General features: G+C 42.7%; 4 protein-coding genes and 2 long non-coding RNA genes across 10 annotated transcripts; 3 read left to right on the forward strand and 3 right to left on the reverse strand.

The window, feature by feature from the left end:
* The first annotated feature begins 2265 nt into the window (after nucleotides 1-2265).
* Nucleotides 2266-7407, forward strand: pgap4 (post-GPI attachment to proteins GalNAc transferase 4). Its single transcript, XM_047577568.1, has 2 exons — nucleotides 2266-2480; nucleotides 3759-7407. Exon 2 carries the CDS (start codon nucleotides 3944-3946, stop codon nucleotides 5132-5134), a length of 1191 nt encoding a protein of 396 aa, XP_047433524.1. The 5' UTR covers nucleotides 2266-2480; nucleotides 3759-3943; the 3' UTR covers nucleotides 5135-7407.
* Nucleotides 7408-9074: 1667 nt separating this feature from the next.
* Nucleotides 9075-24092, forward strand: tpcn3 (two pore segment channel 3). The gene is made up of 19 exons (XM_047577527.1): nucleotides 9075-9405; nucleotides 10794-10876; nucleotides 11046-11160; nucleotides 11499-11627; nucleotides 12248-12364; nucleotides 13241-13359; nucleotides 14832-14933; nucleotides 15772-15898; nucleotides 16324-16531; nucleotides 17307-17451; nucleotides 17637-17822; nucleotides 20580-20644; nucleotides 20831-20918; nucleotides 21468-21537; nucleotides 21973-22192; nucleotides 22265-22355; nucleotides 22490-22603; nucleotides 23248-23366; nucleotides 23445-24092. The coding sequence occupies exons 1-19, from the start codon at nucleotides 9307-9309 to the stop codon at nucleotides 23576-23578; spliced, it is 2331 nt and encodes a 776-aa protein (XP_047433483.1). The 5' UTR covers nucleotides 9075-9306; the 3' UTR covers nucleotides 23579-24092.
* A 167-nt stretch (nucleotides 24093-24259) lies between these two features.
* On the forward strand, nucleotides 24260-60703 carry ttbk1a (tau tubulin kinase 1a). 3 transcript variants are annotated; one of them, XM_047577515.1, is made up of 16 exons: nucleotides 24260-24360; nucleotides 31961-32119; nucleotides 33111-33258; nucleotides 33727-33800; nucleotides 34463-34603; nucleotides 34740-34844; nucleotides 36724-36789; nucleotides 37569-37661; nucleotides 37763-37888; nucleotides 37971-38125; nucleotides 38675-38885; nucleotides 40224-40396; nucleotides 41026-41366; nucleotides 43492-43673; nucleotides 57470-58908; nucleotides 59385-60703. In XM_047577515.1, exons 2-16 carry the CDS (start codon nucleotides 32012-32014, stop codon nucleotides 59788-59790), a joined length of 3768 nt encoding a protein of 1255 aa, XP_047433471.1. In that variant the 5' UTR covers nucleotides 24260-24360; nucleotides 31961-32011; the 3' UTR covers nucleotides 59791-60703. The 3 variants fall into 3 exon arrangements, with proteins under 3 accessions (XP_047433471.1, XP_047433470.1, XP_047433468.1); XM_047577514.1 differs by lacking the exon at nucleotides 24260-24360 and adding an exon at nucleotides 25972-26502; XM_047577512.1 differs by lacking the exon at nucleotides 24260-24360 and adding an exon at nucleotides 29305-29327.
* Nucleotides 60704-70011: 9308 nt separating this feature from the next.
* Nucleotides 70012-70454, reverse strand: LOC125003595. The gene is made up of 2 exons (XR_007112242.1): nucleotides 70395-70454; nucleotides 70012-70105 (listed from the first exon to the last, which is right to left on the reverse strand). It is a non-coding gene; the product is annotated as an uncharacterized LOC125003595 (long non-coding RNA).
* A 2363-nt stretch (nucleotides 70455-72817) lies between these two features.
* Nucleotides 72818-99693, reverse strand: LOC125003943 (NLR family CARD domain-containing protein 3-like; the record flags this gene model as incomplete). The annotated part of the gene is made up of 4 exons (XM_047578210.1): nucleotides 72818-72977; nucleotides 94152-94396; nucleotides 97697-97856; nucleotides 97937-99693. Coding segments are annotated over 4 exons (2322 nt in total), but the record flags the coding sequence as incomplete, so codon positions are not given.
* A 608-nt stretch (nucleotides 99694-100301) lies between these two features.
* On the reverse strand, nucleotides 100302-104133 carry LOC125003582. Of its 3 annotated transcripts, XR_007112230.1 has the most exons (4): nucleotides 104068-104133; nucleotides 102416-102468; nucleotides 101975-102162; nucleotides 100302-100348 (listed from the first exon to the last, which is right to left on the reverse strand). It is a non-coding gene; the product is annotated as an uncharacterized LOC125003582 (long non-coding RNA). The 3 variants fall into 3 exon arrangements; XR_007112229.1 differs by lacking the exon at nucleotides 100302-100348 and having other exon boundaries at nucleotides 101263-102162; XR_007112231.1 differs by lacking the exons at nucleotides 100302-100348; nucleotides 102416-102468 and having other exon boundaries at nucleotides 101263-102162; nucleotides 104068-104122.
* Between the last annotated feature and the right edge of the window lie 40046 nt (nucleotides 104134-144179).

Genomic DNA, 144179 nt, shown 5'->3' on the forward strand with positions numbered 1-144179 from the left:
TAGTGTACAGACGCTTGTTTATAAATGCTAGTGTACAGATGCTAGTTTATAGATGCTACTGTACATATGCTAGTTTATAGATGGTAGTGTACAGATGGTAGTGTACAGACGCTTGTTTATAAATGCTAGTGTACAGATGCTAGTGTACGGATGCTAGTGTATAGATGCTAGTTTATAGGTGCTAGTGTACAGACGCTTGTTTATAAATGCTAGTGTACAGATGCTAGTGTATAGATGCTAGTTTATAGATGCTAGTGTACAGATGCTAGTTTATAGATGCTAGTGTACAGACGCTAGTGTATAGATGCTATAGATAGATAGATACAGATGCTGGTGGTGGCTGATGGTGTATTTGGAGTCAGGTCCAGTGTCCAGATCATAATAATTAGTGTGTCTAGTTGTTCATAGTGTTTGTTGCGTTCCATGCAGCGCCACCTACGTCACACACACAGGACTTCATCTACTTTATCTCCATCACATGTTCCATCTCTGATCTGAACGTCTCAAATATTTGTCTGACGTCCTTCAGACGCTTTATCAGCAATCTGAAAATCGGGACCTGTAACAGCTCAGCATCAGAATGAAGAACGAAGGGACGGGGCAGTGGACAGTGGACAGGTACAGGACAGGACAGTGGACAGGAACAGGACAGGACAGGACAGGACAGGAGAGTGGACAGTGGACAGGAACAGGACAGGACAGTGGACAGGACAGTGGACAGGTACAGGACAGTGGACAGGACAGGACAGGACAGGACAGTGGACAGGACAGTGGACAGTGGACAGGACAGGACAGGACAGTGGACAGGACAGTGGACAGGACAGGACAGGACAGGACAGGAACAGGACAGGACAGTGGACAGGACAGTGGACAGGACAGTGGACAGGACAGGACAGGACAGGAACAGGACAGGACAGTGGACAGGACAGTGGACAGGACAGTGGACAGGTACAGGACAGGACAAGACAGGACAGGAACAGGACAGGTACAGGACAGGACAGTGGACAGGACATTTGACAGGCCAGTGGACAGTGGACAGGTACAGGACAGGACAGAGGACAGTTAATACACCTCCATTATTCCAAACAGACGCAGAAAGTGTTCAGGCTTTTACAGGATTTTAATTTGTCTTGGTTCTATTTTATCACATTAGTTTTTTTATTTATGGCATTAAAGCTTCACACACCTGATTTTAATACATTTATTCCACTGTTCTAGATTATTTTAAACTCTAAGTAATGTTGCATTTGTTTTGCATGAAGCGTTCTATATAAATAAAGTCTGATGTGATCTGACGTGTTACACGACTGAACCCAGAGACCAGATCAGGTCAGGATCTGAGGACAGATACACATTCAGCCCTCGAGGAATTTCCTGTATGAGAACTGACACGGTCAAGAACAAAGGGTGTGTTTCTGACAGATAATAAAGATAAAAGGTGCTTCACGTTCCATATTCTCTACGGTCCAGAGGCGTCGCCAGGCCTGCAGCTCCACAGTTTACCCATCTATACTAAACACCTACTCAAAGGGACATTTACATTTTATTCATATACATTCATAACATTTATGCTACTATGTAAATCAGTCCATCAATCCACAATCAAGTTTATCAAATAAGGAACTTTGAACTGTGTACAAGACAACACACACACACACACACACACACACACACACACACACACACACACACACACACACACACACACACACACATACACACACACACACACCTAATTGCTTCATTTGTTCATTGTTCTGGTTTGATGTTAAAACACAGGAGGAGATATTTCAAAAACTCTTTTCCTTTTTAGCAGACAAACTATCTACACATCACACTTTTCCAGACAAGACGACATAAACTAGGTGTATTCGTCTTTTTTTAGTGTTGATGAATGAATCTGAATATCGAACCCGTATGTCTTCTGTTCCATCTGACAGAGCGTAGGCTACGGTAGGTCAGAGTGTTGACGTCCTGTGGATGGCTGAGCTCTCTCTCCAGAAATTATTCCCATTAACATCTGTCTCAGTGCAAAAAAAGCTAAACCTCCCTCTCTCTCTCTCCCTCACATTTCTCGGGGCAGAGAGGTTCAGGGAGCATGAGACCAGAGTCCAGACCTGAACCCCACAGAGAAGGTTTGGGATGAGCTGGAGACTCAGAGTCTGACATCATCAATACAAGATCTGAATAAAACACTGGAGGAAATAAACCTGGAGACACTGGAGAAGCTTCTTTTTGGATCAAAGCTGGAGGAGCTCCGCCCACAGACTAGAGGGGAGGAGCTCCGCTCAGAGGTGTTTTCAGGTGGAGGTTGTGTTGCAGACTTTTCCCAGGTCCGCTGGCGCCACCTTCTGGTCAGAGCCTCGTCCTATTTTCAGCTCTGCGCCTGTTTAGTCGGTATTACGGTAGGTGTGCAGGTCTATTACCGTAGTCGAGGACGTGTCCGTGGGCCTCACACACCAACAGCTCCATGACCAACGGTGAGTCCTGCTTTTATTTCTCCGTAACACTCCACCATTCTCCGTCATGTCTCAGTGCTTCACCTCCTCTCACCCCCCGACACCACCTCCCCCCATCTCCCTCCTTCTACCGTCTGACCGGGGGCTTTCAGATCCGGTTTACAGCCGAGCTCACCGACCGAATAGTAAACACAGAGAAAACGACACCACCCAGATGTTCCAGTTTGGACACACTGAGTGGTTCTGGTTCCAGGGGGGTCCGCAGAGACCGCAGTGTCTCCGTGTGTCTGGCTGCATGCTGTCGTTAGTTAAAACCGAGCCGGATCCGGATCTGAATCCGATTCTACACACAGATCTGAGCCAGGACAAAAAACTGGATTCCGTTCAAACCGGTCTACCAAGAAACTCGAGTCACCGAGAGTCCTGGTTTATTTAAATGTGGCATAAATAAAGCAGCAGCTCATCTTAAAAAACAAATATTTAATATAAAATGATCCCTCTGTGCTGCCAGTATTCTCCTAAAGCAGTGTAAGACATAACAAACACATACAAGTAATATAATATATAGTAAATAAATACTTTCCTTTCTCTGTGTCAGTGTACGTGCACCACTGATGATTATTAACAGTTAAATATATTCCACAGTGAACTCTTTGCATGTTTCATTTAAAAATCAACACAATAGGAAATAAACACACAAATGTGAAGAGCAGGAACCGGCTTCAGAAGTAATCCTTTCACTTTCTTTGTTCTTCTGGTTGTTGCAGCTGTAATGTTCTTCTGAAGTCCGTCTGATCTTCTTCCTCTCACTGAACTTCACTTAAAGTCCTGGTGCAGATCCCAGTCCAGCAGAATCTGGACCTGATCTGATCTGATCTCAGACATCTTTGTCTTTTAATGAATTTGTGCAGAAGTTATAAAACATGCAGCTTGTGTTGAAACGTGTGTCTTCATTAAAACATCTATAAGACGACATTTAAAGGATAAATAACAAAGGAGATATAATTCATCATCCAGAAGAGAGAGAGTGTCGCTGGTTTTTCCCTCGATTCATTCGATTCTGATTCCAGTTTCAAGAACGGTTTTATTGAAAACCTGAACTCTCTAAACTGCTTTCACTAAAAATTAAAGCTAAAGTCATTGTTTGTTTGTTTGTTTTTAAGCCAGGACTCGTTTTTTATTCTGGCTGGTTCATAACTCGTAGTTTTCACTCAGTTTTTAAGTCCAGAGACCAGAACATTTCTGACTGGAAGGCTGTAATTTATTGACTTAAAAAACTCTTCTTGCCTTTTCCTACAGACGCTGGAGCAGGGCCAGACACTAAGGACCATGCTGGAACTCTCCACTCTCTGTTTACAACACCAACAAGTGCCAAGAGCCGACTCGTTGTCAACAGGTTTGACTGGTTGTCTTCCAAACCAAACTGGGACATATAGACGTTGACTGACCCTCCGCAGCCAGTTCTTCTCTCAGCTGCTTCACCGATGCCTCGATATAAAGTGTTCTTCAGTCAGTCTCTGCGATGGTCCAGCCCCGTCACTCAGGCCCTCGCCCTGTCCGTCATCACCTTCTGCGTCGTCCTTCCTCTGTGCTGCCATCGGCTGCTCTACTCCTATTACTACATCAAGTCCATGTACCTGGACTCCATGAGCGAGAAGGTCCTGAAGGAAAGCCGAGCGCGAGGCCAGGACGCTCTGGACTTCTGGCGGAGCTCCACCCGGACGGCGTCCTTCAAATTCAGAGACATTGACCAGAATCCAGAGCTGCTGGTGACTGTGGTGACGTCGAGGCGGAACGAGGGGCGGGACTTCCACTACCTGTTGCAGGTGATGCTCCAGCTGAGCAGCATCATGGGAGAATGTGGGGAGCGCCGGTGTGCAGAGGTGCTGCTCTGCGACGTGGAAAGAGCCCCCCAGGAAAACCAGGATGCCAAGTTGCTGGAGTCCCATTTTCGGGTAATCAGGCGTTCCCCTCAGGATGAGCAGAGGAACTGGGAGGGCATCAACACCTTTGAGAAAGAGAAGAGGGACTATGTCTTTTGTCTCCGTAAGGGATGGGAGCTGGTGAAGCCCAGGAACATGGTGGTCCTGGAGGATGACGCTTTGCCCAGGAGGGATTTTTTCAGGGTGGTGAAGGAGCTGCTGTCCCGTCGCTTTGCCCTCCACACTCTTTACATCAAGCTGTATCACCCTGAACGGCTGCAGCGCTACTGGAACCCCGAGCCCTACCGCATCCTGGAGTGGGTAGGGCTGGGTTTGGTGGGAGCCACGGTCCTCCTTCTGACCGCCCCTTACTGGAGACCCTGCTCCTTCTCCTTCACGCTGTCCACTAGCCACCTCCTCTTCTTTACCATCTACTTCATGGCTGCAGCTGAGCTCTTTGGCCGCCACTACTTGCTGGAGGTGCGGAGGCTCTCCCCTCAGCTCTATGCAGTCTCCCCGGCCACCGAGTGCTGCACGCCAGCCATGCTTTACCCTGGCAACGCCTCCCTCAGGGTCGCTGAGTATCTGGATGGGTCCTTCTGCGTCAAGGGCAACGCCAAAGACATGGTTCTGTATCAGATGGCCAGGACAGTTCCTGGAGAGAGATCTCACAGCGTGGAACCCAACCTCATCACACACATAGGGGCCTACTCCTCGGTCAGGGCCAACCCATCCAGACCCAAACTCCTCTGACAGAACCAGAACCAGGGGAGTCTTAATCAGGATCCTCCTCACTTGGCTCAACTTTTCTTTTCTGTTTTCAGACGCCTGAACGTGTCACTTCTTCATGTGCAGGTTCCATCTTGTTTCTAGTTTCAGACGTGGTTTTCAGTCCTTTATCTCACACTGCTTCAGTTATGGGTTTTAAGAACGACTTCAAAAGACGCTGGGATCATTTTAAAGGAAGTGGATTTTCAGAATCGATACGATCTTGATTTGAGAGATCCAGTATCGATTCCTAAAATCCTCTTCCTGTTGGAAATCTTGCTGTTCTGCTGATTTGGCAAAAACACACAAGATGCAAGACATGACAGAAGCTCCAGGACTGAAAGATGACTGGATTTAAAAAGTCTGGCGGCAGAGGAGAGTTAGATAAAAAGATTGAGGAGATGCTACAAACCTCTGGAGCCAGTGGCAACAACATGAGGTTTAGTTTAGTTAAATCATTTTGAGCCAGAATCGATGCTCGGCCTTAGGAGGTGGTGGGGCCACATTTAGAGGCAAATGTGTTTACAGTTGAAGACTGTAGTGAAAGGTTGGCCACCATGGAAACAGAACCAGGATGAGGGTGTGTCTACTGGTTCAGGAACAAAGGGAACCAGAATACTTTTAACACGATGGTTTTATGAAGACGTCAGAAATCGGAACCAGACCAGGCCAGACCCAGTATCATCATGCTGGACCTCTTCTTCTTTTATAGCTGGAGTGACTTTGAGTTTTGCTGCTCACCTGAAGGGATTTACTCCCTCAGACCAGATGCTGGCCTTCCAGATGAATTACAGGCTGTACGGACTCTCTGCTGCCAACCTGTTAATGTTCATATCCATAAGAACCAATGTCACTGTACTGGAAAGACTTTTTATCCACCTTGTAGTTGGGAAACAAGCTGGATCAAAGACGCCCGGACTTGTTGTTTGAAGACAGACATACACTTGAATTAGGTTTCCTTGTTTCTACTGAGGTGATGAAGGCAAATGTTTCCTGTCAACATCCTAGCTTCTCACTGACCACCCTGATTCACTGAATGTGCCTTTTAATCCATCACACAATCTTCTTGATTGGCCTCAGAACTCGAGTCTTTGTACGTATCGGATATAATCATGAAATGAAAATAAACTGTAGAAATTACAGGAAGTCGTTGCCAAAGTAAAACCAACGGGCCTATGAAATGTATCAGTCTCTGAAAACACCAGGACGTTAGTCTGTCTGTGGAGGTTCTCAGTCCTCCAGGTCCTGGTTTATATCCAAACAGAGTTTAAAGAGTCATCTGGACGTGTGGAGTTTAGAGAAGACGTTCAGGTCTAAGAGACTGGAGGAAGTTTGAACTCTGAGGGTAAAACCATCAGAGTCTGACTGGTTTTGGTTCAGTTAATGACTAATGTCTATTAACGTCTAGATACTGACCTGTGGTTAAAGGTGGTGTGTGTGTGTGTGTTTCAATCTTCAGCTCTAATAATGATTTACAGACTGTAAAGGCAACTCTCTCTCTCTATATATAGCCTTTTTAGTTGTATATATATCTATTTTGAGCATTAAACACACACCAATATGTTCACAAACAACAAATAGAGTTACAGAAAACAGTTAGTGGGAAATATCGTGTCTTTATCAGTTTACAAAACACTGTAAACTTTATTCCTCCTCTTTGGCAGCTCTAGAACAAATGCTGTAATTTATTATTTCTTTAAATAGCACTTTATTAAAAGAAAAATATAATATGTACACATGCAACATGACTAAGTAAAACTTTATAAAAGAAATATCAAATATAAGAATCCAAATGTTTGATGAAAAACATCAATGAATCATTAAACTGCCTTAAAAGATTTTACATTTTCATTTAAAAGAAGTGTAGAAAAGTTCAAACTGATATTTGTGAAATGAATAATATTGTTGATTAGTTTGGTTGAGGTTTGATTTGGGTTTTATTTCTACCACGTGTGTTTTATTGAAAGCATAAATGTTACTTAAAGGTGTGAGTGTATTGTTGGATCTGGGTTTTCTGCTTTGGTTTTGTTTTATTTTTTAAATCTAAAATGATCCTTGTATCCAAACAGAGCATCTAAAATATCAGCAATGATGTGATGGTGAATTATCAGAAAGTAAAAGCAATGCATGAAACCGGTAACGCTCCAACATCTTTCTTCCATTTTGAGCTGATTGAGAATCTGAACACGTCTTGTTTTCACTTTTTTTTCACAGTTTTCTACGTTTGAAATACAATAAATCGCATTTTAAAGTTTGAAGTTTCTTGGTCGTTTTTATTTCAGCAGATATAAAAATGTTTGTCATTCACTTTATTCATTTTAACAAATGATTAAAACATTTTACAGAGATTATGTTTTCCTGTATCTTGTGTCCCGCTTAAAATTGGTTTAAAAAATGATTAAGTTACTCGTGACTTTCTTATGGAAAGATAAGAAACCAAGAACTGGTTATAAAAGACTGGTGAGATCTAGGAGAGGTGGAGGATCGGGAGTAGTTTATTCGTTCTATTTGTCATATTATGGGCCTATACATGCTGGAGTGAACCAGGCGGCTGGGAATGGACAGAAGACAAGATTCTTTCCGAATGAAGTAAAGACGTGTCGTTAAAAGCTTGATGGTCCATCCCAGATAAAGGATAACCCTTTAATTCAGGTAGCTGAGCCGGTGTCTTTGTCCTGTCTGGAACAAGCCCTAATTTAAAGCTGGGGGAAGAACTCTAACAAAAAACACACGAATAGAAGAATTGGGGCAGGTTGTGAAGGATGGAGATACGGTGCCCTCTAAGGATTAGGAACGAAACAAACAAAAAAGGAATCCACTGGGCTCGACGATGACTTTGACCACAGGTTCAGGACGACTGCTTCAGGTGGCGGAGTAGTTTCTGTCCCACGTCTCACCACACAATCTGTCACCCACTAAACAACAGTGGGACAGGGTTTTAGGTTTGTCTATGACCACCACACAGTGGGAGACGTATGTTAAAGAACACACAGCCATGTCCAAACGTGCACAGAGCATATATTACACCTGCAGATTAAAGAAAACGAATAATAATAATGGATGTGGGGAGCCAGACACTGATGTGGCGCTGCACGTCGTCATCATTTATCATTTATAACTCACACTTTCTCTAGAAATAATGTGTTTGGATTTCATTTAATTCATTTTGTTTTAACAGAAAAAAAGAGACGTTCGATCAACTACACTCTCCATCAGTTCATGTGTTTTTATACATAGAGGATCAGCTTTAACTTGTTCAGTGAAAATAAATGAACATCCAGGTTAAAATGAATCCTGGTAGAACAGACTCAGATAAACATCCTTTTTTATTTTAAACATTTCTCCTGCAAATAATCACAAGTCAAATTATTTCCACACCGGTTTTAAATGTCTCTTCTTTCCGTTTCCTGCTCCAATGAGTCACATGACGCTTCCTGCTGCGTTCATCGGCCACAAATAATGTAGGAAATATAGAGATCAGCACTGACTGTTCGCACTACGACACACAAGACACAAGTTAAATCAAATAGTAGTAGCCGACTAAATACTACTACTAATAAATACTGTCTGTGACAAAGAAAAACACTTAGACACAGAGACTTTCACTCATGGAACATTTTTAAATGGATGTTGTTGTTTGTAGATATTGTGGATATATATAATTTATTATATATAGTTTCTGCTCATTACGCACCAAATGCATCATATTTAGATTTTGTTTTTATTTAATACACACGTGTTGACTGTTGTATTCTTTCCTTCATTTTGCTTCTTTGGTGTTTATCTGTCATTCTTACTAATTTATGTGACTATATATATATATATATATATGTATATATATATAATTATGGGCTTAGTTTGTTGATACCACGTCACTGTCGCCGCGTGTCGGCCGGTCCGTGAACGCAGCCCAGGTCTGTTTTATTGGAACAGGACGCGCTGAGGCAGATGAGTTTAGTAGAAGTCAAACCAGAGCAGATGCGCTCCCTTCTGTTCCTCTTCACGGCGACCGGACGACTTAGCATGTGATGTGGATCCTGGACATGAACTCTCAGATCTGCCGGGAATAAGAAAAACTACAGACAGCGCTCAGACAACAGTTTGCAGAGTTTCTCTCTCTGCGGTGGAACTCGTCTCAGGAGAAGTTTTGGAGAGAGATGTCGGAGCCGGAGAAGACTGAGAACATTCCTGAGGAGTCAGCAGGAAAAGGACAAGCAGTCCCGAACGGAGCCAAACCTGGACCGAAGACCAAAGAGGTCTGGAGACTGCACTAACAGACACACACACACACAAACACACACACACACACACACACACACACACACACACACACACACACACACACACACACACACACACACACACACACACACACACACACGCACACACACACACACACACACACACTGAAGCATCAGCTGAGTCTGTGTTATAGTAGTTAGAGTGTGTTAAATTGTGTGTGTGTGTGTGTGTAGCAGTAAAGTGATGGACTCTTGTCCCTGAAGCGTCATAAACGTTAAAGAGTCAGTGAAGAGCATCTGACAATTAACTCCTGACTTTAAAACACAGAAAAATGTTTTTCATAGTCTCTGCAATTATTTACCAGTTTCATTTATTTTGATTATCACCACACTGAACGTACAGGAAGTCCTTATATTCTTGTTTTATCTATTTCTTGTCTATATTCTGGTCTAATTCTGTGGTTTATGTCTATATTCTGGTCTGATTCTGTCGTTTATGTCTATATTCTGGTCTAATTCTGTGGTTTATGTCTATATTCTGGGCTATTTCCGTGTTACTGTGATGAGGACATTTCTTGTACGTGAGATAAATAAACGTTGTCTTGCGTCTTAGTTTCACACCAGTGAATGTTAACGTGTAGTTTGGTCCTTTTCATTAGTAGGCTGTTATTTATATAAATAAAGGCATGAAGGGAGACTGGGGCACCAGTTCTCAGCTGGTTCTTCCTCTTGAACCTATCGAACCTTCTGTCCTTCTTCTACCTACTCATTCATTTATACTCATTCACAGCAAAGTGTCAGAAACCTAAATGATGTGTTTATGTGGGATAAATCATGTTTTCTATATATATATATATATATATTTATAATATTTTAATTAGGAGCTCAGGCACCAGGAACCAGTGTCATTTACATAGAGCAGCACATCACATCATCCCACAATGAGCAACGTAAACCTGCTGATACAATAAAATACTGTGCATCTCCAAGTCATACAGTCTGTAACCTCCCAGGATATTTCCTTAATTTTGCGTCCTACAGGAATTTATTGCACAATTCAAACAAAATTAATGAATAAATAACTGATTAATAATTGAATATGTGTTTAAGCTTCTCAGTGTAAATAAAAATAATGCTACGGTGTCAAAATAATTCTGCCAGAAGGGAGTTGGTCGTGAGGAAGACTAGAACATATGGGGGTGATTTATATTTGTTCTTGCTCCAAGGAGCCACCTTATCATATACAGATGATTTACAGCCTGTTAATGTAGAGGACGTCAGGGAGGGACAGCGAGGATCTGGTGGATGGATGAATGGATGGATGAACATTGTCTCTTCATGTCTCTTCATGTCTCTTCATGTCCCTTGGTGTCCTGACCTCCTCGGGTTGCTGGTGTCTCCAGGATCTGGACCTGGCTGTGATCTATGTGTCAGATGCTCAGTACAACAGGAACATCTACTTTGACACGTCTCCTGAGGCCGTCAGGTCAGAGCTTCACGTCTTCACTCGTTAATGTTCTGTAATATTCTCATGTTGTTGATGCTGTCACATGAACTGTTGAAGACATTAATTAATATACTGGAGAATGTGGGGCCAGGTGGTCCAGGGGTCCAGGTGGGAGTGATGTCCTGTAACTGTCAGACTCTGCTTCCAGACTCTATCTGCTCTACAACCACTGGCTGGCTAAAGTCCTCCTTTACTTCTTCATCCTGCTGGATCTGTCTCTGGCCGTCTTCGAGGAGCCGGCTTTCCTCTCTCTGCCCACATGGGTGAGATGGTTTCTCAGCTTTATAGTGGTTCTTATGCTCCTTTCCGCCAGAATTCACCAGGACGTCAGTGAGCAGCTCTAGTCCTGTAGTAGGACCAGGGGAGTGGATTATAGTCATCCAGGTGCTCAGTAATCAGAGGCTGAAATGTAACAGATGTAACATAGAGTCAAATAGCTCGGTGCTCTATAGTCTCCATTAAAAATGTTTAGGTTCATTTGTACATAAGTGTCTGAGTGTCATGTTTGTTAAGTGGAATCTACCAGTGACAGTGTTTGTGCTAGCTTTAAGGTCAGGGCGTTGAAGGTGGAGGCTGATGTTGTTGTGGTTGTTGTTCTCAGGCCACCATGCTGATGGAGCTGCTCTGTCTGCTCGTCTTCACCCTTCGACTCGTTCACTATGCCAAAGTCATTCCTCGAGACAAGTTCTGGAAGGACCCCAAAAACATCTGCATCATCGTCACCGTGGTGGTATGACGCCTCACCTGACTGCATGATGGGAGTGGGCAGGGCTTATGTGCAGCATGGGTGTATGCAATAAACATAGGTGGGCAGGGCTTATGTGCAGCATGGGTGTATGTACTAAACGTGAGTGGGCGGGGCTTATGTGTTCTGTCCTGGTGTCTGATGTGTTCCTCTGTGAACGCTGAAGTGGCTGCTGGGGGCTGAGCTGAGTTCCTGCAGAAGCAGAATGTGCTGAGAAGTCTTTCTGCCTGTTGTTGTGAAACAACCTTTAGACCCAGATGTTGCCTCGTCAGCACTTTTAGAGCAGAGAGGCTTCCTGGCCACTCTGTCACTCTGAGTCAGACGAACACATTCACATGTTTATTTGCCTCTTTACTGCATCTAGAGTTTTATTTGGAAGTAGAGTGAGAGTGGAGCCCTGGTCCTGGTTTAACTAATCCAGGCTCATATCACCCAGTTTATTCTCATTTAGTTGATGTGGTTCTATCACCGTCTGGTAGACTGATTCATCCCGGATCATTTACAGCAGGATCTTATTCTGAATCAGCATCAGGTTCAGTTCAGTTCCGTTCAATGGTGGTACTGTTCCACGTTCTCTAACAGGACGAACTTTCTGATGTGTTTAGCTCACTCTGGTGGACATGATCATCTATGGAGCTCTGAAGGCTGCAGATTGTTACAGTGTCCGCTGGTCCAGAGTCCTCCGTCCTCTACTTCTGATAAACGTCACAGAGGGACGCCAGGTAACGCCTCTCCTTCCCCTTCTCCCCTCTCCCCCTCTCTCCCTCATCTTCCTCTCATTCCTCATTTTCTTCATCTTCCTCTCCTTCCTCATCTTCTTCGTCTTACTCTCCTTCCTCATTTTCTTCATCTTCCTCTCCTTCCTCATCTTCTTCATCTTCCTCTCCTTCCTCATTTTCTTCATCTTCCTCTCCTTCCTCATCTTCTTCATCTTACTCTCCTTCCTCATCTTCTTCGTCTTACTCTCCTTCCTCATCTTCCTCTCCTTCCTCATCTTCTTCATCTTCCTCTCCTTCCTCATCTTCTTCGTCTTACTCTCCTTCCTCATTTTCTTCGTCTTACTCTCCTTCCTCGTCTTCATCTTTGAGAGTTTTTTTTTCCAGAAGAGATAAATATTCTAGAAGATTTTTTGGGCACTTTTTAGCCTTTATTTGAAAGTGTAGTGGAGATGGACGGGAAACAGGAGAGTGGGGTGGGAGGCATGCAGGAAGGGACGCCCAGTGTGGGATTCGAGCCGGGGCCGCCTGCAGTGAGGACTGTAGCCTTAACACATGGGGAGGGTGCTCTCCTTTAAATACTCTAAATCTGAACCTGTGTCGGCCTGCGAAGGACCTCAGAGGCTTCAGTCAGTGATTGGATGATTTTCATTCCTCAGTCTTAGCTCTGTATTTACTGACTGTTTCCATCATGAACACGCTGTTCTTCAGCTTTGATGTTTAACTGGCAAACCTCCCTCCTGCTCATCATGTGAATTTTTAACTTGATGAGCTGAGGAAGGCCTCGTTAGTTTGCGTGTGTGTGGATGATGAGGATGTGGTGATAGCGCCCCCCCTGGGACGACCTCCATAAACTTTCACTGTGTGTTTGTTTGTGTTCAGCTCCGCCGAGCGTTCAGGAGCATCCGGAATGCTCTTCCTCAGATCTTCTATGTCTTCCTGCTCTTCATGTTCAGCATCCTCATCTTCTCCCTCATGGCCCTCAAGCTACTGGGAAAACGGTGAGACCCTAATTCTCCTGGACACACATTCATTTAGTCTGAAGTAGAGCTGACAAACCATTAAACCTCAGATTAATCTCAGGGCTCCTGTGGATTAATCTGATTAATCCGATTAAATCTCCTTCATGTTTAATCTCTATTGATGTGTTTCATTGTTAATGAGCAAACAGACTCCAGGAAGAAGAGAATATATCTGCACTGAACGAGTTGATTCAACATAATTCAACAACTCTTGTGTATTTTTTTTGTCCAACATGTGTCCACATTAGTGTGTCCGTGTTGCTACGGAGACAAACTAACTTGTTGACATTGTCCAACCAGAGGAGAGCTGATGCTTCTTATTCCAATGTTGCTGCAGCTGAGAACAGTTTCTCCCAGTGAACAGTGGTTGCAGGAGTGGACACATATTAGCAGCAGCATTGGCAGCTTGTCTTTGTCTTGGTTTGTCTTGGTTTGTCTCCAGCTGTTAGCCGCGTTAGCCCAAGTGCTAGCAGAATCCCCGACTAACGTATGCTTGGCTTGGTTAATGTGCTATTTGAAGCTGGAAAGAAAACTCCTTCCTGCAGAGTGTGATGATACTTTATGTGTCTCCACTGGTCCCTCTTGGTTTCTTTGTCCTCAAATGTCCCATGGAGAGGACCAACGTACTGTTTAGCGTCTTCCATCTTTATGGGTTGGTTCTGCTGCCTGTCACTACCGGATCAGCTGGTGCTAACGCTAACGCTACTTGGACAAACTGTGGACAGCCCTAGTCTGAAATGAACATAAACTCACTGTTTCCTCATGTGAAGACTGAGTGCTGTGTTTCATTTTGTTGCCTGTGCCTTCACCCATACGTTAGACTAGTCCGGACTGAAAATCTACTCAGGGTTTCTGGGGGTAGTATTTATATTTACACTAATAATCCTCCTAAAAGACACGGAAGCAGAGAGAACACAGCAGGACAGAGCTGTTCACAATGTTCACAATCCTGACAAATCTTTAGGTTTACCACAAGCTTATGTCTTGTTGTTAGGAATCCCCTACTCACACATAAATGATTACAGATTTTAATGTGTTTGATGTGAATGTGATGTCCACAAGTTCTCAGAAGGTTGAACTACATTACTGTGAAACTGTAAAATGACTTTGCTCCTGAATCGTTTCTTCATGTGGTAACGATGCACCAGAAATGGTTCTTTTTACCAGTGGTTTCAAAATCATTCAAAATGATAAACTCAAAATTACTGATATGTCCTACATTTCTGCATGAAACGCATGAAAACATCAGAGTCACATGAATGAAACATATTATTGAATATTATGTTGATTATGATTCTGAATCACGTGCTCATATCTGTGAGCTGTGAAAGCTCCTGGATGTTTGGATGAAAATACTCTGTAAACATCTGCTCCTCTCAGACTCTCTTCTCTCTTTTGATTCAACTTAAATTGACTTTGTAAGATAATTATTTCATTGCATTTCTTTGCAGAGGTCTGAAAACCATCAGTGGATGTTCCTACTTCACCCAATACCTGGACATTGTCTTCGATCTGTATGTCCTCGTCACCACCGCCAACAGCCCTGACATCATGTAAGAAATCTAGGAAGTAAAGACAGAGCCCGGTCAGAGGATAAAATCTAAACACTTAAAGGACTGTAGAAAGCTCAGATGAGGGTCAGGATCTTAGACTCCTCCTGGTTTGGGCCTCCTTTGGTTTTTAAATCACTGGTGGACTGGATCCGGACCCTGGGTCTGGAGGGGAAACAGGAGGTGAGCAGTTCACAGATGTAAGTCGGAGAAAAGATAGTTTAAGTGAAGTGGAGCTGGTTTAGGGAATAAAATAAAGAGGAGGAGTGTAGCTGTGAGGGAACTTTAATCATCCTCCCATTAATACCTGAAACTAAGTGAAGTGCCCTTTAACTGTGACTGCAGCTCTTCCACTCTCGTCCTCTCGTTGTGGATCTTCTCCTGCGGTGGTTTAAAGGTGTTGACTGGAGGCTTTATTGCATGGAAACAGGTGACTGTGAACCATTAGATCACTGCTGTAGGCCCAGGCTCATCTGAACTCGTCTCTCTGGATTTATTGTCTCTCATCCTCACAGTCAATTCGGTTTTATTTTGCAGATAAAAATGAAATCTATATTATTTCACAATTCAAATTGGTGTAGGACAACGGTCACCGACTTCCTGATGCAGAAGAGGAAGTTTGTGTTAAAACTATCTGAAATCTCTCTTCTCTTTTCTGTCTTGACTAAATCTATGAGTTGTTCTGGTCAAAGTTTAATGTATGAGCTTCAACCTGTTTTCATTTGTGAGCTTTAATTACATCATTATTCATGTAGCCCTGAAACCACAGTTAGTGATCGGGGAGCAGAGACATCTACTCATGTGGTTTATTGGTGTGTCTTTGTTGTCTTTGTTATCTTAGGATGCCAGCGTACAACGCCAGCTCCCTCTTTGCCATCTTCTTCATCTTGTACATCCTAATCAACACCTACATCTTCATGTCCGTCTTCTTGGCTGTTGTTTACAACAACTACAAAAAATACCTGAAGGTACAGAACCCTCACAGTCCAGCCTGACAAAGTTTAATGTCAGGAGGCTGCATGAATTCACCAGCGTGTCACAGATCGCACAAAAAACATGAACACATTACCCCAATCTTAGCAGAAATTCACTGGCTCCAAGTTTGTTTCTGGATTCATTTTAAAAATTCTTTTATTTGTCTTTAAATGTGTAAACTGTGCATTGACCTGCCTTTATACCTCCGGCCGAACCATGTCTTAAATCCTCTCTTAGAACACATTTATCTCTTTGGCTTTTAAGAGACATTGGTTCTTATCATTAAATTGTTCGATTGTTTCATCATTTTAATCTAGATTCTATTTCTTCTGTGTTTTTAAGCTCCAGGATATAACTGCCCTGCATCCTCCAGATCGTCTGACGTTCTTTTATTAAACCTTGTCCTCTGCTCCAACAGGAGGAGATACGGCAGCTGGTGAGGGCCAAAAGGCACAAGATGGTGCGAGCGTTTGCTGTTTTGCAAGAGAAGAAAGATGAGGGCGGTGAGATGGTGGTGACCCAGGCCACGTGGAACCAGCTGGTCCGACTGGTCCAACCCGACATCAGCAACGCTCACAGGGAGCTGCTGTGGAGCGTCTGTGATGACAAGAACCAGGGCTCCATCGGTGGGTGGCCCCCAGACAGGTCATAGGTCACAGGTTTTATTTATATACGGTCTATGGAGGAGACGTGTTTAGTCCATATTTATATACGGTCTATGGAGGAGACGTGTTTAGTCCATATTTATATACGGTCTATGGAGGAGATGTGTTTAGTCCATATTTATATACGGTCTATGGGGGAGACAGGTTTAGTCCATATTTATATACGGTCTATGGGGGAGACAGGTTTAGTCCAGTCCTGTTTGTGTGGTAACTACAGACCGTAGCCGTCATCATTATTGTCAGTGCATGTGTCAGTGCATATTCAACACTGAGTCACTATCTTCAGACTCATCTTTCACTCAGAGGAAGTCAAACTGCTTCATCACTGAGTTCCACCAAGAGCTGAGAAAAGCTGAGAAACCCGATGGTAGGAACCGGACCAGTCCAGATCAAAGAGAGATTGCCGTTGGTTCCTCTTTACGGAGTATTAGGGGGATGTGGTTTATGCTCATTAACTTGAGAACTGTCATAATCTCGATCTTCCATCCGTCCGTCTGCTCTTCTCTTTATTTTCTCTCAACATATCTCTCCCTTTTATAAATATTAATGAACCTGGTTCTTGTACTTACATGGAACCAGGTCTAGCATTAAACTAGAAGTGAGGTCTGTTGCCATTCTGAGGTTCCATCTGAGAACACAACACAGTACGAGTTTTGAAGCTGCATTGAAGTTGAACATAAGCCGGAATCATATTGTGATATTTCTTTTGAATGTGTTCTCGGGTGGTTGACTACAGGTAGGGCTGCGTTCGTCCAGCTGGCCGACCTCCTGAACATCGAGGTCATTACGCTCAAGTCCAGACCACACCCCCTTCAAGGTCTCTGCCCCAGCTGGTACCAGTCTGCTCCCAGCCGCCTCGTCTGCCGCCTGGTGCAGCACCGGTGAGATAAACAGCCTCAACGGTTACAGAGCGTTACAGAGATAACAATAACAGTAATAATGACAATAATAATAATAATGATGATAGTAATGATAATGCAATACTATTACTACTACTAATAATAATAATAATAGGTAATAATGAGTGAGAAGAAGCAGCTCTCAGACTCTCGTGTCGTTGTACCAGGGCCTTCGTGATCCTCTACGACCTGATCATCCTGGTCAACGCTGTGTTCATCGGCCTGGACGAGGAGAACGCTATGATCGCGTACTCAGAGTGGGTGTTCCTCTCTCTCTATCTGCTGGAGATCCTGCTGAAGCTCTACGTGTTCGAGCCCAGGACCTTCTTCTCCAGACACAGTTTCTGGAACTGGTGAGGATGTTCTTTACATACTACTAGAGGTCCAGGGCGTCCTGAGGGTCCTGGGGATTCTGGGGATACTAGGGGTCCTGGGGATCCTGAGGGTCCTGAGGATCCTGGGGGTCTAGGGGGTCCTGAGGGTCCTGGTGATCCTGGGGGTCCTAGGGGTCCTGGGGATCCTGGGGATCCTGGGGGTACTGGGGATCCAGGTCACAGGTTGTCCTTTGAATCCTGGGGGTACTGGGGATCCTGGGGGTCCTGGGGGTCCTGGAGGTACTAGGTGTCCTAGGGGTACTGGGGGTCCTGGGGGTCCGGGCGGTACTAGGGGTCCTTGGGGTACTAGGGGCACTAGGGGTCCTTGGGATTCTGGGGGTCCTGGGGGTACTAGGGGTCCTGGGGATCCTGGGGGTCCTGGGGGTACTAGGGGTCCTGGGGATCCTGGGGGTGCTGGGGGTACTAGTGGTCCTAGGGGTCATGGGGTACTAGGGGTACTAGGGGTCCTGAGGGTACTAGGAGTCCTGGGGTACCAGGGGTCCTGGGGGTACAAGGGGCCCCGGGGGTCCTGGGGGCACTATGGGGTCCTGGGGTACTAGGGGTCCTGGGGGTACTAGGAGTCCACTGCTGGTTGGTTTTATTGTCACAACATACAGAATTATTTCAGGATCTAATATGAACCTGCAGACCTACTGACATGAGGGTCAGCAGCTGTGACAGGATCTGGTGTGTAGACCACAGCACGCAGAACCCCTGAGGTTCTTATTTTATTTACTGGCCTTGATTTAAACCAAGGAACAAGGAGATCAGAGCAGATGGTTCCACATCTAGTCATCAAAAACCGTTCAGTCTCTAAAAGTGAGACACTCGGGAGATGGATGATACCACCCTGGACTACAACAACCAAGAGAACCAGGGAAACCAAGAGAACCAAAGGAACCACTGAAACCAAGTGAACCAAAGGAACCACGGCAACCAAGAGAACCAAAGGAACCACGGCAACCAAGAGAAGTACAACAACTAAGAGAACCATGACAACTACAACAGAGAGAACCATAGATCAGATCAGATTAGATTAGATTAGATTAGATTAGATTAGATCAAATCAGATTAAATCCGAGCAGATTAGATCAGATTAGAATAAATCAGTCGATTAGATTAGATTAGATTAAATCAGATGAGAGTAGATTAGATTAAATCAGTCGATTAGATTAGATTAGATTAAATCAAATGAGATTAGCTCAGATCAGATCAGATTAGATTAGATTAAATCAAATGAGATTAGATTAAATCAGACTAGATCAGATCAGATCAAATTCGATCAGATTAGATCAGATCAGATTAAATCAGTCGATTAGATTAGATTAAATCAGATGAGAGTAGATTAGATTAAATCAGTCGATTAGATTAGATTAGATTAAATCAAATGAGATTAGCTCGCTCAGATCAGATCAGATCAGATCAGATTAGATTAGATTAGATTAGATTAGATTAGATTAGATTAGATAAGATTACCCTTTATTGTTCCCCATGTGAGCGCCACAGTCATGTAGCTCCTGCACAGCCTGGAAGTTTGTGACCGTGTTCTGGATCTTGTTTCATATCATTGTGAATAATGTGGTTGAGAACAGATTCTGTGAAACCAACAGTGGAAAACATTTACACACATTAACAAATATGAAACATGTGTCACACAGTTTGTCTACACCCCAGATTATCAGTAACAGGTATGTGAGCCGTGTTCCAGTTCCTTCACGTTATCATCTGCTTCTTACGCCTGAAAGCGCTGCTGGACGTCACTGTTTATATTCTTATGGTTTATTTCTCTGTTATTGTGGAATAAAGCTGCTCCTGATGAGAATGAATGAGGGAGATCAGTTTGCTGTAGTTTTACATGAACTGGAAACTCTCAGGGCCTCGCTTTGGCTTCAGGACGTCACCCTGCTCTGTGGTCACCTTATTATTTACACCTGTCCCATTCAATGCAGTCCAGTACAGCAGCTTTCAATGTTCAAATCTGATATGCAGACTTAACACTGAAGGCATCTTTTGTTGTGGATTGGATTAAGGTAGGATAAAGGTATGCCTAATAAAGTGGCCACTGAGTTTAGCAAACCTTTACGCTGCGACTGCTGACGTACTTTTCATTCGCATATTAGCTTTTTGTCCAGAGCTATTTGACATCATGAATGGATTATTAGAACTGGATACTGGTTTCACTCAGATGAAGAACACTTGACCACCATGTACTGTAAAACGGGAAAGGTAACACTATACCCTTAAATCTAAACCTAACCCTAAAACTAATACTAGCCCCTAAATCTAAACCTAACCCTAAAACTAATACTAGCCCCTAAATCTAAACCTAACCCTAAAACTAACACCAGCCCCTTAACCCAAACCTAACACTAAAACTAACACCAGCCCCTAAACTCAAACCTAACCCTAAAACTAACACCAGCCCCTAAATCTAAACCTAACCCTAAAACTAACACCAGCCCCTAAACCCAAACCTGGCCCTAAACTTAACACTACGTACAAACCTGAAGATACCCCTAAACCTAACACTACCTCCAAACCTAGCCCTAAACCTAAACCTAACCCTGACCCACCAGGATACATGATCTTTAATGTGTCCTTGGACAAAGTGGCAGCATCCAGTTCTGTTAATTCTCTGTCTATCATTCAGATATCAGACTGACTCTTGATGGGTTGAAACGGTTTTGCATTCAGTGTCATCGTGGTGTTTTTTTAAAGCTGGTTTTCTGTCTCCAGGTTTGACACCATCATCGTCGTCTCTGCTCTCGTTGCCACAATAATCAACTCGGCCATGGAGTCATGTAAGGACCTTTTCACTGGGAGACTAGTTGGTGTCAGCTGGCTGGTCTGAAGACCACTGGATAATGATAACAGTTACTGTTACTTGCTGCTGCTGCAGTGTGTCCGGGTGGATAGGGGTTAGGGTCATACATTTGCCTCATTGGACAGTAAAAAAATAGACCTACCTGTCTCCCATCCTGTTCTAGCGGGAGGGTATACCAGCCGCCAGATACTGGACATCGTCTTCATCCTCCGAGTCCTCAGACTGGTCCGGGTGGTGGACAGCTTCAAAAGGTTTGAACTCATCTGATTATCAGACGTGGCGGTAGAGTTAAACCCCTGCTCATGGGATCTGAGGTCACCATAGCAATAGTGTGATTCCTCACAAGAACTCACTCCAGTATTAACACAGTTGTTTATGAATGAAGATTCATGGAAAACGCTTCATCCACGGAGCTTCTTCAGTCCTCTACAGTTTGGGTTTAACGAGGAGCATGAGCTTCATAAAGGGTTCTGTCCGATAACAGAGGAAAGATCAAAACAGCCTCCTCCTCCAACAACTGAACGTATCTGGTCGGTTCTAGGAAGTCAAGACTCCAGCAGCACCTGTACTATGTAATATATATAACGTATATACAGTATGATATACTATACTGTATAATACAAGAGTTGTCCCTTGTACCAGTCTTGACCTTCCTACACCCACAGATGTTCCTCTTTAAACTCTCCTGTCCTTTAGAAGTGAGGACGTGGATGAAACGTTTTCAGGGGACTCTCCAGTCCACTGAGTCGACTGAGACCCTGGACAGGCTCAGTGAATACTTGTCTCCTGTCTGTTGTCAGGTTTCGTACGATCATCAACACCCTGATCAGGATTGGACCAGCCATTCTCACCTTTGGCCAGCTCATCATTGTGAGTTTCTGCTACTGTTAGCATCCAGGATGGTTCAGCGTGTCTGTAGCGTGGTGGTCCACATCCAGACCAGAGGCCACACAGCAAACCTGTTAAAGGTTAATGCTAGCATGCTAACATGCTATATAATGTTTACCATCTCAGTGGAGGCTGTTAGCATGCTAACATTTATTAGCACAAAGCAGCAGCTACTGGGAACGTTTTTGGTTTTAGTTAGACCGGAGTTAGTTAGCCTCCTTCTGGAGGAGGTTTTAGTTAGACTGGAGTTAGTTAGCCTCCTCCTGGAGGAGGTTTTAGTTAGACTGGAGTTAGTTAGCCTCCTCCTGCTAGAGGTATTAGTTAGACCGGAGTTAGTTAGCCTCCTCTTGGAAGAGGTATTAGTTAGACTGGAGTTAGTTAGCCTCCTCCTGGTGGCATCATTCTTCTCCTCTTCAGGTGGTGTACTATATCTTTGCCATGGTGGGGATGGAGCTCTTCAAGAACAAAATAAAGTTTTTCGAGGAGGGTTCCAGTGACCCCTCCAAGGCCTACTGTGGGAACCCTCAGCTGAAAGGAACCGATTTCGCTCAACTCAACTACTGCAAGAACAACTTCAACAACGTGGTGTCATCCTTCATCCTCCTGGTGGAGCTGACGGTGGTCAACCAGTGGCACGATATCCTTTAGCTCAGACTCACCATGTCTTTGATTAGTCTGGTTCTGGTCTGGTTCCTTAACGTCCCCCCACTGCTCACTGCTGGCTTTGTCCGCGTCACCCACGTCTCAGCCAGGATCTTTTTTGTCCTGTTCCACATCACAGTCGTCATCATCATCATCAAGTAAGATTCATTGTACCACCACATCTTCATTTGTGTCATCATCGGTCCCCTGGTCAAGGCCGTGGCCCTGGTCCTGGTCCTGGTCCTGGTCCTGGTCCTGGTCCTGGTGACGCATCCCTTCCTGTGTCTTTCAGTATTTTTGTGGCCTTCATCCTGGAGGCGTTCTTTGTGGAGTACTCTGTGGAAAAAACTGACCTGCAGACGTCACTGGAGAAGAAGATCGAGGAGCTGGAGCTGGTAGTTAACAGGTAGTACTGGGTATTTATTGTTAAACTATTGTTAAATTATTGTTTAATTATTGTTAAGTTATTGATATTTAATAATTATTTAATTATTATTCTGTTTTCTTTGATCAGTTTCTCTGTTCCACATGCAGTTGTTGTATTTATCTTAAATGACCTGTGGGATCAGAGGAAGCCAGTTGGTGCAGAATTTACAGGGTTCAATAAGAAGCTTCTCCAATGCCTCCAGATTTATTTCATCCAGTGTTTTTACTTCAGATCTTGTATTGATGATTGTCTGGTCTCATGCTCCCTGAACCACTGTCCTTCCAGTCTTTAGTAAAGTTCTTAAACCAGTTTCAGTAGTTTCTAGATGTTTCCTCTGCTTGATGCAGCCGATGATTTGACCCTTCTCCACCACCACGGGATGTGTCTTTACACATGGTTGGTGAAGAATTGAGAAGCTCCTCATTGCATCAGTTGGTCTTAAATAACTTGTTGAACTAATGATGCACCAGGAGGCTCTGGACTATTTAACCTCAGTTACATCCAGGTGGAGGAGACTCTGTATTTGAGCAGCTGGTGTGTTTTGTGGGGTGAATGTGAGAGTGAGTGTGGATGCTGCTCTGCTCATGTCCATGTCCATGTCCATGTTTGTCCGTCTCTACCAGAGAGAAGCTGGAGGACAACCTGGTGAACGCCATGGAAACCATAGACAATGACCTGGGAGCAGGACAGTCTGGACCTGCACCAAACCTCCCGTCTGTGATGTTTAAAATCGCTTCGAAACGTAAGATGACTGAGACTCTCTGGGCTGAATGAGTTAATATCAGGCTGAAGTCTAACCGTGGTGCTGCTGTGTGCTCAGGGTATCGGACCGTGGACGCGTTGTTGCAGCGGATGTTCGAGGCCGATCTGGACCCCGAGGATTTCGCTGAGAATGACGATCCTGAAGCTCAGAGCGGCGGCAACTTTGCCAACCCCTCGTTTAGCTCTGCATAGAGATATATGTCCACACAGTCAGGATACATACAGATATCTATGTGTATATATATATATATGTATACAGATCTATAAAGGGAAGCAGGCTCTATCATTTATATGTAGTTTTACACTCATGTTTATCAGTGGAACACTTGGATCCAGTGTTATTATATTTTTATATTTTTGTTCTGAGGTTTTGTGAAACACACAAAAAACTGAATCTGTATTTTCACATAAAGAATCTTTTGACTGATGTTTGTTCAGTTTTTATCATAATGAAAAATATTCAAAAATATTTTAGTCAGAAAGTAACAAAACGTGGAATTTACACTTTAAATGTTTCAGTTGATCTGGTTCCTGACGGGAGGAGGAGGAGGAGGCTGAAATGTGACTATTTTATTGCTTTTAAATCCTCAGGTAGTTAAAGGGTGGAGCTCCAGATCGTCTCGTATAGTCGACGTTTCAGTTTTTTTTTTTTTTTTAGTGTTTTACTATTTGAATGTTTTAGTATTTTAATAAATGTGAGGATGGACTCAGGAAGCAGCTGGTTTTTAACTGACATCAGAAGCTGGAGAGGATGTTGAATCTGTAGCTTCACACTCCGTGTCGGCAGGAGGCGCTGCTGCTGCAGCTCCGCCACGGAGACGCAGAAGAAGTGCGTGTGTTTCAGTGTGTGCATCAGTGCGTTAGTGTGTACGTGTGTGTGTGTTGGTGTGTGCTGATGCTGATGCTGATGCTGTAGAGATGGAGCAGAGGGAGTGGATGCTCCTCTTCTCTCCGACGCGGAAAACAAGATTCAGGTAAGAAACCGTTTCATGAGCAGAAAAGGAGACGAAGAAGAGTCCAGCTGTGCATGCGCGCGCGTGTATCGGTGGGTTTTAACGCGTATTGGTGTGTATTAATGTGTATTTGTGTGTATTTATGTGCAAGGCCACGGGCAGGTTGTCGGATCAGTCTCCTCACAGAACACGAACCCATTCATCCATTCATCCATTCATCTATTCATTCATTCACTCTTTTATTTATATATTTATTCATGTATCTGCTGCTGTTAAAGATTTTTATTAATAAGAGGCCGCACTATCAGACCAGGAGGGATGAGGCGTTCAGGTGGGACAGCACCACCTGCTGGAAGCACTATTTATTTATTTATTTATTTACTCATTTATTTATATATTTATATATATATATTTATATATGTATGTATACACGGCTCACAGCGTCCGGTCGCTCCTGTCAAAATAAAGGCACGCCAGCCTGTATTAATATAGTGAACACACATCCACTGATCCAGGACTTTGCACAGTGAGTTTATATGATGAATGTATTCAGTTTGATTTTTATCGCTCAATGGAGACAGATTCTCCGTTATAATTACCCAGTGATGGATGAGGCACCGTTCACAGTGTCGAGAGACAGACTTAGGTGTAGATACATATTTAAATGTAATATTTCCATCCTTGCTGCAGACTGAATTGTTCTGTCAGTGGTAAAGTTAGGTGGAGATTAAACACACAGTAGTGATGTGATTCTTTTACTGGTGCTCCTCCTCATATCCCAGCACCTTCCACCACGCTATTGATTATTTCTGCTGAAGGACGTCAGAGCTTCTGATTCACCTTCTAACACAGTTCACTACGGGAGTCAGATCTATTATATGTGAAGGCCTCTAATGAACCACTGGGTTAGTGGCTCAAGACACTGAACCCCAGTGGGTCCCAGTGTGTAGCTCTGGGGTGTGAATGTGTGTGAATGTGTGAATGTGTCTGTGACTGTAAAGTAGCAGCAGGTAGGAAACTTAAACCCTTCTGGTTGGGGTTCCTGGAACCATGCTGACATGAGGAACATTAGCATGTTAGCCCCATCAGCTGCCTGGCTCCTGTTCACTTAAATAAAAACCTCTGACAGTCTCCATTTATTTAACCACGTGGAACTATTTGAGCTATCATGCACTTTGACCACTAAGAGTTTAGAACCAATCACTTTACACCCTCCACCTAAAAGGAAATGACCAGACATGATCACACGACGTAAAAGACCAAAAACAGATCCACAGGCTCAGATGTGGATCAGGAGGAAATCAGAAATAAAATGCTAAATATAATAAGAATAAATAATGTTCATTATGAAGACGCCTGTCACATTCAGACGCTAAAACACCGTGTGGATGAGTCGATCTCTGCCTCTGGAAGGAAACAAAGCTCAGGACTCATTCATTTTATTATCTGGTTATTAAACATGTTTATGATCTGGACCGGTTCCACGTGGACCGCGTGCTGGGTTAACTGGACCGGTTCCACGTGGACCAGGATCTGGTGCAGGTCCTCTGCAGCCCTGCAGGGATGGAGCCGTGCGGGGACTCTTACTTTGAAGGGCTGCTCGGATGTTGTGCTCGTGCCTGTGAGTCCTAGGGGGGTGGGGGTGGGGGGGGACTCTGGTGGAGGAGGTAACGCTGCAGTGCGGACAAACGGGCTGGAGCCGGAGAACCTGACACCACAGACCCACCCGGCTCTGGATCTGCTTCTGTCCGGGGTTTAGCTCCTGGCTCGGGAACCAGCAGGAGGTACTGGGAGGGAGGACCCCCCATCCCCTCGCCCCCCCACCTCCTCCCCCTCCTCCTCAGGACCAGGACCGGGACGGCAGCAGCGTTTAATGAGCGCCTCTGGACTCTGAGGAGAATCTAAAACCCTCTTCGGTTTCTACCGGACTCGGTGCGTCCTGATCCTTGCAGGGAGACCGCTCCACACGGGACGACCGGTCTGAGGACGCGCCCGGTCTGGTCTGACATCGGGGCGGAAGGGGGGCCGATAAAGGAGAAATAAATAGTGGACCCTCGGCTCTGTGGAGGGACGCTGGTTTTTCTGGACCTGGACGTTTTGTGCCGAAATAAAATCCCAGATGAAGATTCCCAAAAGGCGGAAAAGGAGCGGACGGTGCGCCAGGTAGGCCAGACCCGGTCCACGTCACAGAGGGTGTGTGTGTGTGTGTGTGTGTGCGTGTGTGTGTGTGTGGTGCAGAGTGGGGCCTCGTGTTCGTCCACATCGTGGAACTGCAGTGATGTTTAATTCCTAACCCGGGTCAGTCCGGGCCAGATTTATGGATCAGCATGATGTGACGGTGCGCATGCGCACCTGGGACCCATGACTTTGCACTGCAGAGAGGAAGGACTCGATATGTGATGCAGACCGGGGTGGGGAAGGAAGGTGGGGGGGCGGACTCATTCATTCATTAGTTCATCCTGCCAGAGGACAGTCTGATATTATTATTATTATTTTTTTTATTATTATTATAATAATTATTTTATATCAGACACCGGGACAGAGTCTCTTACGATGAGAAAAATATTCTGTGTCGTTTCAGATCAAATGTTGGTCTCTGGATCCATTAATGAATGGACTGTGTGTGAGAACAGAACAGGACATTAGTTAAGATGAAGAAGAGGTCAGCTGACACCACGGAAACATGAGTTTGATGAGTAAAGGGATGAGGTTTAGTTTCACCCAGTTCTTCCAAAAAAAGAAGAAAAAATGACTTCAGTCTCTCTAATAATGTAAATCTGTCTCTGGGTGTCACAGTATTTAAACAATATACAAATATATATAGTATAACACTATATAATATATATATATATATGGATGAAATGGATAAAATATGGATATGTGGTAAAATAGATGCACAGACGTCTTCTATTCCCTCCTTGGTTCTCATCATTTCTGCTCTCACTGTTTGTTATTTTCCTCTATCAGGACCATTTCTCATTATTAGGATTCATTGAAACATCTTGACTAACTCACGTTGATGCTGCTGCTCAGAATCCTGAGGAGTTCATAAAAAGTTCTACAGCGTTACGGTGAATGAGACTAAAATACTATGACCTGTTATTTTCCTTTAAGAGTCACCAAAACACCTCAGAGTCATCGTCATGGTACAGAGCTGAGTCTCCATCTGAGCAGACTCAGTGGAGCTGCCAGTAATTCATCCATCCGGTCAACTGGGACAGTTAGAGTATATATATAATACACTGATATACAGTTATACACTGACTGGCCAAATACAGAGTCTCCTCCAGCTGGATGTAACTGAGGTTAAATAGTCCAGCGCCTCCTGGTGGATCATTAGTTCAACTAGTTATTTAAGACCAACTGATGCAATGAGGAGCTTCTCATCTCCTCCACATCCTGTGGTGGTGGAGGAGATGTTAGTCTGGTGGAGAAGGGTCAAATCATTGGCTGCATCAAGCAGAGGAAACATCTAGAAACCACTAAAACTGGCTTAAGAACTTTATTACAGACTGGAAGGATAGTGGTTCAGGGAGCATGAACCAGACCAGAGTCCAGACCTGAACCTCATAGAGAAAGTTTGGGATGAGCTGGAGACTCAGACTCTGACATCATCAGTACAAGATCTGAACTAAAAACCCTGGATGGAAGAAATCTGGAGACACTGGAGAAGCTTCTTATTGGATCAAAGCTGGAGGAGCTCCGCCCACAGACTAGAGGGGAGGAGCTCTGCAGACTAGAGGGGAGGAGCTCCGCAGACTAGAGGGGAAGAGCTCCACAGACTAAAGGGGAGGAGCTCCGCAGACTAGAGGGGAGGAGCTCCAACCACAGACTAGAGAGGAGCAGCTTCACCTACTGACTAGAGGGGAGGAGCTCCGCCCTCAGACTAGAGGGGAGGAGCTCCACCTACAGACTAGAAGGGAGGAGCTCCATCCACAGACTAGAGGAGAGGAGCTCCACAGACTAGAGGGGAGGAGCTCCATCCACAGACTAGAAGGGAGGAGCCCCACAGACTAGAGGGGAGGAGCTCCATCCACACACTAGAGGGGAGGAGCTCCGCAGACTAGAGGGGAGGAGCTCCGCCCACAGACTAGAGGGGAAGAGCTCCATCCACAGACTAGAGGGGAGGAGCCCCACAGACTAGAGGGGAGTAGCTCCGCCCTCAGACTAGAGGGGAGGAGCTCCATCCACAGACTAGAGGGGAGGAGCTCCGCCCACAGACTAGAGGGGAGGAGCTCCACCTACAGACTAGAGGGGAGGAGCTCCATCCACACACTAGAGGGGAGGAGCTCCGCCCACAGACTAGAGGGCAGGAGCTCCATCCGCAGACTAGAGGGGAGGAGCTCAGCCCACAGACTAGAGGGGAGGAGCTCCATCCACAGACTAGAGGGGAGGAGCTCCACAGACTAGAGGGGAAGAGCTCCACAGACTAGAGGGGAGGAGCTCCATCCACACACTAGAGGGGAGGTGGTGACTGTGTTTTGAGCAGGCAGTGTGTGTTATATATTTTATACTAAACGTGGTGAAACTAAGACAGCTGGACTCGTAGAGTCATTTATCCCAGATGTCAGACGTGTCTGGAATGAAAGCATCTGCTGGAGGTGAGTAACATTTTATGTGTTCAGGGTTTGGGTGAATGAGGCATCACAACATCATTAGTTGCGTCTAGAGGATCTGAATGACAGCCTGCCCCCCCTCCATGATCCTCGTCACTGGAACACCAGGACATGATCATTGGGATCCAACCGCAGACCCCTCAGACCCTCAGACCCTCAGACCCCCAGAGAGGGAGGGTGGGGGTCTGAGGAGGCCAGAGTGCAGTTGGACCCTGGTGCTGTGGACCGCTGGGTCATGGTCTGTGTCCTGGTCCAGCTCTGGTTAACTGTGCCCTCTGCTTTGGCTTGTAGGCTAACAAGGGAACAGCAAGGGTTTTATCCCGCTCAGCATTTGTTGTAAACCGTCAGGTTTTCCGGGAGCTCAGAACTATGGTGAGCTCTGACTGACTTCATCAGGTCAAAACTGGAATGATGCAAACCCAGCTTCTGGCAGAGCCCCCCCGCCCTCCTCCTCCCCCAGTTACAGATGAGTAGACTTGTAGGTGAAAGAGAAAGTTTGTTTTCTAGAGAAAGTGTCTGTGAGGATCAGCTGCTGAGATGCGTCACCTCACCAGGTCACACCGCTGCTGGGCCACAGACTTTCTCTGAGTTCTAGACTTTAGACCACTCCTCTATCTATCTATCTATCTATCTATCTATCTATCTATCTATCTATCTATCTGGTTCCACCTATACACCTGTAGTGTTACTTCTACTTCTACTTCTAGTTCTATCTGTGATATTACCTGGACTTCCACCTGTAGTCCTACCTGTAGTTCTACCTGTAGAGTTACTTATAGTTCTACCTGTAGTTCTACCTGTAGTGTTACTTGTAGTTGTACCTGTCGTGTTACTTGTAGTTCTACCTGTAGTGTTACTTGTAGTTGTACCTGTAGTGTAACCTGAAGTGTTACCTGTAGTGTTACTTGTAGTTCTACCTGTAGTGTAACCTGTAGTTCTACCTGTAGTTCTACCTGTAGTGTTACTTGTAGTTGTACCTGTAGTCCTACCTGTAGTGTAACCTGTAGTTCTACCTGTAGTGTTACTTATAGTTGTACCTGTAGTCCTACCTGTAGTTCTACCTGTAGTGTTACCTGTAGCGTTACCTGTAGTGTTACATGTAGGGTTACCTGTAGTGTTACTTGTAGGTCTACCTGTAGTGTTGCCTGTAGTGTTACTTGTAGTTCTACCTGTAGGTCTACCTGTAGTGTTACCTGTAGTGTTACTTGTAGTTCTACCTGTAGGTCTACCTGTAGTGTTACCTGTAGTGTTACTTGTAGTGTTACCTGTAGTGTTACCTGTAGTTCTATCTGTAGGTCTACCTGTAGTGTTACCTGTAGTTCTACCTGTAGGTCTACTTGTAGTGTTACCTGTAGTGACTCCAGGGGAACTGTGTGGTCCTGCCGTCTGCAGTGATTGGCGGCTCAGCAGCGTGTTGAGGCTACAGCAGGCTTCACTGCAGTTCCAGTGCTACAGTCGCACACATCTGTATCACATCTGTATCGCTGAAGCTGCAGAGAAGCCCCTCCCCTCCTTCCTAGTCTGTCCAGTCCTCTATCAGAGGTGGTCTGACTGGCAACAAGCGGACACTCTCCATTACTATCTGCAGTCCGCCTGAGCTCTGCATGCACTGACGGCCCATGGCATTGCATGCAGAACAGCATGGTTTGAGACTGACATGCATCACTTTGAACTTAAGATTTTCCCCACCAATCCACTGACAGCTGACGAGCCCCCTCCCCCCCTAGATATGTTAAACCCGGAGTTAAGTTCAGATGGACAGGAGATCACTAAAGTGGCGGCTGGGTAGAGGTGAGTGTAGCTTTGAGAGAGATGCAGGCCTCTGGTGGAAGTGTTTCATCCACATCCATGGCTGTGTAGTTCAGAGTGTCCAGCTCCTACAGCATTTTATCACTGCACCAGTATAAGAATCCACCCAGTCTCAAACAGTACCCACATCATGTGCTGGAGCATTCAAGCTTGTGGAGTAACCTAAAAACAGAAGAACGCTTTGAACAATGTCTGCACAGAGTAAAGTTTATTGCTGCAAGCTCGGGTCAGATTCTATCAGACTAAATGTTTCTCAGGCTGTTCTCAAATATCAGAACTGGTTCTAATATTATTTCAGGAAGGAGACTTGCAGTGAAATTCTCTTTCTAGCCATTTATAGCCATCTAGCCATTCTCATTTGAATGACATTATTTGAAGGCATAGTTCAACATTTGTGGAAATATTCTTATTTTTCCTGCAGAAAGTTGATGGTAAGCAAAGCTTGTTACCACACATCATCTATACAGTAAATGTGAAGCTATAGGCAGCAACCTTAACTCAGGCTAAAAAACAGACATATTTTTTATGACTTCACCATGTGACACCGTGTTAACTGGTGATCTTAAGTAGTGCATGTGATGGACAGAGCAGAGCTCTAACCCCTGTCCTCTGTTTCTAGTCTTTATGCTGAGCTAAGCATGTGGATGGTATCGATGTGAACATCCAACTCTCAAGAAGAACACTCCTCAAAACGTTAGAAAGGTTTCCAGGACTCCCGTCAGTCCTCGGTGGGATCCCGTTGGTGGGATCCCGTTGGTGGGATCCCGTTGGTGGGATGTGCTCATAGTTTGGCTGATTAAAATCCACCTGTTCTGAACCCGATGATTCGCTTGAGATGATGGCGTCAACGCATCAAACCTGCAGCTGTGGTCAGGTTGAGCTCCTCCGGCTGATGCCTCTGCAAATATGATATTTGCTCCAGTTACTGCAAATACCATCAACCCCCCACCCTCAACCCCCCCACCTCATCCCCCAAATGCAACCCACCACACCGGCCTGTAGCCTGATCCAGCTGAAGAATGGCTTCTAATGGCAGCCAGCCATGTAATGCCTGTTGTGTGACTGTCCCGGCACAGAGCTGTGGTTGGACCGGGACTCTCACAAAGATGCACAAGCACAACGATGATATTCAGGAATATTGACGGCTCAGTCTTGCTTTTCCTTCCTTTCCCCCTCCACCCCCAACCCCCTCACAGATAAATGGCAGTTTTAAGCAGGGAGCTGCTCGTGTTCTGTCTAGCTGGCATATGCAGTGCATAGTCCCTAGCCTCCTGGACAACGCCAACATGAATGGGACGTCCGAGCAGGCCGACATCCTGCCACCAAACTGCATGGTCAAAGACCGATGGAAAGTGGTGAGTCGTCGAACATGTTCCAGGCAGAAGGAGCTGAAAACCATTTAGCTTTTTTCTGTTCTAACTTTAGGCAGTAAGATGTGCTGTGACCTTAAAGAACAGTTTCCAGTGCAGTTGAGAATAGTTATCAATAATAATATTAATATAATATTAAGTCTATTCCTTTATTCTTTTAGTCAAGTTACTGTTGTTTGGGTTCGTCTGAACATGTCTGAGATGTAAATGATGATGAAGTTGAGTTTTTTAAAGTAAAGTGGTCGACTGCATCATCACCTGAAACATGAACTGATCTCATTTAGCTCAGTTAGCTCAGTTAGCTCATTCAGCTACCAGTCAGTTCATGTTTCACTGCTGTAGCCGTCTAGCTTTGGTCTCTGATATAAGAAGTTATGTAACACAGCTCTGTCTCAGCCAATCAGATTGTAGCGTGGAGCCTGTAGGCTGTTTGCACTTCACTGATCAATTTAATGTCTCCACTGAACCACGAGGTCCGACACGCAATAGAGTGAGGACGAAAAATGTAAAAAGTCTTCTGTCCGTCCTGCTCCCACAGGACAGGATGAACGACAAGAGAAATGAAGGATGAATATTCAAGAACAAGGAAATAAGGCAAGAAGTGTAGAGAGATGGTGGATGGTTCTATTCTATGATGAAGAAAGAACATGGGAATAAACAAGGCGCCCCCACCACCTTAGAAAAGTAAATTAGACTCTTCGTCCTGACTCTTGCTGATGTATCAACCCTCCATCATTCCTGGGACAGCAGCAGCTTTTTGAACCAATCAGAGCTCTGTTTGAGTAAATGCTGCATTTTTAACTGTGTTCCAGCTTTGATTCCTCCACCACAGTAAAACCACAGAGATTCCACCGTATCATAGAGGCTTCAGAGTCTCGTCTCTCAGGAGAGACCGAGGCCGTGAATGAGTTTCAGATGCAGTTTGTCGTAGACTGGCGGGTGTGATGACAGGTGGGTGTTGTTGTTCTCCTCCCAGCTGAAGAAGATCGGTGGGGGGGGGTTTGGGGAGATCTACGAGGCCTTGGACCTGCTGACCCGGGAGAACGTGGCTCTGAAGGTGGAGTCAGCACAGCAACCCAAGCAGGTGCTCAAGATGGAGGTGGCGGTGCTGAAGAAATTACAGGGTAAGAGTTGCCAGGCTTCAACCTCCGTCACCAGGCTTCAATCTCCATCACCACACCTCCATCACCAGGCTTTAGTCTGATTCTCATGTAACTCCCTTAGAATGAAAATATATTTCCACCGTTTATGTTTTTCCCCAGAATTCCATTTGCTGTTTAAAACTGAACTAAACTAAATAAATAAATGGAAGCTCCCCAGGCTAACAGTAAGCTACGCTAGCTGCTGTGAGTCTGCAGAGTGTAGCAGGACTCATGGTTAGGATGGAGGAACTACAACTCTAACACGTCATAAATTTATGCTAAATATAAACATGATTGTGTAACAGTGTTATGTCACAGCTGGAAGAGTGTGCGTGTCCATCGAGGCTCAGCAGCTTCCACTTTACACCCAAAGTGACTCAGAATGAATGTAGATGTATTCTCCTGTGAGAGTTAAGTGACCTATGCTCTTTTATTTGTTTCGTTTTTCAGGTAAAAACCACGTCTGTAAGTTTATTGGCTGTGGGAGAAATGACAAATTCAACTACGTGGTCATGCAGCTTCAGGTGAGTCAGATCGTGGGCGACTGCAGACGGGACGGTTTTACTGTGTTGACTCGTTCACAAACATGAAATATGTGCTCCACCCGGCCAAAACAGCCCCCCCCCTCCATGTCTCCAGAGTCTTTGTGCTGCTCCATGGCAGATTGGAGCCTTTTTTCCCGGTTGTCCTCCCAGATCAGTGGTTTTCTGTTCAGTCCCAGTCCCTTGAGTTCCCGTCACATTGTCCATGGTGTGAAATGCTCTTCCTTCCACTATTAAACACAGCCCTGAGTTCTACTGCTGCTTTTCTTCCAAACGTTTCTCCATCAATCAGGATTTATTTCTTCCTGGTCGACCATGGTTCTCCATTATCTTTCCAGTCTGGAATAAAGGTCTTAAGACAGTTTTAGTAGTTTCTAGATGTTTCCTCTGCTTGATATAGCCACTGATTTGACCCTTCTCCTCCAGACTAACATCTCCTCCATTTCTGGGTTTAATGGATGTCAATGAATTATCTGTGAACATGACGAGGCCATATTGGTCTGACCTCTGTTGTCCAGAATAGACTGTGAAGTTTATTAGAACAGAACATTGATTACATGTCCCACATGTGACATGTGTATCTCAGTTGTTGTTGTTGTTGTTGTTGTTGTTGTAATCATTCCTGTCGTTGTGTGTGGTCCCAGGGCCGTAACCTGGCCGACCTGAGGAGGAGTCAGCCCAGAGGAACCTTCACCTTGAGCACCACGCTGAGGCTGGGGAAGCAGATCCTGGAGTCCATCGAAGCCATCCACTCTGTGGGCTTCCTGCACCGGGACATCAAGCCGGTACCAAGGCACCTCTCTATGAATAGGGGGGGGGTCTGGATTCAAACACACTGATTCTAAATGTTGATTATGATTTTATTATAATAACTGTTAAGCCCCCCCCCCCCCCCCCCCCATCCTGTGTTTTTCTCTCCAGTCCAACTTTGCGATGGGTCGCCTCCCCTCCACCTACAGGAAGTGCTACATGCTGGACTTTGGTCTGGCCCGACAGTACACCAACACCACGGGGGAGGTCCGACCGGTAAGACCCCCCCAAACACTCTACAGGAACCAGAGGGACAGGAACCAGGGACAGGAACCAGAGAGACATGAACCAGAGAGACAGGAACCAGGGACAGGAATCAGAGAGACAGGAACCAGGGACATGGACTAGAGACAGGAACCAGAGAGACAGGAACCAGGGACAGGAACCAGAGAGACATGAACCAGAGAGACAGGAACCAGGGACAGGAACCAGAGAGACATGAACCAGAGAGACAGGAACCAGAGAGACATGAACCAGAGAGACATGAACCAGAGAGACAGGAACCAGGGACAGGAATCAGAGAGACAGGAACCATGGACAGGAACCAGAGAGACAGGAACCAGAGACATGGACTAGAGACAGGAACTAGAGAGACAGGAACTAGAGAGACAGGAACTAGAGAGACAGGAACTAGAAGAACCAGAGACAGGAACTCGTGGGTGTGTCTGGTGCATTGCAGCTCTTAATCTTTATCTGAACATCTTGTCTCTTGACGTCTGGATCAGATTCTCTGTGACCAACAACAGATCAGATATTTAGTCCTAGAAGTTCCTGGTGAGGAGTTCTAGATCCATCCTCATCTGATCAGGTTCCTGTTTCTGAGACTCCTTCATCTCTCATTCATGATATATGTCTCAGTATATTTTTAGATCAGTGAACATGTGACAAAGAGACTCCATTTAATCAGCCCTCCTCCTCTTTCTCTTCCTCCTCCTCTTTCTCCTCCTCCTCCTCCTCCTCTTTCTCCTCCTCCTCCTCCTCCTCTTTCTCTTCCTCCTCCTCCTCCTCTTGTTCAGAAGTCATTAATATTTGATGCTAACATGCATCTCAGGCCCTTTCCTTCTTCCTCTCTCTTAGATGCTGAGTCAGCTTCAATGGTCAGAAAGGACCCACCCCCCCCCAACACCCCCCCCCCCCCAATAAATAACAGTGTTTCAGTTAGTTACTGTCATCACCACTCAGAGATTTAGACATTTCTACTTCAAAATGACTCAAAACTACAGAGAAAAGAAGGAGTAGTCCTGAGAGTAGCCATAGAAAGTCCAATGAAAGGTCCTTCCACCACATTTCTACTGGATGAAGGTCAGGACTTTGACTTGTTCCTAAACATTCATCTGGTTCTTCTGGAGAACCACTGGTGTTCTTGGGCTCCTTGTCTTCCTCCATGACCCAGTTTCTCTTCACATTCAGCTCATGGACTCATGTCCTGACATTTTCTTTCAGAGTTCACTGGTAGAATTCACAGTTCATTGGTCCATCAATGATGAGCAGATGCAGCAGAACAGGCCCAAACCAGGACATTAGCGCCCCCATGTTTCATGGAGGGATGAGGTTCTGATGCTGGAATGCAGCGTTGGTTCATCTCCAAACATTTAAACCAAACTATTCTACTCTGTAATGTTAAAGTATGTGGCCTAATCACAAAATGAAGAAATAATGAACAATGAAAATAAATGTTTGTCTCTATGGACCGTTGGTAAATGTCTGGAGTGTGAACTTTGTTACCTGAGTTTGCATCGTGTTCAGTTTGTATTATTTGTTCCGTCATCACTTCTGTGTCTCTGGTTTGTTTCCTATAATTTTTGCCTTTTTTTACGTTTCAGTGTTGTTTATTTTTTTTCTTACAGTTCCTTTGGACTTATGATTTTGACGTGCATGCCTCCCGTTTCTCCATCATCTCCATGGTTACCCAGGGATGTGAGTGGTTCCTATGGTGACAAACTAATGTCCTCATCACAAACAAGAAATGAATAATAAAAATGTTAACGCTTGGACTCTTGACAGTTGTCTCTAGTCTCTAGGTTTTTATTTGTTGTCTGCTACGAGCGTGAGTCCAAGACGTCTGCTGACTAACTGTCCTTTATTCTCCATTCAGCCGAGGACTGTGGCCGGTTTCAGAGGGACGGTCCGCTACGCTTCAGTCAACGCTCATAAAAACAAGGTCAGTGCTGTTGGTAGCTTCACCTCTGCATCCACAGGTTTAGATGAACCATAGATAGAAACCTGGAAGGATTTAAAAGTGTTCATGTTTAAAGTCTCAGTCTGAATTTTCTTGTCCACTCTGCCACATGTGCAGCACATGCAGAAACTACAAATACAGACATCAGTAAACCAGTGTATAAATATAGAAACTACGTGAGTCCAGAGTTGCATTGGGTGACTGATGGTGACCCTGAGGTTGACAGGTTGAAAATTAGGATCTAACATTTACAGAAAGTGACATGGGTCATGCAGGGGGATGATGCTGTGCACCACGCTGAGGCTGTGATCTCCCTGCGATGTGTGAGGAGGTGAGGAGGTGGGACAAAGTAATGAAAACTTACAATGATCCAGTGAACCAAAGCCTCCAAAAGACACAAGTGGAGCCAGACGAAGACAGGAAGCCAGACTTAAATACACCTGATGAGAAACTAGAGCAGGAAACAGGACAAAGGAGAAAGGAACCAAAAGACCCGATCATCCTGACACTGGTTCTTACTGCTCACATCCAGTGTTTCCATCCATCATTTAGTTTGTCTGGACATTAAGCGTCTCCACCGGCTCCTGGTCTGGACGTTAGAACCAGGAGGCCTCCTCCAGCCTCCAGCCGGGCTCCACCCGCCCTGAATCTGAAGAGACTGTTCTCTGCTACTGAACCAGTCTGAATGAATGAATGAACGCTCACATCCTACACTGAGACAGATGTTGTTGTGACGTTGTGTGTCTGTCCTCCTCCTGCAGGAGATGGGTCGCCATGACGACCTGTGGTCCTTGTTTTACATGCTGGTGGAGTTTGCTGTAGGACAGCTGCCGTGGAGGAAGATTAAAGATAAGGTATTTCATAGACCTCCGTCCCTCCGCTGCGACATGTAGATCAGACACCACCTTCATCTTCATCACCATCACACACACCTTCCTCTCTATGTCTTTTCCAGGAACAAGTGGGTCAGATCAAGGAGCGCTACGACCACCGCATGCTGCTCAAACACATGCCTTCAGAGTTCAGTGTCTTCCTGGAGCATGTCCTGGCCCTGGACTACTACACCAAACCAGATTACCAGGTAGGTAGGAGTCCTGAGGGGGAGCCTCTGGTTCTGAGCTGAAACCTGGACCTCCGTTAACGTCCACGTCTCCTTTGTCCAGCTGCTGATGTCAGTCTTTGAGAACAGCATGAAGGAGCGAATCATCACGGAGAACGAGCCCTTCGACTGGGAGAAGGGAGGAAGTGATGTCACGTTGTCAACCAGTGCCTCCACCCAACCACAGCACAACACCCGTCCCACCGCCGCCATGGTGGGGTAAGAGAGCCACGCCGCAAACTAAACTTTCAATAGTCCTCTGAAGTCATTTCATTTCTCTTGTTGCTCTTTACCGCTGCTGGGCTGAGTTTGTATGTTATGTGTGGATGTGAGTGTTTTTTATTATTTGTGTGGAGTGTTGTTGTGACCGTGAGGAGCAGCATCTCTTATTATTCTATTCTATTCTACTCTGTTCTATTCTGGTCTACAACCAAAACCACCAGAATAGAACAGAGTAGAATAGAATAGATGATGGTGATGATGATGGTGATGATGATGATGAAGATGATGATAATGACGATGATAATGATGATGATGATGATGATGATGATGATGATGACGATGGTGGTGATGATGTTGGTTATGATGATGATGATGGTGGTGATGATGATGATGGTGATGATGATGATGATGATGATGATGATGATAGTGATGATGATGATGATGATGGTGATGATGATGATGATGATGATGATGATGGTGATGGTGGTGATGATGATGATGATGATGATGATGATGATGATGATGATGATGATGTTGTGTCCACAGAGCCATCGTGACTCCAGTTCCTGGAGACCTGCAGAGGGAGAACACAGATGACGTTCTGCAGGATGAACATCTCAGCGATCAGGAGAATGCCCCCCCAGCCCCCCCCAGCCGACCCCCGGGGGACACGGGTGTCCAGCAGGCCGCCGAGCCGGGCGAGGCCTGGGAGGACACAGACTTCAACCGCAACCGACTCAGGATCAGTCTGAACAAGGTCTGCACAGATAAGACGGGACAATACCCAGACACTTTAATAACAACCAGGGGAGGTTAAACGTGTTAGCCGCTAGCTAGCATGTTAGCATGTGAGACAGGGCCAGAGATATGTGGACTGTGGAGGTTCTCAGTGGTCCAGGTCCAGGTCATGCTACATTTAAAAGTCTTCAGTTCTATGAGTGAGAAACAAAACTAGTCATCCACAAACACATGAACCCAACACAGGAGAACCAGCTCTTCAGTCCAGATACTGCTGAGGGACAGGGACAGTCCTTTAAAGACATCATCCACATTTCACCCAGAGAGACTGTTTGATAGAGGACTAAAAACCTCTAGACTGAGACGTAATCTGACATAAGTCTGAACATATGATGATATCTGATGATAACTAACGATATCTGATTATATTTGATGATAACTGATGATATCTGATAATAACTAATGATATCTGATAATAACTGATTATATCTGATGATAACTAAATATAACTGATTATATCTGATGATAACTAATTATATCTGATTATATTTGATGATAACCAATTATATCTCATTATATTTGATGATATCTGATAATAACTGATGATATTTAATGATAACTGATAACTGATGATATCTGATAATATCTGATTATATTTGATGATATCTGATGATAACTGATGATATCTGATGATAACTGATAATATTTGATGATAACTGATGATATCTGATGATAACTGATGGTATCTGATTATATTTGATGATATCTGATGATATCTGATGATAACTGATGATATTTGATGATAACTGATGATATCTGATGATAACTGATGGTATCTGATTATATTTGATGATATCTGATGATAACTGATAATAACTGATGATAACTGATGATATCTGATTATATTTGATGACAACTGATGATAACTGATGATATCTGATAATAACTAATAATATCTGATAATAACTGATTATATCTGATGATAACTGATAATAACTAATTATATCTGATTATATTTGATGATAACTGGTGGTATCTGATAATATCTGTTGATATCTGATGATAACTGATGATAACTGATGATAACTGATGATGGGATGATAGTGGTGGGGCAGGGTCCAACAGTCAGTATCTGGTCATTAACAGACACTAGTGATGGGTTCCTCTTTAAACTCCAACTCTCCTGTAGAACTGAAGCGTGTTGAGGAGACTCTCCAGTCCAGTTGTCTCATTTCTTGCCTCCTGCACTGACTCAGTGTTCTTACGTTTTTTTTTTATGACTGGCGCTCTGTGTCTCACACTCAGATCCGTCTGTTAGAGTCTGCTCTATGACACACTTTGAGTTTCCATTCTTCAGGGGGCTCAAGAAGAGGAGGCGAGTCGGGGGGCGTGTCCAGTGTCTCCGGTCCGAGGCGTGGTCCCAGAGTCGCCCACGGGCCAGGGTCGGTCCTTGAGATACCGGCGGGTCAACAGCCCCGAGTCTGACCGGCTGTCTGCTGCTGAGGGACGCGTGGACGGCTATGGACAGAGGTCAGACACTCAGAGACACGTCCTGTCATCCTGAATACGACAACAGTCCAGAGCAAAAGATATGAAAAGATATGAGAAATGAACAAAAAGATCTCAAGTACAACAACAACAACAACAACAACACAACAACTGGTCCAATGATACAGAGGAAACAGCAGCATCGTTCTCATGCTAAAGTAACTTATTTGCTTTACCAATTACTGGATTTTAAAAACAACTAAGTCAGATTACAAGTGACTTTATTAGTTACATCCACCACATTTGTTCCTGGAAGACCATGGTTCTCCACTGTCCTAATATATAATAAAGTTCTTAAGCCAGTTTTAGTGGTTTCTAGATGTTTCCTCTACTTGATGCAGCCAATGATTTGACCCTTCTCCACCAGACTAACATCTCCTCCACCACCACGGGATGTGGAGGAGATGAGAAGCTGCTCATTGCATCAGTTGGTCTTAAATAACTTGTTGAACTAATGATCCACCAGGAGGCGCTGGACTATTTAACCTCAGTTACATCCAGCTGGAGGAGACTCTGACACAAACAACTGTGAGGGTGAAAATCATTTGACTCATCAACCTGTCTCTTCCTGTCTCTGTCTGTCTCTGTCTGTCTCTTCCTGTCTCTTCCAGGTCCAGGATGGACATGCTCGGCTCTCCGTCCCGTCACGTCTACTCGTCCCAGCCGGCTCAGATGCTGTCAGTCGACCCCGGTTGCCGTGGAGACCGCCAGGCCAGCGGCCGCCAGGAGGTGTCGGTGGCGTCAGTCGACCAGGAGGCGCACAGCAACGCCTTCATCCGCTCCGTCCCGCTGGCCGAGGAGGAGGACTTCGACAGCAAAGAGTGGGTGATCATCGACAAAGAGGCGGAGCTAAAGGACTTCCATCCGACCACGTCAGGAACCACCGACGAGGAGCCCGAGGAACTGAGGCCCCTGGAGGAGCAGGAGGAGAGGAGGAGGCTCCGGTCTGGAGGTAGGAGCAGTAAAGAGCAATAGAGAACAGTAGAGAGCAGTAGAGAACAGTAGAGAACAGTAGAGAGCAGTAGAGAGCAATAGAGAGCAGTAGAGAGCAGTAGAGAACAGTAGAGAACAGTAGAGAGCAGTAGAGAACAGTAGAGAACAGTAGAGAGCAGTAGAGAGCAATAGAGAACAGTAGAGAGCAGTAGAGAACAGTAGAGAGCAGTAGAGAACAGTAGAGAGCAGTAGAGAGCAATAGAGAGCAGTAGAGAGCAGTAGAGAACAGTAGAGAACAGTAGAGAGCAGTAGAGAACAGTAGAGAACAGTAGAGAGCAGTAGAGAGCAATAGAGAACAGTAGAGAGCAGTAGAGAACAGTAGAGAGCAGTAGAGAACAGTAGAGAGCAGTAGAGAGCAATAGAGAACAGTAGAGAGCAGTAGAGAACAGTAGAGAACAGTAGAGAGCAGTAGAGAACAGTAGAGAACAGTAGAGAGCAGTAGAGAACAGTAGAGAGCAATAGAGAACAGTAGAGAGCAGTAGAGAGCAATAGAGAACAGTAGAGAGCAGTAGAGAACAGTAGAGAACAGTAGAGAGCAGTAGAGAGCGATAGAGAACAGTAGAGAGCAGTAGAGAACAGTAGAGAGCAGTAGAGAACAGTAGAGAACAGTAGAGAGCAGTAGAGAACAGTAGAGAACAGTAGAGAGCAGTAGAGAGCAATAGAGAACAGTAGAGAGCAGTAGAGAACAGTAGAGAGCAATAGAGAACAGTAGAGAACAATAGAGAACAGTAGAGAGCAATAGAGAACAGTAGAGAACAGTAGAGAGCAGTAGAGAACAGTAGAGAACGAACAGTAGAGAGCAGTAGAGAACAGTAGAGAGCAGTAGAGAACGTGAGGCATAGAGAACAGTAGAGAAAGTAGGAGAGCAGTAGAGAACAGTAGAGAGCAGTGAGACAGTAGAGAGCAGTAGAGAACAGTAGAGAGCAGTAGAGAACAGTAGAGAACAGTAGAGAACAGTAGAGAACAGTAGAGAGCAGTAGAGAACAGTAGAGAGCAGTAGAGAACAGTAGAGAACAGTAGAGAGCAGTAGAGAACAGTAGAGAACAGTAGAGAACACTGGATGCTGATCTCAGTTCTAGTACCAATACTCTAACCTGTATCAACCACACAGCTCCTCAGTTCATAAAGTTCCTACTTTAGAGCTGTGGAACCATTAAACCTTTAATCAGATTAATCTCAGGATGATGTGGATTAATCAGATTAATCAGATTAAATCTTCATGTTTAATCTCTATTGATTCGTTTCACTGTTGATGAGCAAACAGACTCTAGGAAGAAGAGAATATCTGCACTGAACGTGTCGATTAAACTCAACACGTTCAACTCATCAACTTTTTGTGTCTTTCTTTGTCCAACATGTGTCCACATTAATGTGTCCCTGTTGCTATGGAGACAAACTAACTTGTGGACATTGTCCAACCAGAGGAGAGCTGACGCTTCTTATTGAGAACAGTGTCTCCCAGTGAACAGTGGCTGCAGGAGTGGACACATATTAGCAGCAGCATTGGCAGCTTGTCTTTGTCTTGGTTTGTCTTGGTTTGTCTCCAGCTGTTAGCCGCGTTAGCCCAAGTGCTAGCAGAATCCCCGGCTAACGTATGCTTGGCTTGGTTCATGTGCTGTTTGAAGCTGGAAAGAAAACTCCTTCCTGCAGAGTGTGATGATACTTTATGTGTCTCCACTGGTCCCTCTTGGTTTCTTTGTGCTAATGCTAACGCTACTTGGACAAACTGAGACACGTTCACAGTCGTTCTGCTATTTCGTATCAGTTCCATTCATCTCTGTGCTTCTGGTGCTTTTATTGTATAGACTGTATTTATTGTGTATGAATCAGAAAACTTTATTAATCCTTCAGGGAAATAGTTTTGTTGCTGTTTCTACCATAAAGTCAAATTTGTGTCAAATGCAAATAGAATAAAGTAATACAAGAAAAATACACAAAAATATAAAGATATTTTATAAATCAGATAGAGATATTTATAAATACGATATAGGATGAGAGCTGCTAAACTGCACTAACAATGACGTAACAATAAAATAAAGCCTTCTTGTTCTTCTTCTTCTTGTTCTTCTTCTTGTGTCCTGCAGCGGGGGAGCTGGTGGTTCGTCCAAAGACTCACACCCGGGACAGCAGCCGGGCAATGCTAACGTTAACGGAGGAGGAGGCGTCGAGGAGGAGCGGTGGGAGCCCCGTCCAGTCGCCCTGCCACTCGCTGCCGTCGGGACGCCCCCGCCGACGAGAATCTGAGCCCACTGGACCTCAAAGACCGGTAAGAGACCCAGCCAGCCACTTAGGGGAGAGCTCGTCTCTCCGACCACATGTTGGTGGACGGATGAGTCAAGTGGACGGACTCAGATTCAGTTTGGTATCGAGTTGGAGCCGTTCCTCCTCATCTATCTGCCCACCAACATGAAACCTAAAGGACAAGTCCAGCATGACCCGAGGTTGTCTGTCCTCTGTAGTCTGGATCCGGTCTAGACTAAAGGGACCAATGAAAGAGACGCCTTCCTCCAGCTGATAACAGCGTCTCAGGAGATCAGTAATGTGATTAAACCATACAGATCTAGTTTAATAAGGGGATGGAACAAGGCTCCATCATCTAAACGAGCTCCCAGTAGTTTGAGTGTGTTGATCCAGAGGAAGCAGGTGAACTAAAGGCTTCAGGTCCTGAGAACTGAAACATGTGGCTCATGCTGGAGCTGACCTTTAAACACATCACAGTGACTGGAGGCAGACGGACTCCTGCAGGAGTTTGTCTGCAGCTTCACGGCAGCAGCTCATCTCACAGCTGAACCCCTGCCTCATGCAGTCATTACACTCATTCATTCACTCATTCATCGTCCTCAGGCTCCAGGAGGACTGCAGGGAAATAAAAATACTTAGAGCTCATATATCAGATAAATAAAATGCTTTAAGACCGTTTGTCATCATCAGATCATTGATATCCTACAACCTAAAAGTAAAGACCACTATTTGTTTTAGTGCAAAGAAGAACAAGGAAATTAGGAGAAAGTTTACATTTAATAAATTATCCTTTAACATAAACAATGAGCTTCCATATAATAATAATCTGGGCTCAGGTCTGTCTGCTGTCTAGTCCTGGGTCTGTCTAGTCCTGGTCTCAGTGTTGTGTTCTGTTAATTCTCTGACTAAACCAGTGGATAAATTACAGACAGACATGATGTCATTTTTGTCACTTTGTCACTGATACTGAGGCCAGATCAGACCCTCTGTTGGGCCTCTTTAGGCCCGCAGGCCTTTGACAACTGTGTCATAAAGTGAAGCTAGCTAGTAGAGCTCCCCCTGGTGGCTGGAGGCTGCAGTATTGGTCATAAGCTCCACCCCGAGCAGACGTGGACAGAGTCTTGATCCCTGGATGATTAGTGATGATCTATAATGTGTGAACACTCCAGTGGCGACTTTGGTTTCGAAATTCTGGTGCGGCCATGAAGGAAAATCTTATAATGCAGAAATACCACAATCAACCCCCTCACAACACAAACACAGTAGCCAGAGAAAAGCCACACAACATGCAAACTCCACCCAGAAAGACCTGAGTCAGACTCAGGCCCGGTCCTTCAAGCTGGGAGGCATCAGCTCCATTAAACTGATAAACAACCACTACTGTGCCAATCTGACAACATATATCATCATATCAATAGCACCACCAAATGGCAGTGTTCAACATCTCACTATATCTAATACTCAACATTTAAACAATAACGTGACAACAGTAAATACACAATGCACGACTCAGTACACAACAATCAATACACAAAGTCACCAAACACAACATACCACAGCCAAACATTTCAGCACCACAGACAGGTGGACAGCTCCACACATGTATCACCAGTTACATAAATCCCACTATAATTCAGACAAAACTACATGATCAGTTCTATTTATATTAAAATCAATTAGACTCACCAGCTCCTTTTTATGAGCTCCCTGTTAACAAGTTTTCTCCTTAAACGTCTCCTGGTTGAATGTCCTAGTTTTGTCTTTTCCCTCTTGAGAAATGATTAAATCCTCCTAAAACTTTTATCTCCAACTTCTGGTCCAGTGGTGAAGTCCTGAATCTGACACTAGTCAGGTAGACAACTCTATTCAAATGAAAACTGGCAACACAGTTGAATTTATTATATATAAAGTGTATAATACTGCCGTTCACAGCAGCGCCCTCTGGTGGAGCCGTGCCCTTAATGCAAAGACACCACTGGAACACACAGAACCTCTGTGGTTCTGCATGTCAGCTGTCTGGGTCTAACTGAGTTGATATGTGGTTATATACACTATATTATATATTATGTATTATATATTAAGAGCTTCAGCCGATGCTTCATTTATTCCACGACTGCCTGTGCCACATATCAACCTATTTTAAACCTGTTTTATTTCTGGTCCAGCTGTGAGAACGATGCTGTTATTTCCTATGTATCATTGGAGCAGTTGTTGTTGTGTTGTTGTTGTTGTTTTATTTGATATATTTTTGTTCATTTCTCATATCTTTTCATATCTTTTGCTTTGAACTGTTGTCGTATTCTGGATGAATGGATGGTGAAGAGCAGCTGTAGGTCAGTTATGATGCTGCTGCTGGTGTTTTCATTCTCTCATGCTCCAATGCTGTTTTCACATGTTCTCTGATGCTTTAGAGTCACAGTGACAAGCTGTGGTCACATGGTTTACACACATGGTTTACACTCCATCCACACACACACACACACACACACACACACACACACATGCACACTGGTCATGGTTTCTGTTCTGGGAGCTTGTCCACGTCCACGTCCATGTGGAGGTGGAGGTGTTTGTGGGTCTTTGCGTGGCCTCTGAGGGTGTACTGTTTACTGTATTCATGGCCGTGTTCTCTGAGCTGACATCAGCTTCCTGTCTGCTGATGAACGGGTGTAAAGGATGAAGACGTGAAGCTGGATGTGAATGAATGTGTCTGAGCTGCAGCCGTTTGGTTTCGAAACAAAACTGTCAAAATTCATTCAGCCTCAAACACACGGGTTCTTTTTGTGACTCTTATGAACTTGGAGAAGCAGCCCAGCTCTCATCAGTAGATTAACAGTGACTCTGTGGTAGAGAGGCGGAGATACTCTGCTCTGTGGGACGGTTTACGGAGGTTTTATTCCAGAACCAAATGTTCATAGAGTTTAGAGTCTGATGTTGGACCAGGTTAGATGTCAGGTGGTCTCATCTAAGTACCTGACATCTGTGGCTGTTTTCTGGCTGCTCAGGTTTTCAGAAAAAAGCTTGGGTTTGATTGAAGATCTAAAACATGGTGTTGTAGCTAATAAACAGAAATAAGAGGAAAGGAAGGTTTATCATGTGGGAATGTAAACGGTTACGAGTACTGAGGTGATGAACTAAGCCATGCAAACCAGCTTTAAGGATATAAAACCATGACTACATCTGATGTCACAAAGGAAATACATGAACATCATCAGGGTTTATAATCATAGCCTCTGGTTTGTAGAAATTCAAGATTTCTTCACTGTCAATACGTTCACGGTGTACAGATTAAAAATATAAAGAACCAGATGAAACCAGAGAAACACAGATGCTCTGGGAGGTTTCTGTTCTCCCTTTAATGTCGACATGTTTAACATGGACTCACTGAAGACTCAGTCCCTTCCTGATGAGACTGATTCGTTAGTAGAGACCATCAACTAACCGTTCTCCTCCTCCTGGGCCCTTTAACAAATCTCTTCAGTTAATTAACCTCTGAGGGAGAATTCAAATTCTGACATAATCCAACCAAATGAACAGTGATCATTTAGTAGAGACGGATTCGTCGTTAAACAAGAAAACACAACTTCAGTTAAACACATGAATAAAGAAATCAAACTCCATTAACCATCAACGGTTTATTTCCTCTTCTCTCACTTCATTTTATTTTAGTTTGTATTTGAGAACGTAACATGAAACTAAAACATGATGAAGGGAAAGTCCTGATACTGTCTGATCATCCTCCCGATACAGAACGAGTCTTTGAACAGATCTGTTCAGCTGATATGTGATGAACCTGGTCTGAGCAAACCAACCAGAGACGGAGGAAACATCCTCGTCCTCGTCCTCCAGGAGGAAGATGTTTCAGAAATAAATCCTTCAGAGTCCACATGAATCTTCTGACCCTGAACAAACCCTCCTCCTCAGTCTGTAGCTTTGAACCAGAAACAACCTAAAACAAGAAAACAAAAACCAGAGATGAGTCAATGAAACGGCCGCTCCACCAGAGTCTGACTCCTCCCTTCATTTCTTTCCATCTTCACTCTCTTATTTTATCCTCGTCTCTGTCCAACACCCCTGAACCAGAGCTAGACCTTGACCCTCAACACCTTGACCCCAGAGACCCAGACCCAGACCCTGACCCAGAGCCAGACCTCAGAGACCCTGACCCAGACCCTGACCCAGACCCTCAAGACCCTGACCCAGAGCCAGACCTCAGAGACCCTGACCCTGACCCAGACCCTCAAGACCCTGACCCCGAGACCCAGACCCAGACCCTGACCCTGACCCTCAAGACCCTGGCCCCCAGACCCAGACCCAGACCTCAGAGACCCTGACCCCCCAGACCCAGACCCAGACCCTGACCCCAGGGGCCCTGACCCTCAAGACCCAGACCACAGAGACCCAGACCCAGACCCCAGACCCCCAGACCCTGACCCTTAAGACCCTGACCCTCAAGACCCAGACCCCAGAGATCCAGACTCAGACACACAGACCCAGACCCAGACCCTAACCCTCGAGACCCTGACCCTCGAGACCCTGACCCCAGAGACCCTGACCCCCAGACCCCGACCCTCGAGACCCTGACCCCCAGACCCCGACCCCGGACCCTGACCCCCAGACCCTGACCCTCGACACCCTGACCACTGAACCTGTCTGCGTTCCATTTGGACTCTGAAGTCAGGATTTTCAACTGGAACGTCCCAGAAGTCAGGTTTTCCAAGATGGCCGCCCCGTGTGTAAACAGTGATAGAAGCCCCTGTAATATTCCCTTCATCTTTTGATTAGTTGTTGTTGCATTAAGTTATTTTTCCTCATACATACGTTGATGCCATCCTAGCGTAATTCAAACTACAAGCTACAAGCACATGTCACGCTAACAACGGCTAAAGACAATGAGCTGGTGAAACCAGAGCAGAGACAAACACTACGGAGGTGAACTGGATTAATAGTGGCTGTGGGATGTGGGATGATGAACTTTCCTTCAGCAGGACCTCCTCATGGATGTGGTGGCTGCTTGTTTTTGTTTCTTTGAGCTGAGCTCTGTGTTTCCTCATGCACGTGTTGACTGCTAGGACGTGGTGTTGGTCCATTGCTGCTGCTCGTAGTCGTACTCTAGCTCCCTCTGCTTCCACTGTCTTTTACTTTCACGCCGCCCTAGACTCAGAGCCAGCTCCTCTGCCGCCAGCCGTCCAGGACTGCCATTCTCTTTTTACTCCTCTCCAGCCCCCCCACCACCCACCCACCCCTCCACATAACTACTGATGCCTTTGCCCCCAACCTATCGCTTTAAAAGTACACAGTATGTCGAGTTTGACTCACCTGAGGAGACAGAGAAAAGAGCGAGGGTGCCATTGGGACAAGACAAGAAGAAATAAAGTGATGTTTCGGGGTAAGCACAGTTTAGGAATAGTCCTTTACCTTTGTTCTCTCATTCCTCCTCTTTCTTTTCCTTCTGTTCAGACGTATCTCCCCCTGTACCCACCCTCCGTCGTGTGTCTGTGTTTTGTGTGCTTGATGACTCCATCTCTCTTTTGTGTTCCCTCTTTTCTTTTTGCATCTCCACTGGTCATTTATGTTCCTCCAGAAGTCAGACTAGGACCAGGCTGTCCAGGCCCAGACTGTCCTAGACTAGTCTCACATCCAGTCTGTGCTCGTGCTGCTGACTTTGTGTCCTCTTAGAGCTAAAGGGATGCACACCATGCTAACTTCCTGTAGCTTCCTTGTAGCATGTGGTAGCTGTAGCTTTAGAGAGCCTCTCCTCTGAGCTGTGACCTTCCAGCTGAAGGCTCTAGATCTCATGTCCTGTCTAACGTCTGTAGAGGGAGGAGGGCACGAGGCCAGGGAGTCTAATCTGTGTTGATGTAGCTGTAGGACCAGCTTTTATTCTTACAAGCCGTCTGTTTCCACGTGTTAACTCCGCCCCCCTCTCTGATTGGTCTGTTTGCAGGAAGAGGACCGGCATCACGGCCGCCCCAACCAGCTGAGGAGGCTGGCCTCGTACGTCTTCTCCTCCTCCACCCTGGAGACCGAGCAGTATCCTCACGGAGGAGGCAGCTTCATCCAGAGGAGCCGCTCGGCCGAGAGTAGCCCCGCCCACGCCCACACCCACGCCTCCGCCTCCGCCCGCCGCCGCCATGCCGGCCCCATGCCCACGCCCGGCAGCCCTCGCAGTAGACACTCAGTCCTCAACGCATCCAGGACGCAGCTGCAGCAGATGTTCGCCAAGCTCATGAACAAGAACAGCAGCTGAGACCACACACAGACACACAACATGTACACAACATTAGACACACAGTGTATACACTCCACTCACAGAGATGCACAATATGTACATAAAATACACACACAACATAAACACACAATACATACACGATACACAGTGCAGGACACATAATATATACAACATACTATACACACACCACTCACAGCCCAGCACAGTACACACATGTATATACACACAATACACACACACACACCTACTATATAGACTCACACATGCAGCGTTGGCCACAACAGTCAGAGGTCACATGAGCTGAGTGTTGTTATTATTATTATTGTTGTTATTATTTATTTATTTGTTTGTTTTTTGTGACACCGAAAAACTCTACGTTGACCTCATGTGACTGTAGGAGCCAACTCTGCATATGTGAAGCAGACATGGAGCAAACATCCCACACAACAACCACAACTACACAACAAAAACAACAACAACACAAAGCCATATCTCTGACCCACAGGAGAAACACTGAGCTGCAGACACAGAGATTCACACACAGTCACAGTCACAGTCACAGTAGCTCTAAGGCCTGGATCCAAGCAGAGAGGAAGAGGAGGAGGAAGAGGAAGAGGAGCAAGAGGAGGAGGAGGAAGAGGAGGAGGAAGAGGAGGAAGAGGAAGAAGAGGAAGAAGAAGAAGGAGCTGGATACAGGGAATAAGTTCCATGCAATAAAGTGAGAAGCTGATGTTGGACACAAAGGTGTAGACTGCTGGAAGAAAGAGTCTGGACCTCAGGCTTCCTCCTGCTGCTGCTGTGAGGAAGAGGAGCTTGACATGGGGGGGGCGGTATGGGTGCGGAGGGGGGGAGGTTAACAGACTGTTAAGCTTTATGCTGTTTGTGTTTTTATTTGTTTCTTCTGCTTCTCCTGCTTCCATGAAGGAGTGGTCGTTGAGGAATGCAGGTCGTCCCCGCGATCACGTTTTTGCACCAAAACCTTTGGATCACCACGTCCTCCGAGCAATACCCCCCCCCCCAATCACCCAGCCCCTCTCAACCCCCCAACACTACATCTGCACAGAGCCACTGGTTCGTTTCATGTTTAATGTCTGAAGAGAACATGCTGGTATTTCATCATGACAATAAATACAATAAAAAATTACATACATTTATATTAAAAGACATAAAAATTACAATAAATAGAATCAAACCAACAAATGAACAAAATCCAACAGACGCCTCTGAACGTTGGTTCAGTTCAGTCCTGATTTATTTCCATCAGAATTTAACGTCAAATGTTCATGAAGCTGGTCCCAGTGAAACATCTCACAGTGTTCGTGGCTCAGTGATGATGTTGAGTCTTCAGACTGGGAGACCGGGTCTCAGGAACCACTTCACAAACACAATTCATTTCAGGCTCAATACGTTTGGTTTGAATCTGCATCGATGAAATAACAGGAGGAAGCTGAGGCCCCAGGGTTCTGGTCCAGGGTTCTGTTCCTGGGTTCTGGTCCTGGGTTCTGGTCAAGGGTTCTGTTCCTGGGTTCTGGTCCCAGGTTCTGGTCCCGGGTTCTGTTCCCGGGTTCTGTTCCTGGGTTCTGGTTCCTGGGTTCTGTTCCTGGGTTCTGGTCCCGGGTTCTGGTCCTGGGTTCTCGTCCCAGGTTCTGGTCCTGGGTCTTTCCGTTAGTTGACTTGTGTGCAGCCTGATCTGGGTCCGAGTCCAGAAAGCTGAGCATGTAGAGGACATTGGTCGCAGTCCGTCCGTGGCTCTGACGAGTGAAACATCTCGTGTGGTTTGACTTGACGTTTGAATGTGAAGCTTTCCCTCCAGCGCCATCATCAGGTCAAACATGGAACTGGTCCAGGACCAATGATGACGTTCTCTCATAATTACAGAATCCACGGTGAGACGCATCTGTCCAAGTTAAATCCAGGTCTTCCAGAAGACGCAGTGATCCTGGTTCAGACCATTTATTTGACTGTGAGGTCTCAGGTGGTTTCGGCTGTTGTCCTGGTCCTGGTCCTGGTCTGGTGTGCTGGGTCTGGTGGACTTGTCTCTGTGTGACTGAGTGTCTCAGTCCATCTGTGGTCTGTGGTGAAGACGTCTTGTGTTTGGATCACTGTCTTATTTCCATCGTGCTTCCTTTTCTAATCCCTGTCCTCTGACTGATGGACGTCACTGCTGCACTTTATCACTGGGGGGTGGGTAGAGGGGGGACCGGGGCTGGGTGGGGGGGTAGGGGTGCAGAACACCACGGATGCAATAAGTTACAGCAAAAAAAAATACAATGAAAGACAGAGAGAGATCTCCTTAGAATGGACGAATGGACTGTCTGTTGGTTCCATGTTTTGTCATTTATTTAAGCAACATATAAAGAAGTACAGGTCCAACATACAGGTGTCGTTCCTGTTCTTGGTGTAGACCTTTAGACCAAACACGTTAGAACATCCAGACTAATCTAACACACCAACATTCACTCAGGAAGTCCACAACTTTTACCCAGAATGGAGCCACTAACGTCCACTCACATAAACAGTTCCCAGTTCAAGGGGAGAGGGAGGTGGGGTGGTAGTGGGGTGGTGGTTTCCACTAACGTATGTTAAGGTTAAGTTGTGCAGTAGCTTGTTAACTCTTTCAGTGTGAGATCATGAGAATAAAAACAACTCAACTCCAGTCAGCTGCTTACATCTAAGATTCACATATTCACATTTGTTTTGTCATGAGTCAAACGTCGTCCCTCAAAAACCCACAGACCCTAAAGCTGAAATGGTTTATTGCCACCAAAAACAACAAAACTAAAACAAATGTTGAACAGTTGAGTTAAAATTGGAGTTTTCTTCCAACAGCTGGACATTTTTACCTGTTTGATAAACCCCGCCCCTCAGGCCCCTGGGCTCGTTATGACCCCTCGTTATGTTTCGATGGGTAACTGGAGCCTAGTGGTAGTGACGGACGGTTTGAAGCCACAGTCAACATAATTAGAGGTTGGGGTGGATGGATGGCTCATTTAAACTCATTTAAACTTAGGACTGTTGTAGTGGATTTATTGCTCTTTCACAAAGTGAAGTTTTCTACTTGATCAATCAATCAGTCAAACTTTATTTAAAATAAAATACAGTACTTGAGCAAGTACTCACATTTTTCCCTGAAGATTGTGGTGGATGTTTTTGTCGAAACGTAATTAAAGAGGGGCAAGGGACTAGGGGCCTGAGGTGAGAGACGAGGGACTAGGGACTAGGGACTAGGGACTAAAGACTAGGGGCCTGAGGTGAGAGACGAGGAACTATGAGCTAGTGGCTAGCGACAAGGGACTATGGGCTAGGGGCTAAGGTCTAGGAACTAGAGGCTAGGGTCTATGGACTATGGGCTATGGGCTAGGGGCTAAGGTCTAGGGACTAGGGACTATGGGCTAGGATTAGGGACTAGGGCTAGGGGCCAGTGGCTAGGGTCTAGGGACTAGTGACTAGGGACTATGGGCTAGGGACTATGGGCTAGGGGCTAAGGACTATGGACTATGGGCTAGGGCCTATGGACTATGGGCTAGGGGCTAAGGTCTAGGGACTAGGGACTATGGGCTAGGGTCTAGAGACGAGGGACTAGGGACTAGGGGCCTGGGGCAAGAGACGAGGGACTATGAGCTAGTGGCTAGCGACAAGGGACTATGGGCTAAGGTCTAGGGACTAGGGACTAGGGGCTAGGGGCTAAGGTTTAGGGACTAGGGGCCTGGGGTGAGAGACGAGGGACTATCAGCTAGTGGCTAGCAACAAGAGACTATGGGCTAGGGGCTAAGGTCTAGGGACTAGGGGCTAGGGCCTATGGACTATGGCCTAGGGGCTAAGGTCTAGGGACTAGGGACTATGGGCTAGGATTAGGGACTAGTGGCTAGGGGCTGGGGGCCAGTGGCTAGGGTCTAGGGACTAGGGATTAGGGACTAGGGACTATGGGCTAGGGACTAGGGACTAATGGCTAGGGACGAGGGACTATGAGCTAGGGGATAGCGACAAGGGACTATGGGCTAGGGGCTAAGGACTAGGGACTAGGGGCTAGGGCCTATGGACGATGGGCTAGGGAATATTGGCCAGGGACGAGGGACTAGGGACTATGGGCTAGGGACGAGGGACTAGGGACTAGGGACTAGGGACTATGGGCTAGTGACTAGGGACTTTGGGCTAGGGACGAGGGACTCGGGACTATGGGCTAGGGACTAGGGACTATGGGCTAGTGGCTAGTGGCTAGGGACTAGGGACTTTGGGCTAGGGACGAGGGACTAGGGACTATGGTCTAGGGACTAGGGACTATGGGCTAGTGGCTAGGGACTAGGGACTATGGTTTCAGGGTTGGGTTGATTTTATTATGTCCCACTGATGCTTGTTTCAGTTCCGTAGTGAATTTATCTGCACATACACTGGAATAAGGGTTTAGTTCTGAGTTTGTGAGTCGTTTTTCAGACAATGATTCAGATTTTTCACTTTCTCATCATTGGATCGTCGGTGGAAAAAAACAAAAACATTTGTGAAGTAGAAGTTGGCGGACCACCTTATTGACTGAATGTTGAGTAGTGGAAGTCCGATGGCACTGATGCAGGGAAGAGTAGGGACGGCCATGTTGTTCAACGAAAGCCAAACTGTTGCTTTGTCAGTGTTTTAAAGGGCTACATGAACAAAATATGCACGGCTTGCTGTTTGATTAAACTCGTGTTGGAGGCCTTTTCTCTCGGCTGAGGCTCGTTACAGCTCCAGTCTAACGAGGAAATGACCCGAGGTTGGTTTTCATGCTGCTTCATGCTGAGTTCAGGACACCCTGCTTTTTTTATATTTAACACAGCGTTACATTATGACCACTTAGAGAATGTAAGAAGAGGACAAGCTGCTAAGTCTGTACTTTATTTATTTTGCACGCTGGTGTAATTATTTCACCACGGTACAAGGTCCATGTTGATGTCTGCTCCTGTGTCTCCATGACGGCCGAGCCACATTCACTCAGAAACAGAAAGCAGCTTCCAGTGAGTGTAGAGATCTAAGGGGAGATCCACTGCGTCGCGTTGAACCAAAAGACTGTTTAACCGACTGTCGCCACTCTTGCATGAGATCTGCTGTTTGAATGACACGCACCTCTGACTGTAAAATAACACAGCATCGTACTGTAATCACCAAGAGGTCTGTGGTTTCTGTAAATACTTCACACCACTACCAGAGGAGATACTCACGGATCAGCGCTGTCCAGCCTTTAGCTGACTTTACCGTGATAAGAGGTGGAGGAGGAAGAAGCCTTTTTTACCGTTATCTGTGACTCCTGTTTTTCTACAGCGTTGATGTGAACGTTCTCTGAGCCGACGTCTTATTTCACTGTTCAGACGTGATCCTCATCAGTCCTGATGGCATTTGATTTGATTCAGAAGCTTTGTTGCAGAAGTGCATATCCACCCTGTTACTCAGAGAGATGCCTCTAAACACTCAGCAGACGAAAGGACACAAGGCTGTCTCACAAAGGGCCGTAAAAACTGCATTTTTTACTGCATTAGTTACATCATTTATGAACTGTGGTTGGTATCAATTATGGCCGACAATAATTAAGAAGTCAATAGACCAGAATTGGAGTATGGATGTAACTGCTTGTAATACGTTTAATGGTACGATTTAAATTCACGTTATTCTGTCAGTCACCTTTACTCCAGACAAACACGAGTCCTCTCAGGCTTTTAAGCTGCAGTTATAATTCACACATTGGCAGGAGGCTGAAATACAAAAACCTGATCTAGATGCTGAGAAGCCTTTTGGATTTAAAAACACCTCAAAGTCAAACTGCTGCTGGTCATGTCAAATATACAGTTTATTTTTATTATTTCCATCACTGTAAGCAAGAAAATACTAAAACCACCTGTTGCTGTTGAAGTTCCAGATGCATAGACGTGCAGTATTTAGTATTTGTGGTGTTATTGGAGGTGAAGGCTACGTTTCCACGTCCCTGAGAAAAGCGTGAGAACGTTTTTATTAGCTGCAAAAGATTCATCATCACCTCATGAGATTATAGCAAATCTGAATCACCAACATTTGTACCTCATGCATCACACAGTAGGACTCTAGAAATGTAGAAATATGTATAAAAAAAGTGTAATGTACTCCAGGAAAACGCTCTGTGGCATATCTGATATCTGGTGGATCTTTAACGGAACCACAGGGTGATATTGTACAGGTAGAGAAAACTAAACCGAGTTGAGTCTTTTGTGTCCGTATGTCACCATGTCACCACGCTGTGATCAGATCTCTCACCTTAAATAGTCCACGCACACGTGTCCAGAAATACTTCAGTCAGAGATGAGTTGATTTAAATCTTCCATATGTGAAGTTTAACTTGGTTTAGGACAAAGACTGGACGCAGGGGAACCCTCTAGCTCTGCTCCCACCCTGGTCTGCAGTCCACACCGTTATATATATATTTATTATATTAGTGGGGGGAGGGGTTGAACTGAAGGTTTAAACCTACGACCGTACGATGAGCTCAAGTGGCTGTTGGTCGTCAAAAGGCTCAGATGCTAACTGCTGCTAATGTCTCGTTTTTACATTTCTCTTTCTACACCTGTAAATAAATGTCCTACAACATGTAAATCAGCTTATCTGTAAATCTGTAAATTTGGTCTTCAAACAACACAAAGGGATTTGTTTTTCTCTTTGGATGCAGGGAGGTCTAGCAGCTGCTTCCAGTCTTTGTGCTAACTCTGACTCAGACACCACTAAAAGAAAAGAAAAGAAAAGAAAAGAAAAGAAAAGAAAAGAAAAGAAAAGAAAAGAAAAGAAAAGAAAAGAAAAGAAAGAATCTCTTCCTTCAAGATTTTTGCAATAAAGTTTCTGTAGTGAAGGTGAAGAGGAGCTCACAGTGTTTGTTCAGTGTGATGATCCGTGAGTGTCTTTCACATGTACCTGAACACCTGGAAGCGTTTTTTTCTATCACTATATGATTGTACAGTACTGCTTGTATGATTTACAGGTGAAGCATGTATTTTAAACTTTTTGTAAATGATAACCGTGTACATATATACAGAACTGTAGAAAGTCATTAGGTTTGCAGTTATTATCTTATAGCATGGAACTTAGCGGGGTTTAGTATGTATGTACAGGCTGTATGTCAAATCTTTATGAAGGGAAACACTTGAAAATCACCTGATATCAGACTGCGTGCTAAGGATAAACTCTGCAATGCATTTTTTGTGCCTTTTATATCAATGTATGTAATCTAGACAATCTTGAAAGCTTGTGTACAACCAAAATGACATTAAAATGGTTTTGGGGGCAAGATGTGTCTCTGCAGTCTGTTCTAGTGTGAATGGGACCAAAGACATCTGGTGAGTCTTGGTGTAAAGTCTGTAGAAGAGTCATCTGAACTGCTTTTCAGCTGCTCACAGTTACTTGACTCCACCTCCTAGACTGATGCTAGCAGTTCAAAGCTCGACTTATTTTTAGTTTGCCAAGTTATTGTTTCCCATCACTTCTATGGTTTGACTGCTTGTAGCTTGTAGTGTTCATGCACAGTTCAAGCCTCAGTAAACTCCTTTGCTTCACAATTGTTTTGATGCAGTCGTAATTGGAGCTGTTGTTTGGTTGTCTTCCAGGTTTTGTCGCCCACGGAGCAGAGCGCCCCCTCTCCTCCCTCGCCAGACTACCGGACCAAGGCCCAGAGTGATGAGAAGGAGCATTTCCACATCCTCCCTCAGCTTCAGGCCAAGAGGGCCGCCTTCCTCACCGTCATGCTCACCGGTACCTTGCCTCAGCGCCGGAGCTTTGCCACGCCAGACCAAGAGGTCCCAGAACCCCCGGGACCAAAGGACGACGACGTCACAAAGAGTGAGTCCAACAGCGAGGCCAGTCAGAAGAGCACCGAGCGTAGCCAGGACGCGGCGCCTTCAACGCTCATGGCCGAGGACCAGAGGGGCCAGAGGGACCACGCTTCAGCTGCAGACGCAGACCCTGATCTGGAGGACGCGTCCAAAACCCTCGTCCTCTTCTCTCCCGGAGACACTCGCAAATCTCCCTCCGGGGGCGACCACGGTATAGAGGGCGAGCTGGCCACGCCCTTCGCTCTCATTTCTCGTAACGACCGCCTCCTGGTCGGGGATGCCGCCCAGCCCGAGTCCTCAGAGACCGGTCGTTTGTCCCCGGCACTCAGGTCAGACCTGAGGCCTTCCACCCCCATCGCACCCGCATCACCCCCCTTCACCAAAGTGGAGCGCACATTCATCCATATCGCAGAGACATCTCACCTCAATGTCATGTCTTCCAACGGTCACTCTGCCAGAGACAGTGACCGGGAAGTGTTTGCCATCATGAAGGAACCAGCTGCAGAGGTCGTCCCCCATGAGCAGGAGGCAGCTCTAGACCAGTCCAGAGAGGAGCCCATACCAGACCCAGCACCGGCCGACAAACACCCCATAGCTGAGAAAGTTCCATCACCCGTCCTGGTCCAGTCTTTGGAGATTGTCCCAGAGGCCACATCACCAGGGCAGAGGCATTCAGACCTGGACCCTAATAAACCACCGACATCCAGTGCAGGATCCTCCTTTCTCCAAACAGCTGGGCCAGAACCACCAGCCGCTGTCAAGCCCCGGATCAGAAGCCGAATCCCTATACTGATCTCAGAAGAGGACTCAGGCTCAGAGCAGTCGTCCTCCCTCTCAGCTCGGGCTCGACTTCAGCAGCGTTCCAGACAACTGGACCTGGCCCGCCTGTTGGTCCAGAGGCAGCAGGGTCGCTGGATGAGGAGAAGGATGGTGTCCGGGACGTCCTCCTCGTTGTCTTCAGGGGACGACGAGCGGCGGAGGCCTTCCGAAACCCTGTCCACCACCGGTTCAGAGGAGGACACGCATACCTCAGACGAGTCCAGGAGGAGCCCCCGGCTCAAACCGACCGAAGAGCTCGGCTCCAAGGAGTCCCGAAGCAAGATCCCCAGGCCCGTCACCCCGGTTAAGAGACCTTCAGGGGGACTGGCTGCTCCGTCTCCGCTGTCCTTGCCAGACACTAGCGCAACCAAAGGAGCATCGTCCTTCATTAATGGGTATGGTTTAGTTTCTCTAGAATGTGGGAGTTCTGTTTAAAAGTCATCTGGACTTGTAGAGTTTAGAGGAGACGTTTCATCTGAGCATCTTCTTCATTTCTAAGAGACTGAAGGAAGATTAAAGAGGTTTAAATAGAAAGTCTGAGGGTAAAACCACCAGGAACTGACTGGACTAGATTCTGTTAGTGACTACAGTCATTAACAGAATCTAGGGGGGGTGTTTGTCCCTTTCCTCTGTACCTATGAATGGTCTAGGCCCATTGTCAGTCCTAGGCTCCAGTCTCCAGGTGTGAATGGTTCCTGGTGGTTTTACCCTCAGAGTCTAAACTTCCTCCAGTCTCTTAGAACTGAAGGAGCTGCTCAGATGAAATGTCTTCTCTAAACTCTACAAGTCCAGAGGACTTTTTTATTCTCTCTTCTAGTTCTCACGGTGTTCAACATGAATTCTGTTTAATTCAAGATCCCTCTCTCCTCAGGACTCAGAAAAGTGGGGCTCTCGGTGCCCAACGGAAATCCAAGCCTGTCTCAGCCAGGCCCTCCTCTTCATGTCCCCGTCCCCCCACCGTCCCCGTCCCATCTGGTAGCCCTCGGATGCCCCTTCGTGTCCTGTTTGGAGCCCGGCGCAGCCTCAGCTCCACACACTGCAGAACTGACAGCCCCTCCCCTCAGAGAGCATGCCCGTCCAGGCAGCCCCTCTCGGTTCGAGCCCCAACCGTCCCCATGCTACCCCCCAGGACTACAGCGACCATGCGGCGCAGCGCCTCACAGGAAGCCACCGCTCAGTCCTCCTCCACCTCCACCACCACCAGGACCAGGCCCAAACCAGCTGGTGCAGCTAAGGCCAAACCCAACGCCAGGGAGAAGGTGGTGCCGGCTAGATAATACAAAGAGACTCCACTCTGAGACGCCTCAAAGGATTCACCTGATTTCATCTTAGACTGGGACTCCTCTCATTCATTTCATCTTACTTTCTCAAAGGACACATAACTGAAGCGTTCCCATGGGCTTCCAGTGATCTGTCTGCCACGGTGCTAAGGGTTTGTCTGCTGCTCCTTGGTCCATCCCTGGTTTAACTGGTTTCTGGAGCTCAGAATCACAGAGTCCCACATCAGATACTGTCACATAACACAGGACTCCAGCTCTCCACAACTATACTACTCTTCTATCAACAACAGCTGCTTGGTTCACATTGCATGGTAAAGTATATCACTAATGCGTTGAATCTATAGAGGGGAAAACCACATGGACTGAACTCCTAACCTTTAAATGATTTGATGAAGTTCTCCTCTTCCTATTGGTTGGAACAAAAGATTAAAGTGAACTGGTTTGAAGGCCCAAGCTATGTTACCGTGATAGGAGGTCCCTAACTATACCCTGTACTCATTATGGCCTTGGATAAAGACAAGAGTCGGATGTGAACATAAAATAATGGCTCGGCTGCTCGCCTGTTCCTCATGGTGTGACGATGGGCATGCTTTAATCATTCTATTTTCTGGGTGTTTTATTTTGTTTATGCTCTGAATTGTATATAATAGAATCATTTCCCATAAATACATCTTTATTTTTTATCTTGCCAAGCAAAGTGTAAAATGAAGTCTTTAACGTTCTGTTCCAATGTGTTGGCTACTGAGCCTGTTTTTTACGCATGAGAAAAACAGGGTTAACCATGAGAGAACGTTGTACCTGCTTGGATTCTGCTGACAGTGCAAACGTGTGCTGGTTTGTAGGAGCCCATGTTCTGTTTGTGCAGGGTCTCTGGCACTGAGCTGTGAAGTAAAGCCTTGGTCATGTGGAACCGTGTCTTCTCTGTTTTTACTCACAGGCTCCAGTAAAAAGACTGGAGCTAATCGGGTCTGACAGAGGCCCTGGAAGTTTAGATGCACGGTGGGTTTTCAATCAACTCTCAACCAAGATCATTAGCAGATACTTAAATCAGCTCTAGTGTATTTCATGCATAGTGGTCACTACAGTGGACAGCTGTTCAAAAGATGTTCTTTTGTATATGTGTATATGAGTGCATCATATCAACCAACACAGTGGACGCGTGTGTGTCACTTCATACACTTAACGTTGACTGGTCTGTCGGTGGAAGTTCAATTTTTTAAATTTTTTTTTTACTCAAAATCAAGATGGCTGACAGAAAGTCAGAAATGCCAAGTATGTCAGGAATTTTTTGTAATCATTCATTCATTTCAATCCTCTATATTTTCAGGAAAAGTCATTTTTCTCTCACCTTAAAAAACACACATATAGATATGAAATATAATAAAACATTAAAAATAAATAGATGTACATGGACAGTAGAGGAAATAGCGCAGGTCAGATTATTAGTTTAGTGGAACAGATACAGAATGGAGCTCAGTGACGGTAGAGAAGGAACCAGACTAGTCCTGTATGAATGAATTAAAGAATGTTTAGTTAACAAATAATGAGCAACACTGAAGGAGCTAAATGTAACACATTCCTGAAGATAAATATTAAAACTAAGTAGTGAAATGTTTTATATTCAGTAATAAGAAATACATCTGAGGACAATTTACAAATTTTAAACAACATTTTTAAGAGGTTTTGGTGTCGCTGCATTTCCTCTAATTGTCCACCAGGTGGAGACAGAACAGCGACAGAAGGAAAAAGCTGCAGCAGAGAAGAAGATCCAAGATGGCGGCCTAGCATCAGTCCTTCTAATGATTTTATTTTTATTTTTAGAAACAGGAAATGAAAATAGACCCATTTCAAGTTTTGTTTAAACATTTTCTACCTCGATAAAGAAAAATGTTTAGTCTGGGTCTGTTTTCACATGCACCTGAACTTTATTCCTGTCTTTAACCAACCAGAGTCTTAGTTGAACCTTGTATCTGTGTGTTGTTTCCTTGCTGGGCATGAATAGGAGCATTTTATGTCCACTGTTGATCCCGTTGCAGCACAGATCTGAATAGAAGTGAAACTCATCAGCCAGTCTGACCCTGCACCACTGGAACACAGAGAACATCAGGGATGAACATCACACTCAAACAGACAAAGAGTGACACAATTTTATTCAGACTTTATTAACATCATCTGTTTATCATTTCATTGATAATACACAGCATCTTCATCATTTCTGTGTCTTTCAGCTTAAGTTTGTTGTGTTTCCAGTAAAACTATTGTGGACCCTCTCATTCATTCTAACCCTAACCACTCCCCCCTCCCCCTTATTTAACTCGTGTCCATCCTCTCATGCCTGGGCCCGACTCTATCTCTGGACCTGACCCTCGTAGAGCCTGTATGACGCCACCGTTGGACAGATGGACCCTGAATTAGTGGAGTTGGAAGTAACCTGCAGGTTTTTGTTAAATTCAGGAGCTGTTTCATTGCACAAAGTCTCTTTATGAGGGACTATTGCGCCCCCTAGATGTAGTTGTGGAATTTTGAAATGGCCACCAGGGGAAAGCCTGCTGCTGGAAACCCCATGTGCATTTTTAATCCTTTATTCTTTTATTATGTCCCCTTTAATGAGGTTTTTCCTTTTAAATATCTGCAGCACACTCCACTTCCTGGTCTGTTGCATTCTGGGTACTGCAAACATCTCCTTCTTGTTGGTTCTTTTTCGTGGCTTTTTGCATTTAAGATTTCAGTGTCTCACATCGTTGTACTCGTGTCACTGTTTCCATTTGTCACTTCCATTTTTATACTTTTTATTCATAGTTTTCTCATTTTTAAATTTGAACAGGTTGAACCGTGACTGTGTGACCTGTTCCCTGCAGTGACCACTTCTCAGACAAGCATTAATTTAAGTTTCTATATAAATGTTTACAGTAAATGTTTGTTTTATCACCACTTCCTGGAGCTGTGCGGTGTATGGAGCACAGGGGTGGTTGGGCCATGAAGTGTTAGAGTGGAACTGAACTTCGCTCTGATTGGCTGGACTGGGGCTACCTAGCGGTGCTAATGAACAGTCTTAGCTGGTCAGGTGGTGATTGGATTTTTTTTTTTTTTCTCCTCATGTGCACGACACATGGCTCTGTGTTATTTAGGCCTTAAGGTCACTCAAACTGCCAAGAACAGGTGTTTTAACACTACAAAAGATCATAGAAAATGGATTAGTTGCTGTGTGGATCAAATCTGGCTCAGTTTACTCTTTTTTTAGATGAAAACGACTGATGGATTCACTGTTCATTCATTCAGGAATAATGCTGTCATTCTCAGTCCAGCATGGTTAAATGTAGATAACACTACAATGGACCTCATGCATAGAAACAACGTTTACAAACCCTCAGACCTCCACATCCCTCTCAGTGGATTTAGACGTTACAGGACCTGACACCACTGTCTCTGGTTCTGATCCACTGCAGACCAGGAGCATAGAGATGCTCTGACCCAGTCATCAAAGTCAAATTATTCCACTGGAACATTTCTCCAGAACCTGAGAACCAGTGGTCATAATGTTATGGCCGATTGAGATGATGAACCTGTACACTAATGGAGTGTAAATCTCTTTAAACGAGGCCTCTAGGAAACCACCTCAATGATGCTAACAAAGGAAAGCTATGCTATGCTGGAAGAAGCTGAAGTTTCCTTCATGTTTCAGCCTCTGAAGGAAACATGTGACTCTGATCCTTTCCGGTTTGTTTATCACATCCTAGAAAACACTTGAGATAATTAACAGTCGGTGAGATAAAAACATGGCCGTCTCTAGATGAACCACAAACTGGTTACACTAATGTCCATTAACAGCTTTTTAATTAACAGTTGTAATCATCAGCTAACTCACACTGCTAACTCTCCAGGAGCTAATCCAGGTTCAGTATCATCCTATAACTTCTACTGGTCATCACCTGGATGCTTCTTTTTGACACAGGACGTCCTCCCACAGTTTTACAGTGTATGATAGAAACTGTGTTGGTCACTGCCCCCCAGTGGTCACTGTCAGGAACTGCAGTCCACATCCCATAATACTGATGATCATTGACTGCTGTATTTTAACTCTAATGTTCATCAGGCTGATAATGAACACACATTACACTGATAGACTGATTGATCACTGCCCTCTGGTGGCCACACACAGAAATTGTAGCTAAATAACACTGTAAAAAAAGGTTTAAAAATATGGGGCACATTTAAGCTAAAAAGAATGTTAAAGGTTTAATATGGCATCATTTTAAAACTTTTATGTGTTAAAACTGTAACAACACAGTAACATTTTAAAACATCTTAAACTATTTTAAACCTTTAATACTGCCTAAAAATCTTAACACTACCTTGAAACTTTAAAACATCTTTCTCCATCTGTAATGGATGGTGTTGTCTTGTTGCCTGGTAACAATCATAAAGTCTCAGTGAAGAATTTGTGAGATTCTGTACTAAAACGTCATATGTTGAACACGCTGTAAAAACATCTGACAAATATGATACGAAGAAATAAACCATAAAAACATGGAAGATGTACTGTAGAAAATATAACCATGAAATACACTGTAAAAAATATAACCATGAAATACACTGTAAAATAAATTACAATCAGATACACTGTAAAAATAACTAACGTGATCTGATGAAGATGAAGATCTGATGGAGTCTCTGGTCTGACTGTGAGCTGTTTCTTTGCTGTCGTCTCTAAACTCACCAGTTCCTACAATTCACCAGCAGCTATAGAATCAGGAAACACTCAACTCCTCATCTGACAAATCCAACCAATAATCAAAGACACATGAAGCAGATGCTGCTCTGATCCAATAAACGTGTGGATGAAGGAGGAGGAACGTAACGAGGAGGAGACAATATCTGGTTTGTGTCTGAATCATTGATGAGGGACTGGACTTGATTTGTTGGAGCTCTGTGAAGAGTTGAAGGCTGCAGACTGCAGCTCTGTTGATGGTCTTAAATGGAGACCATGTGTATGAAGCTCTCCTCTCCACCTCCCAGTAACATGGTCCAGTCAGAGTCTGCTTCAACCTCTGGATCATCAGGACACAGCTCATCCTCCTATTTATCATGACCTCCACCTGTAGAGAGGAGGAGAAAGAAGAGAGGAGGTGAAGGAGTGTTTCCCTTCATCATCACATCCAGTAGAAAGAGCAGCAGGGACTTGAGTCCTGTTCAGAGCAGCAGTGGAGCAGCTGTGGACCTCAGCCAGCTTCCTTTCAGCTTCATGTTAACGTGTTGGAGTGAACACACACAAACCTGCAGAGACTTTTAGCATCAAGTCTGTTTCCTCTGCAGATTTCACTAAGAAACTGCTGAGAGTCCTGAACGCTTCATTACTGCACCAACACTTTAGTGATGGATTTACTGCTGCTCCATGGAAACAAAGATCAGCTGACTAAGAAACTCATGGTTACTAAATGTAATGCTGCTTCTATGATGTGTAGGCTTCAGTCAGACTGATCTCAGAGCTGTGATCAGTTGTTGATCAGATGTGATGAATGACCACCACTGTCTCTATACATCTTGGAAGGCTGTCAGCTGGAATCCAGCTTTATTTCCTGGACACATCAACACAACAACAACAGTCGTCTTCACATCAACTCAAACACATGATCACAACAAGCTTCTGGCTCATCTGATTGGCTGACTGTTGTCTCTCTCTCTGTCTTTCTGTCCAATCCTGAAGCCTGTCTCCATTCTCCTCTCACAGCTTCACTGAGAAGCTGCAGGTTTACAGGAAACACTGGATCTTTGATACTAACTGTGTTCAGGACGATACTGATGAAAGCAGCATGGACTGACTGGAACCCTCTACTCACCTCAGAGTCTCCAGTCTATAGTCTGGACTCTTCTTAAGATCAAGAAGCTGCTTCACTCCTGAATACTTCAGGTTGTTGTAACTCAGGTCCAGATGTTTCAGATGGGAGGGGTTGGACTTCAGAGCTGAGACCAGAGAATCACAGATGATCTTTGACAAACTGCACTTAATCAACCTGAATAAAGAATAGAAGATGAAATGATTGATGATCAGTCAGATGTGTTGAGGTCTGAAATGTGTCCTGATCAATGAGCTGTTCTCTAAAATGAGTAGAGTGACTTTGTCCTTGTGTTATTGTGGATCTTCATCATGTCAGCCTTCTACAGACATCATCCAAACGTCAGCACAACATTCAGACAACTATTAATGTCAACACAGATCAATAAGATGCTCCTGACCTCATTACAGGATCAATATTAATGATCAGACATTATCAGTCAAATCACTTTGAAATAAACACAAAGCAAAGAAATATTTTGACTTGATCAAGAAAACTTTGTCAGTTGAAACAAATGTGAGTTGAGAGGATCTTCTGGATCCAGATGTGACTCTTCAGCTCTAATCACAAACATTCATTGACTTCAACAACTAACAGTGGACGTTTTGTACACGTTCTGCTACAAAGACTTGGAGACAAGGAAATAGAAAATAACTAAAGGACATTTACAGATTGATGGATGACATGAATTAGATTCAGTTGGTGATTAAACATATCAGATCTACAACAGTAACAGACAGTGAACTCACTCCAGAGTCTCCAGTCTACAGTCTGGACTCTCCAGAAAACCACACAGCTGCTTCACTCCTGAATCCTTCAGCTTGTTTTTACTCAGGTTCAGATGTTTCAGATGGGAGGGGTTGGACTTCAGAGCTGGTCTCAGAGAAACACAGCTGATCTCTGACAAACTGCAGCTCCTCAACCTGAATAAAGAATAAAAGATGTGAGTTTTAGCCAATTGTCCCCGCTAAGCTCAAACACAGCTCAGAATCAGGATCATTTCATTCAGGACAACAACTTGATGTATAGATATAATGAAACTGTGGCATCAGCTTCCAACTTTATTGTAGCCCAGGTATCATTGTAGAATCAAGAAGATGAAATGATGTTTTTATCCCCACATTCTTTTTACTCCAGAGGGGTTACATCTGGGTGAATGACACTGATCGTCATACACGTGATTATCTATACAGCAAAGTGATTGGGTTTTCTGGCTTTGTTAAATCTATACTAATTGAGCCACTGATGTGTAATTTACGCATTTATTTAATCTGCAGTCCTTTACCACGTCTTATGGCGTCTCTTTGATGCAGCCACGGTGTTTGACTTTTCGAGATTTCGAGTGAGATTAACTTTCTCTACTTCATATTTGAGGAGAATCAGTCTTTGGTCCTTGTAGGAGACATGTGCTTCCCTTTTTCTGGTGGATCAACCTCATGATTGTAATTGGTCTGCTGCTTTGAAACCCACCCTTTTATGTGCGCGTTCACCGATTCACAACAAGACAAACCTGGATTGAGTTAGCGAGTTGATAACCAGTGTCGTGATACCGCTTATCCAGATTGTCATTGTTCTGGATAGGTTCATCTGGATAAGTTGGAGTAAAACCGGATTAGTTGAGCTTGCTTCCTGATACAGGCCTCAGGTCTCCCCTGTAAAAGAGATCTCTGATCTCAATGGGACAAACCTGGTTAAATAACTCTTGTTCACGGTCATTGACACTTTATAAACTAGACTATTTCAACAAATTGCCACTTCATAAATATTAAAGGAGTTTGAGTTTTATTTTAAAATTGTCCAAAGTTCAGAGTCACCACAACTTTACCATCATATTCACCTCATCACACAAAGAAAACATGGAGTCTGACCTCAGAGTCTCCAGTCTACAGTCTGGACTCTCCAGAAAACCACACAGCTGCTTAACTCCTGAATCCTCCAGGTTGTTGTTACTCAGCTCCAGATGTTTCAGATGGGAGGGGTTGGACTTCAGAGCTGTTCCCAGAGAATCACAGCTGATCTCTGACAAACTGCAGCTCCTCAACCTGAATAAAGAATAAAAGATGTGAGTTTACAAAGTTCCTGTTGAAATCATCCAGAGTTTCATTATGTGTTCAGAGCTGATGGTTCAGAATGAACAAGTTTAAAACCTGGAAACTCCAAACAGGTGAATCCAACAGGAAGCAGCTTCAAACAGTCAAATAGAAGAAGAGAAGAAGAACTCTCATTAATATTAATGACAACATGGTGCTGCTTCAATGAAGACGTGGCTCCATCTCTACAAGCACAACTAAAAACCCTCAGACATTTATTTCACTTTCTACTCAAAGTTCAGACAAATGTTGACTAATGATGGTCCAGATTCTAAGAGAAGTTCAGGTGATGATAGAGACATTTAAATGAGGACTAAACATGAAGCTTCATTTCATCATTGATCTTTACATTTAACTACATTTAATTAGTTGTCAAACCTGACTGGACCATTTTCATTACTGTCCATGGATATAGTTTAACAAGCTGCTGCCATGTTGACTGTTACTGTTGATAATATATCACACTGATGATAGACTGAAGTGAATTTTATATATTACATTTATTCTATTTGTTTCTAGTGTCTATTTTATATCCATGTTTAAGGTGAGAGAGAAACAGCTTTTTGAGGTTGAGGACAAATGTGTCCAGAGCAGTACACCTTTGCAGGTTCCACCCCCATCCACTGGTACAGGTATGTGGACCACACCTGGGTTAAAATCAACACAGAGGAGGTGGAATCCTTCACAAAACACATCAATGCAGTGGCCAGCAACATCAAGTTCACCAGGGAGGACATAAGCGGGGACTGTCTGGCCTTTTTGGACCGAAGCCCCAACATAGAAGTATATAGAAAACCCACACACACAGACCAGCATTTGTTATTTGATTCACACCTCCCTCTGGAACACAAACTAGGAGTCATCAGAACCCTCCAGCACTGAACACAGACTGTACCCACTACACAGGAGGGCAAGGACAAGGAGGGACAACACATCAAACAAACCCTCAAAACATGTGGATATCCCAACTGGGCCTTTGTCAAAGGCTTAAAAAGATATCCCAGGAAGGACAGGGAAGAGGAGCACAGCAGAAGGAACAACATCACCATCCCCTATATAGCTGGTGTATCAGAGAAACTGAGGAGAATTTTTGGTAAACACCGCATCCTGGTTTATTTCAAACCTGGAAACACACTAAGACAGAAACTGGTCCACCCCAAAGACAAAACACCTAGACAGAAACAGAGTAATGTAGTGTACGCGGTTCAGTGTAGCGAGGAATGTACAGACCTGTACATTGGGGAAACCAAACAACCCATACACAAGCGCATGGCCCAACACAGGAGAGCCAGCTCATCAGGAAACAACTCAGCAGTCCACCTCCACCTGAAGGACAAAGGACACTCCTTTGAGGATAACAACGTCAAAGTCCTGGCCAGAGAGGACAGATGGTTTGAGATAGGAGTTAAGGAAGCCATCTATGTCAAAGTGGAGAAACCTTCTCTAAACAGAGGAGGTGGACTGAGATTTAACTTACCATCTATTTATAATTCAGTTTTGACTTCTGTCCCCAAGAAGTTTCAACAACATTTACACCTTGAGCCTCCAGGCTCCCATTGACAATAGCCTCTTTAGAGCTCTATTCATAGGATAAGTTAGCCTAGGCACACAGTTCCCCCCATTCAAGGACAGGTAAGTACCAGCCATTATGGAAATTAGTGACCCCAGTTTTTGGTCAAGCAAGTTTCGGGTGGGTGGTACCCACAGAGTTTATTCCTATTTAAACCTCAATTTCCCACTAGTTTATCGAAACTGAAGAAGCTACTCGGATGAGTGACGAAACATCTTCAAGAAATTCTACAAGTCCAGCTGACCTTATTCAATGCTTTTTTTTGAATAAAAACCTTTGAAATCTAAAACTCTTGAATCCTGACATGAATCAAATATAGTAGTAGTAGAGTCACAGTTTTCAGAGGACAAGGTGACGTCTTCAATCCAAAGAGATTCAGTTTAAAATGAGAGAAACCGGAGAAAAGAAGAAAGTCATTAGAAAGTGGAAGCAGCAGCTGTTTGCTACTGCTCCCTGATCAATGACTCCAACAACCAATCAGCTGATTGACCAGCTCCATCTTTCATCAGCAGCAAAATGAAATATTGAATATTTCAGCTTCTAGACCATCACATGGTTCATCCAAGTGTTGGAGCAAACAGAGACTGAATATTAGTTACTGCCTCATAAATAAAAGAAAACTGATTGAATCAGAGCTGACTGACCTCAGAGTCTCCAGTCTACAGTCTGGACTCTTCAGAAAACCACACAGTGTCTTCACTCCTGAATCCTTCAGGTCGTTGTAACTCATGTCCAGATGTTTCAGATGGGAGGGGTTGGACTTCAGAGCTGAGGCCAGAGAATCACAGCTGATTTTTGACAAATTGCAGCTCCATAAACTGAATAAAGAATAAAAGATGAGTTTAATACTGTGTTGCTGCCACACTTGACCAGGTCTCCCCTGTAAGGGATGTCTGATCTCAATGAGACAAACCTGGTGAAATAACCCTTGTTCGCTATTATTGACACTTTAGAGACTAAACTATTTCAATAAATGGCCACTTCATAAATTTCAAAGAAAGGCCAGAAACTGTTGTGAGTTTTATTTTAAAATTGTTCAAAGTTTAAAGTCACCACAACTTAACCATCATATTCATCTCAGCACACAAAGAAAACATGGAGTCTGACCTCAGAGTCTCCAGTCTACAGTCTGGACTCTTCAGAAAACCATGCAGCTGCTTCACTCCTGAATCCTTCAGGTCATTGTTACTCATGTCCAGATGTTTCAGATGGAAGGGGTTGGACTTCAGAGCTGTTCCCAGAGAATAACAGCTGATCTCTGACAAACTGCAGCTCATCAAGCTGAATAAAGAATAAAATATGTAGATTAAATCACTGATAATCAGATGTTTTCAGGTTGTAAAGTGCAGCAGTAGAGTCATGATGCTGAGTTCAGGACTTTTCTGTTATTCAGTTTCCTGGGGACCCATCTCTCTTTCACTATAATAAAATTAAAAACCATCATCAGTTAGTACAGAACATGCCAGGCCAGTCCTCCTTGAATATCTGGATTCTCCTTCTGGAAACCCTCTAGGAGGAGATGCCAGTGTTGAGCCTCACCTCCTGTTGATACCTCTTGTTGGGTGGACAGAGCTGAACTGCTGATGAAGAGACTCTTAATCCGTTCTGTCCAATCAATATCTGAGTGTTTACTGTAGAAATCAGTCTTATGCAGAATAAGCACTAGGTTCCTGCCACTGCTGTTGTTATCTGTTATTTGGTAGTAGGTAATTGAGTCGCTTCATTCACTGAGCACTGTGAACACAACACTATACTACATATTTAAATAATTTTCCCTCATATCTCTATTTTCACCTGGAGCTACTGGAGTACTGGTCTGACCCTGGAAGTTTAGTTCAACATGTCATCCCTGGCTGCTGCATTCAGGCTGATTTCAGAGTTCTCAGCCTCTGACCTGCACTGTCCCTGCTCTCACTTCTTAATGAGCAAATCTTGGATATCTCCCTTTCTCCTTCTCATTGTCACTCAACAATAAACATGCCAATAAACACAATGAACAGCAACACATTACTTGTGCTGCTTTGAAAAATATTGTTACGACAATTCTCAGGAACTTATGGAAATACAATGTTCTTACCTCACCCTCACGGACTCAGTGAGTTTGTGAGGGCTGTTCCATTGTCACATCATCAAGTCAGTGAATGAGCCATTAATGCCCCCTTACCTTACAGTAAGGGAATTACCCACAGTTCATAGCATTGTCAAATCAAATATGGCTTACAACACATTTCTTGAATTTTTTATTTTTTGTTGTTGTCAAGCTAACCACATGAAAGGAAGTAAGTGCTGCTCAGTTTCCATTAATAGGACCTGGGACTTGGGTCTTTAGGGGCGGACTGGAATTGAGCCTTGGTTTTGTCCACTCCTACCTAGATGAACAATTCACCAACCTGCTCATGATTCCTCTTATACTCACAAACTGTCTCATTGATCATCAGCTATGTATTATATTGCTAGACCCTACATATTTCCTTCAGCTTGTTGTTTGTATATATGACAGAAGTTTGTTTATCTTGTTTCTCCTGCTCTTCTTCTCTCTCTCTCTCTTCTCTGTTTCTACCCGGCTGGTCTTCAGCAGATGGTTCCTCCATTTGAGCTGGTTCTGGTCCAGGTTTCTTCCTATTAAAGGGAGTTTTTTCCCTCAGGCTGCTCTGGAGGTTGCAGGCTGGTTTTTGTAAAGCACCTTGAAACAATTTTTGTTATTGGCGCTATATAAATAAAATTGAATTGAATGGAATTGGATTATAAGATCCAACAGACCCAATAATATCCCACACACTTAATACTTGTCTTGATCTAATGAACCTATACTAATTAGAGAGGGAATGATGAACTTGTTTGATTATGACCATAGATTTAACCAGCAAACCTTCTGATGTTGGAATCTATAGAAATGTTAAAGGACAAGTTGACATGTTCAATTTTGTCTTCCAACAACAGTCACATGTCATATGGACTGATTCCAGAGCAGTTGATTCCTGCTGTCCACACTGACTGTGAAGTGGTCTCTTCCTAGCACAACTCCACTGTTGAGCTGACACTAATATGAAGCTTCAGCACTCTGACTGACACTAATCAAAGTTCCTCTTTGAGTTCCTGTCCCTCCACTGCAGCTCAGCAGGAAACACTGTGGAAACACAAACTGATACTGACTGGATGTGCTGAAGAACAAGATGAGTTGAAGATCAACACAACACAACAACACTGTGGATGTTGTCCTCCATCTGGTCTGATTGGAGTCAGACTATAAGGGGATTTGTCCACAGACAGTATGGACAGAAAGAATGATCAGTGACACCAGGAACTGTCAACACATGTGAAGACTGGACTTGATGTGGTTTGTGATCAGACCCACCACCGATGACTGAGGAGATACCTGCTGATGTTCAGGAACATGATGCTCCTTCATTTCAACTCTTTGAGCTCCTTTTCTATCTGACAGTCCTGACAAGAGAGTTAATCTAAACTGGATCTCCATTCTTCAGAAGCCTGAGAAGAAAAGAAATGAAAACTGACCTCAGAGTCTCCAGTTTACAGTTTGGAGTCCTCAGTCCAGCAGACAGATGCTTCACTCCTGAATCCTCCAGGTTGTTGTCACTCAGGTCCAGATGTTTCAGATTAGAGGACTGGGAGCTGAGAACTGAAGACAGAGCTTCACAGCTTCTCTCTGAGAGGTTACAGTCACTCAGTCTGAAGAGACAATGACAGAAAACACTTTAACTTTGTGACCAGCTGACAGGTTGATGTGTATTTATTGATGATGAACTTACAGAGCTTTGTTGGAGGCTTTGACCACTGGCAGCAGCCTCAGAAGAGCCTCCTCTGAAGCAGAGTATTTCTTCAGGTTAAACTCATCCAGATCTTCTCCTGATGACAGTAAGATGAAGACCAGAGCTGACCACTGAGCAGGAGACAGTTTATCTGTGGAGAGACGTCCTGATCTCAGGGACTGTTGGATCTCCTCCACTAAAGAACCATCATTCAGTTCATTCAGACAGTGGAACAGATTGATGCTTCTCTCTGCAGACACGTTCTCACTGATCTTCTCTTTGATGTACTGGACTGTTCCTTGATTGGTCTGTGATCTACTTCCTGTCTGTGTCAGCAGGCCTCGTAGGAGGGTCTGATTGGTCTGCAGTGAAAGACCCAGGAGGAAGCGGAGGAACAAGTCCAGGTGTCCATTTGGACTCTGTAAGGCCTTGTCCACAGCACTCTGATGGAGACATGGTAAAGTTTTAGACTTCCGAGATGTAGTTGTTTGTTCTTCCATCAGGTTGACTCCAGAGTTGATGAAGGTCAGATGGACATGAAGAGCAGCCAGAAACTCCTGAACGCTCAGATGGACGAAGCAGAACACCTTGTCCTGGTACAGGCCTCTCTCCTCTTTAAAGATCTGTGTGAACACTCCTGAGTACACTGAGGCTGCTCTGATATTGATGCCACACTCTGTCAGGTCTGATTCATAGAAGATCAGGTTTCCTTTCTGCAGCTGATCAAAAGCCAATTTTCCCAGAGACTCAATCATCTTCCTGCTCTCTGGACTCCAGTGTGGATCTGTCTCAGCTCCTTCATCATACTTGACCTTCTTGACTTTGGCCTGAACCACCAGGAAGTGGATGTACATCTCAGTCAGGGTCTTGGGCAGCTCTCCTCCCTCTCTGGTTTCCAACACATCCTCCAGAACTGTAGCAGTGATCCAGCAGAAGACTGGGATGTGACACATGATGTGGAGGCTTCGTGATGTCTTGATGTGGGAGATGATCCTGCTGGCCTTCTTTTTTCTGAACCTCTTCCTGAAGTACTCCTCCTTCTGGGGGTCAGTGAAGCCTCTGACCTCTGTCACCATGTCAACACACTCAGGAGGGATCTGATTGGCTGCTGCAGGTCGTGTGGTTATCCAGAGGTGAGCAGAGGGAAGCAGTTTCCCCCTGATGAGGTTTGTCAGCAGCACATCCACTGAGGTGGACTCTGTAACATCAGTCAGGATCTCAGTGTTGTGGAAGTCCAGAGGAAGTCGACATTCATCCAGACCGTCAAAGATGAACACAACCTGGAAGTCTTCAAAGCTGCAGATTCCTGCTTCTTTGGTTTCAGTGAAGAAGTGATGAACAAGTTCCACCAAGCTGAACTTTCTCTCTTTCACCACATTCAGCTCTCTGAAAGTCAATGGAAATATGAAGAGGATGTCCTGGTTGGCTTTTTCTTCAGCCCAGTCCAGAGTGAACTTCTGTGTTAAGACTGTTTTCCCAATGCCAGCCACTCCCTTTGTCATCACTCTTCTGATTGGTCCATGTCTTCCAGGTGAGGCTTTAAAGAGGTCTTCTTGTCTGATGCTTGTTTCTGGTCTGTGTGGTTTCCTGGATGCTGTTTCAATCTGTCTGACCTCATGTTCATCATTGACCTCTGCAGTCCCTCCCTCTGTGATGTAGAGCTCTGTGTAGATCTCATTCAGAAGGGTTGAGTTTCCTGCTTTAGCAATCCCCTCAAACACACACTGGAACTTCTCCTTCAGACCAGATTTAACTTTACGTCCACAAACTGCAGCTTCATGTCCTGAATGAACAGACAACAAATAAGATGAATGAATAAACTCTCCAATAAATATCCCAACATGTCATTACTCTAAAGAATGAGTGTGTGAATATATCTTGGTTCATCTCTTGAGACATTAGTAAATGTCTAATTTCTCCAGCAGCTTCAATGTTTAGAGTAATCCTCTTACTGCTCTGCAGACAGTCAGCCAGCTCCTCCTGCTTCATTCTCCTCAGGAAATTCACTGTCATCTTCACTAATAAATCTCTGCTGCTCCTCCTCTGCTCTTCATCCTCACCCTCCAACACCTCCTCATCCTCCCTCTGACTCTCTGAGCATTCTGGGTAATCTGGACTCACAACCTTCTGGATTTTCTTCAGCTCGTTTCTTATAAAAGTGATGATGTTGTCCTCCAGCAGCTGGAACAGGAGACGATATGAATGACACAAGCAGACTGAAACCATGGAGACAAACATCAGATCCATGTTGGACACACTGACAATCCACTGGTCTACAAAGAGCAGCATGGACATGATGGAAAGTAGTTGTTGTACATGTACAGACCAGAAAGATGGAGTCCAGCTGTGTCTGATGCTGCTGGGTAGACTGACCACTGAGAACCTCTGAGCTCTGCTGGTGGACTCTGTGGACCAATCATCAACAATTAGCTCTCATCATGTCTGTCCACACAGAGACAACACATTCACACAGCCACAGACACAGTTTGTCTTGCTTTTGGTTTACTGGATTATCCTGCCACACTCTGCAGCTCTTTTTGTTTCCTTCTCTACGTCCTTAATAAACTAAGAGTTTATATTTTCAGTCTCTTCTTGGTCGCATGTTGCTACAAAATCCACGGCTCATAAAGAAGTCAATAATGTCGCCCCAGTTTAACAATATTTGTAGTGTTTTAGAACAGGAACATGAACAAAGTGTTTTTTGATGGCAGGTCTAAGACAGACTCAGTTGTGTCAATGACACCAACCGATTGGAAAAAAGATTATTTTTGATATTATTAATTTAAGCACCATTTGAATCAGAACTTGATAAACTTTCAACTACTTGTCAAGACTCAATCAACTGGTCCTTTTATATACAGTCTATGGTTGACAGTCATTCAATTTCATTCAGTATTGAAATGAACCAAAAAATAAATAAATGAAAAGGCCTGTTTGTCATCACATAAACTTGTTGGAAAAAAAGTTTTGTGGAAAAAATACTTTATTATTTTTATTAATTCTACTTCAACAACATTCAAGAGAAAAGTTGGTTTTCACCATACTGACTGCTTTTGGCTTTTCCATTGAACAATATGTTCTGTCTGTTTATTTCATATTATTTATTTAAGCATCATTTAAGAAAATCATAACTTGATAAACTTTCAACCTCTTGTCAAGACTCAACCAGCTACTGCTCAAAAAAATAACAGGCAGTGTCCTCATAGCTACTGCAGCCATGGATATGGCAGGAAGAAAACGCCATGGAAACTCTACCTGGACAAACAGCCCTGGCACAAAGAAATATATATCCACATTTCTACGTGTTAGATCCCCACAGGTAACAGTTAAGACAGCCTCTCCGTTGTATAGGGTTACGGCTTCACGTCAGCAGAGTATTACTCCAACTGAACTCAGTGATAGCACTACTCAAGCTGTAGGCGGGGTAACTCGCCTGGCTTCTAACCACCCTTAATTCTGACATCTGCCCCGCTTCCTCACGTCCCCCGGAACCACCAGTCAGGGAGGCTTCCCGCAGCTGGGTCCGAAGTTGAGTCCCATCAGTTGTGGTGGCTTACCCCTAATGGATCTGTGCACTTGGTACGTGCCAGGTTATAATTTAAAGGCTAGGCAGGAAGCCCTAGGGACATAAGAATAGTTTTAAGTGGAATCGACTAGTGTGACCAATAAGAGCTAGGTGTCGGAGCCACCATTCAGGTTGCCTATAGTTTTACTGTCTTGATTGCCAGCAAAAAGGAAGAAATAATCGTTAGCAAAGACTTCTGACCTTTAGAGCCAAATTTTATTTGTAGGTTCAGCTTAAGCAATTTGCAACAGCTCAATTAATCACTCCAATCCAAAATCAGACATCTGTTAACATAAGATATGAATATCAAATAATCTATTAAAACTTCAATCATGTAATACCCAATTGGAAATATCCCTATTAGATTCTGTACTAAAAATTGCTTAATCAAAAAGAATTACTCATTAGCCAGGCGGATGAAGTAGGGGTAATGTAAAATGTCCAAAAATCCCTTTTAAGGAAGAACAGGCGTCGAGTGATACACACGGTCAATGCGACCGCACCCACACCCAGTCCATTTACTGCCGCTGAACGAGTTGGTAAAATAGGGAAGTCCCGATGAATGATGATTCTGTCCTTAGGTAAATCCCTAAAATCCTTCACAGATGTATTCCAATTGGTCTCCTCAACCCCGTACAAAGTCCAAGGAGTAGAAATCCAAAGTGTGGAAGATAAACCAATCTCTGACTGCTAGGCAGGGGGAATCCAGACCAAACTTTAAAAGCCAAAATAGCACTGGGTGGGAGTTGGCTCAGTCCGAATGCAGCACAGTTCGAGTCCGAGGTGAAATTCCCGTAAGATACTTCTGTATTTCATCTTTTATACTCTTAAATCGAGACACATCCTATATTCCACACATCACCATGACTAACCATAACCCCAATACTGTTATCCAATATGGGCATTACATTCATGACTTATTAATTAATACTTGGACATTAGTTAGTTTTCTGCACTTTTTCACCAACTGTGTGTACGGACATGTCCTGACCTGACCTCAGGCCATAAGGTTTCAGCTCCCCCTTTTGCCCCCACTGCCTGACATCTGTATTCTGTTTTTCTTATTCTACTCCTGATTTCACAAATATTGGTTACGCTGCTACAACTATTATTCATCTTACATTCTGTGTATAATAATTACTCACTGAAAATCAACATGTTTAATCAGAATCATTCTTCAATCATAGTATTATACTCTTTTATTCTGTTAATTCAAGTTCCGATCATACACTTGGTACCATGCTTTTAAGCTGTTGGTAAGCTGAGATCTTGACTATGACTGTGGCATTTTCTCCAGATTTTAATTCCTTAGTGAATTCTCTGAGCTACTATCGATTGTCATGCCACGATATGACAGAGTTTTGATTTTAGGTGACTTTAACATTCACGTCTCCTGTCCTACAAATACACTAGCGACTGATTTCATGTATTTGGTTCACTCTTTTAATTTAGTGCAATCTATTACCTCCCCAAGACATGTTAAAAATCACACCCTGGATTTACTATTGTCTTTTGGCCTCACACTTAGCAACTTTGTCCTCCATGACATCTGTGTGTCTGACCACAAGGTTATTGATAAACTTTTTGATATTGAGCTTCCCTTACCTACACCAAAACGGCCTGTCCCGATTTGCTCCCGCATAGTGAATTCTAGCACATCTAGCCTGTTCTCAAGTGCCTATGTTGCTGATCCCACAGCCTCTGTTATTGAATCCCTCTCTACTTGTTTAACTACTGAATATTAGACCTCTTCCACACATCATGTCTGTCAATCTTAGATTCCATTGCCCCTCTCAAGACCAAAGCTAGGAGGAAAAAAATGGCTAAATGAATCCAGACTCACTATTCACAGGGAGTGCTGGAGAGCAGAGCGTAAATGGACAAAAGACAAATTGCATATATCGTATGAAATACAGTATATAAAGAACTTCTGATTACATACCAATCCGCTGTTAGAGACACAAAAACAAAATACCTTTTAAATACATCATCAAGAGCAATCATAACTCCAGAATTCTGTTCAACACCATAAACTCTGTTATTTACCCCCTGCTGACTCCTCTATAAACTCCTCCTAAATCACTTGTGACCAGTTTAAAGACTACTTTCTGAACAAAATTGATAACATCAGGGCAAATATTTCACACACTACTAAAATCTCATTGTTGGCCCCGGAGAAACCTCCAGTCTTTAACAACCTTGTCCCTATTTCATTACCCAAGCTCAGACGCATAATCACAAGCATAAAGGCAACTAGCTGCAAACTCAGTGTAATCCCAACAAAATTATTGAAGCAATCATGTGAAGCAATCGGTCTTAGCTTAATGACGATCTTTAACAGCTCTTTAGCCCAGGTGTAGTCCCGTTTTGTTTCAAACATGCCAGAGTCCAGCCACTCCTGGACTATTTAAGACCAATTTTTAAGATTTCCTTTTCATCCAAAGTGTTAGGAAAATAGTTTTTAATCAGATTCTGTCCTTCCTAAATCTGAACAATATGTTTGAAAAATTCCAGTCAGGGTTCCGTGAACACCACAGCACAGAGACGGCTCTTTTAAGGGTAACAGATGACCACCTCTGTGCTGCAGATGCCGGCAAAAGCTCCATTCTAATTCTTTTAAACCTCAGCGCAGCCTTCGACACTGTCGACCACAAAATTCTCCTCCATCGCCTGTTACACTGGGTTGGCATCTCTGGTCCTGCCCTTGATTGGTTCTGCTCCTACATCTCAAACAGACAATTCACTGTTTCCATCGGTAGCTCCTCCTCCACACCTGCAAATATTACATGTGGGGTTCCTCAGGGCTCAGTTTTAGGACCACTTCTCTTCAGTCTGTATATGCTCTAGCTCGGGAAAATTATCCAAAGACACAACATCTCCTTCCATTGCTACGCCGATGACACACAGATCTACCTCCCACTCAATTCTCAAAGTCAGAATGACATCATCTGAATAGAAAATGTTTTGAAGACATCAAAGACTGGTTGGCTCAGAACTTCCTACAGATAAATCAGGACAAGACAGAAGTCTTAGTCTTTGGCCTTCTTTTCTGTTACAGCCCCTCGGCTCTGGAACAGTTTGCCAGAGACTATTAGGAGTTCTGACTCTGTTGAGGCTTTTAAGAGGCACCTCAACACTCATCTTTATTCCCTGGCTTTCAATGGCATTTGATTTGTTTTATTTCCACATCTGGTCACCTTCAATGTTAATAGCGTTTCATTTGTTGACACAGTAATGTTGATCAGTAATTGCATGTTTATATGACATGTTGAATGTTAAGCACTTTGGTGCAAATGCTCTTTGCTTTTTTAAGGTGCTATATAAATGAAATGAAATAAACTAAACTTCTTCACTCCACCCACACACATGTTCTACCTGTCAGTTACCATTCAAACCAGTGTCCTATGATCCAAAGCCTGCTTCTCAAATCAACCTCCACAGGTTAAAGTGGAAACTGTAGAAAGGAGCTAGTCTCCTCTGACTCATGGATGAAGCTGGACACTGGTTTACCTCTCAGGAGCAGAGGGTTGATGTCCTTTAAAATCAATGGCTCGATCTTTGGACCAATCACTGTTGAGGGACACACAGCTGGGGTCTGGACTGATCCTGTTAGAGAAGAAGAATCAGTTCAAGTCTGGTCAGACTGGACAGCTTCCAGATGTAACACATTTACATGAGATTAATGATACTGAAGAGAAATAAACTGGTTATTAAAACTTCTCTGGATCAATAACTGTTTAAACATGAATCAGAAACATGGAGGAAACATTTTACCTCTCAGGAGCAGACGGTCGATGTCGTTTAAAATCAATGGTACGATCTTTGGACCGATCGCTCCTGAGGGAAACACAGCTGGGATCAGATGAATGACTGAAACCAGTCAACCCGTCCTGCAGATGTCTGACTCCCTTCTCTTTGTCCTTCCTCCAGTCCATGCTGCTGAATCCACATCAACTTTCTACCTTCATGTGCAGAGGAAACACAAATCATTCATCTGAACATTAACTGGAATCATTTGTGCTGTAAAAACATCAGCTGATCCTCCACTGATTGGCTCTGATTCTGTCACTTAAAGCTGCTGTGATCCAAACTCTGTAGTGAACATCTTCTCCAAACATGACAGACAGAAACAGTTCGTGAACCCTAACCCTAAGACAAACCAGACTGAGCGTTTATTCAAAGAGCTGAAGAAGAAGAAAAGTCTCCACTCCACACCTGGACACTAGAGACTCACTCAGGTGAGATACTTCCTGGAACCAGTCAGGGCTGCACCTGTGATGGAGGAGGACAGGGAGGAGGGAGGAGGCAGATTTTCACAATAAGAGCACATTTTACAGGATCCAGTTGATTTGAGCTTGTATAATTATTAATATATCATTATTATGAACTTGTTGCTGGTTAAAGATCAGAGTGAACCTGGACTCTGATCTGAACATCTGCTGCTCAATTATTCTGCTCTGATTCAGTTGGAATAAAATAAGAAGAATGACCTTTGATTCACATTTAAAGAGCAGAAACGTTAATTTATGAATCATTTCTAACTGGAAACGTTTCTAATCTGATCATTGAGCTGAAAAGGGTTAAAGTTTCTACTTTCTCTTCTTTAATGAACCTTAATGTCGTCATGTAATGAAGGGATTAAAGTGACTGCACAATGTTCTAGAGTCAAATGTGAAATGTGGAGCAGTCTTCAGATCCTGGAGATGTTGAAACTGGATCAGTGACGTGTGGTGAGACTCAGATTTACAATTATGAACCCAGTGGAACAGCTTCAATTCATTCATTCAACTGGCTGCTTCCACACTAACTGGTTACGTTTCACATCTCTAATGAGCTTCTTTCCACACAAATAGTTCCAAGGTTCATATCTGACCAAAGGAACAATGTCACATCTATTGTGGTTAAGAGACAGAATAAGAGACAGAGAGAGTTTATTCATACTCATTCAACATGAGAGAACCCAGAGAGAAAAACCAACAACTCAAATGGAATCAAATCTATATTATATCCAATAATATTCTGATGATTTGATCCATTTTAATTCAGACTGTTCAACTAAATATCTTCCATCATTCACTACTAGATTGAAGGTTTAACTGTTAGAATGGTTTAAGCTGAGATTTATTACAATCTTCTGTTTTTATCTTTGGAGCAGATAAAAGATCCCAATAAACGGACCAAGGCCGTACAGGTGACTTAGAGAAACATGGCTCAGTTCCACGTGAAGCTCAGCTCACTGCTGCTTGGATTTACTCAGGAAATATGTAAAGTCAGATTCTGATATAAAAATGATTGAAATGACTGGAATCACACAGAAATCACATTTATATCACAGACCAATGGACAAGCAGTAGAATTTATTTCATCATCATTACTTTACATGATGACAGGTCAGACACTGCCTCAGCTGGATCACCTGACCCCATGTCCCTGAACTGTAGAAAGAAGCTGATCTGACAGTACTGGAGTAAAAGTACTTAGTTATTTCTAGAGACAGTTTCAAAAAAACAAGGCCTCAAACAGACAGGTGATCACAGGTGATCTCTAGAAAATGGCGGATCAGTTTCACACTAGGCCTCATCCAGACTCTAACCTTTCAGCTCTGACTCAGTTTAACGTCAAGTTCAGCAGATTTCTGCTGCTTCTGTTGGAGCTGAGCTGCTGACAGCTGATGTTCACCAAGAAAACATTCAAAACTGCTTCATTACCTTCAGACGGAGGTTGACACGGAGAGAAAAACACCTGCGACACGATCCTGGTGAAAGTGAAACTAAACTGAAACCAGGAAACTACATGTCAGGGCAGGTGTGCCCTCCCTCCTTTTTTTTTCAACTGTATATTATTCAGGCCATGAGAGAATGTGTGCAATTTTTCTTTCATTTTATTTTATTATTATTATTTTTACTCAAAATCCAGATGGCCGACAGAGAACCAGAACTGCCAAGTACGTCTGGAATTTTGTGTAAATACTTCCATAGCAGGGCACCACTGAATGTTAAATAAATATGCTGGCATCAAGTAACATCTAAGAATTAATATAACTGTTAAAGTCTCTGGATATTTATTTATTACTAGGAGAAATTGTCACACCGTGGTGAGGGTGTCTTGTCTTGGGGTTGTTTTGTCCTGTCATTTCCTGTTTTATTTTGAAAAGTAACTTTCCCCTCGTTTCAGGTCACTTGCCCTTCCTCATGTGTCTCTGTCTGATTGCCCTAAGTGTTTCCACCTGTCCCCTATTTCCCTCCATGTGTTTAAGTAGTCTGTGTTCCCCTTGTCTTGTGCCAGAGTGTTATCGTCTTCAACCTGTTCTCGTGCCTTTGTCTTCAACCAAAGAAGTTTCAAGTAAGCCTGTGAATCCTCTCGAAGAGAGAGTTTTTGTTTGTTTAGTCTTTTCTTAGTTAGATCCTCAGTCATTATTTATATAGTTATTTTTTGATTTGTTACTTTGATTTGAGTTTTCCTCCTTCTGGAGAGTTTTTTGTTTTCACTGGTCAGATTAGCGTCTAGGTTTTTCGTGGCCTTTTGTTTTTCCCTCTGTGAGGGATCTCTGAGGAATCCAAATAAAGCCATTTTGTCATCTCTGCATTCTGAGTCCTGAGTCCTGCTTTGAGTCTCGGCCTGACAGAAATATGTAATCATGTGAGTGGATAATTTTTAACTTGAAAAAAGTTCAATTGCCTCATTCATTTCAATCCTTGATGTTTTCAGGAAAGTTATTTCTCTCACCTTTAAAAAATCACACGAATAGATATAAAATATAATAAAACATTAAAAATAAAAGATGCATATGGACAGTAGTGGAAATGGTGCAGGTCAGATTATTAGTTTAATGGAACAGATCGACCAACATACTTACAACTTTTTGGTCTCTTGAATGTGAATACCTGTACAACTCACAACAGTGCAACTCTTTTAAAACACGTACCTTAAGCCATGCAATGAGTTAACTTTTTTTTTTCTAAATGGTGTCATTTTATTTTAATGTCATTTTTTTTTAAATTGTAGCCTACATGGTCTTTAACCATGTAGGCTTCATAAAAACTTCCACAAATTCATTTTCCAGCCCTAAAAAGTAGCTTAGCGTAGGCCCACTAGTTAAACAGTTAATAGCCCAACAATGAAATCAGAATGCTGCCGCTGACTCATTTTTCATGTTGGTGAGTGGTGGCTCTGCATTTTCAAATATGGATTCTCTTGGTGCACAGTTACATTGACATAACATAGGATCAAAGTGTGACTTCTTTTCATTTCTCTATTTCTTCCCCTCACATTCTCAGGCCCACCCTTTTCGTTTTCCACCAGTGTTATCCATAAGGCATCATCCTACGGAGGAGTATTAGGGCCACTCATGAGAAAAGAAATGAGATCAGATTTTATTTTTTCATTATGCACTTTAACCAAAAAATGAGAAATTTGTCAACATACAAACCAGCATCTGTATTCATGGGCAACGATCTTTGGCAGGCAAGATGGATAACTGTGTGCGCTTGTTGGGAGGGAGTGTGCCGTGAGCATTGTTTGTTCAGTCCTGGTGTGCACTCATAACATCTCAGGGTACTGGCTGATGAAACAAAAAATGGTGGCATAAAGAAGAGTTAAGTCTAAGTCCCTTGTCTTCAAAGCACAAGCATCAAATCTGCACTAAATACAGGAAGCAAATTGAAAGTGTAGTACTTATTTTTTTAAACCTCGAAAAGAACAAAAAAAAACTTGCCTTTGGGGAGAAGCACAATCCTAAGGATTAGTGTGGGGAGAACCATTGGTTTTGGCAGGTTAATGCTCTTCAAAGAACTGGGGTTATTCCTTAAGTTCTCTTTCATAGCATTGGTTTTGTGTTTCCCTGTGGGAAAACACTAACTCCATCACAGATGAGCCTGATGAGGGTGGTGTCATCAAACTTCAGGAGCCCGACAGACTCGTGACTCGCGACCATAATGTGTCATGTGTCATACTTCTGTCCAAAGCTGGAAACAAACATCATTTCACAAAACATAGACCTGTCTCCATGCAACCACAGCTCTCAGAAATACTGGAAAAACTCTTCAACAACAGATTGGACACATTCTTAGAAAAATATTAAATACTTGCAGAGAATCAGTATGAGCTTAGGTCAAACAGACCAACATCATTAGCAATAATGGAGGCAATGGAAGACATCAGAAATGCTAAATTGCAGGCAATATTCTGTTGGGATATTTATTGATTTAAAAGAGGCTTTTGATACAATCAACCATGAAGTACCAATCAAGAAACTGGAAAGATACGGTATTAGGGGAATAGTGCTGGATTTGTTCAGTTATTTAAGCGGGAGGCAGCAGTTTGGGAAATTGGGTGGCTGTGTTTCATCATGTTTGGACATTGCTTGTAGTCTGAATACGGAGCCACCAGTCAGACAATTTCAGTAGCATAAGTGTTTCCAGGTCACATACAGATTATATTCAGCACATACAAGATTCAAAATATTAAAGAATAGGAAATAGTGTTAACGAGGTGACCCGTGAGCGGCTGGATGACGTCCAAGAAAAGTTTAGGGAACGGTCAGGTTTCCTGGTTCTCTTTCTTTTTATTAATCAGTACCCAGCAATAACAGCAACAGCAAAGGGTGAAATGTCTCTTGTGGTCCGACCTGCAACACAGACAGATGTTAACTGGTGCCACCGGATTAATTACTGGACTCTTCCACTTTACAGGTAAATTTACATATTTATCACATGGCTAACTCACCATCGACAAATCTTCAATGTCTCCTGCACACATAATATTTACATGACTCCATTTTGCTCCTGTCATTATCCCTAAAACACCTCTAAGATATAAATACAATGAATAGAAGAAAAAAATTCAACAAGTCCAGCTGACCTTATTCAAAATCTGAAACTCTCTCGCAGCCCATCCAACAACCCTGATCAACACACAAGACGAATTATTTCTTCTTTTTATTTCATGAACAGAGCAATATGTTATAATCCGGCTCAAACGTTGGTCAGATAAATGAAGAATAAAACATAATTTAAATCACATGCTTTTGTTTTATTAGTTGTGATTACTTTTTTAAATTAAAATATTTAACCATAAATATTTGATGGTTACTTAAAACCTAATTACAAAATAGAAAATGACCTGTCGCGGCCCACACTTTGGGAATCACTAGTATCTAAGACTGGTGGGGGTGAGGGTGTGATGCTGGGTCAAACTCAGATGAAGCAGCAGAGCTTTAAAGTTTATTGTTGCATTGCATATTTAATTTTGTTAACATGAAATATTATGTATTGTGGAAAATCTGTGGAAAATGTGTTTCTCAGTTAAAGACTAAAGTCCATTAATGCCTGTTTGTCCCTGTCCTTTGTCCCTATGAATATTCCAGACCCGTTGTCAGTCCTAGGCTCCAGTCTCCAGGTGTGAATGGTTCCTAGTGGTTTTTACCATCAGAGTTTAAACTTCCTCCAGTCTCTTAGAACTGAAGAAGAGACTCAGATGAAATGTCTTCTCTAAACTCTAAAGTCCAGAGGACTTTTTTATTCTCTCTCTTTAATTAAAGGTCTCTCTCTTCTCAGGACTCAGAAAACAGGGTTAACCATGAGAGAACGTTGTACCTGCTTGGATTCTGCTGACAGTGCAAACGTGTGCTGGTTTGTATGAGCCCATGTTCTGTTTGTGCAGGGTCTCTGGCACTGAGCTGTGAAGTAAAGCCTTGGTCATGTGGAACCGTGTCTTCTCTGTTTTTACTCACAGGCTCCAGTAAAAAGACTGGAGCTAATCGGTCTGACAGAGGCCCTGGAAGTTTAGATGCACGGTGGGTTTTCAATCAACTCTCAACCAAAAGCATTAGCAGATGCTTAAATCAGCTCTAGTGTATTTCATGCATAGTGGTCACTACAGTGGACAGCTGTTCAAAAGATGTTCTTTTGTATATGTGTATATGAGTGCATCATATCAACCAACACAGTGGACGCGTGTGCGTCACTTCATATACTTAACATTGATCGGTCTGTCAGTGGAAGTTCAATTTTTTATTTTTTTTACTCAAAATCAAGATGGCCGACAGAAAGTCAGAAATGCCAAGTATGTCAGGAATTTTGTGTAATCATTCATTCATTTCAATCCTCTATATTTTCAGGAAAAGTCATTTTGCTCTCACCGTAAAAAATCATGTATAGATATGAAATATAATAAAATATTAAAAATAAAAAGATGTACATGGACAGTAGAGGAAATAGCGCAGGTCAGATTATTAGTTTAGTGGAACAGATACAGAATGGAGCTCAGTGACGGTAGAGAAGGAACCAGACTAGTCCTGTATGAATGAATTAAAGAATGTTTAGTTAACAAATAATGAGCAACACTGAAGGAGCTAAATGTAACACATTCCTGAAGATAAATATTAAAACTAAATAGTGAAATGTTTTATATTCAGTAACAAGAAATACATCTGAGGACAATTTACTAATTTTAAACATTTTTAAGGTGTTGGTGTCGCTGCATTTCCTCTAATCGTCCACCAGGTGGAGACAGAACAGCGACAGAAGGAAAAAGCTGCAGCAGAGAAGAAGATCCAAGATGGCGGCTCACCATCAGTCCCATGACAAAATAAATAAATAAATTGTAACGATTCCATTTTTAGAAACAGGAAATGAAAATAGACCCATTTCAAGTTTGGCTTAAATATTTTCTACCTCGATAAAGAAAAATGTGTAGTCTGGGTCTGTTTTCACATGCACTTGAACTTTATTCCTGTCTTTAACCAACCAGAGTCTTAGTTGAACCTTGTATCTGTGTGTTGTTTCCTTGCTGGGCCTGAATAGGAGCATTTTATGTCCACTGTTGATCCCGTTGCAGCACAGATCTGAATAGAAGTGAAACTCATCAGCCAGTCTGAACCTGCACCACTGGAACACAGAGAACATCAGGGATGAACATCACACTCAAACAGACAAAGAGTGACACAATTTTATTCAGACTTTATTAACATCATCTGTTTATCATTTCATTGATAATACACAGCATCTTCATCATTTCTGTGTCTTTCAGCTTAAGTTTGTTATGTTTCCAGTAAAACTATTGTGGACCCTCTCATTCATTCTAACCCTAACCACTCCCCCCTCCCCCTTATTTAACTCGTGTCCATCCTCTCATGCCTGGGCCGGACTCTATCTCTGGACCTGACCCTCGTAGAGCCTGTATGACGCCACCGTTGGACAGATGGACCCTGAATTAGTGCAGTTGGAAGTAAACCTGCAGGTTTTTGTTAAATTCAGGAGCTGTTTTATTGCACAAAGTCTCTTTATGAGGGACTATTGCGCCCCTTAGAGGTGGTTGTGGAATTTTGAAATGGCCACCAGGGGAAAGCCTGCTACTGGAAACCCCATGTGCATTTTCAATCCTTTATTCTTTTATTATGTCCCCTTTAATGAGGTTTTTCCTTTTAAATATCTGCAGCGCACTCCACTTCCTGGTCTGTTGCATTCTGGGTACTGCAAACATCTCCTTTCTGTTGGTTCTTTTTCGCGGCTTTTTGCATTTAAAATTTCAGTGTCTTACATTGTTGTACTCGTCTCACTGTTTCCATTTATCACTTCCATTTTTATACTTTTTCATCATAGTTTTCTCATTTTGAAAAGTCAACAGGTTGAACCGTGACTGTGTGACCTGTTCCCTGCAGTGACCACTTCTCAGACAAGCATTAATTTAAGTTTTTATGTAAATGTTTAAAGTAATAGTGTTTGTTTTATCACCACTTCCTGGAGCTGTGCGGTGTATGGAGCACAGGAGTGGTCGGGCCATGAAGTGTCAGAGGAGGAGAACTGAACTTCGCTCTGATTGGCTGGACTGGGGCTACCTAGCGGTGCTAACGAACAGTCTTAGCTGGTCAGGTGGTGAGTTGATTTTTTTTCTCTTCTTCTCGTCATGCACATGACTCATGGCTCTGAGTCATTTAGGCCTTAAGGTCACTCAAACCTCCTCTCCTTTATAACAGTTAGCCTAGTGGGGGCTAATTTCATGAAGTATTGGGTATTGGTAGCACCTGGTTATACTCTAATTCTTTAATGGCTCTCTGCAGGCTTAACACCTTTGAAGACCACTCAAACCTGCTTAGCAGTTAGCCTAGCAGATGCTAATTTTAGACTGGATTATTAAAAGCACCTTAAATAGCAATAATGATAATAAAACCTTTAATAATAAAGCTTAAATACTAAAACCTTTATTATTATTATTATTGTTATTATTATTATTATTATTATTATTATTATTACTTTAGTGTCTGGATGTAACTAGAGCTGTGATTGGTCCTCTGGTTCTCACACTTGGAACAACCTATAAACTATTATAAAATAGAAACATCTGGTCCTTCTCCTTGAATTTAAAGGTCTTATGAGCTCAGTGGTGAGTGAATCAGTTGTCACTTGTCGATGCTTCTAGGTTTTATCTGGTAATATCTGGTAGTTTTACTCATTCATGTCCCATGTTTAGGTTTTTATGTCTTGTCCATTCATTGAAACATTGTAATTTTGTGCGACTTTCTTGGCCAGGTCTCCCTTATAAAAGAGATAATTGATCTCAACGGGACTAACCTGGTTAAATATGGGTTAAATACAATACAAAATGATGAGATTGTGCTGACAAGACCAGACCTGGTCATCATATCATATAATGTCATATAATGAAACAGACCTGAGTTTGTAGATGGTTCTAGTAGAAAGAATCCAGATGTTACAGACGTTACAGACCATACAGTGGTAACTCCAGCAGAACCACGACCTAAACATGACTCAGCTCAAGCAGCAGAACTAGTAGCACTCACTAAAACTAACAGGAAAAGACAAAACTACCAACATTCATACTGACGGTCAATAACAATGGAAGAACTGAGGTATGACAACATCAGCTGGAAAACCTGTTAACCACAAAGGCTTAATGTGAGACTCACTGGCTGCAATGACACTACCTAAACTTAGAAATCTGTAAATGTGCAGCACTCACTAAAGGAACTGATCCTGTCTGGACAGGAAATCACAAAGCAGATGTAGAAGCTGTACCTGCTAGACTGCATGTATCGACTCCTTACTGCAAGTAAAACCTTTAACCCTTATACTGTGTTAGTGTCAAAGTTAATCTGTTTGCAAGTTAAAATGTGTTTTTATAGAGACAAGGCTTCGTGATCTCCTCAAGAACAGATGTTTTAACACTACAAAAGATCATAGAAAATGGGTTAGTTGCTGTGTGGATCAAATCTGGCTCAATTTGCTCTTTTTTAGATGAAAATGACTGATGGATTCACTATTCATTCATTCAGGAATAATGTTGTCATTCTCAGTCCAGCATGGTTCCACACTACAATGGACCTCATGCATGAATGAGACAACGTTTACAAACCCTCAGACCTCCACATCCCTCTCAGTGGATTTAGAAGTTACAGTACCTGACACCACTGTCTCTGGTTCTGATCCACTGCAGACCAGGAGCATAGAGATGCTCTGACCCAGTCATCAAAGTCAAATTATTCCACTGGAACATTTCTCCAGAACCTGAGAACCAGTGGTCATAATGTTATGGCTGATTAGGCTGATGAACGTGTACACTAATAGAGTGTAAATCTCTTTAAACGATGCCTCTAGGAAACCACCTCAATGATGCTAACAAAGGGAAGCTATGCTATGCTGGAAGAAGCTGAAGTTTCCTTCATGTTTCATCCTCTGAAGGAAACATGTGACTCTGATCCTGTCCAGTTTGTTTATCACATCCTAGAAAACACTTGAGATAATTAACAGTCAGCGAGATAAAAACATGGCCGTCTCTAGATGAACCAGAAACTGGTTACACTGATGTCCATTAACATCTTTTTAATTAACAGTTGTAATCATCAGCTAACTCACACTGCTAACTCTCCAGGAGCTAATCCATGTTCAGCATCATCCTATAACTTCTACTGGTCATCACCTGGATGCTTCTTTTTGACACAGAACGTCCTCCCACAGTTTTACAGTGTATGATAGAAACTGTGTTGGTCACTGCCCCCCAGTGGTCACTGTCAGGAACTGCAGTCCACATCCCATAATACTGATGATCATTGACTGCTGTATTTTAGCTCTAATGTTCATCATGCTGATAATGAACACACATTACACTGATAGACTGATTGATCACTACCCTCTGGTGGCCACACACAGAAATTGTAGCTAAATAACACTGTAAAAAAATGACGGTTTAAAAATATGGGGCACATTTAAGCTAAAAAGAATGTTAAAGGTTTAATATGGCATCATTTTAAAACTTTTATGTTAAAATTGTAACAACACAATAACATTTTAAAACACCTTAAACTATTTTAAACCTTTGATACTGCCTAAAGATCTTAACACTACTTTGAAACTTTAAAACATCTTTCTCCATCTGTAATGGATGGTGTTGTCTTGTTGCCTGGTAACAATCATAAAGTCTCAGTGAAGAATTTGTGAGATTCTGTACTAAAACGTCATATATGTTGAACACGCAGTAAAAACATCTGACAAATATGATACGAAGAAATAAACCATAAAAAAATGGAAGATGTACTGTAAAAAATATAACTATGAAATACACTGTAAAAAATATAACCATGAAATACACTGTAAAATAAACTACAATCAGATACACTGTAAAAATAACTATCATGTGATCTGATGAAGATGAAGATCTGATGGAGTCTCTGGTTTGACTGTGAGCTGTTTCTTTGCTGTCGTCTCTAAACTCACCAGTTCCTACAGTTCACCAGCAGCTATAGAATCAGGAAACACTCAGCTCCTCATCTGACAAATCCAACCAATAATCAAAGACACATGAAGCAGATGCTGCTCTGATCCAATAAACGTGTGGATGAAGGAGGAGGAACGTAACCAGGAGGAGACAATATTTGGTTTGTGTCTGAATCATTGATGAGGGACTGGACTTGATTTGTTGGAGCTCTGTGAAGAGTTGAAGTGCAGCTCTGTTGGTGGTCTTAAATGGAGACCTTGTGGATGAAGCTCTCCTCTCCACCTCCCAGTAACATGGTCCAGTCAGAGTCTGCTTCAACCTCTGGATCATCAGGACACAGCTCATCCTCCTGTTTCTCACCATGACCTCCACCTGTAGAGAGGAGGAGAAAGAAGAGAGGAGGTGAAGGAGTGTTTCCAGAGACTCCCTTCATCATCACATCTAGTAGAAAGAGCAGCAGGGACTTGAGTCCTGTTCAGAGCAGCAGTGGAGCAGCTGTGGAGCTCAGCCAGCTTCCTTTCAGCTTCATGTTAACGTGTTGGGGTGAACACACACAGACCTGCAGAGACTTTAAGCATCAAGTCTGTTTCCTCTGCAGATTTCACTAAGAAACTGCTGAGAGTCCTGAACGCTTCATTACTGCACCAACACTTTAGTGATGGATTTACTGCTGCTCCATGGAAACAAAGATCAGCTGACTAAGAAACTCATGGTTACTAAATGTAATGCTGCTTCTGTGATGTGCAAGTTTCAGTCAGACTGATCTCAGAGCTGTCATCAGTTGTTGATCAGATCTGATGAATGACCACCACTGTCTCTATACATCTTGGAAGGCTGTCAGCTGGAATCCAGCTTTATTTCCTGGACACATCAACACAACAACAACAGTCGTCTTCACATCAACTCAAACAAATGATCACAACAAGCTTCTGGCTCATCTGATTGGCTGACTGTTGTCTCTCTCTCTGTCTTTCTGTCCAATCCTGAAGCCTGTCTCTATTCTCCTCTCACAGCTTCACTGAGAAGCTGCAGGTTTACAGGAAACACTGGATCTTTGATACTGTGTTTAAGACGATACTGATGAAAGCAGCATGTACTGACTGGAACCCTCTACTCACTCCAGAGTCTCCAGTTTATAGTCTGGACTCTTCACAAGATCAAGAAGCTGCTTCACATCTGAATCCTTCAGGTTGTTGAAGCTCAGCTCCAGATATTTCAAATGGGAGGGGTTGGACTTCAGAGCTGAGACCAGAGAATCACAGCTGATCTCTGACAAACTGCACCTCATCAACCTGAATAAAGAATAAAAGATGTGAGTTTACAAAGTTCCTGTTGAAATCATCCAGAGTTTCATCATGTGTTCAGAGCTGAAGGTTCAGAATGAACAAGTTTAAAACCTGGAAACTCCAAACAGGTGAATCCAACAGGAAGCAGCTTCAAACAGTCAAATAGAAGAAGAGAAGAAGAACTCTCATTAATATTAATGACAACATGCTGCTGCTTCAATGAAGACGTGGCTCCATCTCTACAAGCACAACTAAAAACCCTCAGACATTTATTTCACTTTCTACTCAAAGTTCAGAGAAACTCAGATGAAAACGGGACATTTCACATTTTTAAAATCTGATGATTGAAGCCTCTGTTTGGATAAAGTAGATCCTTTTTTCACATATAATCAACATGTAAATCCATGTTTCATCAACCCTGTTACTAACATATCAAGTTCAGTTTGAAAAGCTTTTAAATCCATATTCAGAACTAATCTGATCAACTATTAAATATTAAATGACACTTGTTACGTTAAGTGTGTTTGTAAAACTAAAATCTTAATGATTTGTCTTTTCCATGAATGAATAAGCTCATTTACAATCAACTCTTTCACAGCAACTTCAGTTTGAAGAAAAACTTGAAGTAAAATAATTAAAAGCACATTTTCTTTGAGTGGATTACTGGCTGCTTTGACTTTATATCTAGAATGTGTTGATTTTACATTTGTCTCATCATTTTTAAATGACAGTAGAAAACTATGTATGTAACAGGCCGACACCAGTTAATGAACTGGTTCTACTGCTTGTTTCAGTTCTATTATGAGAGCAATAGAGTTCTAATAGGACATTAATAATCCTTTCATTCACAATGACTCAGATATTTAGGATATTTATTGAGGTTTAGTCATAAAGCCAATGAAACATGATGAAGCCATAGATGTAAATGTGAAGGGATTTAACTGATGACATGATGAATTCAGTTAGAATCTGTTTATCATGTTTGGCCTCAACAGCAGAAACTAAATCCTGATATTTTTCTGCTGGAACCCTTGAGTTCAGATAGTGGTGCCCTAACAACAGCAGTGAACTGCTGCATTCAGCAACAACACAACAATGAAGCTTCTCATCCAACATCATCCGATCACTAAACTGGTTCAACTCACTATTTGACAAAGTGGGCTCAACATTTTAGAGACTAAACTATTTCAATCATTGTCAGCTTCATCAATGAGGTCATAGAATGGTCAGTTGGTTTTAACGTGAAACAACATGAGCTGAAACTGAAGCTGGAAATCAAGAGTGTCAGAGTTTCAGAGTCAATCAATCCAGTGGAGGATTTTTCTTCTTCTATGAAGCTTTGAAATGTGGAGCTCAACATGGCTCTGCCACAGTCAATGGACTAAAGCACAGAAGAAAAAAGCAGACTTTACCATGAAGATCCTCAGTGTGGATCAGTAGAATATCAGCCTGATGTCACCACAACTTTACCATCATATTCATCTCAGCACACAAAGAAAACATGGAGTCTGACCTCAGAGTCTCCAGTCTACAGTCTGGACTCTCCAGAAAACCACACAGCTGCTTCACTCCTGAATCCTTCAGCTTGTTGTGACTCAGGTCCAGATGTTTCAGATGGGAGGGGTTGGACTTCAGAGCTGGTCCCAAAGAATCACAGCTGATCTCTAACAAACTGCAGTAAATCAACCTGAATAAAGAATAAAAGATGTAGACTAAAGCGACAATCTTCTCATGTTTAAAATCAGTCAGAAAAAAGCTTCATATATCCCTGAGGGAATGTAATTCGGATGGCAAAGAGCGGTACATGGGGCAAAAGCAGCACATTGTATGCAATGGTAGGCCTGCTGCCTGTAACAAGAGTATTGCACCAGTAAAACTTAAATAAAACTTTACTGTTATTGTAAGAATTAAATCCATTCAAACTATTTATTCAAAGCCTCCAACTAGAATAAGAATCGATGGCATTCATGTTCTCTGCCTCCTGATCCTCTTGTTCTTCTTTTCTCTCTATCTTTTCTGTTTCTACCCAGCTGGTCTTCAGCAGATGGTTCCTCCATAGGAGCTGGTTCTGCTCAAGGTTTCTTCCTGTTAAAGGGAGTTTTTCCCTCAGGCTGATCTGGAGGTTTCAGGTTGGTTTTTGTGAAGCGTCTTGAGACAATTTGTATTGTTATTGGCGCTATATAAATAAATCGAATTGAACTGAATTGAATTGAATTTCAGTCCTAATCATTTCTTTATCTTGTAGTAGTTAGACCCTGTTCTTCTCATCCTGCTCTGTAGATACTTTCTGTCTGTTTTACCTCTGCCTGGTTTTAGACCTGAAAGAAGAACTTTGTGTTGAACATCTTTTAAAGGAATAATCACCAGCTGTGTTCTTCTGGGTTCAGTAGTGAACCTCCACCCTGACCCCGAGGCCCCTATAAGCCTACACCTTCAGGCTAGCCTACACCTTCAGAGAGTGCCAGTGCTCTGGAAAACATCCTGCCTTGTCCCAGTGCCCAAAAAAGGACGAGCTGCTGCACTGGAGGACTACAGGCCGGTAGCACTGACCTCTCACATCATGAAGGTCAAGGAGAGACTGGTTCTGGCTCACCTCAGACTGCTGGTGTGCCCATCACAAGACCCCCTGCAGTTTGCATATCAGCCCCATGTTGGGGTTGATGATGCAAGCATCTACTGCAAAAAATTCTACAGATGAATGAGAAACACATTGAGATGGAGCAGGCTCATCGCACTGGAGATCCTAAGGCAGGAAACCGACACAGACCAATTGTTGTCAAGTTTCTCAGATGGAAAGACAAGGAGGCTATCATGGCAAGAGGAAAAAAACTGAAAAACACTAACATCTACCTCAATGAGGACTACTCCGAAGCAGTATGGCTGAAACGAAAAGAACTCATCCCAAAGATGAAAGCTGAAAGAGCCAAGGGGAACATTGCTTACATCCGCCATGACAGACTCATTGTCCACCCTCCCTCCCAAAGAAATGCTGAAGATGAAATGTTAACAAATCTCAGATGTCCACACTGACATATGCAGATTCACGCAAACAGGAGGTATGTGAATCCTTTTAGCACAACATTCTGTTACTGTCAGCATTGCCAAAAAAGGGCTCAGAATAGCCCATGTAAACATATGTAGTTTAAGAAATAAAGTGCAGGATGTCGACAACCTGTTAACATCAGGAAAAGTTCATATCCTGGTCATTTCTGAAACTCATTTAGATAATTCATTTGATGACACTACAGTAGAAATACAGGGATATACAGTAGTATATATAGGAAAGATGGAGACAATGAAGGAGGGGGCGTTGCAATCTACATTCAGAACCACATCCCTGTTAAAGTCAGAGAAGATTTAATGTCATGTGATGTTGAAATGCTCTGGCTACAGGTTCACTTGCTGCATTTAAACCCCATTTTGGTAGGATGCTGTTACAGGCCACCAAGCTCTAACAGTCAGTATCTGGATAATCTGTGCGAAATGTTTGAAGGAGCATGTGATGAAAATAGAGAAATATATATTCTGGGAGACCTGAACATAAATTTTTTGGCAACAAAATGTCCTCTGAAACACAAAATCCTTAATGTAACCAGAGCCTGTTATCTTACTCAAGTTATTGATCAACCCACAAGGGAGCACACTAACAAGTCAGGAACTCAGGTCTCTACATGCATTGATCATATTTATACTAATTCTGTTGAACTCTGCTCCAAGGCTGTAACTGTTCCCATCAGCTTCAGTGATCACAATTTGGTAGCCGTATCAAGCAGAGCCAAAGTTCCAAAAGCAGGGCCAAAAATTGTTTTTAAACGATCATATCTAAGTCTTTCTGTCCAGACTCATATGTAGCTGACGTCAGAAACATTAATTGGTCCAAAGTCAATAAACAAATAGATTTAAATATGGCACTTAATGGTTTCAATGAACTATTGGTTCCAGTGATGGACAAGCATGAACCTATCAGGAAGCTGACTGTCAGAGCTGTTAGGGCCTCTTGGGTGGATGATGAATTGAAAGCACTCATGAATCAAAGAGATAATGCAAAAGATGTGGCAATTAGGTCTGGCTGTGTGGCTGATTGGCAAAATTATCGGAAACAAAGGAATTATGTCACTAAACTTAATAAAAAGAAGAAAAAAGCGTATTATAGATCTAGGATAGATGACATAAAACATGATGGAAAGAAGCTCTGGAGCACTTTATATAACATCATGGGAAAGAAGAACAATCCCACTCCGTCATTCATTGAAGCTGAAGGGTCTTAAACCGATAGACATAGCCAATTATTTTAATAATCACTTTATAGGAAAAGTCTGTAATCTAGTTAAGTAAATGCCAACAGCTTGCAGGAAACCATCATATTCATGTATACAAGATATAATAATGAAAGATAAGAACTGCACCTTTAAATTTTATAAGGTGACAATAGAGGAAGTGCAGAAACTACTTTCATCCATATAGACCAAGAAGCTGCCTGGAATTGATAACTTGGATGGAAAGCTGTGAAAGCGGAGCAAAGTGGTCTCTTCTTAACACAACTCCACTGTTGAGCTGACACTAATATGAAGCTTCAGCAGTCTGACTGACACTAATCAAACTTCCTCTTTGAGTTCCTTTCCCTCCACTGCAGCTCAGCAGGAAACACTGTGGAAACACAAACTGATACTGACTGGATGTGCTGAAGAACAAGATGAGTTGAAGATCAACACAACACAACAACACTGTGGATGTTGTCCTCCATCTGGTCTGATTGGAGTCAGACTATAAGGGGATTTGTCCACAGACAGTATGGACAGAAAGAATGATTAGTGACACCAAGAACTCTGTTAATGTCAACACATGTGAAGACTGGACTTGATGTGGTTTGTGATCAGATCCACCACCGATGACTGAGGAGATACCTGCTGATGTTCAGGTACATGATGCTCCTTCATTTCAACTCTTTAAGCTCCTTTTCTATCTGACAGTCCTGACAAGAGAACTCATCTAAACTGGATCTCCATTCTTCAGAAGCCTGACAAGAAAAGACATGAAAACTGACCTCAGAGTCTCCAGTTTACAGTTTGGACTCTCCAGTCCAGCAGACAGATGCTTCACTCCTGAATCCTCCAGGTTGTTTTCACTCAGGTCCAGAAGTTTCAGATTAGAGGACTGTGAGCTGAGAACTGAAGACAGAGCTTCACAGCTTCTTTCTGAGAGGTTACAGTAACTCAGTCTGAAGAGACAATGACAGAAAACCCTTTAACTTTGCGACCAGCTGACAGGTTGATGTGTATTTATTGAGGATGAACTTACAGAGCTTTGTTGGAGGCTTTGACTACTGGCAGCAGCCTCAGAAGAGCCTCCTCTGAAGCAGAGTATTTCTTCAGGTCAAACTCATCCAGATCTTCTCCTGATGACAGTAAGATGAAGCCCAGAGCTGACCACTGAGCAGGAGACAGTTTATCTGTGGAGAGATGTCCTGATCTCAGGGACTGTTGGATCTCCTCCACTAGAGAACCATCATTCAGTTCATTCAGACAGTGGAACAGATTGATGCTTCTCTCTGCAGACACATTCTCACTGATCTTCTCCTTGATGTACTGGACTGTTTCCTGATTGGTCTGTGGGCTACTTCCTGTCTGTGTCAGCAGGCCTCGTAGGAGAGTCTGATTGGTCTGCAGTGAAAGACCCAGGAGGAAGCGGAGGAACAAGTCCAGGTGTCCATTTGGACTCTGTAAGGCCTTGTCCACAGCACTCTGATGGAGACGTGTTAGTTTTTTAAATAGTTTAGACCACAGAGATGTAGTTTGTTGTTCTTCCATCAGGTTGACTCCAGAGTTGATGAAGGTCAGATGGACATGAAGAGCAGCCAGAAACTCCTGAACACTCAGATGGACAAAGCAGAACACCTTGTCCTGGTACAGGCCTCTCTCCTCTTTAAAGACCTGTGTGAACACTCCTGAGTACACTGAGGCTGCCCTGATGTCGATGCCACACTCTGTCAGGTCTGATTCATAGAAGATCAGGTTTCCTTTCTGCAGCTGATCAAAAGCCAGTTTTCCCAGAGACTCAATCATCTTCCTGGTCTCTGGACTCCACAGTGGATCTGTCTCAGCTCCACCATCATACTTGACCTTCTTGACTTTGGCCTGAACCACCAGGAAGTGGATGTACATCTCAGTCAGGGTCTTGGGCAGCTCTCCTCCCTCTCTGGTTTCCAACACATCCTCCAGAACTGTAGCAGTGATCCAGCAGAAGACTGGGATGTGACACATGATGTGGAGGCTTCGTGATGTCTTGATGTGGGAGATGATCCTGCTGGCCTGCTCCTCATCTCTGAACCTCTTCCTGAAGTACTCCTCCTTCTGGGGGTCAGTGAACCCTCTGACCTCTGTCACCATGTCAACACACTCAGGAGGGATCTGATTGGCTGCTGCAGGTCGTGTGGTTATCCAGAGTCGAGCAGAGGGAAGCAGTTTCCCCCTGATGAGGTTTGTCAGTAGCACATCCACTGAGGTGGACTCTGTAACATCAGTCAGGATCTCAGTCTTGTGGAAGTCCAGAGGAAGTCGACACTCATCCAGACCGTCAAAGATGAACACAACCTGGAAGTCTTCAAAGCTGCAGATTCCTGCTTCTTTTGTTTCAGTGAAGAAGTGATGAACAAGTTCCACCAAGCTGAACTTTGTCTCTTTCACCACATTCAGCTCCCTGAAAGTCAATGGAAATATGAAGAGGATGTCCTGGTTGGCTTTGTCTTCAGCCCAGTCCAGAGTGAACTTCTGTGTTAAGACTGTTTTCCCAATGCCAGCCACTCCCTTTGTCATCACTCTTCTGATTGGTCCATGTCTTCCAGGTGAGGCTTTAAAGAGGTCTTCTTGTCTGATGCTTGTTTCTGGTCTATGTGGTTTCCTGGATGCTGTTTCAATCTGTCTGACCTCATGTTCATCATTGACCTCTGCAGTCCCTCCCTCTGTGATGTAGAGCTCTGTGTAGATCTCATTCAGAAGGGTTGAGTTTCCAGCTTTAGCAATCCCCTCAAACACACACTGGAACTTCTCCTTCAGTCTAGATTTAACTTTATGTCGACAAACTGGAGCAAAATGTCCTGAATGAACAAACAACAAATAAGATGAATGAATAAACTCTCCAGTGAATATTCCAACATCTCATTGCTCTAAAGAATAAGTGTGTGAATAAATCTTGGTTCATCTCTTGAGACATTAGTAAATGTCTCATTTCTCCAGCAGCTTCAATGTTTAGAGAAATCCTCTTACTGCTCTGCAGACAGTCAGCCAGCTCCTCCTGCTTCATTCTCCTCAGGAAGTTCACTGTCATCTTCAGGAATAAATCTCTGCTGCTCCTCCTCTGCTCTTCATCCTCACCCTCCAACACCTCCTCATCCTCCCTCTGACTCTCTGAGCATTCTGGGTAATCTGGACTCACAACCTTCTGGATCTTCTTCAGCTCGTTTCTTATAAAAGTGATGATGTTGTCCTCCAGCACCTGGAACAGAAGACGATATGAATGACATAAGCTGAAACCATGGAGACAAACATCGGATCCATGTTGGACACACTGACATCCACTGGTCTACAAAGAGCAGCATGGACATGATGGAAAGTAGTTGTTGTACATGTACAGACCAGAAAGATGGAGTCCAGCTGTGTCTGATGCTCCTGGGTAGACTGACCACTGAGAACCTCTGAGCTCTGCTGGTGGACTCTGTGGACCAATCATCAACAATTAGCTCTCATCATGTCTGTCCACACAGAGACAAACACATTCACACAGTCACAGACACAGTTTGTCTTGCTTTTGGTTTACTGGATAATCCTGCCACACTCTGCAGCTCTTTGTCTTTCCTTCTCTAAGTCCTTAATAAACTAAGAGTTAGTTTTTCATCAAGTCCTTTGGTTTCTTTTGTGTGTGTCTGGTTTGAGTTCTATCTTCTGGCTACATGTTGTGACACAAAGTTTCTCTCAGTAGCACTATAGCCGTAAGTAATGAAAAAAATGTTAAATAGTTCACACCTATCATCACTTCAAATGACTCTGATCAACTCCAAATAAATCTCAGCTGATCTTGAAATATTTTCAGACTCACATGTTGCTACAAAATCCACGGCTCATAAAGAAGTCAATAATGTCGCCCCAGTTTAACAATATTTGTAGTGTTTTAAGAACAGGAACATGAACAAAGTGTTTTTTGATGGCAGATCTAAGACAGACTCAGTTGGGTCAATGACACCAAATCTTCCTGGTCCTGAACAAGCTCTGGGGAATGGAGCTGAGGGGACTAAGAATGAGAGGAACAACTTTAACCAAAGTTACAGTGTTTTCATCAATGTTTTACATTCTCAGAAGTATGAGGTCAGTTCTTCTTCCATAATATCTGTGGCTACAAAAAGGACAAAGATTACAAGTCCATTTCATTCAGTATTAAAACAAAACAAAAAAAATGAACAAGCCTGTTTGTTATCACATAAACCTATTTAAAAAGACTAATGGGGAAAAAGACTACTAACTCTTCTGCAACTACATGGAAGAGGAAAGTTGGTTTTCACCATACTGATTGCTTTGGCTTTTTTCACTGAACAATATTTTCTGTCTATTTCTTTTTTTTTTTTTTTTTCATATTATTTATTTAAGAACCATTTAAATCATAACCTGATAAACTTTCAACTACTTGTCAAGACTCAACTGGTTCTTTTTTAATTACAATATATAGTTGACATAAACTTTTAATTTGAAAATTCAGTTTAGGATTTATTTTGTAAGGACATTTTCAATAACAATAGAAATATTAGAAACAGTAATTGATGTTGTAATAACGTCAGTAACCTGTTGTCAAAGTGACATAGAATAACATGTTAAATAACTAACAGACAGTGTCCTCATAGCTACTGCAGCCATGGATATGGCTTCTTCACTCCACCCACACACGTTCTACCTGTCAGTTACCATTCAAACCAGTGTCCTATGATCCAAAGCCTGCTTCTCAAATCAACCTCCACAGGTTAAAGTGGAAACTGTAGAAAGGAGCTAGTCTCCTCTGACTCATGGATGAAGCTGGACACTGGTTTACCTCTCAGGAGCAGAGGGTTGATGTCCTTTAAAATCAATGTCATGAGTTTTGGACCCATCACTGTTGAGGGACACACAGCTGGGGTCTGGACTGATCCTCTTAGAGAAGAAGAATCAGTTCCAGTCTGGTTAGACTGGACAGCTTCCAGATGTAACACATTTACATGAGATTAATGAAACTGAAGAGAAATAAACTGGTTAATAAAACTTCTCTGGATCAATAACAGTTTAAACATGAATCAGAAACGTGGAGGAAACATTTTACCTCTCAAGAGCAGAGGGTTGATGTCCTTTAAAATTAATGAAGCGATCATTTGACTGATCACTCCTGAGGGAAACACAGCTGGGATCAGATGAATGACTGAAACCAGTCAACCCGTCCTGCAGATGTCTGACTCCCTCCTCTTTGTCCTCCCTCTGGTCCATGCCGCTGAATCCACATCAACTTTCTACCTTCATGTGCAGAGGAAACACAAATCATTCATCTGAACATTAACTGGAATCATTTGTGCTGTAAAAACATCAGCTGATCCTCCACTGATTGGCTCTGATTCTGTCAGTTAAAGCTGCTGTGATCCAAACTCTGTAGTGAACATCTTCTCCAAACGTGACAGACAGAAACAGTTAGTGAACCCTAACCCTAAGACAAACCAGACTCAGTGTTTATTCAAAGAGCTGAAGAAGAAGAAGAGTCTCCACTCCACACCTGGACACTAGAGACTCAGGTGAGATACTTCCTGGAACCAGTCAGGTCTGCACCTGTGATGGAGGAGGACAAGAAGGAGGGAGGAGGCAGATTTTCACAATAAGAGCACATTTTACAGGATCCAGTAGATTTGAGCTTGTATCATTATTAATACATCATTATGATGAACTTGTTGCTGGTTAAAGATCAGAGTGAACCTGGACTCTGATCTGAACATCTGCTTCTCAATTATTCTGCTCTGATTCAGTTGGAATAAATTAAGAAGAATGACCTTTGATTCAGTTCAAACTAACATTAAACAGATGTCACTAAAAATGACTTCTCTCTTTTTAATAAACAGGAACTGGAACCAATTAAAGAGGGAATTGGAAAATGTTGTTTTTGTCTCCAGAAGAATTTCCTTAAAAATGTCTTTAAAGATCAGAAACATTCATTTATGCATCATTTCTAACTGGAAACGTTTCTAATCTGATCCCTGAGCTGAGAAGGATTAAAGTTTCTACTTTCTCTTCTTTAATGAACCTTAATGTCATCATCTAATGAAGGGATTAAAGTGACTGCACAATGTTCTAGAGTCAAATGTGAAATGTGGAGCAGTCTTCAGATCCTGGAGATGTTGAAACTGGATCAGTGACATGTGGTGAGACTCAGATTTACAATTATGAACCCAGTGGAACAGCTTCAATTCATTCATTCAACTGGCTGCTTCTACACTAACTGGTTACGTTTCACATCTCTAATGAGCTTCTTTCCACACATATAGGTCTAAGGTTCATATCTGGACAAAGGAACAATGTCACATCTATAGCGGTTAAGAGACAGAATAAGAGACAGAGAGTTCATTCATACTCATTCAACATGAGAGAACCCAGAGAGAAAAACCAACAACTCAAATGGAATCAAATCTATATTATATCCAGTAATATTCTGATGATTTGATCCATTTAAATTCAGACTGTTCAACTAAATATCTTCCATCATTCACCACTTCATGTTTAGACTGAAGGTTTAACTGTTAGAATGGTTTAAGCTGAGATTTATTACAATGTTCTGTTTTTATCTTTCATGCAGAGAAAACATCCCAATAAACGGACCGAGGCCGTACAGGTGACTTAGAGAGACATTGGCTCAGTTCCAGGTGAAGCTCAGCTCACTGCTGCTTGGATTTATTCAGGAAATACGTAAAGTCAGATTCTGATATAAAAATGATTGAAATGACTGGAATCAAACAGAAATCACATTTATATCACAGACCAATGGACGAACAGTAGAATTTATTCATCATCATTATTTTACATGACAGGTCAGACACTGCCTCACCTGGATCACCTGACCCCATGTCCCTGAACTGTAGAAAGAAGCCGATCTGACAGTACTGGAGTAAAAGTACTTAGTTACTTCTAGAGACAGTTTCAAAAGAAAAGAAAATCAGCTGAAATCATTTCTATGAACCAAGGCCTCAAACAAACAGGTGATCACAGGTGATCTCTAGAAAATGGCGGATCAGTTTCATACTAGGCCTCATCCAGACTCTAACCTTTCAGCTCTGACTCAGTTTAACGTCAAGTTCAGCAGATTTCTGCTGCTTCTGTTGGAGCTGAGCTGCTGACAGCTGATGTTCACCAAGAAAACATTCAAAACTGCTTCATTACCTTCAGACGGAGGTTGACACGGAGAGAAAAACACCAGAGACACGATCCTGGTGAATATTTAACTAAACTGAAACCAGGAAACTACCTGTCAGGGCAGGTGTGCCCTCTCTCCTTTTTTTTTCAACTGTAAATTATTCAGGCCATGAGAGAATGTGTGCAATTTTTCTTTAATTTTTTTTTTATTATTATTATTTTTTACTCAAAATCAAGATGGCCGACAGAGAACCAGAACTGCCAAGTACGTCTGGAATTTTGTGTAAATACTTCCATAGCAGGGCACCACTGAATGTTAAATAAATATGCTGGCAGCAAGTAACATCTACGAATTAATAGAACTGTTAAAGTCTCTGGATATTTATTTATTACTAGGAGAAATATGTAATTAATCATGTGAGTGGATAATTTTTAACTTGAATAAAAATTCAATTGCCTCATTCATTTCAATCCTCGATATTTTCAGGAAAGTTATTTCTCTCACCTTTAAAAAATCACATGTATAAATATAAAATATAACAAAACATAATAAAAGATGCACATGGACAGTGGTGGAAATGGTGCAGGTCAGATTATTAGTTTAGTGGAACAGATCGACCAACGCACACCTTTTTGTTCTCTTGAATGTGAATACCTGTACAACTCACAACTGTCCAACTCTTTAAAACCACGTACCTTAAGCCATGCAATGAGTTCACTTTTTTATTTTTCTAAATGGTGTCATTTTATTTTAATAAGTGTCATTTTTTTTTAATTGTAGACTACATTGTCTTTAACCATGTAGGCTTCATAAAAACTTCCACAAATTCATTTTCCAGCCCTAAAAAGTAGCTTAGCGTAGGCCCACTAGTTAAACAGTTAATAGCCCAACAATGAAATCAGAATGCTGCCGCTGACTCATTTTTCATGTTGGTGAGTGGTGGCTCTGCATTTTCAAATATGGATTCTCTTGGTGCACAGTTACATTGACATAACATAGGATCAATTTTTTAAAAGTGTGACTTCCTTTCATTTCTCTACATTCTCTACAACTGCCTAAGACATTTTTTCAGCCTACTACTCAGCCCACAAAAAATAATAGTCTAATAATGAATTTGACTTTCTGTTATTGTGGTTTTAAAACTTTCAAGATTATTTAGTTCAGGATGAAAGACATAAAAGTACTAACTTAGGCTTATTTTGAAACTTTGCGACATTTAGAAGTTTCACTCTTTGGCGTATTTCTTCCCCTCACATTCTCAGGCCCACCCTTTTTGTTTTCCACCAGTGTTATCCATAAGTCGTCTTCCTACGGAGGAGTATTAGGGCCAATCATGAGAAAATAAATGAGATTAGATTTTTTTTTTCATTATGCACTTCAACAAAAATATGAGAAATTTGTCAACATACAAACCAGCATCTGTATTCATGGGCAACGATCTCTGGCAGGCAAGATGGATAACTGTGTGCGCTTGTTGGGAGGGAGTGTGCCGTGAGCATTGTTTGTTCAGTCCTGGTGTGCACTCATAACATCTCAGGGTACTGGCTGATGAAACAAAAAATGGTGGCATAAAGAAGAGTTAAGTCTAATTCCCTTGTCTTCAAAGCACAAGCATCAAATCTGCACTAAATACAGGAAGCAAATTGAAAGTGTAGTACTTATTTTTTTAAACCTCAAAAAGAACAAAAAAAAACTTGCCTTTGGGGAGAAGCACAATCCTAAGGATTAGTGTGGGGAGAACCATTGGTTTTGGCAGGTTAATGCTCTTCAAAGAACTGGGGTTATTCCTTAAGTTCTCTTTCATAGCATTGGTTTTGTGTTTCCCTGTGGGAAAACACTAACTCCATCACAGATGAGCCTGATGAGGGTGGTGTCATCTGCAAACTTCAGGAGCCTGACAGACAATCAAGAAATTGGAAAGATACGGTATGAGGGGAATAGTGCTGGATTTGTTCAGTTATTTAAGCGGGAGGCAGCAGTTTGGGAAATTGGGTGGCTGTGTTTCATCATGTTTGGACATTACTTGTAGACTGAAAACGATTCAAAATATTAAAGAATAGGAAATAGTGTTAACGAGGTGACCCGTGAGCGACTGGATGACATCCAAGAAAAGTTTAGGGAACGGTCAGGTTTCCTGGTTCTCTTTCTTTTTATTAATCAGTACCCAGCAATAACAGCAACAGCAAAGGGTGAAATGTCTCTTGTGGTCCGACCTGCAACACAGACAGATGTTAACTGGTGCCACCGGATTAATTACTGGACTCTTCCACTTTACAGGTAAATTTACATATTTATCACATGGCTAACTCACCATAGACGAATCTTCAATGTCTCCTGCACATATGATATTTACATGACTCCATTTTGCTGCTGTCGTTATCCCTGAAACACCTCTAAGATATAAATACAATGAATAGAAGAAAAAAATGAAACAAGTCCAGCTGACCTTATTCAAAATCTAAAACTCTCATCCCATCCAACAACCCTGATCAACACACAAGACGAATTATTTCTTCTTTTTATTTCATGAACAGAGCAATACGTTATGTTCCGGCTCAAACGTTGGTCAGATAAATGAAGAATAAAACGTAATTTAAATCACATGGTTTTGTTTTACTAGATGTGATTACTTTTTTAAATTAAAATATTTAACCATAAATATTTAATGGTAACTTAAAACTTAATTACAAAATAGAAAATGACCTGTCGCGGCCCACACTTTGGGAATCACTAGTATCTATAACTGGTGGGGGTGAGGGTCTGATGTTGGGTCAAACTCAGACAAAGCAGCAGAGCTTTAAGGTTTATTGTTGCATTGCATATTTAATTTTGTTAACATGAAATATTATGTATTGTGGAAAATCTGTGGAAAATGTGTTTCTCAGTTAAAGACTAAAGTCCATTAATGCCTGTTTGTCCCTGTCCTTTGTCCCTATGAATATTCCAGACCCGTTGTCAGTCCAAGGCTCCAGTCTCCAGGTGTGAATGGTTCCTAGTGGTTTTTACCATCAGAGTTTAAACTTCCTCCAGTCTCTTAGAACTGAAGAAGAGACTCAGATGAAACGTCTTCTCTAAACTCTAAAGTCCAGAGGACTTTTTTATTCTCTCTCTTTAATTAAAGGTCTCTCTCTTTTCAGGACTCAGAAAACAGGGTTAACCATGAGAGAACGTTGTACCTGCTTGGATTCTGCTGACAGTGCAAACATGTGCTGGTTTGTAGGAGCCCATGTTCTGTTTGTGCAGGGTCTCTGGCACTGAGCTGTGAAGTAAAGCCTTGGTCATGTGGAACCGTGTCTTCTCTGTTTTTACTCACAGGCTCCAGTAAAAAGACTGGAGCTAATCGGGTCTGACAGAGGCCCTGGAAGTTTAGATGCACGGTGGGTTTTCAATCAACTCTCAACCAAAAGCATTAGCAGATGCTTAAATCAGCTCTAGTGTATTTCATGCATAGTGGTCACTACAGTGGACAGCTGTTCAAAAGATGTTCTTTTGTATATGTGTATATGAGTGCATATCAACCAACACAGTGGACGCGTGTGCGTCACTTCATATACTTAACGTTGATCGGTCTGTCGGTGGAAGTTCAATTTTTTATTTTTTTTACTCAAAATCAAGATGGCCGACAGAAAGTCAGAAATGCCAAGTACCTCAGCAATTTTGTGTGAATACTTCCATCGCAGGGCACCACTGAAAGATAAATAAATATGCTGGCATCAAGTAACATCTAAGAATTAATAGAACTGTTAAAGTTTCTGGATATTTATTTATAATAGGAGAAATATGTAATTAATCATGTGAGTGGACAATTTGTAACTTCAGGAAAAATGGGTTCCTGAAAAAAGTTCAGTTGCATCATTTATTTCAATCCTCTATATTTTCAGGAAAAGTCATTTCTCTCACCTTAAAAAAAAACACACACATATAGATATAAAATATAATAAAACATAAAAAACAAAAAGATGTACATGGACAGTAGTGGAAATAGTGCAGGTCAGATTATTAGTTTAGTGGAACAGATACAGAATGGAGCTCAGTGACAGTAGAGAAGGAACCAGACTAGTCCTGTATGAATGAATTAAAGAATGTTTAGTTAACAAATAATGAGCAACACTGAAGGAGCTTAATGTAACACATTCCTGGAAAAAATTTAAAAAACTAAATAGTGAAATGTTTTGTTTTCGTAATCAAAAATCATCTGGGGACAATTTATAATTTTAAAAAAACTTTTTTAAGGTGTTGGTGTCTTTTGCAGTTCCTCTAATGTCCACCAGGTGGAGAAGAACAGGGGGACGATGGGAAAGCTGCGCAGGAAGAAGACCCAAATTTTGGCGGTAGGTCAATCCCATGACAACAACAAAAATAAATAAATAAATAAATCTAACGATTTTATTTTTATTTTTAGAAACAGGAAATGAAAATAGACCCATTTCAAGTTTTGTTTAAACATTTTCTACCTCGATAAAGAAAAATGTTTAGTCTGGGTCTGTTTTCACATGCACCTGAACTTTTTTCCCTTTTCTTTAAAAAAACCAGAGTCTTAGTTAAACCTTTGTTTCGTGTGTTGTTTCCTTGCCTGGGCATGAATAGGAGCATTTTATGCCCCACTGTTGCCCCGTTGCGCACAGATCTGAATAGAAGTGAAATCATCACCAGTTGCCCTGCCCCACTGGAACACGGGGAAATGGGGGGAAATGAACATCACACTCAAACAGACAAAGAGTGAAACAATTTTATTCGACTTTATTAACTCAACTCATTATCATTTCTTGATAATACAACTTTTCATCATTTCTGGTCTTTCAGTTAAGTTTGTTGTGTTTCCAGAAAAAAATATTGTGGACCCTTCATTCTTTTAAACCCTAACCATCCCCCCCCCTTATTTAATCGTGCCCTCTTCATCCCTGGGCCCGTCTTTTCTTGGACCTGCCTCGTGACCCTGTAGACGCCACTTTGGACAGAGGCCCCTGATTTGGGCAGTTGGAAGTAACCTGCAGGTTTTTGTTAAGTTCAGGAGCCGAGTCATTGAAAAAGTCTCTCAATGAGGGATATTGCGCCCCCTAGATGAGTTGTGGAATTTTGAAATGGCCCCAGGGAAAAGTGCTGGGGAAAAAACCCCATGTGCATTTTTTTAACCCTTTTATTCTTTTATTTGTTCCCTTAAATAAGTTTTTTTCCTTTTAAATATCTGCAGACATCCATTTCCCGGGTCTGTTATTTGGGTACTGAAAAATTCTCCTTCTTGTTGGTTTTTTTCGTGGTTTTTTGCATTTAAGATTTCATTGCTCACATTGTTGTTCTGTCCTTTTTCCCATTTGTCACTTCCATTTTTATACTTTTTATTCTATTTTTTCCTTTTTAAATTTAAACAGGTTAAAACCGGGGATGTGTGCCCTTTTCCCCTGCTGCCCACTTTCAGCAAGCATTAATTTAAGTTTCTAAAAAAATGTTTACACTAAATGTTTTTTTTATCACCATTCCCGGGAAAAGCTGTGGGTGTTGGAGCACGGGGTGGTGGGGGGCCCATGAAGGGTCAGAGGAGTGGAATAAAACTTGCTCTGATTGGTGGACTGGGGCTCCCCTAGCGGTGCTAACGAAACAGTCTTGTGGGTCAGGTGGTGGTTTGATTTTTTTTCCCCCTTTTTCCCCTTTTTATGCACTGACTCATGGTTTGGGTTTATTAGGCCTTAAGGTCACTCAAACCTCCTCCTTGATAACAGTTAGCCTAGTGGGGGCTAATTTCATGAAGTATTGGGTATTGGTAGCGTTTTTAAATAGTGATGGAGAAATCAAAGGTTTCTGAGCCACCGAATCAATCTAAAGCAATAATGTTGAAGTGGTTCAGTGTTTCGAAGGTTTTGATACAATCAAATGTAGCGACATCTGTTGAAAAAAAGTATACATAGCATTCGCAGGAAATAGTGCAAAGGGTCGGGAAATTGTGAGACACTGTTTAACAATAAACAATCTACAGTATGTGCCTTTTGAAATTTGCTTGATTGCTTGATTCATATTCTTTCAACAAAAACAATGATATGCAATGTGTGATTGTGCCTTCATTTCATACGGGTTGTATAAAATGCTAATATTATATTACTTTTACCTGAAACCTTACTCTCTCTCGTTCTAAATCGATGATGTGTGCAAAACTCTCCTCTCAAAAATCTACGACATTTTGAGGAATTGTGGCCATTTACATGCATTGTCAGATTGAATTCTACCTTTAGTCCTTGTCCAGTTTACATGCAGTGGAGAAAATTGAATAACTGACGGGAATATGTCCTCCACACAAGTTGGCGATATGTGTCTTGTCAGTGGGTTAATACCATGTTAATATGGCCCCCTTTACATCATAATAAACAAGAGTCGTTCAGCCCCCAGACCGGCATTTCAAAAAATAGTAGTTTATTTTTAAATCTTATACGTAATGTGCTGCTAATTCTGGTGCAGATAGATAGCACTATCCCTCAGGTGATTTGTCTACCAGCCTTGTTTACCTTCTTTTTCTGGTACCGGCTTTCTTGGATGTTTTTGTTCTTGGGTCAAACGCCAGCGCAGTGGTTGTGGAGCATGAACACATCCGTTATCCTGTTGTGGTCAGATTAAGTGTTTATAGCGGAGAAAACCGAATTCCAGTCTCACTATCTACGTGTCTTAATCAGATAATGCAGGGGTGTCTAAACTTTTTGCGATGAGGGCCATATTTTGTGAAGTTAAAAATGTGTGGGGGCCGACCATTCAGCCTGGCATTCTTTGTACCATTAACATTAAATGCAAATGAACTAACAGATGAACACATGAAACAATTTTTTATTGAAAATGTCATACTTTTCTGATTAAACACAAATCTAAAGATTTTACCCAAATTACTCTGCCATTTATATTTGAAGACCACTTACAATGAAGAAAGTCTGTCTGGAAAAAAAACAAGTTTTTGATACATTTTGATGCAGGTTACAATTTCAACATTTTGAAACACATTTGAAACATTACATATTTACTATTAAATGCTCACTATGAACTTCTAAATTCAAAACATTTGAACAGGATAATAACACTAACAGTTATTTTATTCAGAAGTACAAAAGAGCGATTTAATAGACTGAATTTGATGATAATAACATTGATTTTAATAACTAATAACATAACATCAAGATGGCGGCGCCCAGATACGCAGCGGCTCACGACACTCCACTCTCAGTGTTTTGGTTAGTGTTTTTGTACGTTTTGTTTTGCGGAAACACCAGTCTGTTGGGCGAGGGGGGTAACTACAGTGTCGGTCTTTTCGCTTGGGATTCTGCTATTGAACTACAATCTAGATCACCTCGGAATATCATCGTTTCCCAAAACCCTACTGGGGATATATAGGACCCCCGGGGTCTCCGGGGTCGTTCTCCCTGGCGGCAGACCAAGAGGACCCAAAAAACAAGGAAGCAAAGCAAGGATGGGGGGCGGGCTCGCTAGGCGGCTAAAGAGACGACCATTTAAACCGCCGTTCCCAGCCTTTTCCTCCCAATGCATGATCATTGGAATAAGTCGATGAGATACAAATCGCAACCTCAGTGTTTCCGGAGTGTTGTCCCTTTGTTAAAAACAGAGCCCTGGCTCCAACAATCCACACCGCACTCAGCTATGAGCTGCGGGTTGCAGGGTCCATCGCCACGCAGAAACAGGACTCCAGTAAAAGCAGAGGAGGGGGTTTGTGATCTATACCAAGACGTGGTGCGGAAATGCGGACTGTAGAAGACATTGTTCCCCGGACTTGAATATTTGACGAATGCAGACCTGTCTATCTACCCTCATCCCACCTTCACACGTAGCCGGGTTTTTGGGGATGGTTTAGTAGAAAGAATCCAGTTTTGTCAAGAGTTACAGCCCATTAGAGGAAAACTCAAGAAAACCACGACCTAATCATGATCAGTCAAGCAGCAGAACTAGTAGACTCATAAAATAAAGGAAAAGACAAAACTCCCAAAACATTTACTGTGGAAAAAAAAACAATGGAAAAACTGAGGTATGACAAATCAGCTGGAAAACCTGTTAACCCAAAGGCTTTGTGGACTCACGGCTGCATGACCTACCTAAACTTAGAAATCTGAAAATGTGCAGCATCACTAAGGAATGATCCTGTCTGGACAGGAAATCACAAAAACAGATGTGAAGCGTCCTGCTGGGACTGCATGTATCGACTCCTTACTGAAGTAAAACCTTTGACCCTTTACGTGTTGGGTCAAAGTTAATTTGTTTGCAATTTAAAAATGTTTTTTTTATAGGAAAAGGGTTGTGATCTCTCAAGAACAGATTTTTTTAACACAACAAAAGATCATAAAAAATGGGTTAGTTGCTTGTGGATCAAATTGGCTCAATTTGCTTTTTTTTAGTAAAATTTGTGATGGATTAATATTCATTAATTTGGAATAGCGTCTTTCTCACCCCCGCATGGTTTCCCCACACTACATGGCTCTGCATGAATGAGAAAACGTTTAAAAAAACCCTCACCCCCCAAATCCTCTCAGGGGATTTAGACGTTACATACCTGACCCCCTGTCTTGGTTTGATCCACTGCAGACCGGGCATAGAGATGCTCTGACCAGTCATCAAAGTCAATTATTCCCTGGAACTTTTCTCCAAAACCTGAAAAAACCAGGGTCTCCTGTAGTTGTTTATCACACCCTAGAAAACACTTGAGATAATTAACAGTCGCGAGATAAAAAATGGCGTCTTAGTGAACCAAAAAACTGGTTACATGATGCCCATTAAATTTTTTTAAATTTAAACATTGTAATCATCAGCTAATCACACTGCAAACTTCCAGGAGCTAATCCGGGGTTAGCATCTCTATAATTTACTGGTTTATCCCCCTGGATGTTCTTTTGACCCAGAACGTCCTCCCCGTTTTTACAGTGTATGATAGAAACTGTGTTGGCCCCCCATGCCCCCCCAGTGGCACTGTCAGGAATGCAGTCCACATCCCATAATACTGATGATCATTTTAACTCATGTTCATCAGGCTGATAATGAACACACATTATTGCACTGATACACGGACTGATCAGTCTGGTGGCCACACACAGGAACTGCAACAAAACAACACAAAAAATAACGGTTTAAAAATATGGGGAACATTTAAGCTAAAAAGAATGTTAAAGGTTTAAATTTGGCATCATTTTAAAACTTAAAACATTTAAAACCTATTAACCTTTTAAAATCCCTAAAAATCTTAACATACCTTAAAATTTTTTTAAAAAAACATCTGAAAAGGGGATGGTGTTGTTTTGTTGCCGGGTAACAATCTTAAAGTCTCAGTAAAGAATTTGTGAGATTCTGTACTAAAACGTATATATGTTGAAACAGCGTAAAAAATCTGCGAATATGATGCGAAGAAATAAACCCTTTTAAAAACTTAGAAGATTACTGTAAAAAAATATGCCGGGAAATACACTTTTAAAAAAAAAATAATGTGTCTGATGAAGTGAAGATTGATGGGTCCTTGGTGACTGGAGCTGTGTTTTGCGTCGTCTCAAAACTCATATTTCCTAAGTTCCCAGCAGCTTTAGATCAGGGAACATCAATTATCTGAAAAATCCAAAATAACCAAAAAGGGAACATGAAGAGAGGGTTGCTCTGACCAAATAAACGGGGATGAAGGAGGAGGAACGTACGGGAGGGGACAATATTTGGTTTGTGTTTGAACCCATTGTGAGGGATGGATTGATTTGTTGGAGCTCTGTGAAGATTTGGGAAGTGCAGCTTGTTGATGGTCTTAAATGGGACCATGTGGATGAAGCTCCCCTTCCACCCCCCGTAACATGGTCCAGTCAGAGTCTGCTTCAACCTCGGGTCTCAGGACAAAGCTATCCTCCTGTTTTTCATGACCCCCCCCTGTAGGAGGGGGAGAAAGAAGAGAGGGGGGGGGGTGAAGGTTTTTGGGTTTTTTCCCCCCAGAAAAAGACCCCAAAAACCCTTCATTCACACCATTTTTTGGGGAAAAAGGCAGCAAAGGGACTTGAGTCCCTTTGTTCAGAGCAGCGGTGGAGCCAGCTGTGGAGCTCAGCCACCTTCCTTTCGTTTTCATTTAAGTGTTGGAGTGAACCCCGCCTGCAGGGCTTTTTCTTTTCAAAGTCGTTTCTTGCACATTTCACTAAAAAACTCGAGAGTCCCGAACGCTTCATTCCCTCACCCAACACTTTAGTGATGGATTTACTGCTTGGGGCTCCATGGAAAAAAAAGATCAGTTGACTAAAGAAATCATGGTTTCTAAATGTAATGCTGCTTCTGTGTTTGTGCGAAAAGGTCAGTCGATATCTCAGAGCTGTGATCTTTTGTTGATCAGATGTGATGAATGACCACCCCCTTTTCTCTATACATCTTGGAAGGCGAGCTGGAATCCCGCTTTTTATTTTCCTGGACACATCAACCCCCCCAAAACCATCGTCTTCAATAAAAATAAAACAATGTCAAACAAGTTTGGTTTTACCTGAGGCGGATGTTGTTTCCTCTCTCTGTTTTTGTAATTTAAAGCCGTTATTTCCCAGGCTTCACTGAGAAGGGAGGTTTTCAGGAAAGAAACAAGAACTTTTTAAACGGGAAAAAACAGGTGGCACGGGCCCCCACCCCAAACCCGTTAAATTAAAAAAAGAAGGGCTTCATTAATTTAGATTGTTGCTCTAATAGACGGGGGATTTTTCAAGCAACCAAAACCGTATTTAAAAACCTGTTTTTTAACCAAATAAAGAAAAAAAAAGGAAATTTTGGACTTTTCAATTTTTATCTAAAATTTTGAAATGGGGTTTTTTTTGGAAAAGAGGTTTTCCTTTTTATTTATTTTACATGTAATTCCAGTTTCACCCCAAACCCCCTTTCAAAAATATTAATTTTAAAAAGTAATAATCCCCTTTTTCAATCAATTAAAGACAAATTTTATAAATTTAAAAAAAAACCCCGTTTTTGGTTAAAGGGTTTTTTTTGAAACTTGATTAAAATTTGGGATTGTGTTTTTCCGTTAATAAAACATTCATTTTCCCAAAAACTCTACGGCAACTTCTTTTTAAAAAACGGAAAAAGAAAAGAATTAAGGGACATTTCTTGGGGGAGGAAAACTAAACTGATCAGTTTGGGGTGATTAAAATTGTCTAAAAACATAAAGACAGTGAAAACTAAGGGTTGCAAACCGGTTTGAAACCAAAGGTTATTTGTTCCTTTTTTGTTTCAGTCGGGTATTTTTGAGGAATGGATTTTTTTCCCAAAATACCTTCTCTAAAATGAATTCCCCAAATAAAAAAAAAGGGGTTTAAAAATTTTAAATTAGGTTTAGTTAAACCCTGAAAAATGAAAAAGTTTTAAAATAAAAAAAGGGTAAAAAAGGGGGGATTAACGTTGAAAAAAAGAATTCTTTTTATGAAACTGTTTTAAAGGGGTTGGCCCTCCAGAAATAAAAATCGGTTTTTTTTCTCTTTGGAACCCTGGGGGTTTCAAATTTTTAAAATTTTTAAATATAACCCTTTTTGGGAAAAATAGATTTTTTTTCAATTAATAACAAAATCCATTTTTCTCCCCGATAAAATCAAGATTTAAAAAGTTTTAAAAACCAACAAGCAAAAGAAATTTTTAAAAATTGGTTTTAGGGTTTTTAAAAACTGAATCTTTGTTTGGTTTTTCCCGGAAGGGAATAAGATTTCATTTAAAAAATCCCCAAGAAAAATTTAGTTTGGAAAAAATTTTTTTGAATTTTGTAAGTTTTTTTTGAGGGGTTATGGGTAGGGCGGGCTTTTTCGAATATGTTGTTTTAAATTTTTGCCATTTTTTTTAATTTTGCATAAAAAAGTTAAAAAGGGGCCCCAGATGGGGTTTTACTGTTTTTTATTTATTTAAGGAAATAATTAAAAGGACTTTAAAACCTTTTTTTGGATCAAATTTTAAGGTTTTATTGGGGGTTTTAGATAAACCCTAAAACCGTGAAGCTTGAGAAATGTGGGGATTTAATTTTGACAGAGGAACCCAGAAAATTGTTTTTTAATTTTGGTTAAAAAAAAATAATTGGGTTTTTTTCCCTGGTACGTTAAATAAAAAAATTTTTAATAATATTTTTAAATGTTTTTTATTTGTAAGCTTTTTTCTTTTAAATCCCCCAAAAGGCAAGGTTTAAAAAGTTTTAAAAAGGAAAAAAGAAAAAAATTAGAAATGTTTAGGAAAAAAGGGTTTTTTAAAAGTGGTTTTCGGGCTTTCTTAAGAGCTGGTTTTGGGGAGAGGTGGTTAAGGGGAAAAAAGGGGGGGGGAGCAGAAAAGCCCGTTTGGGGGCCCCGGGCGTGAAGGGGGTTTTTTTGTGGGGGATTGGTAAATTTTTTGGGGTAGGGGGTTTTTTTGGGAGGGGGGGCTTTTTCAAAAATGCCCATGGGAGGTCGTTTTTTTTTTGTTTTCGGGACCCGGGGGCCCATTTAGTGGGGGGCGGGGGGGGTTTGATGGAATTTTTCGTTGGCCCCAGCAGATTTTTGGAACCCCCAATGAAGGGGTCACTTTCCTGCCTTAAGAATGGGGTTTTGGAAATTTTGGGTCGGGAAAGAGGGGGGTTTTGGGGGGCGGGTTTCAATTTTGGGAGGTGGGGAAGGGATTTCAGGATAAAATTAAGTGGGTGAAAGTAAATTGATGAAATTTTAACCCAGGGGGGACTTAGTGCAGAGTTTGTTTTACAGGGGTGGAGGGTAGGGAAAAGTTTTTTACCAATTTTTTTTATTCCTCAAGGGGGTGTCGGGGGAAATAAGGAGATGGGATGGGGTTGATGCAGTAGGCCCCAGTTTTTTACAGGGTGTGGAGATAGCGTATGAATTCCCTCTTTTGTGGGGAAGGGTGATGAAAGGGGTAAAAGGGGTTTGGATAGGGGGTCCGTTGGGTGTGGTGGGGGTGAGGGGGAGTTTGGTGGGGGGAAGGTGAGGTCCAGGAGGATGAGGAGGGGATTGGACCGTTTTCGATTCCTGAGGTCTTGGTGTGACCTTTTTGGGAACCAGAGCATTTTGCTGGGGCTAGGGGAAACCCCCAGCTTTTTTTCCGGAGGGGGTTTTGAAAGGGGATTCTGGGAAGGGAATTTTTTCCGATTTTAACGGGGGTGGGAGGTTGGGGGGTGGGTTTAAAAGGGATTTCGGGGTAAGGGGGTTTTTAAAAAAGGGGGTGATGACAGGGATTTTGGGGAAAAATTTTCCCAGCCGGGATAAGTGATTGTGTTGGTTGGGGATTAGGACAGTTTTATTTCCAGGGTTGGGGGGAAAAATCCAACATTGGAAGGTTTCTTGGGACAATGCCCCAACTTCCGTCAGGGGGCGGGGTTGTGGGGGGGGAAAATCCGGGGTGTTGGGGTTTCAGCATTTTAAAAAAAAGCTGGGGGGGAGGGAGGGGATAAAATGATTTTTCCCAAAATATAAAGTTTGACGTTTTTGTATATGGGTGGGGGAGGGTTCCAAATTGATTTTGGGGAAAAAAGCTGTTTTGGTTTGGGGGGTTTAGATGGAAGAACGTAGGGGTTGTTTTTGGAGGGGTTTGAGGTTCTTTTGGTGTTCAAGGCCCCTTTTGGCGGGGCCAGTTTTTGCAGCGGCCGTTTATACACCCCCCACCATGGCCCGGCTCTTAATTTGGGGGTTGGGGGAAGGGCTTTCTTTTTTTAACATGGGTAGGATCGGGTTTAGGGTTTTTTGTGAATAAAATAATGTTCTCGGATGTGTTTGGGGGGAATTAGGGGGCCAGGATTTTTTGGGGTTGAGTTTTGGTTTCAAAGTTTCTTTTTTTGGGGTTGTGGGGGGTTTTTACTGAAAATGGTTTTGTGACTGACCTCCCCATTTCCGGGGTTTGAAGGGGAAGGGTGTTTGGTGTTTCCCTTTTTTTTTTGGGGGGAACTCAACGCGGGGGGGAAGAAGTCAATTGCCCGCGCCAGGGGAAAGGAAAGGGGTTCCAGAAGGGGTTCAAATTCCGAGTATGAATTTTTTGTGAGGTGGGGTTACAATTTGTGGGGAAAAGGGGGGGAAGTATTGACTTGGGGAAGGGGGGTTTTTTGGGGGGCGATAGGGGAAGAACGAGGGGGGGGGGGTTTTGGGGGGAAGGGGGTTAAAAAGGGGGCGGCGAGGGGGGGGGGCAGTTTGGTCCCTGGGGGGGGGGCTTCCCCCCCGCCGGGGGGGGGGCCTCCCGTTGGGGGACGGGGCCAAAAAACGGGGGGGGGGGGGGGGCCGGGGGCCCTTTCCCATAGGGGGGCATCGGGGGGGGTGAAGGGGTTTTAGGGGGGGGGGGGGCCCGCCGGGGGGGGGGGGGGGGCGGAGGGTAAAATGCGGCCAACGCGTCCGGGGGTGGGAGGTGTCGGGGGTGCTTTTGTCCAGGGGGGGGGGCGGGGGGGCTGGGCGGGGGGGGGGGCGGGGGGGGGAGGGGGGCCCCGGTCGGGAAAAAAAAACATTTTTGGGGGGGCAAAAAAGGGGTGGGGCGGGGGGGGGGGCCGGGGCTGGGAACCAGGCGGGGGGGGGGTTTTTTGGGGTTGGGGGCGGGGGGTTTTTGGGTCGGGAGGCGGTTTTGGGGGGGGCGGATTTGATAGCTTTTTTCCATGGACTGGCAGCCAGAGGTGGGAAAGAGTCAGACACAGCGGGATAATCCACGCATGGCAGGAGTCCAACGAGCAGCTGAGAAGTTGTTGGGCGGTATCCAGCGGCCCGCAAATTGGGTTCCGGCCAGCTAGAAAGGGGCTGTCGTTTTTCCGGTGATGCTACCGCTTTTTCCAACCGATGTTGGTTTATTTTGGGGGGTGGTTGTTTCCCGGGAAACGAGCCGGTATTGGTGTGGTATAAATGGACAGTCCAAGGCAGCAGGACCCAAAGTTCGCGGAAAGAAAAGTCCGCAGGAATAATTGGGCTCCAAGCCGGCATCCCGCAACAACAAAAGCCGGAAGTAAGGGGGTAGCAAAAACCCGGGGTAAAAAGAGCATTCTTACAGTCCAGAAAAATTTTAAAAAATTTAAAATTGTAGAAAAAGTTTTTGCTAAAATTTGGTCAGAGGGAGAAGCGGGCAAACAGGTGCCTTTGGCTCTCCCTCCGATTTCAAACAGTTTAAAAAAAAATTTTTCTTTGGGGGGCCTTGTCAAAAAAAATTTTTGGGGTGCCCAACAACAGCAGTGAAATGCTGATTCGCAAAAACACAACAATGGCTTCTACCCCACATCATCCAATCACTAAAAACTGGTTCAACTACTATTTGACAAAGGGGGCCTCAACTTTTGGGCACTAAACTTTTTTCTCATGGTGCTTCATCAAACAATGGTCATTTGGGTTTTTAACGTAAAACAACATGGCTGGAAACTAAAGCTAAAAATTCAAGAGTGTCGAGTTTCAGATCAATCATACAGTGGAGGATTTTTCTTCTTCTAAAGCTTTAAAAATTTTGGGGTCAAATGGCTCTGCCACAGCAATGGACAAAGCACAGAAAAAGAAAGCAGACTTTAAAAAGGGAGTCCTCGTGTGGATTAGGAGTTATCAGCCTGATGTCCCACAATTTTACCTCATATTATTCAGCACACAAAGAAAACAGGAGTTGACCTCAGAGTCCCCCAGTCTACATTTGGGGACTCTCCAAAAAAACCACAGCTGCTTCACTCCTGAGTCCTTCGGTTTTTGTTACTCAGGTCCAGATGTTTCAGATGGGGGGGGGTTGGGATTTCAGAGCTGGCCGAGAATCCAGTGATCTTTGAAAAACTGCAGCCCCCAAAATGAAAAAAGAATAAGAGATAAAAATGTTGATCAGTCAGATGTGTTGAGGTCTGAAATGTGTCCTGATCAATGAGTTTTCTCAAAAAATGAGTAGGGGGGACTTTGTCCTTGTGTTATTGTGGATCTTCATAGTCACCCGTCTAAAAACACCCAAAACGTTTGCACAACATTCAGACAACTATTGATGTAAAACACAGATCAATAAGATGCTGCTGACCTCTTTACAGGTCAATATAAAATGATCAGCATCATCAGTAAAGTCCTTTGAAATAAACACAAAGCAAAAAAAATTTTTGGACTTGTCAAGAAAATTTTGTCATTTGAAACAAATGGATTTGAGGGATCTTCTGGTTCCGTGGGGACTTTCCTTCTAATCAAACATCTTGACTTCAACAACTAACAGTGGCGTTTTCTACACGTTCTGCTACAAACATTTGGGGAACAAGGAAACAAAAAAGATGAATAAAAAAAACATTTACGTTTGATGGGGGAACATAAAATTAGTTTTCAGTTGGTGATTAAAAAATATCAAAAACTACAACAGAAAAGACGTGAACTCACCCAGAGTCCCCAGTTCATTTGGGACTCTCCAGAAAACCCACACAGCTGCTTCACCCCTGAACCTTCAGGATTTTTTCTACCAGGTCCAGTGTTTCAGATGGGGGGATTGGACTTGGTGGCCCCCAGAAAATTAACAGTGATTCTGACAAATCAGCTCCTCAACCTGAACAAAGATAAAAGATGTGAGTTTACAAAGATCCTTTGAAATCACCCGGTTTTTTCGTGTTCAGAGCTGAAGGTTCAGAAGAAAAAGTTTAAAAAACCTGGAAATCCAAACGGTGAATCCAACGGAAGCAGATTAAACAGTAAAATAAAAAAAGGAAAAGAAGAACTTCTTAAATATTAATGAAAAACAGCTGCTGCTTAAAAGAAGAGTGGCCCATCTCTACAAGCAAAAACTAAAAACCCTCAGCTTTTTTTTCCTGTCTACTCAAAGTTCAGAAAAAGCTCGATGAGAATGGGACATTTCACATTTTTAAAATCTGATTTAAAGTTTTTAAAGCCTCTGTTTGGAAAAGTAGACCTTTTTTCAAAATTTATGAAAGGGTAAATCCATGTTTCATAACCCTGTACTAACTTTCCCAAGTTCAGTTTAAAAAAGTTTTTTTAAATCATATTCAGTTATCTGATAACATTGAATATAAAAATGACATTGTTCTTTAAGTGTGTTTGAAAAAACTGGTCTTAATGATTTGTCTTTAAAAAGGATGAAAAAATTTTTTTTTCATTTTCTAAAACTCTTTACAGAAACTTCGTTAAAAGAAAAAATTTTTAAAGTAAAAGTAAAGACATTTTCTTTGAGGGGTTACTGGCTGCTTTGACTTTGTATCTAGATAGTTGATTTTACATTTGTCTCATGTTTTTTAAAATGACGTAGAAAATTTGTATGTAACGGCGGACACCAGTTAATGAACTGGTTTATGTTGTTTCAGTTTGGTTATGAGAGCAATAGAGTTCAAATAGGACATTAATAACCCTTTCATTCACATGATCAGATATTTAGGATATTTTTTGAGGTTTAGTCATAAAGCCAAAAATGAACCATAGATGAAAATATGAGGATTTAACTGATGACTGAGAATTCAGTTAGACTCTGTTTATCATGTTTGCCTCAACAGAAAACAAAAACCCTGATTTTTTCTGCGGGAAACCCTTGAGTTAGATAGTGGGGGCCCTAACAACAGCAGTGAACGCTGCATTCAGCAAAAAACAACAATAAAGTTCTCATCCAACATCATCAATCACTAAAATGGTTATCCAACTTTGACAAAGAGGGCTAAAAATTTTTCAGAGACCTTTGAGGGGGAAAAACGGCGCAAAATAAAGCGGCGTTACTTTTTTCAGTAACGGGGTAATCTAACTAATTACTGTTTCCATCTTTATAACGCTGTTTCCGTTACTGAAAATTAAATGGGGCGCATTACTTGGTTCTCAGCCACGGAGCAGTAAAGTTTTTTTTTTTTTTGTTTTGGCGGGGAGAGGGGGGAGGAGCGAAACAATCGCATAGGTGATGGTGAATGGCTAAGGTGGCAGTTTGACTTTCCGTAAGCGAATCGAGCGTGTTCGTTTATCAGAAATTACACCCAACCAAACCGCAAGGGGGAAGCGGCTGCTGCTGAATGTGGAGGAAAAGATGTGACCGTCCTGGTTGGACCGGGGACCCCGGTTTTTTTTCTCTGATTTTTATCTGCCCGTTAATTTGCTCTACTTCCTGATGGGGCTGGATCATTGTAGAAGCTTCAGCTCAAAAAACAAGTTTGATCTTTCCCCCTAAAGACTGATTTGAAAAGGGGGGAGATTGTTTTTCCTTTTTTTTTTCAAAAAACAAAACAAATGTGTTGTTTCACGTCGTTAAGAAATCATAGATGAACGTGACTGGTTTATATCCAGCTTGTAAAGTGAGTCTCCCACTTTTAAAGTCTGACAGCGCTCTGCATCCGAAAAAAGGGGGATTTTGGGGGCAGATATCGGGCTCTGAGAGGACCAGTGATTTATTCTAAAATCAGAGCCCTTTTTAAGGGGTTTTTGGGGGGTTTGCGGTCAATCTTAGGTTTTTATCAAACTGTAACTTTTTTTTGCAAGTACGCGATGACGTAGGAGGGGGAAAGAAAAAGGGAGCAGCTCTCACAGGGGACTTTAACGATGGAAAGCCTTTATGTCCACCGTTGGAGGGCTGAGGTCAATAATATTAAAAGTTTATGGAAATACGTGTCTACACAATTTTAGAACTGACTGAAACCCAAGAAAAAAATAGTAATTATTTGACATTTTAAAATTAAAAAAAGTAAGCAATGTTAATTTCTGGTAATAGTTACTTTTTTTTGGGGAGGTTCAGTTACTAACTCAGTACTTTTTGGGAGAAGTAAATAGTAAATATAACTCATTATTTTTTAGAGTAACGTGCCCAACACTGTTAGAGACTTAAAAATTTTCAAAACATTGTCAGCTTAACAATTTACGTCAAGAAAAGGTCGTTGGTTTTAATGTGAAAAAAACATGAGCTGAAACTGAAGCTGGAAAATTTAAAAGTGTCAGAGTTTCAGAGTCAATCATCCATTTTTTTTCTTGAAGCTTTGAAAGTGGGCTTAACTTTGGGTCTGCCCCATCAAAGGACTAAAGCACGAAGAAGAAAGCAGACTTTAACATGGAGTCCTCAGTGTGGCAGTTGAGTATCAGCCTGATATCACCACAAAATTTCCCTATATTCATCTCGCACACAAAGAAACATGGAGTTGACCCCCAGAGTCTCCAGTCTACAGTCTTGACTCTCCAGAAAACCCCACAGCTGTTTCCTCCGAAAACCTTAGGTTTTTTCACTCAGGTCCCCATGTTCAGTGGGAGGGGTTGGCTTTAGAGCTGAGCCAGAGAATAACGCTGATTCTGACAAACTGCAGTCCTAACCTGAATGAAGATTAAAAGTGTAGATTAAAAAAATCGACAATCAGTGTTTCAGGGTTTAAATTCAGTCAGAAAAAAAGCTTTACCCTGAGGGAATGTAATTTTGGATGGCAAAGACGGTACATGGGGCAAAAGCACAATTGTATGCAATGGTAGGCCTGCTGCCTGTAACAAGAGATTGCCCGTAAAAGTAAATAAAACTTTTTGTTTTTAAGAAATTTAAACCATTCAAACTATTTTTCAAAGCCTCCAATGAAAAAGAACAAGGGGATTCTGTCCTTGCCTCCTGATTGGAGGCTCCTTCTCTTCTCTTTGTTTTGGTGTTTTTACGGAGTGGAGTCAGGTGGAGGGTGTTCACCAGCTGTTTTGGATCAATCAACTCCCCTATTTTTTCCAGGCTTCCCCCCTCTCATCACCCTCAGTGACTTTTCAGACATCAGGTTTTGTGATTACATGGCTGGAGGGACTGTGCTATGTGTTATTTTTTCAAGATTCCTACAGTTTCCCTTTTTGCTTGATGTTTGTTCTATGCGAAGGTAGTTTATCTGGGTTTTTCCTGTTCTTTTTTTCTCCTACTTCTCTGGTTTACCCGTCTGGTCTTCAGCAGATGGTTTCCCCCATATGAGTGGTTCTGCTCGTTTCTTCCCGTTAAAGGGAGTTTTTCCTCAGGTGATCTGGAGGTTTAGGCTGGTTTTTGTGAAGGTTTGAGAAATTTTTTTATTGTTTTTGGCGCTTATAAATAAGAATTGAACTGATTGAATTTTGAATTTCAGTCCTAATCTTTTTTTTATCTTGTAGTAGTTGCCCCGTTCTTTCATCCCCGCTCTGTGTTTCTTTCTGTTGTTTTACCTTGTGGTTTTGACCCGAAAGAAGACTTTGTTTTCGGCATCTTTTAAAAGAATAAACACCAAGCTGAATCCTGAAACTCTGCTTGTTTGTGTTCTTTGGGTTCAGTTGTGAAACCCCCACCCTGACCCCGGGGTCCCCTATAAGCCACCTTCAAACCCGAGCCTACACCTTCAGAGGTGCCAGGCTTGGAAAAACGTTCCCCTTGTCCCAGTGCCCAAAAAAAAGGACGAAACTGCTGCACTGGAGGACTACAGGCCGGTCGCCTGACCCCTTACATCTTTAAGGTCAAGGGAGGGCTGGTTCTGGCTCACCTCAGACCGTGGGTGTGCCCATCACAAGACCCCCCCCAGTTTTTCATATCAGCCCCATGTTGGGGTTGAGTGGCAATTTTCTGCAAAATTCTACAGTTTAATGAAAACCCTTGGATGGGGGCGGCTCTGCACTGGAGTCCTAAGGCAGGCAACCCAACATCCAAATTTTTTTCAAGTTTTCAGATGGAAAGACAAAGGGGACTATCATGGCAAAAGGAAAAAAAAATGAAAAAAAAAAACTAACATCTCCCCATGAGGTACCCCACCCAAGCGTATGGGGTGAAAAAAAGAAAAACATCCCAAAGAGAAAGCTGAAAAAGCCAAGGGGAACATTGCTTACATCCGCCATGACATTGACTCATTGTCCACCCTCCCTCCCCAAAAAAATGCTAAGAGGGAAATGTTAACAAATCTCAGATGTCCACACTGCATATGCAGATTACGCAAACAGTAGGTATGTGAATCCCTTTTTGCACAAATTCTGTTACTGTCAGATTTCCTAAAGGGCTCAGAATGTTTAAGAAATAAAGTGCAGGATGGGGACAACCCGTTAAAAACGGAAAAGTTCATATCCCGGTCATTTCTGAAATCATTTAGATTATTCTTTGATGACATACGTAGAAATACAGGGATATACAGTAGTGTACTATAGGAAAAATGGAGACAATGAAGGAGGGGGCGTTGCAATTTTCATTCAGAAACCACCCTGTTAAAGTCGAGAAGATTTAATGTCATGTGATGTTGAAATGCTGGGGTACAGGTTCCCCTTTCGATTTTTAACCCCTTTTTTGGTTTGGGGCTTTTTACAGGCCACCCCAAACTCTTCGTCGTTCTGGATAATCTGTTCAAATGTTTGAAGGAGCATGTATGAAATAGAAAATAAATATTGGGGAGGGCCCGAATAATTTTTTTTGGCAACAAATGTCCCCTGAAACACAAAACCCTTTAAAGTAACCAGAGCCTGTTATTTCTCAAAATTATGATCAACCCAAAAGGGAGCCACTAAAAAGTCGGAACTCAGGTCTTCATGCATTGATGTTCTATATAAATTTGTTGAACTCGCCCCCCCAAGGCCCCCCCCCTTTTTAAAAATGTTCCATCGCTTCAGTGATCACAATTTGGTTTGCCGTATCAAGCAGAGCCCAAAAATTTCCCAAAAGCAGGGCCAAAAAAATTTTTTTTTACGATCATATTAAATTTTTTTGTCCAGATCTTTTTTGTGACGTCAGAAACATTAAAGGGGTCCAAAGTCAATAAACAAATAGATTTAAATATGGACTTTTGGTTTCAATGAAGGTTGGTCCAGTGGGGACACCCTTAACCTATCGGAAGCTGACGTTAGGGCCCCTTGGGTGGATGATGAATTTTAAAGCACTAAAGAACAAAAAAAATAATGCAAAAGATGTGGCAATTAGGTCTGTCTGTGTGGCTGATTAGCAAAATTATGGGAAACAAAGGAATTATATCACTAAACTTAATAAAAAAGAAGAAAAGTGTATTATAGATCTAGGATGGTTGACATAAAACATGATGGAAAGAAGCTCTGGAGCACTTTATATAACATTATGGGAAAGAAGAAAAACTCCATCATTCATTGAAGCTGAAGGGTCTTTTATAACTAAACCGATAGACATAGCCAATTATTTTAATAATCACTTCATAGGAAAAAAACTGTAAACTGTTAAGTAAATCCAAAAGCTTGCAGGGGAAAACCTCATATTCTGTTTACAAGATATAAAAATGAAAGATAAAAACTCACCTTTAAATTTTTTTTAAGGGGCAAAGAGGAGTGCAGAAAATACTTTTATCCATATAGACCAAGAAGCTGCCTGGAATTGATAAAAATTTGGGTGTCAAAGCTGTGAAAGCGGGGAGCAAAGTGGTCTCTTCCAAAACAATCCACTTTTGAGCTGACACTAAATGAAAGCTTAGCAGTCTGACTGACCTAAACAAAGTTCCTCTTTGGTTCCTGTCCCTCCACTGCAGCTCAGAGGAAACACTGGGAAACACAAACTAATATGACTGAATGTGTGAAGAACAAAATGAGTTTTAAGATAACACAACACAACAACATGTGGATGTTGTCCCCCATCTGGTCGATTGGAGTAGACTTAAGGGGATTTGTCCCCAGACAGTTGGACGAAAAAAATGATTTTTGACACAAGAACTTGTTAATGTAAAACAGTGAAAAGGACTGATGTGTTTTTTGTCAGACCCACCCCGATGACTGAAAAGGGTACCCGGGTGATGTTCAGGGCATGATGCTCCTTCATTTAAAAAAATCTTTAGTCCTTTTCTATCTGACAGTCCCGACAAGAGAGCTCATCTAAAGCATTCCATTTTAGAAGCCCCGAGAAGAAAAGAAATGAAAACTGACCTCAGAGTTCCCGTTTTCGTTTTGGGTCCCAGTCCAGCAGAAGATGCTTCATCCTGAAAACCTCCGGTTGTTTTCACTTAGGGCCAGTTTTTCGATTAGAGGTGGGGCTGAGAACTGAAGACGAGCTTCACAGCTTCTTTGAGAGGTTACGTAACTCAGTTGAAAAGACAAAGACAGAAAACCCTTTTACTTTTTGACCAGCTGACAGGTTGATGTGTTTTATTTATGATGAATTACAGAGCTTTGGGGAGGCTTTGACCACTGGCAGCAGCCTCGAAGAGTCCCCTTTAAAGCAGAGTATTTATTCAAGTCAAACTCATACAGATCTTTTCTGTGACAGTAAGTGAAGACCGAGCTGACCTGAGCGGAGAAATTTATCTGGGGAGGAAGTCCTGTCTCGGGCTGTTGGATTCCTCCACTAGAGAAACCCTATTCAGTTTTTTCAGACAGTGGAACAGATTGATTTTCTTTTCCCCGCGCACTTTACTGATCTTCTCTTTTTGAATGGACTGTTTCCGATTGGTTTTGTGAGCTACTTCCTGCTGTGTCAACAGGCCGTGGAGAGTTGATTGGGGCTGCGTGAAAAAAACCCAGGAGGAAGGGTAGGAACAGTCCAGGTGTCCATTTGGACTCGTAAGGCCTTGTCCACAGCGCTCTGAGGGATGTTTGTTTTTTAATATTTTTGACAACAGCGATGAAGTTTGTTCTTCCATCAGGTTGCTCCGAGTTGTGAAAGGGCAGATGGACTGAAGGCAGCCCGAAAAATCCCGAAAATCGATGGCGAAACAGAACACCTTGTCCTGGTACAGGCCTTCCCTCTTTAAAGATCTGTGTGAAAAACCCCCTGAGTACATGAGGTGTTGATTTCGAGCCACACCTTTTCGGTCTGTTATGAAGATCAGGTTTTTCCCTTTTTGCAGCTGATCAAAGGCCCCTTTTCCGAGATTAAAACATCTTCCTGCTCCTTTTTTCCCAGTGTGGATCTGTCTCGTCCTCCATCATACTTGAGCTTCTTGCGGGGGGCCCCGAACCACCCGGAAGTGGATGTACATCTCAGTCAGGGTCTTGGGAGCTCTCCCCCCTCTTGGTTTTTCCAAAACTCCTCCCGAAAATGTGCAGTGATCCAGCAGAAAGAGGGGGGGTGTGACCTTTTATGTGGAGGGGTTCGTGATGTTTGTGTGGGGATGATCCCGCTGGGCCTTCCCCCTCATCTTAACCTCTTCCCGAAGTATCCTCCTTTTGAGGGTCAGTGAACCCTTGACCTCTGTCACCATGTCAACACACTCCCGGGGGATCTGATTGGCTGTGCAGGCGTGTGGTTTTATCCGAGGCGAGCGAGGGAAGCGTTTCCCCCTGATGAGGTTTGTCAGCAGCACACCCCTGAGGGGCTCTGAACTCGTAGGGTCTCAGTCTTGTGGAATTTCCCGAGGAAGTCGACACTCATCCAGACCGTCAAAGTGAACACAAACCCGGAAGTCTTCAAAATGAAAATTCCCGTTCTTTGGGGTTTTAGTGAAGAAGTGATGAAAAAGTTCCCCAAATGAACTTTCTGTCTTTTACCCCATTCAGTCTCTGAAAAATCGTGCAAATAGAAGAGGATGTCCTGGTTGGCTTTGTCTTCAGCCCAGTCCAGAGTGAAATTTGGGTTAAGACTGTTTTCCCAAAGCCCGCCATCCCCTTTTTCTCATCTTCTGATTGGTCCATGTCTTCCAGGTGGGCTTTAAAGATGTCTTTTTGTTTTGCTTGTTTTGCTCTTTTGGTTTCCTGGATGCGTTTCAAACTGTCTGACCCTCATGTTCATCATTTACCTCTGCGTCCCTCCCCCTGTGTATGAGCTCTTGTAGATCTCATTCAGAAAGGGGTTTGGTTTTCCCGCTTTAGCTAAATTCCCCCAAAAACACTGGAATTTCCTTAGACCCGATTTAAAATTTACGTCCCAAACTGCTCTTTAGTCCGAATGAAAAAACAACAAAAAGATGAATAAAAAAACTCTCAGTAAATATTCCCCATGTCTTGCTTAAAAAATGAGTGTTTTTGAAATTTTTCTTGGTTTTATCTCTTGGGCATTGTAAATGTCTCTTTTTCCGCGCTTCAATGTTTGAGAAAAACCTCTTTTGCTTGAGACACTAGCCAGCTCCCTGCTTCTTTCCCCAGGAAGTTCACTGTCATCTTCACAATTTTCTCTGCTGCTCCCCCTTGCGTTCATCCTCACCCCCCAAAAACCCCTCATCCTCCCCCTGCTCTTGGCTTCTGGGTAATCTGGACTCGAAACCTTTTGGATCTTCTTCAGCTCGTTTCTTACAAAAGTGTGGTTGTCCTCCGCGCTGGAAAAAAGAAGACGTTTGAATGACACAAGCAGACTGAAACCCGGAGCAAACTCAGACCTTTTTGGACCCTGACAATCCCCCTTGGTCTCGAGCGCTGGGCTGATGGAAGTAGTTTGTTTTCATGTAAGCCAGAAAAGGAGGCGCTGGGTGCTGCGGGGGGGACGCCACGGAACCCGGCTCGGGTGGTCTGGGCCAAACTCCTGTTTTGGGCAAAAATTACCATCCGGACTTTGTCTTTTTTTTGGACGGGGTTTCCTGCCCACTCTGTACCTCTTTTTTTTTCTTCTCTAAGTCCTTAATAAACAAGAGTTAGTTTTACTAAGTACTTTGGTTTCTTTTTGTGTGTGTCTGGTTTGGGTTCTATTTTGGCTACAGTTGTGACACAAAACATGTCCCTCCACCTGAGGTTCGGGCCGTGTGCCCCTGCCGGGTTGGCCTCCATCCGTGCTTCCATCAGTCCACGGAAGTCCCCTTTCCCACCCGGGGCCCCAACCCCGCCTCACCCAAAGAAGTCCTCCTCACCCTCCCCCTCACCCGGGTGCTGGCCCAAAAATCTGTCCCGTCGACGAATATCCGCCCCGTACCCCGCCGGGTCGCGCTGGTGCACAAACCCACTCCCCTTTTTCCCTCCCGGGCCCTTTAATCATTGGAGACCCATGGTCCGTACTCCGCTTCGCAAACACGATCACACACTGCTTTCCCAGAGCCACTACTCCTGACATCCTGAGGAAAGTCCTTGGACTGCTGGATTCATGCCCACCCACAGTTACCAAAATCTTACGTCACTGCAGCTCAAACAACACTGCTCGACAACAGTCAGAACTGACAAAAGCAGACTTCATCCGCCTCTTCAATCTCTTCAAAACTGCCTTTATTTCTCGCCCAATACCGACACTGGGACACGGTGTGGGGCGTTTCAGCAGGATTCTCTATCTTCACATCTGGCTCCAGTCTGTCTGCACAGAACACAAACTACATCCACAACTTTGACCTGTTCTGTATGCAAGAGATGTCTTGCACCTAAACACACTGGGAAGCCGCATGCTCAATGCCAACCTGCATTACGCTGTGCATTATACCCGAAAGTGACTATCTACATGCACCTGCCAATCTGATTGGTCTTCCTCCCTCATGCCCAAAACAAGCACTACTACACCTTTGTCCCACCGCCATCTCCCCCATGGGGGTTTGATCATGTACTACTACCTTGTGCTTTCCAAACTTTGTACCCAACAGGGGCCCCCAACAAAAAGGCCAGCGGGGGGAGTTATTTCTAAAAATTTTATATTGCTTCAACTAATCAACTTACCTCTTCAAGCTCCAACTAGAGTTGGCCTTCTAAATGAGAGGTTTCTGACAGAAACCTGGTTAAACTCAGATATTATTCCATTAGTAGAAACCACTCCTCCAGATTACTCTTACCTCAATCAGCCCAGATTCTCTGGTTGCGGCGGTGGTGTTGCTGTCATCTACAGCAAAAGTATACGTTGTTCTCCTGCCACTTGTGGCATTTTCTCCAGATTTTATTTTTTTTTGTGAATTTTCTGAGCTACTATGATTGTCAGCCCGATTGACAATTTTTATTTTGGTGACTTTAAAAATTCACGTTTTCCCCGTCCTCAGATTTCACTAGCGATGATTTCTGTTTTGGGGTTTACTCTTTTAATTTAGTGCAATCTATTACCCCCCAAGACTGTTAAAAATCACACCCCGGATTTTTATTGTCTTTTGGCCTCACATTGAAATTTTTCCCCCATGCTCTTGTGCTCCACAAGGTTTTTTGATAAACTTTTTGTATTGGCTTCCCGTACCTAACCCAAAAAAGGCCTGTCCCCTTTTTTCTCCCGTAGTGAATTCTGCACTTAGCCTGTTCTCAAGTGCTTATGTTGCTGATCCCAAAGCCTCTGCTATTTGCTACTCTCTACTTGTTTAACTACTGAATATTAGACTTCTTCCACACATCATGTCTGCCCCTCTCAAGACCAAAGCTAGGAGGAAGAAAATGCACCCCTGGCTAAATCAATTGCACCCCTGGCTAAATCAATCCGACCACTTTCGCAGGGGGTTTTTGGGGAGGCAAGGTAAAGGGGCAAAGACAAATTGCATTATCGTATGAATACGTATATGAAGAACTTTGATTACTTTCCAATCCGCTTTAGGAACAAAACAAATTTACTTTTTAAAAAACATCATCAAAATGCAATCATTAAATCCAGAATTTTGTTCAAAAACCTTTAAAAACTATTATTTACCCCTGCTGCTCCTATATTTAAAAATCCCCCAAAAACTTTTTGACCGTTTTTTAAAATCTTTCTGAACAAAATTGATAACCAAAGGGGAAATTTTCACAGACTACTAAAATCCATTTTTTGGCCCTGGGGAAACCTCCGTCTTTAAAAAAACCTTGTCCCTATTTCATTACCCCTCTCAGAGCTAATCACAAACATAAAGGCAACTAGCTGCAATCAAGTAATCCCAAAAAAAATTTTTTGAAGCAATCATTGGAAAACAATCGGGGCCTAGCTTAATGATGGTCTTTTAAAAAGCTCTTTAGCCCAGGTTGTTGTCCTGTTTTGTTTCAAACTGCCGGTCCGCACTCGAACTTTTTAAGCCATTTTTAAGACTTCCTTTTTATCCAAAGTGTTAGGAAAAATTGTTTTAATCCGATTCTGTCCTTCCTAAATCCGAACAATATGTTTGAAAAATTCCAGTCAGGGTTCCGCGAACACCACAGCACAGAGATAACTCTTTTAAGGGTAACAGATGACCCCCCTCTGTGCTTTTCAGAGCCGGCAAAGTCCATTCTAATTCTTTTTAAAACCCCAGCGCAGCCTTCGACCTGTCGCCCCAAAATTTCTCCTCCTCGCCTGTTCCGGGTTGGCATCTTGGTCCTGTCCCTTTTTGGTTCTGCTCTACATCTCAAACAGACAATTAACTGGTTCATCTTTTGTCCCCTCACACCCCCAAATAATATTTGCAGGAGTTCCTCAGGGTTTTGGTTTTAGGACCATTTCTTCGTCTGTATATTCTCTAGCTCGGGGCAATTATCCAAAGACACCAAAACTCCTTCCATTGCTACGCCGGGGTGACACACAGATCTACCTCCCCTTTAATTCTCAAAGCGAATGAGTCATCCAAATAGAAAAAGTTTTGAAGACATCAAAGATGGTTGGTCAGAACTTCCTAAGATAAATCAGGGCAAGACGAGCCTTTGTCTTTGGGCCCCCACATATACTATGCTACCCCCCCAGAACCTCTCCTCCCATATCCACCTTGTGAAGAACCTCATGTCTTATTTGACAAAAAATTTAAAATTGAATAGGCGGTACATTCTGTTGTCAAGCCAGTTTCCTTCGCTCAGAACCCCCTCAAAAAACAGACATACCCTTTACCCTCTGCCCCGAAACAGTTTTTTCGTGCATTCATATAATCCGGCTGTACTATGGAATTCCTTACTTGGTTTACCCAGGGAAAGCATTCCCGTCTCCAGCTAAACCAAAAAGTGCCGCCCGGTTATTAAAAAGGTCAAAGAAGCGAGACCACATCACTCCCTTCTTGATCATTAAATGGTCCCTGTTCACTTTGGATAACTTCAAAAATTTTTCGCTTGTTTTAAAAAACCCCGTGGTCTCGTCCCCTTAAAACATCTTTAGCTTTCACCCCCTTTCCCCCACCAGAACCCCCAGAAACACAGCCGCCCCGGGGGGGGGCTGTGCCATGTTCAGGGGAAAAAAATGCAGGGGACCAGGCCTTTTCTGTTACAGCCCCTCGGCTTCTGGAACAGTTTTTGCCAGAGACTATTAGGAGTTCTGACTCTGTTGAGGCTTTTAAGAGGCACCCAAAACTCTCTTTTTTCCCCCGGGTTTCAATGGCATTTGATTTTTTTTATTTCCACTCTGGTACCCTTTAATGTAAAAGCGTTTTATTTGTTGAACAGTAATGTTGACGTTTTGGGATGTTTAATGACTGTTGGAAAGTTAAGCACTTTGGTGGAAATGCTCTTTGCTTTTTTAAGGTGCCCAAAAAATGAATGAATAAATAAATTCTTCACTCCACCCACCCCCCCACTGTTCTACCCGTCAGTTACCATTCAAACCAGTGTCCCGATCCAAGCCCGCTTCTCAAACAACTCCCCGGTTAAAGTGGAAAAGGGGAAAGGAGCTAGTCTCCTCTGACTCATGGGTGAAGGGGCACTGGTTTCCTCTTAGGAGCAGAGGGTTGATGTCCTTTTTAAAAATTTAAAGGCTCGATCTTTGGACCAATCACTCCCTTGAAGGACACACGCGGGGTTGGATGATCCGTTTAGGAACAAAAATCAGTTCAAGTCTGGTTAGATGGACAGTTTTCCGGTGTAACACATTTACTGAGATTAAAGATACTGAAGAGAAATAAACTGGGTTTTTAAAAAATTTCTGGTCAAAAAAAAAGTTTTAAAAATGAATTTAGAAACATGGAGGAAACTTTTACCTCTCAGGGAGCAGGGGTTGATGTTGTTTAAAAATCAATGGCACGATCTTTGGGGCGACCCCTCCCGAGGGAAACACAGCTGGGAACAGTGAATGACTGAAAAAAGTAACCCCTCCCCGCAGTGTTTTGACTCCGTCCCCTTTGTTTTTCCCCCTTGGTCCTTTCTGCTGAATTTCCCCATCAACTTTCTTTCCTTCATGTGTGAGGAAACAGAATTCATTTATCTGAACATTAACTGGAATCATTTGTGCTGTAAAAACATCGCTGATCCCCCCCTGAGGGTCTGATTCTGTCAGTTAAAGTGCTGTGATCCAAAAACCCGTAGTGAAAATTTTCCCAAAAATGACGCAGGGGAAAAAGTTAGTGAACCCAAACCCAAAAAAACCCGACTCAGCGTTTTTCAAAGAGCTGAAGAAAAGAAGAAGGTCTCCCCTCCAACCCGGCACTAGGACTCAGGTGAGTACTTCCTGGAACCAGTCGGGCTGCCCTGTGATGGAGGAGGACAGGGAAAGGGGGGGGGCGATTTTCAAATAAGAGCAAATTTTTCAGGATCCAGAGATTTGAGCTTGTATCATTATTAAAAATACTTATTTTTGAAGTTGTTGTGGTTAAAATCAGAGTGAACCTGGACTCTGATCTGAACTCTGTGCTCAATTATTCGGCTTGATTCAGTTGGAATAAAAAATTTGGAAGAATGACTTTGATTCGTTTAAAATAACTTTAACAGCGTCATAATAATGACTTCTTCTTTTTTAAAAAAAGGAACTAATTTAAAAAGGAAACTGGAAAATGTGTTTTTATTTCCAGAAAAAATTTCCTTAAAAATGTCATTTTAAAGATCAGAAACGTTCATTTATGAATCATTTCTAACTGGAAACGTTTCTAATCTGATCATTGAGCTGAGAAGGGTTAAAGTTTCTACTTTCTCTTCTTTAATGAACCTTAATGTCGTCATGTAATGAAGGGATTAAAGTGACTGCACAATGTTCTAGAGTCAAATGTGAAATGTGGAGCAGTCTTCACATCCTGGAGATGTTGAAACTGGATCAGTGACGTGTGGTGAGACTCAGATTTACAATTATGAACCCAGTGGAACAGCTTCAATTCATTCATTCAACTGGCTGCTTCCACACTAACTGGTTACGTTTCACATCTCTAATGAGCTTCTTTCCACACATATAGGTCTAAGGTTCATATCTGGACAAAGGAACAATGTCACATCTATAGCGGTTAAGAGACAGAATAAGAGACAGAGAGAGTTCATTCATACTCATTCAACATGAGAGAACCCAGAGAGAAAAACCAACAACTCAAATGGAATCAAATCTATATTATATCCAGTAATATTCTGATGATTTGATCCATTTTAATTCAGACTGTTCAACTAAATATCTTCCATCATTCACCACTTCATGTTTAAACTGAAGGTTTAACTGTTAGAATGGTTTAAGCTGAGATTTATTACAATCTTCTGTTTTTATCTTTCATGCAGAGAAAAGATCCCAATAAATGGACCGAGGCCGTACAGGTGACTTAGAGAGACATTGGCTCAGTTCCAGGTGAAGCTCAGCTCACTGCTGCTTGGATTTACTCAGGAAATACGTAAAGTCAGAGATTCTGATATAAAAATGATTGAAATGACTGGAATCAAACAGAAACCACATTCATATCACAGACCAATGGACAAACAGTAGAATTTATTTCATCATCTTTACTTTACATGATGACAGGTGCGGCACTGCCTCACCTGGATCACCTGACCCCATGTCCCTGAACTGTAGAAAGAAGCTGATCTGACAGTACTGGAGTAAAATTACTTAGTTACTTCTAGAGACAGCTTCAAAAGAAAAGAAAATCAGCTGAAATCATTTCTATGAACCAAGGCCTCAAACAGACAGGTGATCACAGGTGATCTCTAGAAAATGGCGGATCAGTTTCACACTAGGCCTCATCCAGACTCTAACCTTTCAGCTCTGACTCAGTTTAACGTCAAGTTCAGCAGATTTCTGCTGCTTCTGTTGGAGCTGAGCTGCTGACAGCTGATGTTCACCAAGAAAACATTCAAAACTGCTTCATTACCTTCAGACGGAGGTTGACACGGAGAGAAAAACACCTGCGACACAATCCTGGTGGAAGTGAAGCTAAACTGAAACCAGGAAGCTCTCAGGCCAGGGCTGTAGCTATGAATCCTTGGCCCTGAAAGGATGTGGGCGTTTTTTTAAATAACTGTTTTCCTCAAAATCGAGATGGCCGACAGAGAACCAGAAATGCCAAGTACGTCAGAATTTCTGTGTAAATACTTACATAGCAGGGCACCACTGAATGATAAATAAATATGCTGGCATCAAGTAACATCTAAGAATTAATAGAACTGTTAAAGTCTCTGGATATTTATTTATAATAGGAGAAATGTGTAATTAATCATGTGAGTGGACACCCATGAAAAATGGGTTTGTGAAAGTTCAATTGCATCATTTTTTATATGCCTAAAGGGGAATACAAATACACAGGAAAGAAAATTGACTAAACTCATGCATTAAAGGGCCACTGTATTTCAGCCGGACATATTTCCCTTTAACACGTCTCTGCAGGTCAGACTAAATGTACACAGTTCATTAAATGACTTGATTAAACCTGAATTAGAGGTAGAGATGTCAGGGGGAAGACTCACGACTCAAAGATTTTTATTTTCAATCCTCTATATTTTCAGGAAAAGTAATTTCTCTCTCACCTTAAACAAAATCACACATATAGATATAAAATATGATAAAAAATTAAAAACAAAAGATGTACATGGACAGTAGTGGAAATAGTGCATGTCAGATTATTAGTTTAGTGGAACAGATACAGAATGGAGCTCAGTGACGGTAGAGAAGGAATCAGACTAGTCCTGTATGAATGAATTAAAGAATGTTTAGTTAACAAATAATGAGCAACACTGAAGGAGCTAAATGTAACACATTCCTGAAGATAAATATTAAAACTAAATAGTGAAATGTTTTATATTCAGTAATAAGAAATACATCTGAGGACAATTTACTAATTTTAAACAACATTTTTAAGAGGTGTTGGTGTCGCTGCATTTCCTCTAATTGTCCACCAGGTGGAGACAGAACAGCGACAGAAGGAAAAAGCTGCAGCAGAAAAAGAAGATCCAAGATGGCGGCTCACCATCAGTCCTATGACAAAAAAACGGGTGCTTTTTTGTTTCTGCCTTCTAATGGTTTTATTTTTATTTTTAGAAACAGGAAATGAAAATAGACCCATTTCATTTTTTTTAAACATTTTCTACCTTGATAAAGAAAAATGTGTAGTCTGGGTCTGTTTTCACATTCACCTGGATTTTATTCCTGTCTTTAACCAACCAGAGTCTTAGTTGAACCTTGTATCTGTGTGTTGTTTCCTTGCTGGGCATGAATATGAGCATTTTATGTCCACTGTTGATCCCGTTGCAGCACAGATCTGAATAGAAGTGAAACTCATCAGCCAGTCTGACCCTGCACCACTGGAACACAGAGAACATCAGGGATGAACATCACACTCAAACAGACAAAGAGTGACACAATTTTATTTAGACTTTATTAACATCATCTGTTTATCATTTCATTGATAATACACAGCATCTTCATCATTTCTGTGTCTTTCAGCTTAAGTTTGTTGTGTTTCCAGTAAAACTATTGTGGACCCTCTCATTCATTCTAACCCTAACCACTCCCCCCTCCCCCTTATTTAACTCGTGTCCATCCTCTCATGCCTGGGCCCGACTCTATCTCTGGACCTGACCCTCGTAGAGCCTGTATGACGCCACCGTTGGACAGATGGACCCTGAATTAGTGGAGTTGGAAGTAACATGCAGTTTGTTTGTTTTTTCAAATCTTTATTGAAAGCTTGAAAAAGTACAGACAATCAGAATGTACATAGAAACAGGCAGGTGGGACCAAAAACCCTAAAACAATACAATGCATTTAAAATAAAATAAATAATAATGCACTTAATCAGAAATATAAATCAAATAACTAAGTAAGGCACTTATCAATTTGGGATAAGTGAAAATGATTTTTTTTAAGCAAAGCAATGTGTGCTCACTTTTTTTGTTAACCCGCAGCTCTTTGTTAAGTTCAGGAGCCGAGTCATTGCACAAAGTGTCTTTATGAGGGACTATTGCGCCCCCTAAATGTAGTTGTGGAATTTTGAAATGGCCACCATGGGAAAGCCTGCTGCTGGAAACCCCATGTGCATTTTTAATCCTTTATTCTTTTATTATGTTCCCTTCAATAAGATTTTTCCTTTTAAATATCTGCAGCACACTCCACTTCCTGGTCTGTTGCATTCTGGGTACTGCAAATATCTCCTTTCTGTTTGTTCTTTTTCGCAGTTTTTTGCATTTAAGATTTCAGTGTCTTACATTTTTGTACTCGTCTCACTGTTTCCATTTGTCACTTCCATTTTTATACTTTTTATTCATAGTTTTCTCATTTTGAAAAGTCAACAGGTTGAACCGTGACTGTGTGACCTGTTCCCTGCAGTGACCACTTCTCAGACAAGCATTAATATATAAGTTTCTATATAAATGTTTACAGTAAGTGTTTGTTTTATTGCCACTTCCTGGAGCTTTGCGGTGTGTGGAGCACAGGAGTGGTCGGGCCATGAAGTGTCAGAGGAGGAGAACTGAACTTCGCTCTGATTGGCTGGACTGGGGCTACCTAGCGGTGCTAACGAACAGTCTTAGCTGGTCAGGTGGTGAGTGGATTTTTTTTTTCCTTTTTTCCTCCTTATGAACATGACTCATGGCTCTGAGTTGTTTAGGCCTTAAGGTCACTCAAACCTCCTGTCCTTTATAACAGTTAGCCTAGCGGGGGCTAATTTCATGCAGTATTGAGTATTGGTAGCACCTGGTGATACTCTAATTCTTTAATGGCTCTCTGCAGGCTTAACACCTTTGAAGACCACTCAAACCTGCTTAGCAGTTAGCCTAGCAGATGCTAATTTTAGACTGGATTATTAAAAGCACCTTAAATAGTAATAATTATAATAATAAAACCTTTAATAATAAAACTTAAATACTAAAACTTTTTATAATAATAATTATTATTATTATTATTATTGTTATGATTTCTATAGTGTCTGAATGTAACTAGTGCTGTGATTGGTCCTCTGGTTCTCACACTTGGAACAACCTATAAACTATTATAAAATAGAGACATCTGGTCCTTCTCCTTGAATTTAAAGGTCTTATGAGCTCAGTGGTGAGTGAATCAGTTGTCACTTGTCGATGCTTCTAGGTTGTATCTGGTTATATCTTGTAGTTTTACTCATTCATGTCTCATGTTTTGGTTTTTATGTCTTGTCCATTCATTGTAATACTGTAATTTTGTGCGACTTTCTTGGCCAGGTCTCCCTTATAAAAGAGATCATTGATCTCAACGGGACTAACCTGGTTAAATATGGGTTAAATACAATACAAAATAATGAGATTGTGCTGACAAGACCAGACCTGGTCATCATATCATATAATGTCATATAATGAAACAGACCTGAGTTTGTAGATGGTTCTAGTAGAAAGAATCCAGATGTCACAGACGTTACAGACCATACAGTGGTAACTCCAGCAGAACCACAACCTAAACATGACTCAGCTCAAGCAGCAGAACTAGTAGCACTCACTAAAACTAACAGGAAAAGACAAAACTACCAACATTCATACTGACGGTCAATAACAATGGAAGAACTGAGGTATGAACAACATCAGCTGGAAAACCTGTTAACCACAAAGGCTTAATGTGAGACTCACTGGCTGCAATGACACTACCTAAACTTAGAAATCTGTAAATGTGCAGCACTCACTAAAGGAACTGATCCTGTCTGGACAGGAAATCACAAAGCAGATGTAGAAGCTGTACCTGCTAGACTGCATGTATCGACTCCTTACTGCAAGTAAAACCTTTAACCCTTATATTGTGTTAGTGTCAAAGTTAATCTGTTTGCAAGTTAAAATGTGTTTTTATAGAGACAAGGCTTCATGACCTCCTCAAGAACAGATGTTTTAACACTACAAAAGAATCTGAAAATCTAAAAAAGAAAGTGATGTCTGTGGAGTTATGGGTCCAACATTAACCTGCCAAGAACATTGGTAGAAACATGAAACTACGAATATGAGCTGTTTCTTTGCTGTCGTCTCTAAACTCACCAGTTCCTACAGTTCACCAGCAGCTATAGAATCAGGAAACACTCAACTCCTCATCTGACAAATCCAACCAATAATCAAAGACACATGAAGCAGATGCTGCTCTGATCCAATAAACGTGTGGATGAAGGAGGAGGAACGTAACGAGGAAGAGACAGTATTTGGTTTGTGTCTGAATCATTGATGAGGGACTGGACTTGATTTGTTGGAGCTCAGTGAAGAGTTGAAGTGCAGCTCTGTTGATGGTCTTAAATGGAGACCATGTGGATGAAGCTCTCCTCTCCACCTCCCAGTAACATGGTCCAGTCAGAGTCTGCTTCAACCTCTGGATCATCAGGACACAACTCATCCTCCTGTTTATCATGACCACCACCTGTAGAGAGAGGAGAAAGAAGAGAGGAGGTGAAGGAGTGTTTCCCTTCATCATCACATCCAGTAGAAAGAGCAGCAGGGACTTGAGTCCTGTTCAGAGCAGCAGTGGAGCAGCTGTGGAGCTCAGCCAGCTTCCTTTCAGCTTCATGTTAACGTGGTGGAGTGAACACACACAGACCTGCAGAGACTTTTAGCATCAAGTCTGTTTCCTCTGCAGATTTCACTGAGAAACTGCTGAGAGTCCTGAATGCTTCATTACTGCACCAACACTTTAGTGATGGATTTACTGCTGCTCCATTGAAACAAAGATCAGCTGACTAAGAAACTCATGGTTACTAAATGTAATGCTGCTTCTGTGATGTGCAGAATTCAGTCAGACTGATCTCAGAGCTGTAATCAGTTGTTGATCAGATGTGATGAATGACCACCACTGTCTCTATACATCTTGGAAGGCTGTCAGCTGGAATCCAGCTTTATTTCCTGGACACATCAACACAACAACAGTCGTCTTCACATGAACTCAAACACATGATCACAACAATCTTCTGGCTCATCTGATTGGCTGACTGTTGTCTCTCTCTCTGTCTTTCTGTCCAATCCTGAAGCCTGTCTCACAGCTTCACTGAGAAGCTGCAGGTTTACAGGAAACACTGGACCTTTGATACTAACTGTGTTTAGGACGATATTGATGAAAGCAGCATGGACTGACCGGAACCCTCTACTCACCACAGCGTCTCCAGATTATAGTCTGGACTCTCCACAAGATCAAGAAGCTGCTTCACTCCTGAATCCTTCAGGTTGTTGTGACTCAGGTCCAGATGTTTCAGATGGGAGGGGTTGGACTTCAGAGCTGAGACCAGAGAATCACAGCTGATCTCTGACAAACTGCAGCTCCTCAACCTGAATATAGAATAAAAGATGTGAGTTTAATTCTGTGTTGCTGCCACACTTGACCAACACAAACAACAAATGTGAGTTGAGAGGATCGTCTGGATCAAGATGTGACTCTTCAGCTCTAATCACAAACATTCATTGACTTCAACGACTAACAGTGGACGTTTTCTACACGTTCTGCTACAAAGACTTGGAGACAAGGAAACAGAAAAGATGAACTAAAGGACATTTACAGATTGATGGAGGAACATGAATTAGATTCAGTTGGTGATTAAACATATCAGATCTACAACAGTAACAGACAGTGAACTCACTCCAGAGTCTCCAGTCTACAGTCTGGACTCTCCAGAAAACCACACAGCTGCTTCACTCCTGAATCCTTCAGGTTGTTGTTAGTCAGGTCCAGATGTTTCAGATGGGAGGAGTTGGACTTCAGAGCTGAGACCAGAGAATCACAGCTGATCTCTGACAAACTGTAGTTCCTCAACCTGAATAAAGAATTAAAGATGTGAGTTTACAAAGTTTCTGTTGAAATCATCCAGAGTTTCATCTTCTGTTCAGAGCTGAAGTTTCAGAATGAACAAGTTTAAAACCTGGAAACTCCAAACAGGTGAATCCAACAGGAACCAGCTTCAAACAGTCAAACAGAAGAAGAGAAGAAGAACTCTCATTACTATTAATGACAACATGCTGCTGCTTCAATGATGACGTGGCTCCATCTCTACAAGCACAACTAAAAACCCTTAGACATTTATTTCACTTTCTACTCAAAGTTCAGAGAAGCTCAGATGAAAACGAGACATTTCACATTTTTAAAACCTGATTTGATATGATTGAAGCCTCTGTTTGGATAAAGTAGATCCTTTTTTCACATATAATCAACATGTAAATCCGGGTTTCATCGACCCTGTAACTAACACATCAAGTTCAGTTTGAAAAGCTTTTAAATCCATATTCAGAACTAATCTGATCAACTATTAAATGTTAAATGACAATTGTTACGTTAAGTGTGTTTGTAAAACTAGAATCTTAATGATTTTTCTTTCCATGAATGACTAAGCTCATTTACAATCAACTCTTTCACAGCAACTTCAGTTTGAAGAAAAACTTGAAGTAAAATAATCAAAGCACATTTTGTTTGAGTGGATTACTGGCTGCTTTGACTTTATACCTAGAATGTGTTGATTTTACATTTGTCTCATCTTTTTTAAATGACAGTAGAAAACTATGTATGTAACAGGCTGACACCAGTTAATGAACTGGTTCTACTGCTTGTTTCAGTTCTAGTTATGAGAGCAATAGAGTTCTAGTAGGACATTCATAATCCTTTCATTCACAATGACTCAGATATTTAGGATATTTATTGAGGTTTAGTCATAAAGAGAATGAAACATGATGAAGCCATATATGTAAATGTAAAGGGATTTAACTGATGACATGATGAATTAAGTTAGAATTTGTTTATCATGATTGGCCTCAACAGCAGAAACTAAATCCTGATATTTTTCTGCTGGAACCCTTGAGTTCAGATAGTGCTGCCCTAACAACAGCAGTGAACTGCTGCATTCAGCAACAACACAACAATGAAGCTTCACATCCAACATCATCCAATCACTAAACTGGTTCAACTAAACATTTGACAAAGTGGGCTCAACATTTAAGAGACTAAACTATTTCAATCATTGTCAGCTTCATCAATGACGTCAAAGAATGGTCAGTTGGTTTTAATGTGAAACAACATGAGCTGAAACTGAAGCTGGAAATCAAGAGTGTCAGAGTTTCAGAGTCAATCATCCAGTGGAGGATTTTTCTTCTTCTATGAAGCTTTGAAATGTGGAGCTCAACATGGTTCTGCCACAGTCAATGGACTAAAGCACAGAAGAAGAAAGCAGACTTTACCATGAAGATCCTCAGTGTGGATCAGTAGAATATCAGCCTGATGTCACCACAACTTTACCATCATATTCATCTCAGCACACAAAGAAAACATGGAGTCTGACCTCAGAGTCTCCAGTCTACAGTCTGGACTCTCCAGAAAACCACACAGCTGCTTCACTCCTGAATCCTTCAGGTCGTTCTCACTCAGGTCCAGATGTTTCAGATGGGAGGGGTTGGACTTCACAGCTGAGACCAGAGAATCACAGCTGATCTCTGACAAACTGCATTTAATCAACCTGTATAAAGAATAAGAGATGAAATGATTGGTGATCAGTCAGATGTGTTGAGGTCTGAAATGTGTCCTGATCAATGAGCTGTTCTCTAAAATGAGTAGAGTGACTTTGTCCTTGTGTTATTGTGGATCTTCATCATGTCAGCCTTCTACAGACATCATCCAAACGTCAGCAAAACATTCAGACAACTATTGATGTCAACACAGATCAATAAGATGCTGCTGACCTCACTACAGGATCAATATGAATGATCAGACATCATCAGTCAAGTCACTTTCAAATAAACACAAAGCAAAGAAATCTTTGGACTTGATCAAGAAAACTTTGTCAGTTGAAACAGATGTGAGTTGAGAGGATATTCTGGATCCAAATGTGACTCTTCGGCTCTAATCACAAACATTCATTGACTTCAACAACGAACAGTGGACGTTTTCTACACGTTCTGCTACAAAGACTTGGAGACAAGGAAACAGAAAAGATGAACTAAAGGACATTTACAGATTGATGGAGGAACACGAATTAGATTCAGTTGTTGATTAAACATATCAGATCTACAACAGTAACAGATAGTGAACTCACTCCAGAGTCTCCAGTCTGCAGTCTGGACTCTCCAGAAAACCACACAGCTGCTTCACTCCTGAATCCTTCAGCTTGTTGTCTCTCAGGTTCAGATGTTTCAGATGGGAGGGGTTGGACTTCAGAGCTGGTCCCAGAGAATCACAGCCGATCTCTGACAAACTGCAGCTCTTCAACCTGAATAAAGAACAAAAGAAGTGAGTTTACAAAGTTCCTGTTGAAATCATCCAGAGTTTCATCATGTATTCAGAGCTGAAGGTTCAGAATGAACAAGTTTAAAACCTGGAAACTCCAAACAGGTGAATCCAACAGGAAGCAGCTTCAAACAGTCAAACAGAAGAAGAGAAGAAGAACTCTCATCAATATTAATGACAACATGCTGCTGCTTCAATGAAGACGTGGCTCCATCTCTACAAGCACAACTAA

This window comes from Mugil cephalus, chromosome 2, assembly GCF_022458985.1.
Source record: "Mugil cephalus isolate CIBA_MC_2020 chromosome 2, CIBA_Mcephalus_1.1, whole genome shotgun sequence".
NCBI lineage: Eukaryota > Metazoa > Chordata > Actinopteri > Mugiliformes > Mugilidae > Mugil > Mugil cephalus.

Coding starts and splice junctions, on each gene's coding strand:
- pgap4 (XM_047577568.1), top strand. CDS start 3,944: ATGCCTCGATATAAAGTGTTCTTCAGTCAGTCTCTGCGATGGTCCAGC.
- tpcn3 (XM_047577527.1), top strand. CDS start 9,307: ATGTCGGAGCCGGAGAAGACTGAGAACATTCCTGAGGAGTCAGCAGGA. Junction 15,899..16,323: donor ACTACAAAAAATACCTGAAG/GTACAGAACCCT, acceptor CTGCTCCAACAG/GAGGAGATACGGCAGCTGGT. Junction 20,645..20,830: donor CAACTCGGCCATGGAGTCAT/GTAAGGACCTTT, acceptor ATCCTGTTCTAG/CGGGAGGGTATACCAGCCGC.
- ttbk1a (XM_047577512.1), top strand. Junction 33,801..34,462: donor ACGTGGTCATGCAGCTTCAG/GTGAGTCAGATC, acceptor GTGTGGTCCCAG/GGCCGTAACCTGGCCGACCT. Junction 40,397..41,025: donor GTGGACGGCTATGGACAGAG/GTCAGACACTCA, acceptor TGTCTCTTCCAG/GTCCAGGATGGACATGCTCG.